The sequence below is a fragment of the Pongo abelii genome, chromosome 4 (genome assembly GCF_028885655.2).
Source record: "Pongo abelii isolate AG06213 chromosome 4, NHGRI_mPonAbe1-v2.0_pri, whole genome shotgun sequence".
Taxonomy (NCBI): Eukaryota; Metazoa; Chordata; class Mammalia; order Primates; family Hominidae; genus Pongo; species Pongo abelii.
The window spans coordinates 158944155-159085709 of NC_071989.2; the positions used below are offsets into that span (position 1 = coordinate 158944155).

Consider the following 141555-nt stretch of genomic DNA (forward strand, 5'->3'; position numbering starts at 1 on the left):
CTGGCTTTCTATGTTCTCAGACCCAGGTGTCACCTGTCAGCTCTGCCTCCCTGTGAAATGAGAGTCAGTCTCTTGGGGCAGCAATCTTGCTGGGTTTTTCTAAGGGATAGCGCAACCCAGCCCCCACTGCCTCCTGGCCTTGGCTAGACTGCTCAAAGCCAGAGATGCTCACTAATGACAGGGATGAGGCTTGCCTCTGTTCCCATGGCAACTACTGTGCTCTGCTAAGTCAATCACTTTTGAAGTTCCTGCTGGTGCGAAAGTTATTTTGCATAGAAGTGCTGAACCCTTATCCAGGAACTCTGCTCTGAGTCTTTAGATCCTTCCAGGTCTCTTAAAAGTTGATTTTCCCTTTCCCTTCCTTTGTTGAAGTCCTTTCATCTTTAAAGCCCAGCTCAAATCCCACCGCTTCCAAGAGACTTTTCCAGACCTCCTCCTCCCTTCCGTCCCTATTCAGAGTCAATCTCTTGCTCTCCATGGTCCCCTGGGGCATGTTTATAGTTCTATTAGATCACAGTCTGCCTGTTTCACAGTTATTTATGTGTCTTCTTTCTGAGCCCCTGGTGAGTGATCAGCCCATAGTAGGTGCTAAACATACATTTGTTTGAATTTATTTGAATTTCCTTTCAGGGTTTTAAATATTTTCTATTATTAATAGTACAGGCCGTTACTAATAATCCCTTACACTTGTAAAATTATTTACAGTTTATATATAGCTTCATGCTTGAGGGTACTGCTTTAAACCCCAGCTCCACCCTTCCTAGCTGTGTGACCAGTATATAAGCCTTGTAGCCTCTCTCAACCTGCTTCTCATCAGTAACGTGGATTGTGGTAAAGATAAAACTAAATGTGTAAAGGGTTTACTTAGCACAGGGCCAGATGTCCAGTGATCCTTCAATAAATGATAATTATTATCATAACTCATGATCTTGTTTGGACCTCACGAAAGCTCTAGGATGTTAAAAGCGGCAGGAATTTTGTTAGTGTTGTCATTGTTATCAATGACATATGAAGAGACTGAGGCTTAGAGAAGGTAAGAGTTGCCTAAATGTTCAGACTTCAGTCAAATACTGTGATGGGCACCTATTGTTTGCCTTGCAGCTGCTCCCCTTTCTTGGAAACAGAACTTAGATTTTCTTTGATGGGTTTCCACTGACGGGTTGACTCCAGGAGCAGGCTTGAACAATTAGAGCACCAAATGTCCCTGGTCAAAGTGATTAGTTCAGGAATGCACAAGTGACCTAAGACTGTTTAGTGAGACTCAGTTCTGAGAATTTTGTTTGATTTTTGAGAACAAGATTGTTCATTGTCTCTTTGCTGCTAGACTTGGAGCAAGAAGATTAGAAGCCTGGACCTGCCTGGAGCTAACTGTTATGAAGAGAAAAAAGCAAAGTGAGAGGTAAAGACAGATTCCCAATAACACCATTTGAATACGTGGATCCTTTCCAGTCCTACCTGAAGCTAGAACTACTCACCTGGACTTCAGTTATGGGAACAATACATTCCTTCTTTCTTACACCAATTTGTGTTGATGTCTGTCACTTGCTACTGGATAAGTACCAACTACTGCGAGAATGCTGTCTTATCCACACAGAAATCAAGGATCTCTTTATCCAATTCATTCACTCAACAAGCACTTACTGAGCAACTGTTATGTACCTTTCACTCACCAGGACTAAGACTACAGATATGGACAAGACAAACCACCTGGCCCTCTTGGAGTTGATGGTCCATTGTCATTCCCTTAGACTTGTGAAGACACTGAGGCTCAGAGAGGAGAACACCCCAAAATATGTGTCCTTCACATGATTAAGAGTGCCTCGGTCCTGAATGAAGCTGGGCTGGAGCTGAGGCTGGCAGTGGGGATTGGCTGGTCACTGGCAGGAAGAGCTGGTTTAGGGATTAGTGAGTTTCTGCTCAGCAGGAAGCTTCCAGACCAAGGCTGGCAGTTGGACCTGGAGGCTGAGCCCTAGTCCCCTGGATCCAGGACTCCAGGCAGGGGATAGTTTCCTGCAAGCAGCATGGCTCCAAGGTCTCATTTGAGGGTGTCAATTCCCATGCTCCTGGCTTTATGGGTGGACTCGCTTTGGTCTGGAATTCTGATTATGAAGGGGCCTTTCAGCATCAAGATTACCCTGGAGGGAGGTTTCTTCTCACAGGAGTTTTCAATATGCTTATCAAAGGGAAAAGCCCCATCTTATAGCCTAACCTGAGCCTAGTTTTTTCCTTTATCCTATGACCCACACTTGGGAGAACCTAGTGTCTTGGGCAAACCCAGTCTCTCAGGGCTAGGTCTCCCACAGAGGTTGTGATACCTAGAAATTGGATTTGCACTGAGCTGGCTTAGTTTGTCTGTGCCTCCTCAGTTCCTAGCACAGACCCTGGCTTATAGTAGATGAGTAAGTCTATATCTCATGAATGTTCGTAGGATTTTTTTTTTTTTTTTTTTTTTTTTTTGAGTCGGAGTCTTGCTCTGTCACCCAGATTGGAGTGTAATTGCGCAATCTCAGCTCACCGCAACCTCCGCCTCCCGGGTTCAAGCAATTCTCCTGCCTCAGCCTCCCAAGTAGCTGGGATTACAGGCACCTGCCAACATGCCTGGCTAATTTTTTTTTTTTTTTTTTTTTTTTTTTTTAGTAGAGACAGGGTTTCACCATGTTGGTCAGAATGGTCTCGAACTCCTGACAATCAGGTAATCCACCTGCCTCAGCCTCCCAAAGTGCTGGAATTACAGGTGTGAGCCACCACGCCCAGCCTGTTCATAGGATTTTTTTAAGATGGGGAGGGGCACCCATTCTGAGACAGATTGACCATGAAATTAGTACAGCTTAAGCTTCCAGACCCCTCCCTAGCACAGGGTCCTCTCTAATCCCTGAGGGGGGCTCCAACACGGTGTTCACATGATCATGTATCTGTGAAAGTTGAGCCTGCTATCTTAACTTTAATCAGTTGTGATCAATGACTCTTCCCTCTGACCTCCTCACTGTCATTTTTCCTCAGGACAGATGGCTTTAGAAGGACTGTGGCATTTTGGGGGTCCGGCTCACAGGAAGTTGAACTGGGGATACATGCACAGCTAAGTCAGCTGTCTCGGTATAGAAATGTCTTCCAGGGCTCTTGCTGTCTGCTGAGCTGACTCACTTGACATATTATGACACAAAGGTGCAGGCCCCAAGCTTGGATGGCAGTGTGAAGGTGTCTTCCAGTCCCTGGCAATAGAAGTATATGTGTCAGAGAAGAGGGACAATTTTGAAATCTAAGGAGCCAATAGCTAAGCTGTGGAAAATTCTTCCAATTATCAGACCTGTAAAATTCTAAGCAAAAGACTCAGTGCTCAAAGATGCTTAAACAAAATGGAAATTATTTCCTGTCAGGAATATTCTACAATACAGTACATATCATTATAAATACTTACACCAAAACCTTTTTTTTTTTTCTTTCTTTCTTTCTTTCTTTTTTTTTCCCTAGCCCTGGCTAGGACTTTTCTTTTTTTTTTTTTTTTTTTTTTTTGAGACAAAGTCTCGCTGTGTCTCCCAGGCTGGAGTGCAATGGCATGATCTCTGCTCACTGCAACCTCTGCCTCCCGGGTTCAAGCGATTCTCCTGCCTCAGCCTCCCGAGTAGCTGGGACTAGAGGTGCACACCACCATGCCTGGCTAATTTTTGTATTTTTCATAGAGACAGGGTTTAACCATGTTGGCCAGGCTGGTCTCAAACTTCTGGCCTCAAGGGATCTGCCTGCCTCTCAGCCTCCCAAAGTGCTGGGATTACAGGCATGAGCCACCATGCCTGGACTTCTTTTGTTTTCTTTTTCTTTTTTGGATGGATATCATGCTATGGGTTGAATTATGTCCCCACCCCTCAAAAAAAAAAAATAAGAAATGTTGAAGCTGTAACCCCACCTACCTCAGAATGTGTCAGAATGTAGACCTGATCTGGAAATAGGATTTTTACAGAGATAATCAAGTTAAAATGAGGTCATTAGGGTAGGCCCTTAATCCAATATGACTGGTATTCTTATAAAAAGGGGAAATATGGACACAGGAAGACGTGCAAAAGGAGAACACCAAGCTTTGATGAAGGCGAGATTAGCGTGACACATCTCCAAGCCAGGGAGCATCAGAGATTGCCAGCAAACCACCAGAGGCTGGGGGAGAGGCCCGGAACAGATTCCCTCATGGCCTTAGAAGGAATCAACCCTGCCAACACCTTGATCTCCAACTTTTAGCCTCCAGGACTGAGAAATTAAATCTCCTGCTAAGTTTGTGGTATTTTGTTATGGCAGCCCCTAGCAAGCCAATAGCATGTGAAGGAGAATTTATCAGAAAACCCGTGTCTGTGGCCCACCAACCAGCAGCAGCATTACACACAGTGACTACATCTCATGTTTTATGCATTCCAACCATCAAAAATTAAAAAGAAAAATTCCATTAACCATGCAAGAGGGAAGAGTGGATTATTTTTCCATTCTATGTTTAGAAAATGATTACAAAACCATTTTCCTGTCAAGACTATGGTGACACCTGTGGCCAGTGCTCATCCTCCCAACACTACACTGCTCCTGAGTCTGGGCCTTTTTTCTGTTGTCTGCATCTAGGACTTCCCTGGTGCCTGAGTGTGCTCTTCGGGTCCTATTTAGAGAAACAACTGGCTGGGCTCTGCTCCCATGGGCCCAGATCTCAGGTTTGAGGTTCTAGAGAATTAAGGGGTCAGAGTGGACTGGACTGTGTCTCCAAAACTGCCCTTCTTCATCATTTTTCATTCCTTTCCTCCAGCCAGAAAATGAAATTGGAGTTATTTCCTCTCAGAACCTGAAAAAACGTTGCCTTCATGTTTGGCCATGGACAGACGAGCTGTCTCAATTACCCTGGGAAAGGCCATCTAAACATTGGCAATTCCGCTGGGTTTTTCTTTCCACCTTTTCCTCCTCCTCCTCCTCCTCCTCCTCCTCCCCCCAGCCAGACCTCCAGGCTCCCTTCCCTGCTCCACAGTGTCCTCAGGGGAACCCCAGCCCTCTTCTCCTCCTCCAACCCACCTCCTGCCTGCCTTTGCCACCAGCCTCTCTGGCTTGCTATCGTATTCAGGTGACCTGCCAGGGGTCAAGTTTTCCTTAGGGTTCTGTCTGAAGCTCTTGGCTCAGGACCTGGGGAAGAACAGAGGGAACCAAAAAGTGATTCAGTTGCAGGGTCCAGGCTGGCATTTGGTGGCTGACATTGTAGATGGTTCTACCTAGAGCACCCTCGAATACAAGACTCTGAACCCAGCACCGAGCGGGCATCAGTCCGAACTCTTTGGGTGACAGAAACCCAACTTGCCAGCTTAGGCAAGAAGGAGGAATTTCCTGACTCATGTTAACCACAAGGAAGGAGACAGGATGGAATCAAGCTTCGGAGGTGACTTGAACTCTTTCCACCTTTCACCTTTACATTTCTTTGGGCGTCATTGTCATCCTTTCAGACAAGTAGCCCTCACTGTGACCAGGAAGGAACTAAGAGCCACTCTCTAGGTCCAAGTTAAAATGTATCAGAGAATTTAGACACGGCTGGTGGGAAAGTAAAATGCCCCTGTGGAAAATAGTTTGACGGTTCTTCACAAAGTTAGACACAGAATTGCCATATGACCCAGCAATTCCCCTCCTAGGTATATACCCGAAAAAGTTGAAAACAGGGATTCAAATATATGTTCCTCATAGCATTATTTACAATAGCCAAAAGGTGGAAACAGCCCAAATGTCCTTTCAATGGATGAATGAATAAACTGTAGTAAATACACACAATGGAATATTATTCAGCCATAAAAAAGAAATGAAGTCCTGATATATACTACAACCCAGATGAACTTCAGAAACATTACGCTAAGCAAAAGAAGCCACATGCAAAAGTTCGCGTATTGTGCAATTCCATTTGTGTGAAATATCTGGAATAGGTAAATTCATAGAGACAGAACGTGGATTGGTGGTTGCCAGGGTCTACGGGAAAGGGAAAATGGAGAGGGTTTCCTTTTGAAATGATGATCAGTCAACAGGGTGTAGGGTGGCACTTACGAAAGAAAGGGCAGCTCCCACTGGAGTCAGGTGGCTACAGTTGAGTGTAGTCACATTCTTGCAGGGTAGAAGACAGAGTACTCTTTTGGAAAAGAGTATTTATTTATTAAACTATAGTTTAATAAACAAGATGTGACACAATCAAACACTGGAGATAGGAGAAAATTTAGAACTACTCCATCAATATGGTGGCCACTAGCTGCCTGTGGCTAGTTAGATTTAAATTAATTCAATTCCTTTTTTTTTTTTTTTTTTTGTATTTATTGATCATTCTTGGGTGTTTCTCGGAGAGGGGGATATGGGAGGGTCACAGGATAATAGTGGAGAGAAGGTCAGGAGATAAACACATGAAAAAAGGTCTCTGGTTTTCCTAGGCAGAGGTCCCTGCGGCCTTCTGCAGTGTTTGTGCCCCTGGGTACTTGAGATTAGGGAGTGGTGATGACTCTTAAAGAGCATGCTGCCTTCAAGCATCTGTTTAACAAAGCACATCTTGCACCGCCCTTAATCCATTTAACCCTGAGTTGACACAGCACATGTTTCAGAGAGCACGGGGCTGGGGGAAAGGCCATAGATCAACAGCATCCCAAGGCAGAAGAACTTCTCCTAGTCAGAACAAAATGGAGTCTCCTATGCCCACCTCTTTCTACACAGACACAGCAACAATCTGATCTCTCCTTCCTTTCCCCACACTTCCCCCTCTTCTTTTCAACAAAACCGCCATCGTCCTCGTGGCCCGCTCCCGATGGTCGCTGTCCCGATGGTCGCTGTTGGGTACACCTCCCAGACAGGGCGGCCGGGCAGAGGCGCTCCTCACTTCCCACACTGGGCGGCCGGGCAGAGGCGCTCCTCACTTCTCAGACTGGGCGGCCGGGCAGAGGCGCTCCTCACCTCCCAGACGGGGTGGCCAGGCAGAGGCGCTCCTCACTTCCCAGATGGGGCAGCCAGGCAGAGGCGCTCCTCACTTCCTCCCAGACGGGGTGGCAGCCGGGCAGAGGCACTCCTCACCTCCCAGACGGGGTGGCCGGGCAGAGGCGCTCCTCACTTCCCAGACGGGGCGGCCGGGCAGAGGCGCTCCTCACTTCCCAGATGGGGCGGCTGGGCAGAGGCGCTCCTCACTTCCTCCCAGATGAGGTGGCGGCCGGGCAGAGGCGCTCCTCACTTCCTCCCAGATGAGGTGGCAGCCGGGCAGAGGCGCTCCTCACCTCCCAGACGGGGCGGCTGGGCAGAGGTGCTCCTCATCTCCCAGACGGGGCAGCCGGGCAGAGGTGCTCCTCACTTCCTCCCAGACGAGGTGGCGGCCGGGCAGAGGCACTCCTCACCTCCCAGACGGGGCGGCTGGGCAGAGGTGCTCCTCACCTCCCAGAGAGGGTGGCCAGGCAGAGGCGCTCCTCACTTCCCATATGGGGTGGCGGCCGGGCAGAGGCGCTCCTCCCTTCCCAGATGGGGCAGCCGGGCAGAGGCGCTCCTCACTTCCTCCCAGACGGGGTGGCGGCCAGGCAGAGGCACTCCTCATCTCCCAGACGGGGCAGCCAGGCAGAGGCGCTCCTCACCTCCCAGACGGGGCGGCCGGGCAGAGGTGCTCCTCACTTCCCAGACGGGGTGGCAGCCGGGCAGAGGCACTCCTCACCTCCCAGACGGGGCGGCCGGGCAGAGGCGCTCCTCACTTCCCAGATGGGGCGGCCGGGCAGAGGGGCTCCTCACTTCCTCCCAGATGGGGTGGCGGCCAGGCAGAGGCACTCCTCACCTCCCAGACGGGGCGGCTGGGCAGAGGTGCTCCTCACCTCCCAGACAGGGTGGCCAGGCAGAGGCGCTCCTCACTTCCCATATGGGGTGGCGGCCGGGCAGAGGCGCTCCTCCCTTCCCAGATGGGGCAGCCGGGCAGAGGCGCTCCTCACTTCCTCCCAGACGGGGTGGCGGCCAGGCAGAGGCACTCCTCATCTCCCAGACGGGGCAGCCAGGCAGAGGCGCTCCTCACCTCCCAGACGGGGCGGCCGGGCAGAGGTGCTCCTCACTTCCCAGACGGGGTGGCAGCCGGGCAGAGGCACTCCTCACCTCCCAGACGGGGCGGCCGGGCAGAGGCGCTCCTCACATCCCAGACGATGGGCGGCCGGGCAGAGGGGCTCCTCACTTCCTCCCAGACGGGGTGGCAGCCAGGCAGAGGCACTCCTCACCTCCCAGACGGGGTGGCCGGGCAGAGGCGTTCCTCGCTTCCCAGACGGGGCAGCCGGGCAGAGGCGCTCCTCACATCCCAGACGATGGGAGGCCGGGCAGAGGCGCTCCTCACTTCCTCCCAGACGGGGTGGCAGCCAGGCAGAGGCACTCCTCACCTCCCAGACAGGGCGGCCGGGCAGAGGCGCTCCTCACTTCCCAGACGGGGCGGCCGGGCAGAGGTGCTCCTCACTTCCTCCCAGACGGGGTGGCCAGGCAGAGGTGCTCCTCACCTCCCAGACGGGGCGGCCGGGCAGAGGTGCTCCTCATCTCCCAGACGGGGCGGCCGGGCAGAGGTGCTCCTCACTTCCCAGACGGGGTGGCAGCCGGGCAGAGGCACTCCTCACCTCCCAGACGGGGCGGCCGGGCAGAGGCGCTCCTCACATCCCAGACGATGGGCGGCCGGGCAGAGGGGCTCCTCACTTCCTCCCAGACGGGGTGGCAGCCAGGCAGAGGCACTCCTCACCTCCCAGACGGGGTGGCCGGGCAGAGGCGTTCCTCGCTTCCCAGACGGGGCAGCCGGGCAGAGGCGCTCCTCACATCCCAGACGATGGGAGGCCGGGCAGAGGCGCTCCTCACTTCCTCCCAGACGGGGTGGCAGCCAGGCAGAGGCACTCCTCACCTCCCAGACAGGGCGGCCGGGCAGAGGCGCTCCTCACTTCCCAGACGGGGCGGCCGGGCAGAGGTGCTCCTCACTTCCTCCCAGACGGGGTGGCCAGGCAGAGGTGCTCCTCACCTCCCAGACGGGGCGGCCGGGCAGAGGTGCTCCTCATCTCCCAGACGGGGCGGCCGGGCAGAGGTGCTCCTCACTTCCTCCCAGACGGGGTGGCCAGGCAGAGGTGCTCCTCACCTCCCAGACGGGGTGGCCGGGCAGAGGCGCTCCTCACCTCCCAGACGGGGTGGCCGGGCAGAGGCGCTCCTCACTTCCTCCCAGACGGGGTGGCAGCCAGGCAGAGGCACTCCTCACCTCCCAGACAGGGCGGCCGGGCAGAGGCGCTCCTCACTTCCCAGACGGGGCGGCCGGGCAGAGGTGCTCCTCACTTCCTCCCAGACGGGGTGGCCAGGCAGAGGTGCTCCTCACCTCCCAGACGGGGCGGCCGGGCAGAGGTGCTCCTCATCTCCCAGACGGGGCGGCCGGGCAGAGGTGCTCCTCACTTCCTCCCAGACGGGGTGGCCAGGCAGAGGTGCTCCTCACCTCCCAGACGGGGTGGCCGGGCAGAGGCGCTCCTCACCTCCCAGACGGGGTGGCCGGGCAGAGGCGCTCCTCACTTCCCAGACGGGGCGGCCGGGCAGAGACGTTCCTCACTTCCTATACGGGATGGCGGCCGGGCAGAGGCGCTCCTCACTTCCCAGATGGGGTGGCCGGGCAGAGGGGCTCCTCACATCCCAGACGATGGGCGGCCAGGCAGAGACGCTCCTCACTTCCTAGACGGGGTGGCGGCGGGGCAGAGGCTGTAATCTTAGCAGTTTAAGAGGCCAAGGCAGGAGGCTGGTAGGTGGAGGTTGTAGCGAGCCGAGATCACGCCACTGCCCTCCAGCCTGAGCACCATTGAGCATTGAGTGAGCGAGACTCCGTCTGCAATCCCAGCACCTCAGGAGGCCGAGGCAGGCAGATCACTCGAGGCCAGGAGCTGGAGACCAGCCTGGTCAACAGGGCGAAACCCTGTCTCCACCAAAAACACAAAAACCATTCAGGCGTGGCGGCGCGCGCCTGCAATCCCAGGCACCCGGCAGGCCAAGGCAGGAGAGTCACAGGAGCCCGAGGCAGGGAGGTTGCAGCGAGCCGAGATCACGGCAGCACAGTCCAGCTTCGGCAACAGAGGGAGACCGAAAAAAGAAGGAGAGGGAGACCGAAAAAAGAAGGAGAGGGAGACCGAAGAAAGGGGAGAGGGAGAGGGAGAGGGAGAGGAGGGAGAGGAGGGAGAGGAGGGAGAGGGAGAGGAGGGAGAGGGAGAGGAGGGAGAGGGAGAGGAGGGAGAGGGAGAGGAGGGAGAGGGAGAGGAGGGAGAGGGAGAGGGAGAGGAGAGGGAGAGGGAGAGGAGGGAGAGGAGGGAGAGCTAATTCAATTCCTAAATAACAATAGCCACCTTTCAAAAGCTAGTGGTACCAAACTGGGTAGCAAAGATGTAGACATTTTCTATCATTACAGACAGTTATACTGAAGAACATTAATTTAGAGACTGCAGAGTATGACTTTTTTTTTTTTTTTTTTAGACTGGAGTGCAGTGGCACCATCTCGGCTCACTGAAACCTCCATCTCTCAGGTTCAAGTGATTTGCCTGCCTCAGCCTCCCAAGTAGCTGGGATTACAGGGGCCCGCCACCACGCCTGGCTAATTTTTGTATTTTTAGTAGAGACAAGGTTTTGCCATGTTGGCCAGGCCGCTCTTGAACTCCTGACCTCAGATGATCCACCAGCCTCAGCCTCCCAAAGTGCCAAGATTACAGGCGTGAGCCACACCGTGCCCAGCCGACTTCTTCATTTTATAGGTGAGAAAAATGAGGCCTAGAGAGATGAAGCATCTTATATAAGCACACACAACAATTTAGGGCCACAGCCATAACCAACACACAGGGCTTAGTTTAGGAAAAGTGGAGATGATGTTTTTATTTGGGAAGAAGCTCTATTGTCTCTTGTTTATAAAAGGAACATGCTTGTTGCATGCATTTTAGAAACACTCAAAAAATATTAAGAAAAATAAAGACCAACATAATTTCCATGACTCAGAGAATGTCATAGTTAACATTTATATATATTCTTCTAGGCCTTTTTTTCCTATGCATTTCCATTCATAGACCTATATATAGATTAAAATGCATTTTATTCTGTCTCCTGCTTTTTTCTCATTTAATATATTTCAGACATTTTTTATGTCATTAAGTGTAGATTTATGCCATCATTTTAATATCTGTGAGAGATTAATTTTGAACAGGAGATTCTGCAAGACTTTTTTGAGGAAATGGCATTTGAAAACAGACCCTTGAAGAATCAGGAGGCTGAGATGGTGGCCAGAGCGTTCTCAGCAGAGGGCAGAGTGTAGACAAAGACAAGTTGGTGACAGGACACTCTGTCCATTAGAAGCTTGCTTTTGACAGATGCAAGAATCAGGGCTCAGAGAGGCAAGGTAATGTTTACCAAGGTCATACAGTGAGTCTTTGTAAAGGGCAGGGCTTGAACCCAGGACTCCCAACTGTCAGGTCTGGGCTTTGGCCTCCAGAAAGTCCAGTCTCGATTCTTCACATTGGTATTCGCAGTTTTGCATCACCTGGTTCTCACCCACTTTGATTACCTTAATCACAGATGACATCCCATCATAGGACATCCTCTGCATCTGCTCCATGCACAGGCAGGGAGGTCAAGGCCCACTGAGGGGAAGGCAGTCTGAGTCATTAAGCAAGATGATAATCGCTGGCATGGAGAGAGCCCTCACTGCAAGTCAGGCCATGAGCTGGGGCCTGGTCCGCATCCTACCACAAGACCCTCTCCTCTCCTCCTTAGAGGCTGTGCCTCTGTGACCCCTGAGTCACTGTCTGCCTGCCTCACTGCTGTGAGTCAGCGGCATTCTTTGTGGCTGAGAGCAGCGCAGCTCAACCTCAGGGCCCTTCCCATGTACCTTGGTGAGCCTGGCACATCCTCCAGCCAGGCTAGGAGTAAAAGAGTCAGCGGATGAGTGGCCTTGGGTCATGGCCTGAGAGCTGACCTGTGGGGGCCACTGGGATTCGGATGACTCAGAGCTGCCTCCATGCTGTTCAGAAGCTGGACACTGACTCTGTGAAGTAGTACTGGGCAGAAAGTACCTGCAACTGTCTGGGCTGGGAAGGGATGGTGGGAGGCAGTGAGAAGTTTCCCTGATAATCTCCCTTACCCCTTTGAGTACAAGTCACCCCCCATCTCTGGGTGGCTGGGGGGGTGTGGGTTAAGAGCATGGGTTTTGCCACAAGGCAAACCTAGTTTGGGGTTGGAGTCCCAAGTCTGCCTCTTTACAGTGTGACCTTGGCAAGTCACTTAACCTCTCTGGGCCTCTGAAAAAGGGAAACTGGGAAAACCAGTGCCTGCTACTGCAAAACTAAATGAGATCATGTATGTAATGCACTTAGCACAGTGTAGGACACTGATAAAGCTCTTGGAAATTGGTAGTTATTATTTAGATAATATTATAGTAGACATTATCTAGGGTCTCTTCTCACATTCTCCTTTCATTCATTCACTCATTCGTTCATGTGATGAGGATTTATGTATTGAGCACCTATAGGAGTTGGGGGACAGAGCTCAGAACGGGCTTTCCGAGGACTGACGGTTACCCAATTGCTAATTGTATTATTCTGTTTTCATACTGCTGTAAAGAACTGCCTGAGACTGGGTAATTTATAGAGGAAAGAGGTTTAATTGACTCATCAGTTCAGCATGGCTGGGGAAGGCCTCAAGAAACTTACAATAATGGCGGAAGATGAAGGGGAAACAAAGCACTTTGTTTACAAGGCAGCAGGTAGAAGTGCCAAGCAAAAAAGGAAGAGCCCCTTATAAAACCATCAGATCCCATGAGAACTCTATCACGACCCACCCACCGTAACCCAGTTACCTCCATCTGGTCTCTCCCCTGACATGTAGGAATTATGGGGATTACAATTCAAGAGGAGACTTGGGTGGGGACATAAAGCCTAACCATATCACTGATGTTCATGGTTAACCCCTTCGTTGAGCAAAGAAAATACAGATATCAATAGACGTGGTTCCTGCCATCATGGAACTTATATTCTAGTGGGGAAAAATGAGACAATAAACAGACAAATGGACAATAAACAAGAAAATGACAGATACGGTGGAGAGTGATGGGAAGAGGCCACTTTAGATGGAGTGGCCAGGGGCAACCTCTCTGAAAAGGTGGCATTTCCTGAGCCAGGAGGGCTGAGCCATGAGGGGAGCCTGGGCTTGTGAAGAGGCAGGAGGAGTGTCTCAGGCAGGGTGAGGTCAAGGCAGGCGTCAGTGTCAGGAGAAGGCTTTGCTGTGGAAGACACAGCAAGGAGGCAGTGGGACTGCAGGGAGAAGAGAGCAGTGCAGGGTGAGATGAGGGCAGGGAGTGGCCAGACCTTGTGGGCCATGTTAAAACGTGTTCATTTCTTGCTAAATGCAAGTCCATGCCTCTGTAGGCTGGAGTTCAGAGTAAGACTCTCGAATACCTGAATGAGAACTAAGCTGAGAAGAGCTTAACCATCTTTCTGAGGGGCATCCATGTCCCATCCAGACAGCTGTGAACATCAGCCCTCTCAGCACCAGCAGGGACCTTGAAAGTGAGCCCCTCCCCAAAGCAGGCAGGGAAACCACAGCAAAGACACCCCGCACTGTATTATTTCTGGCGGGGGGCGGGGCCCTCCAGCTGCATTCCAGGAGGAAATCTGACCAAATGGTTGAATCTGAGGAATACAGAGCCCACCCCTACCTCAGACAGAAGGAACCCTTTCTCACCCAGGCCCCTGAGGTGAGGCTTTCCAGGGACTAGGGGTCACCCGATTTCTCCTGTTTATGGTTAAGGCCTTTGCTGAGCAGAGAAAACACAGCTGTCAGCCAGAGGCTCAGCACAACACCTGCAGGGAGGGACCGGGCCTGGCAGGGGAGGGGGCTGCCCAGGCTTGCTGGGGTCCTCTCCCTGCCTGCAAAGTTCAGTCACACTGGCATTCAAGGACCTGTATCTACCTTGACTATCCTAAGCAGGGAAGACAGCCTGCCACAGATCATCCTCTGAAGCCAGAGAGGGACGGGGCCACCCAGCTAGATAATAACAATTGCTAACATCAAGAACTTACTATGGGTCAGGCAGTATGGTCAGAGCTTGAGTAACATCTAACAAACCTTTGGTGTGGGTACTCGTGTTACTGCCATTTTACAGATGGAGAAATTGAGGCTTCAGAGGTTTAATGACAAGCCCAAGATCAAGCAACTACTAAGTAGAGGACTCAAGATTTGAATCCCGGCCTTCTGACTCTAGAGCTCACTCTGGTTTTCATTGTGCTTGATTTCCTTAAATTAATTTTTTCTCAAAGGGAACTTATTATAATACTACTATTAATGGAAACACATATTAGGCAAAAGTAAAAATAGAAGCAAAAAAAAAAAAAAAGCAAATAATGTTAGTAAATTCCAGCTGGATACTGTTGCTGTTCAAAGAGCTAAATCTGAAACCTTTATTCAACTGATGAACAAGAAAGATTAACAAATGTTAGAAAGGTATTGATGATACACAAGCACTGAACTGAGTCAGGATTTCTCTTGAAATAATCTGCAAGCTAAAATGAGATTGAAAAGGGAATCAGTTTTTCACTGCGTGCTTCACTGTTATTTAATATGGTTTAGCTATGTAGTCATCATTAGTGCTGTTCAGCAAACATTTCTGGCTTTCGGCCTCCCAGGCACATGGAGGGTTGACACCTCCTGATTCCTTTGTGATTGGGTGGGGCCATGTGACCAGTTCTGGCCCTTTCTAAATGGCACATTACTTCTGGGCTAGAACATTTTAATTCCTGGTGTGAGGCCAGCCAGCCCTCTCTTGTCCAGAGCCTGGTTCCCAGAGTGAGGTCAGTGAAGAGGAGAGAGAGCCCCCAGCTAAGCCACAGTGATTATGTAACACAAGCAAGAAATAAGCTTGGTGTTCTAAGTCATTAAGAATTTCAGGTTGTTTATTTACTGCAGCGTAACCTAAGCTATTCTGACTCATACAGCATATCATCTAAAATCACATTAAAGTTGCAGCCCCCGTCTTTAAAGCCCACAGTCTTAATTGCTGTGTTGTGCCAGACATTGACCAAGCCAAGACTGGAGCAAAGCCTTCATGTTCCTTGTGGAATGCTCTTACCTTTACTGTTGTCTCCTTCCCCAAGTCCACTACCTCGGAAAACTACCCATTTCCCCAAAGTGCCCTTGACTCTCCCCACGTCAGAGCGTTGCTTACGTTTTTCTCTCTGCCAGGAATGATATATACCTCCATCTCTGCCCCAGTTGGAGACATGGTAAAGAGATAGGCTGCCTGTGTTTGGATGTGGACTCTGCTACTTGCCAGCTGTGTGATCTGGGCTCCTCAGTTAACCTCTCTGGGCCTTGGTTTTCTAATCTGTAAAATGGGATAGTCGTGACTCTGTTATTCACAGAGCTGTTGTGAGGATTTAGTGTGTTAACATATGGAAACCACGTAGAACAATGTCTCACACACAGTAAGATATTTATCAGCATTAAGCTATCGTTAGCAACCCTGCTTGTTGAAATCCTGCCTACCTTTTGAGGACTAACTCACATTTCACCATTTCCTTGAAGCCTTCTGAGGTCCCCCAAATGGAAGCACTCTCTGCCCACTCTTAGGGTAAATTGCCTGGTGCTTTCAAACTCCCTAGGTTGTAAGCTCCTTGGGCAGAGTCACATCTTCTTCATCATCTGGATATCCCCACCTCCCTCCACAGCGGCCTGGTACACAGGAGGACCAAGGAATGGGGGTTACATTGAACAGAATAGTCCAGGGTAGGGAGAGCTACCTTGGGCATCATTAAGGTTCATGCAGGGACAAGAAGGCTCTGGGTCTTGGCCTTGCCTCTTGGGAGGAGCTGGTCTTATCAAGTCAGTGCATCAAAAGCCTGGGGCCCTCTCCCTCACTTTCGGTGGAAAGACCGAATACAGGTAGATTTGCTTCCTGTGGCTGCCATAACAAAGAACCACAAAGTGGGTGGCTTAAACAACAGAAATGTATTCTCTCAGTTCTGGAAGCTAGAAGTCCAAAATCAAGATGTCAGTAGGGCCATGCTCCTCTGAAACTGTAGGCAGAATTTGTCCTTGCCTCTTCCATGGCAGGAACCATGTCTGTTGATATCTGTAATTTCTTCCTTCCTGGTAGTGGCCATCAATCCTTGGCTTGTAGACACATCGCTCCAATCTCTGCCTCTGTTGTCACATGGCATTGTCCCTGTGTGTCTGTGTTTTCACAAGGAATTCCATGTGTGTGTCTCCTCACTTCTTATAAGGACACCAATCACATTGGATTAGCCTTCCCAAAAATCCAGTACGACTCATCTTAATTTGAGTTAATCTGTAAGCCTCTATTTCCAAATATTGTTATGTGTGAGTTAACTGCTGGGGTATGTTCTGAGAAACATGTCGTTAGGCAATTTCATCATGTGTGAACATCATAGAGTGCACTTACACAAACCTAGATGGGATAGCCCATTACACACATGGGCTATATGAGAGGGCCCATTGCTCCTAGGCTACAAATCTGTCCAGCATGTTCCTGTACTGAATACTGTAAGCAATTGGAACACAACGGTAAGTAATTGAGTAACTAAACATATCCAAACAGAAAAGGCACAGTAAAATACTAGTAAATATAATTAAAAGAGAAAAAAAAAGCTGGGTACAGTGGCACGCACCTGTAAGTCCAGCTACAGGAGGTTGAGGCTGGGACTCAGCCTTTACTCTAAGAGTTCAAGATCAGCCTGGGCAACATAGCAACACGGCAACACCCTATCTCTAAAAAAAGACAAAAATAGATGAAAAAGATAAAAAACATTACACTTATATAGGGCATTTCCTGTGAATGGAACCTGCAGGACTGGAAATTACTCTGGTGAGTCAGTGAGTCAATGGTGAGTGAATGTGAAGGCCTAGGGCATTGCTGTACGCTACTGTAGACTTTATAAACACTGGACACTTAGGCTACACTAACTTTTTTTTGAGACTGGGTCTCACTCTGTTGCCCAGGCTGGAATGCAGTGGCTCAATCATAGCTCACTGCAGCTTTGAACACCTGAGTGGAAGGACTCAATTAATCCTTCCACCTCAGCCTCCAGGATAGCTAGGACTACAGATGTGTGCCGTCACACCTGGCTACTTTTAATTTTTTTATTTATTATTATTATTATTTTTAGAGATAGGATCTCACTGTGTTGCCCAGGCTGGTCTTGAACTCCTGGGCTCCAGCAATCCTCCCACCTCAGCCTCCTGAGTAGCTGGGACTACAGGCATGTGCCACCATGTTCAGCTAACTTTTGTATTTTTTGTAGAGATGGCATTTGGCCATGTTTCCCAGGTTGGTCTCAAACTCCTAGGCTCAAGTGATCCACCTGCCTCAGCCTCCCAAAGTGCTGGGATTACAGGCATGAGCCACCACACCAGCCTAACATTTTTTTTATGTACAAGTAGAAGGAGTACACTCTAAAATAATGATGTTGATAACACTAGTAAAAAAAAAATAAATAACTAAAAATAAAATAATAATAATGTATAGTAAATACATAAACCAGAAATATACCAGCTGTTTATTGTCATTATCAAGAGTATTATGAACCACCCATGATTGTATGTGTTATACTCTTGCACAACTGGCAGCATAATAGGTTTGTTTATACCAGCATCACCACAAACACGTAAATAATGCATTGTGCTATGACATCACCAGACAACAGGAATCTTTCAGCTTCATTGTAATCTTATAGGACCACTGTTGCATAGGCAATCTGTTGTTGACCAAAGCGTCATTACGCAATTCACGACTGTAATCTCACATTCACAAGAACTGGAGTTAGGCATTCAACATACCTTTTGGGGAAACACAATTCAATCCATAACACCAGGAGTCAGGAGACTGGGACCTTTGGGCTTCCCCCATTTCATAGAAACTAGGAGAGAAGGGGTGAGTTGGGGAGCTCTGACCCGGGAACCAGGACACCTGGACTCTGCCTTCAGCTCATTCTTCTTCATGGTAAGATGAGGAAAAGTGTCCCCCACGCTCACCAGATAGGTTCTTGTGAAACCCAAATAAGGTAGGGAGTGTAAAGGTAGGAAAATTGCTTTGCAGCCCAAACACCATGCACAGATGAGAAGAACTTCTCCTAGGCCCTAATTGTACTCGTACGCTTCGCCCGTGAGTTTGGCAGAGAGTTCCTGCAAAGGTAGTTTTTCTACACAACCTTATTAATTAGGCACTTCTAATGCTGTTCCCTCAGCCCTCATTAGTTTGATTTTATATTGAAGCAAGCATCATCGCCATAGAGAAATACCACAATTGACATACGGAAAAGCGGGACATTGAGGCCACTGCCTCTCTACTTAGCCCCCAGGCCTTCACTCAGGCAGCCCTCTACCAGCCTTTGCTTCAGCCACGCTCAGCTCCTTGCCAGGCTTCAGAGAGGATGGGCCCTGCTCATTTGGAAACCCCAGTGGTTTGTTGTGTGGCTTGGGGACTGGCCCCTCTCTCTGGTCCTTAGTCTTCTTGTCTGCAGTCTGTGCACTGAGGGCTTTAGGTGATCTAAGAGGCCCTGCCACCTTTCTTTTTGTGTGATTTTAGCTTGGGGTAGTCCTTTAGGACACTTTTGGGTCCTGACCTGAGGATAGGCACGGTGGCAGCAGTTCAGACAAAGGCCAGGATGCCTGGTCCTGTCTCCTGCTTTACCACTGACATGCTTGGGCAATTTCTTCCCTTTTTTTTTTTTTTTTTTTGAGATGAAATTTTGCTCTTGTTGCCCAGGCTGGAGTGCAATGGTGCGATCTTGGCTCACCACAACCTCTGCCTCCCAGGTTCAAGCAATTCTCCTGCCTCAGCCTCCTAAGTAGTTGGGATTACAGGCATGTGCCACCACGCCTGGCTAATTTTGTATTTTTAGTAGAGATGGGATTTCTCCATGTTGGTCAGGCTGGTCTTGAACTCCCAACCTCAGGTTATCCCCCCGCCTTGGCCTCTCAAAGTGCTGGGATTACAGACATGAGCCACAGAGCCCAGCCAATTCCTTCCCTTCTTTAGGGCTTTTTCCCCTGCCACCACAAAAGAGGGTGGCCTGGATGAAAGCCCTTCCAGTTTGGCTTTTTTGGAGTCCAACAGCCAACACCTTTGGAACATGCCATGGTCATCCTCGCCACCTGGCCTTAACATCTGCTATGCCCTCCACCAGGACCACCGTTCCCCTCTGTGTTCACATGGTGCATTTCTTCATTCAGGTCTTCACTACTCAGCAGAGCCTCTCCTTTCCACCCAACCTAAAGTCACGTGCATATACACAGCCCTGATACTCTTTTTCCCTAAACACTGATCATTACCTGATCTCATACTGCACATTTATTAGTACCTTGTCTTTTTGCCAGCCCCCCCACCAATAGCATATAAGCCCCATAACGACAGGGATCTTCTCTAACTTATTCAACATGGCACCCCAGTGCCTAACATAGAGCTGGGCACCTAGTAGCTACATGATGTATTTTGGAAGGAAGAGAGGGAAGGAGGGAAGAAGGAAAGAGGGAGTGGGGAAGGAGGGAGAAACAGAGGAGGGTTTTACCTATCTGTATGAAGTTAGCCTAAGATCATGTAAAATGCCTTTTCTTTCTCACCCTTGCTGTTGCTAGGCTTTTTAGCTTGTATTTATCTGTTCAACCAATATGCATGGTTGGCCAGCTCTGCCCAGGTGTGGTGCTAAGCCCAGGTGATCGGAAGGTGAACCTGATACCCCAGCCTTCTTTTGGATCTTATTAACCTGCATAGTAACCAGGACTATGGTCAGTGAGGGGAGGAGGAGAACAGGGCTCTATGTGACCAGGAGACAGAGAACAGGGGGCAGGGAGGCGTCAGAAGAGGGCTTCTAGGTGGACATGATGTGGGCCCTGAGTGGTCACTTAGGGTTTGGAGAGGAGACTGGTGGGGCTGGTGGGACTGGCTCCTGGTGTGGACCATGGCAGTGCAGGGACAGGGCTCAGCCTCCCAGCTGTGGCCTTTGCTATCATTTCCTGTGGGAATACTTTCTCCTTAGCTACCCACCCTAGGGCCTCCCTGCCCCAGCTAAGGCAGGGCCCTCCCTCCACCCTCTGCACACCAAGGTGGCCAGATCCTTTCCCTCTGAGCTGCCTCTCCCTTGCCGTGGACTTCCGGCTGCCTGGACCCTCCTGGGAGCAGCCCTCTCCCCTCCCTCTTGACGCATGTTGGGGTCGGTCTCTGGAGACCCTCCCTGGTCTCTGCTGGGCACCAGCTTCCAGACTGGGTTCCTTTCTCTGCAGCCTTGCCTGTAGGACATCGTCTCACTGAATCCTTCCACTTTTTTCCTGCCTTACTCACCTTTTCCCTTTCCCTGGAGCTCAGGTGCAGCCTCGCATTTCTTCCCCACGTGAGCCCCAGGTGACATTGCAGGACATCCAAGGTAGCCAATTTCGGGTGGGTTCCACTTAATAATAAAGTGCTTCCCTGTGCCACATGTGTCATCTCATGCATCCTCATGAGGACTCTCATTAGTCCCATTTTACAGATGAAAGCCTGTGACATTCACCATAGTAAGTAGTTGAGCAGGGGCTCCAACCCAGGGGGTTCTGTGCTTCTGTGCATCCCCTCCATTCCATGCCTCTCCAGAAGAGCAGTGGCCTCAGAGCCCATCTACTCCACGACACTGTGCGGGGCTTGCCCAGGGCCTGCTCCTTTTCCAGAGACTCCAGTTGTTTCCTCTAATGAGGGGGTGGGATAGGTTGAGAGGGGACTCAAATCACAGAACTTTCCAAGCTTGAGCAAGACCTAGGAGAAGGGAATTAGATAGGGATCCTGTCCTCTGGATATTCTCATACATATTAATAATCGCAGGAGCTGACATTCACCTGGGGCTTACTCTGGGCCAGGCACTGTTCTAAGCAATTGCCTGTGCGCTCACTGGCTCAGTCCTCACAAAAACTATCCTCCCCGCTTTACAGATGAGGAAATTGAAGCATGAAAAATCGTCCACACAGCTACTAAGTGCTGGAGCTGCAAGTGAACCCAGCAGGCTCTGCAGTCAAGCTCTTCCCTTTGAAGCATTTCTCAGGCAGTCCCTAATATAGCACTTTGTCCAGGCTACCTTCAACCCAAGCATTGGAACACACAGGGACAAAGGGATGGGTTGTCACATCCCACAGATGCCCCAAGCCCCTGTCCTCAACCTTCTGAACATTTGTCCTCCAGTCTAGCGGCCATTTACACAGTGATGGGTCTGGATCCCTTGCAGAAGAAAAATACAGTTTTCTTTTCTACTCAACAAGCCTATGTTTCTCTCCCCTCCCTCCAGCCCCAGTGTTTATTTCAGCAAGGAAATGGCCTTTGAAGTCCTTGCTTCTTGAAAGCTGAGAGGGAGAGGGAGGCACTGCAAACATTGAAAAGCATATCCATGTTTCGGCTGGAATCTGGAAGTTTTTAAGGATTAATAACAGTTTTTGGAATCCATGGACCCTGTTGCTCTTTCAAGGTGAAAAAAATAACCCCTTGCATATCACAGCTGCTGGGGTCTGGAGGAAAAAAATCATCCAGAGCCATGCCAAGGGTCTGCTTAGGCTGAATGTGATGAAGAACAGCCCCAAATTCTGGTCCAGGGGTCGTGTTCATAACTCTGTGGCAAAGGGGCAGTAAGAAAAGGGAGATTTTCCCAAAGCTCCATTCTCTCTGTTGAAAGGATCATCTTTACAGGGTTTATGCCCTTCCTGCTTTGTTTGATGTCAAAAGTCCTTTCTTTAAGGAATTTGGGACTACAGTAGACAAAAGTTATTTAAAAGTGTCTTCAGCAAAAGAAAATAGTTGGCAATCCTACCTCAGTCTCCCAGTTCTTAATCTTTTGGAATGGGCCTGGTTAGGGAAATCTCAGTTCTTCAGCTGAGGAGGAAGAAAAAGATGGACACATGTTATCTCACCCTGAAGTAGAAACTGGGGCCCCATAAGACTCTGCCAAAGTGCAGAGTGTGGTTCAGGGGCAGTCGCTGCAGATGCAAACCCTGGGGAAGGCTTCTCAGAGGGGGAGTGCATCCCTGGGCCGTGGAAGGCAGGTACCACCTCATCTCCACAGCCAAGGGGAACTCCAGGGAGAGGAAAGGAAGAGGCAGCAGAACCTGTTCTAAGGACACCTGAGTGTCTAAGGGCTCCCTCAGACGCTGATCGCATCTACTTCTCCTCACAATCCTGCAATAAGTGTACTCCAGTTATTCCCATTGGACATCTAAGGAAACTGAGGCATGGTAAGGTTAAAGTCATGCTCAAGGTCATGCAGCAATCGGGGGCAGAGCTGGGGTTCTCACCCAGGCCACTCTATGAGACTGGCTACCTAATTTGCAAGGTCAGTACAAAATGAAAATGTGGAGCTCCTTACTCATAAATTATTGAGAATTTTAAAACGGGGACAGCAGACTGTTCAACCAATCATGGGGCCCTTCTAAGTGCAGGCCTGTGCAGCAGCTCAGGTCACACACCCATGACAGCAACCCTGCTTCTGGGCTTGAGAGTCCAGCTCTTGCCGTTGTTCACCGCTGCTTTCCATTAGATGGTGGAGTTAAGTTAAACAAAGGAAGCAAAACCTAAAATTATCTATTCAGTAAAAATCTACAATGTCCCTATTGAGACAGGTATAATATACAACATACCAAATTATTCATCAATGGCTGTTTGGAGAGTGAGACCACGGGTGAATTTTTCTACTTTTCTGTATAGCTACTTTTTAATATAAGTATGAATTTCTTTACAGTAGAAACGAAGTAGGTGTTCTGCTGTGTTTTAGTAGTTTTACCTGTAGGACAGGAAAGAATTATGGGGTTTCCTGGCCGTTCCCCCAGCTTCCCTCGCAGGACCACTTGGCTCCTCTCTGCCTATCATGTCTCTGGCTCTGGACCCCTGCCCACTCCACTTCGGGGCCCCAGCCTGGCTCTAATCAATGGCTGATGACCAGGACGAGAGTGTGTTGTGATCAACCAGAACATGTGGGCCAGCGGAAAGACCATGGCCCTGGGAGAGAAACTGAGCCTAGTCCCTGCTCTGCCAGACATGTGCTGTGTGGCCTTGAGCAAGTCCCTTTCCCTCTCTGAGCCTGATGTTACAGTGGGGCCCTTTAACACAGTGTGGTCTACAGCTCAATGACTGCAACAGTCAATGAAGCAATTCCAGCCACCAAGACCTTTTCTTGAGTTTCCTCCTTTTCCACAAACAGCAGAGAGGGAGTGAAGCAGGATGATCTGGAGCAGGGCAGTGTGGTATAGTGGGAAGAGGAAGTCTAATTTGGAAATACTCAGTGAGCAATATCTGCCCCTCTTGAGACCCCTGTCCTCTCTGCTTCAAACTCTCTATGGTTCCAATTGCCTCCGGAATAAACCCCAAACTCCTTACCATGGTCCTCCACAATCCATTCTGCCAGCCTTGTCTGCTCCCATTCCTGATTCTTGCTCATGCCCCACCTGCCACACTGACCTCCCTGCTTTTGTGTCAAGCTCATTCCCCTAACAGGGCCTTTGCACTGGCTGTTCCCTCTGCCTGGAACTCTCTTCCCCAGACCTTCCCCTGACTACCTCTTTGGATTTTGAGCCAAAATGTCACTCTCAGAGAGGTTTCCCTAGCTACACAGCTCTTTATCCCATGAGCCCATGTCAGCATCTTCACAGCACACATTGTCACCTAACATTTCCTGTTTCTATGTTCTCATGTTCATTATCTTTGCATGTCCCCCACCTTTCCAGTCCCATGACACTGAACACCATGCCAGTGACCTACTGTCTGGTTCCCCATTTTGTCCTCAGTGCTTAGACAGTCAATAAATATTTGATGAATGAATGATTGAATGGGCCTCAATGTGCCTAGCAATACAATTAGAGGGTAAGGAGAATTCAATCATTCTGGTCACAGATGCCTTTTAAAATATAATGAAATTTAGGGATCTTCTGCTCAGGAAAGCACAGACATAACATTGTGCACCCAGTGAGGTCCCCACCCCCTTTGAAGCCTACCCCAGAATCCCTGATCATGCTCTGAGGTTTTCAGATCTGGGAACAGAAGACAACAAAGATCAAATGGGTGTTCCATTGATTGTAAAAGGTGCTCAGGACTTGGTGCTCCGTCTTTGTGGAGTTTATATTTTCTCATTTGGAGCTGAAAGTATGTCTTGGTGCCCCCTCCTACACTCCTGTCTCTAACTCAGCAGACCCCCTCAGCTGGAGGGACCTGGCTCTGTTATTCTTGCTCCTTGGTTGGCCCCCCCGGTTTTCCTTCTGGCCCTCTCCTCTCCTCTTCCTGCTGCTGAGATCTTAAGACAGCAGATTCAGGTCTCTGGAGAAATGGTCTCCCTTAACACCAACATGGTCCCCCATCTATAAAACCTTTCAACTTCATAAACTCGTAACTGCAGAAATCTGTCCAAACATTCCGGGGCGGTTGTAACTATTGGTGTTGGCTTGCAGACCTGAACTGAGCTGCCAGAGCTTTAATGAGGAAATACTTAACAGGCCCAGCCCAGGGTGACGGCCAGAGAGGGCAGGGAGCCCACAGATGGGTGCCAAGCAGCCATGAGCTGGCCTCCGCTGGGCACAGTGGACAAGACAGGCTATCAATCGGCTTCTCAGAAAAATGAAATTGACTTAATCTTGTTACCCTTTGAAGGTGTGGGTGGAAGATGGTGAGATGGGTCAGAGACGGTGGGACAGCTGTCAGGAGTGAGAACCTAGCCAGGACTGAACTTTGTGTTGAGACACATGTAGCCAGACAGATGAAAAAGGCACTTTCTCCCCCCCAGGCTGGGGCACGCTGTCTTTTCCATGATTAATGTGGAGAGAATGGCTTAGACGCTGTTGAGGGCCGGTGAAGAGAAGTGGTCCTTTTTTTCCCTCCTCCCCAGGCGCCTGTCTGGAGAATGGTGGCAGGGAAGGGTCAGTTGTGTTGGTAGGGACGGCTGCGGGGCCACATGGAACTTGCACAGGAATCCACATCACTGAACACCCAGGGCCCCTGGCACCCGGAAGGTGGGCTGCGGGTGACCTCAGGAAGAGGGGGCTGCTGCAGTCCCAGCCAGGCAGCTCTAGAGAAGCAACTACCCCTGGTATTTCCCCTCCCAGCAGCCACATGAAACAGTTCTTGGGGGACAGGGAGAGAGAACACACTTCAGAGGTGACTGTGAAAATTTGGGCCTGGCAGACAAGAAGTGCTATCCACAAGAAAGGGGCAATTCTGTGGTCTCGTACATCCTGGAGACTTCACTGAAGGAATTCCCTTCAATCTGATTGTCAGGAGGAAGGGCCCCTTGGCTGTGAGGTTGGAGGAAATTGTTGCCCCCCTGCAGCCCCACGACCCCACCCCCTCCTCATGGTGCGATGAAGGCCTGGACCCCGATGGGACCACACTTGGTGCCTGTGGCTAGCTGGGCATTTCTAAAAGCTGGATACCCAGAAATACCAAGTCAGAACAGCATCTCTGACCTAACCACAACACATGGCCCAACTTAGAACCATACCCTAAAGCCCCAGTTTCCAGGGCAGCTGCCCCCAGGCCAAGGAAGGCCCATAAATTCCAGGTACATGAAGAAATGAAGTCCATGCTTGTAGAAGCAGGGAGATAGGGTTCTTTCCCAGCTGGGTGATGGATTTCTTTTCCCTTCATCACATCAACAGTTCTCAAGACCTTGCCTTACTTACTGTCATGGTCCCCATTGAGACTCTCCAAGACTCCCATGGAATGAGGCCCTACTCTCTTTACAGATAAGACTCCAGAAATCCACTTGCGGCCCTATGGGACAGGAAAAGAGTGCTTAGGTGCCTGACTATTGGAAAAAAGGAGAAACTGAGGCCTCAGAAAAAAAGCTGAGTTGAAGTCATAGAATGGATTTTCCCTTGGAGGCCATCTGGCAACACACTGGTTTCGCAGGTGAGAACTGTACAGCTCTGAGAATAGAGGAGACTAAGTATGTCCCCAACCCCCTCCACACAGCATTGCACCATTCCCTCTGCCCAGGACCCCTGAACATGGCCTCCCCTTCCTCTGCTCCCATCTCTGGAGGGGGCCCAGCAGGCCATCCCCCCACAGATTTGCTCCCAGCTCCAGCAGAGGCCAGGCCTGAGCCTCGCCATAGCTGAGGGGGCCCAAGAAAGTACTATCTGCAGGGAAAGGCATCGAGAGTGCTGATTTCAGTCCCAGATCTCTGCTGGAAAGCCCTGTGACTTTGGGGGACCCTTTACAAATATCCTAATATTTGAAGAACACATTAGGTTTCACAAGGCTCTTTCACATATGTTATTTCATTCTGTTCTGAATCTCTTGGGGCCTCAGTTTCTTCACATCAAAATGAGGGAATTGAACTGACAGATGGCTTCAAGGCTTTCTCTCCCACATGCTAATATTTTGTGAGAGACTATGTTTTACAGCATCTCATAGATTACATTGTTCGTTTCAGGGTTTATGGTGCTAAGATGCTGTGTTCTGGGATCCCAGAAGCATCAGCTTCTGAATTCAATGGTCTTTGATTCTCAGAGTATATGACTTTTTCATTCCATGATTGTATATATCAGAATTTCCCAGATTTCACTTGTTCCCATACCACCTTTAGCACATAGACTGCGTCTGCATACCACCTGTATTATTATTCATTTAGTATTTTTTTCTTTAAATAGACGCTTTTTTTAACTTAAATAAGTGTCTTTAAAATGGAAACTTTATATCACTATTGCAAGTGGAAAACCAGTCTCACCTGCCATAAATAGGAGCTAAAAGTAAAAATAAATACAATAAAAACAATGCTATTAAATTCTAACTAGATATTGTTGCTTGCCAAAGGCTCCAAGCCCAAGGCTTGCTCTTTAAAAAAATGTTTTAATACACATACGTGTATATATATATATATATATATTAGCAAGGTTTAGAGAGGTATTAAAGACACGTTAGCATCGAATCGAAATGGTATAATGAGAAGGATTGAAACTATAACTGAACTTTTCATCTCTTTCTCAGTAAGTGGTTCCATGTTGTTCAGTGCTGTACCTGGGCATCACCTAGTTTCACTGTGGGGCATGTCCCTTCACTAGGTTTACCTAGTGTAAAACTCCTTGTTCTGCTACATGGTAAAGGAACCTAAACTCTCGCCTCTCAGGCCACACGAACATTGTCCAGAGAGTCCATTTGGTTTCTTCTCTTCTGAGCTAGGAAGAGCTTTGCATTATTGCAAAAGCAGTCCCTCAGATTCAGGCCTGGGGCTTCCCTCTCATGGTCTTCCCTGGATAAGAAGAGGCAGAATAAACCCCACAAGCCTATCACCTGGAGATTGTTAGAGACGTCAGTGGTTCTGGAGCTGCTGACAGGACTCAGCTGGACAGAAATACACTTTCTTTAGTGCAGGTCTGGTGACAGCTGGGCCTGCAAGTGATGCTTTTGCTTATGGGGCAGAGAGAGCAGACACAGCTCTGGGGGTGCTGGCCTCCAGAGCCGGGAGTGGGGGTCTACAGGAAGAGCCTGTTGGAAGAGCTCAGCATACCCCGGGAGGTTCAAGGCTGGACTCATCCTCTCTGGGGCTGGCTGCAGAGCCAGGGTGGTATCAGGCCAGGCTTGACATATGGGCAGGAGGACCCAGGTTCTAATCCCACCTGCTGCTGGCCCATTGTGTGACCTTGGGTGAGGCCCTTTTCCTCTGCAGGGCAACATCCTCTCTGTACAATCGGTGCACGTACTGGCTCTGACTATCTCTGCAAGGAATAGGGGTATAAGAATGCTCGCTGGCTCACAACTCTATCTTCAGCACATGTTTTCACTCAAATAAATGGCTGCTGCTATTATCATTATAGCAATAATTATTATTTGGTCGTCTTCATGATTCTTTGAGAAAGGGTGAGATGAGCAACAATTTTCTCGTTGACAGCGGCAACATATAGAAACGTTTTGATACACAGAAGTACTCCGTATATTTGATAACAATATTTCTTTTTCCTTCCTGCCAGGCGCCTTAGTGCCTGAGGGCAGCATCAGTCCTTGACCTGGGCTCAGTTTCTGAAGCTGGCCTGATGACTTCTCTGTGATAGTGACATCAGCCTCACATTGAAGACAGCCTTTCTTTGTCTGACTCCAGAACAATATATGAAAAACCAGGGCTGCCTTTCCCCTGCTCCCTTCACCCCATGCAGAGTCCCACCTCCAGGCCTTTGCTATTGCTCTTGCTCTTGCCTTGACCTACGACGTCCTCCTCTCTCCCCATGGCCTGATCCAGCCCTCAGAACCAACCTCCAAAACCCAGGTAATAGTAATAGTCCTGGCTCGGCCCCAGATTCTCTGATTGGCTGCTCTGGGCCTCAGTTTCCCCATACAAAATAAAGGGATTGAACTGCATGACCTCCAAGCTCCTTCCAGTCGTAGCATTGGGAATGACAGATGCAGTAGTGCCCACCACGAAAAGGAAATGACCCTGGATGCTTACAGTCAACTGCTCAATGAAGACCCTGTCAAACTTGGAATCAGGAGAATGGGGACAATCAGCTCCATGGCCTGTGTGTATAGCCTTTATCCCATAAACTGTAGGCAACCAGAGGACAGAGGCCATGTGTGATTTACTAACCCTCGCATCTGCAGAGTGTTCAATGCATAAAAGTTGCTCAACAAATAATGATCAAATAAATATACATATGCTTGAACTGTATGATAAGCATTCTTATTAGAAAACTGAAGTTGAAGTCAAATGCAATCAAGTTAACGCTCCTTGATTTTAAGCTCCAAGGAGAGAAGCCCCCTCTTTCTTTTCCTCTAGGCTCAAACTGCAGCATTAGCCTGAGCTTGGGGTGGGGGGCAGAGAGGAGAACAAGGCTCTATTAACTTATTTTAGTTATCTAAAGAAAACTCACTTTTTTTTTTTTTTTTTGAGACAGAGTCTTACTCTGTTGCCCAGGCTGGTGGGCAGTGGTACAATCTCAGCTCACTGCAATCTTCACCTCCCGAGTTCAAGCAATTCTCGTGCCTTAGCCTCCCAAGTAGCTGGGATTACAAGCACACACCACCAAACCTGGCTAATTTTTATATTTTTAGTAGAGATGGGGTTTTGCCATTTTGCCCAGGCTGTTCTCGAACTCCTGACCTCAAGTGATCTGCCTGCCTTGGCTTCCCAAAGTGCTGGGATTACAGGCATGAGCCATCGCACCCAGCCAAAAACTTCAAATCTATGGGCATATTCAGGCTTTTTAATAGCTTTTCACCCTGCCTAGTATTCAATCATTGATTCCACAAACACTTTTTTTTTTTAACTTTTATTTTAGTTTCGGGGATACATGTAACTGTTTGTTACATGGGTAAACTTGTGTCACGGGAGTTTGTTGTAGAGATTATTTCATCACCCAGGTATTAAGCTCAGTACCCAATAGTTAACTTTTCTACTTGAGAGTATCTGTGTAGCTGGGGCTACAAAGAGTGTGAAGGACAGGCATGGAATTTGAGGAATCCAAATACTTGGTTTCCAGCCCCAGCTCTGATACGAACTCTCTGTGTGATCTTGGGCAAATCACTTCTATCCTCTAGGCTTTAGCATCCTCATCTGCAAAATGGAGTGTTGGACTTGTTAATATCTAAGGATGTTTCCTTTCTCATTATCTATGATCAACATCTTAACCTGTGAGCTACAGATTCCCAGAGCAGAGGGACTAGAATTTTTTTAAGAGGTCTGGGAAGTAGTCTATGCATCTAGCATTATCTGTAAACAATATACAAAATTACAATTCCTTTTGTGTGTGTTGGAGAGAGGAGGTTAATGAACTTTGCATAAGGGCCTCACACTTGAAAGGGCAGAAGCTCTGGTGTGAATGGCACTGGCTATCATCCTGACTTGGACAGAGCTTACAGCCTAGCAAAGATATAACCCAAGCAACTTGAATACGATGAGAGAAACAGATGTGGGTCCTGAAAGTTCAGAGGCATGAGAGACCAGTAAAAGGCAAGAAAGTTCTCTTAGAAGCCATAGACCCCACTGAGAAATTGAGACAATTATTGGCCTCCCCCCACCCCTACCATACAAAATGCACCAAATCTTACATACAATTGCCAGGTGATCACAGGCCTTCAAGTTCATCTCACAGAACTCATCACAGTTCTTAATCAAGGTTAAGAACTATTGATTTAGATAAACCTGTAAGCAGAAGTCAGGCAAGTCTGGAGCAAATCCCTAACTTGAATTCTTGAACAAGGGCACCATACAAGCTTGTAGGAGAGTCTAGAGACACTTTGGGATCGATGGCCCCCAGGACCTGAGAGGTCTTGATCAGAGAGAAGGGGGCACGGGGAAGCTTGGGTGAAATAAGCCATGAGCCACCTTCTCTGTCTCTTCTGCTAGACGAAGCAATTTTTTATGCTGTTTCGGAAGGCTAAACTCATAAGCTTCAAAACATAAACAAGCAGAGCCTCTTAAATCACTGGGGAATTGTTTATGAATTAAATCATCTCTTCATAACAAACAGAGACCAGGCTGAGAATCCACAACCTCCATGATTAGATGTAGACAGGCAAGGAATCAACAAGGGCCCCTGTGGGGATGAGACCTCATCAGAGATGGTCCCATTCAGAGGTAAGGCCACTGGCTAGAAAACCCTGCGTATGTTCTCATGAGTGAGTTCCTTGGGGTGGTAGAAACCTGATGGACATATAACAAGATTTAAAAGGTGAAAATATGCTTTTGATCCCGAAGTGGTAATCATTTTAAAGGCCGTGGCCAACACCACCAGCATTACAATTACACTCAGCAGTCTCGTGTCAAAGGACAAAGGACGCAATGGCAAAATGTAGTTTGATTGAGCCAAGGACACAGACCCCCTGAGTGACTGTGGGCGTGGAATGACTCCTGAGTGAGAGCTTCTCCCACTTTAATGTATATCTGAGTCACCCAGCATCCTGTTACTATTTGGATTCTGATTCAATAGGACTGGGATGCAGCTGAGATTCTGCATGAACAAGTGCCCAGGTGATGCCATGATGCTGGTTCCCAGGTCAAGATAATGACAGTGACAGCAGAGCACAGCTAAATCCATGGACTCTGGGGTCAGATAGGCCTGAGTTCAAATCTTGGCTTCCTTATCCCACTGGCTGAATAATATTAGTTACTTAGCCTGTTTGAGATTCAGCTCTTTATCTGTAAAATAGGAATAACAGGCAGGATTATTTGTTTATTCAATAAATATCTATTAACATCTTCTATGTGTCAGGCTTGTGCTAGGCCCTGGGGATGCAATGGTGAGACAAAGCAGACTCGGTTCCTGCTCTCAGGGATCTGATGGTCTTTGAGATGATGAATGTAAAGTATTTAGCACAGTGCCTGGTACCTGGTAAGAGCTCAACAAATGATACCTATGTTTATTAGCAGTAGCATAGTATCATCAATTTCAAGCACCCCGGGGAGAGAACTCTTCCGTTAAGTACCAACTTCCTGAAAGGATTTCTGATTCATTCTGTAATAAAGGGGACACTGAGATGAAGAGTATATGGTCCCACCCCTTGAGGAGCTCCTGGTTTCGTGGAGAGATGTGTATTTAGCCCAGGTGTAGCACAAGTTAGATGCCGGGTTCACTCTGTTCACGTTTTTACCCTCCCATTTTTACCCTTTCCCTACACTTTGACTTGAAAAATGCTGTACCCCCTCATTAATGACTATAACCAAACTCCTGCTGGCTAGACAGCCTGTAGACCTCCCACCAAAGCTATGTATCACCCCCTAGGCCTCCCTACCTTCCTGCCCACCAGTGTTATACAAATGGATCAATCTAGGCACCTGCTATGGAGCTCTGGAAGAAAATCACAAAGACTTGGAATGCTCTGCATTCCATTGGAATTCTCAATACGCTGAGTATCAGGAGGTTGGAGATCATGGATGGTGTTGATAAGGAAAAGATAGTGTGCTTTCAGGTGGGCTGGGCGTAGACGTCTAGGTCTGGGCCCTCTTGTGCCCCATTCCTGGTACAGACTTGGCTACAGTGAGGCTGTAAGTCAAGGCCAGTGAGAAGGTGGGAAGGAGCAGGGAGCAACTTCAAGGAACAGCTAATGGAAGAAGACTCAGAGCCTTAATCTTCAAATCAACTGAAGCAAACCACAGAGACTTATTGAAGTTTTCACAAGCAGCACTGGGGCCTAGGGATGAAGTGAGGAGTGGCGCATAGTCCCTGCCCTCATGGAGTTTACCATCAAGCACAGAAAACCAACAATGGCAGGGCATGACAGCATAGCGTGGTGGGCACCGTCATGGCAGACACACCAAAACCAGTGCAGCCCATCAACAGAGGCTTCCCAGGAAAAGCACTTCAGCTGAGACCTGAAGGAGAAGAAGGGTGAGGCCAAGGACGGTGAAGGGAAGGAGCATTCCAAGATGAATGAACAGCTTTCAAAAGGCTGGACCGAGAGGACTGCTCCATGTGGTCACAGAGAGAGGTGTGAGACATGGACCTGTTGAGGGGGCCAAGGGCAAGCCGCAGAAGTCTAACCATTCCAAGTGTCCAACTTGGACACCTCCCCGAGGGCAATGGGGAGCCACTGAAGGTTCTGCAGTACAATTCAACACCAGTTATTAGTCTGCTTTTACAGATGGGAAACTGAGGCACCAAGGAGGAGTTAGGTAACTGGTCAGAGGTCACACTATCAGAAAGTGCTAGGGCCAGGATTCCCTGCCGTCTGAGGCCAGAGCCTACACTTTCCAGCACGTGGTTAAGTGCACACACAGGAACAAATACACATATATTAAAAAAAAAAAAAAAATGCAGCCATGGCACAGGGCTCAGCCAGAGGCCTTACAGGCAAACTCTATTTAAACCCATTTAACAAGGAGCCTCTTAATGATCTCATTAGCCTGGACAGGGCCCTTAGGAAACTTGAGGCAAGGCCCTGCTTTAAATGGGGCTTCTTTGAAGTGGCCACCACCTGAAGCAGCCACCTGAGTGGCGGATAACAACGAGGGCCTGTGAGCCCTGCGCCCGCTTGGGCTGCAGCCATGGGGCCTCTAGCACAGCAAGACTTGGCCTCGGTGGGGCCCAGGATGCCTGTCGGGTTGCTGTTAGCTCACTCCCAGCCACCCTCTCTGCAGGCCCATTCAGATGGGCGATCTGGCTGGCCAGGCCACAATGAGGTCATGCGTCATGATGGCGGTGGCCGGAAGGAGACTGCGGCCTTCCCTAAGCCTCACCCTCTCATGTCTGGACTCCAGGCTCCCCTCGGCCTGGTCTGGCTCCTGATCAGGGATGCCTCATGGTTCTCCCTGATCCCAGGCTCTACCTCCACCCTCTCTATCCCCAGCTCCTCTCATCAGTCCTCTTGTTTCTAGACTGACACCCTTCCCTTCCAGCCACCCAACCCTGGTCTCTTCATGATCCCCTTAAGGGTGGGTGCCTGATCTTCCACAGGAGCAGCTGTGAGACCCCATCCAAACATCACCCCCAACCCCAGTCACCCTAGATGCCTACTGCTCTGGTCAGCTTGGGGCCTCTGGGCCCCCTCTCCCTCTGCCTGGGGGAGAGTCAGCATCCCAGCCGGGCCAGCCCACACAGCTCCCAAGCTGCCCCAGGAAACGACTGGGGGTAACTGACCTTCTGAGGAATATGCACCTGGCCAATTGTCCCACCACGGGGGTGCAAAACCCAGACAGGCAGAAGGAACCGATTCACCTTTCCAGAACTGCATGCGAAGGGCCTCCCAGCAGGCTGTGGCTGCCGCCCTGCCTATTAATAGTCAAGCAGCTGTTTGCCTCTCTGAATGAGAGTCTTTATTGCAAGCTGCGTTGACAAAACAGATCCTGCTCCTTCCTGCCCAGAATATGTGGGGGTGGAGGGGCCACAGTGAGATGTGCCTTCCTTCCAGGGACATTGAGAAGATCAGCACTAGGACAGACCTTAGCAGAAACCCCTTGAAAATCAGGGCCAAAGCCAAGCTCATTCTCACCACCTCCTCAGCCCCTCACTCACTCCTCTGCTCATGTTCCCAGTTTTAGCCAGAAGCTCCACTGTTCCTTGGTACTTTCACAACATTCTCATCTCTCCTTTGTACCACCCCAATCTAGAAGCCTCGAAGTTGAGGCCTTGGGCCAGCGTAGTGGCTCACGCCCGTAATCTCAGCACTTTGGAAGGCCAAGGCAGGTGGATCACTTGAACCCAGGAATTTGAGACCAGCCTGGGCCACATAACAAGACCCCATCTCTACAAAAATACAAAAGTTAGCTGGGTGTGGTGGGTGTGCCTGTAGTTCCAGCTACTTGGGAGGCTGAGGTAGGAGAATCACCTGAGCCTGGGAGTTTGAGGCTGCAGCGAGCCATGATCCTGCCACTGCATTCCTGCCTGGGCAACAGAGTGAGACCGTGTCTCAAAAAAAAAAAAGTTAAGGCCTTTTCTGACACCTGGCCTCACCTCCCATGCCCCACCCCCTCAATCAGCTGAGTATGTGACTTGACATTCTCTCCCTTAGCTCCTGGCCTTTGCACATGCCATTTTCTCTGCCCGATGCTCCATTTCCCCAGATCTTCATGTGATTGATGGTCCCTTAAGTCATGGCTTGGAAGAGACCACACTAGGAAGGCTTGTCTCCCAAAATCGACCTCGGTGTGCCTCCATCCTCTGCTGAACTTACTTCCTTACCAGAAGTTCTTTCTGGGAGCGTAGAGGTGTGGCCTTTTTCTTCCCTTACTTTCCTCTACCAGCTCCCAGGACACTGACACTGAGCTGAATCAAAGAAAGATACATGAATGCTTCCATCTCCTTCCCGAAGTCCCACACTCTGACCAGTCAGCAAGTCCTGTTCATTCAACCTGGTGAAGAACGAGAGATCTGGAAATAGGTTGCCTGGGTTTGAATCATGGCTCTGCCACTTATGAGTTGAGGGATGCTTGAGTAAGTCATTAACCTTGCAAAGCCTGTTTCCTTACCTGTAAAATGGAGCCAATCATAGTTCCTGCTTCCTAAGGTTATTGTAAGAAGTCAAGGGATGGCTGGGCGCTCTGCTTCATGCCTGTAATCCCAGCACTTTGGGAGGCCGAGGAGGGTGGATCACTTGACGTCAGGAGCTCAAGATCAGTCTGGCCAATATGGTGAAACCTCATCTTTACTAAAAATAAAAAAATTGGCCGGGTGTGGTGGTATGCTCCTGTAATCCCGGCTACTCAGGAGGCTGAAGCAGGAGAATTGCTTGAACCCAGGAGGCAGAAGTTGCAATGAGCTGAGATTGCGTCACTGAACTCCAGCCTGGGCAACAGAGCAAAACTCCATCTCAAAAAAAAAAAAAAAAAAACCGTCAAGAGGCAATGCTTATAAAATGCCTAGCCCAGCATCTGTCACAATCAGTAAATGTTAGCTGCATAAATAATTTTACTCAATGTTTCAACCTGACCACAGAAACTTCCCCTATCCATGCCTCCTCCACCCCCATTTAACCATCATCCACAGTGGTGAATGTCACACAGCACACGCTTTCAGAAATGCCTGTGTAGCTAACAGTCGTGCCATTGAACAAGTGAGGCATGTGGGGCCAGAAGGAACACAGGACAGAGCCATGAGCCTACATATTAGACCTGATGGCTTGGCCACATCACTGCATCTCGGCCTAAGGAGCTAAGCTTGTGGCTGCCTGTGGGTCCAACAGCCTGCAGTGTCAGGTCTCCCAGGAAAGGATCAGGTACCAGGGAGCCACTGGCTTCACATTAGAGCAGGCTGGCACAAGTTTTGGTTCCCATGGACCCTTAGGGTAGCCTAAGGCATGGTTAGGTCAGGAGTTAATGGAGTTTTGCTCCTTCTCTGCTTGATGGGTGCCTGGAGGTGAGGGCTGTGTAAAGGAAGAAGATGTGCATTTAAGCCTTGGTGTGGATGCTCTCTGCCTGCTGGAGGTTGGCTAGCTGCTGCTGCTCCCTTGGGCTCCAGAGCCTTCTTAAATTGTCTTCAGAGAGGGAACACTAATCCCTGACTGGTGCAGGACTTTTCAGTCCCCAAAACACATCGATTTTCATAATCTCACTTGATTCCTTAACTGTCCTCCCTGTGAGCAGACTAAGCCTCTCCTCAACTTGGCCAATTCTAAATGTGAAGGTCAGAAAACACAATGCGCCTTGCCTAAGGCCACAGAGTTACGGTGTGGTCATCCTGAGGCTGGAACCCAGGTATCTTCGCTCCCTGTCCTGTGCTCTTACCGCTCTACCTGGCTGCTGTCCAAGGCATTTAGTGGAATGTTCACTGTGGTGTGAGGGAACCAGGCTCTCCTTTTTTTAAATTCAATATTATTGAGCACCTATTAACTGTTAGCCATTGTATTAGGGATAAAATTACAGGCCTTTGTGGTGTGTGTGTGTGTGTGTGTGTTTTAATGGCTTTATTTATTAAGGTGTAGTTGATAAACAAAAACTGCACATATTTAATATATATAGGACCCAGGACTTTCAAGCAAACAGCTCTAGGCCCATAAACATATGAAAAGATATTCAACCTTATTAGAATTCAGAAAGATGCAAATTGAGACCATTATGACATCCTTTTACACCCACTGGATTGGCAAGGAATTAAGGAGCCTGACAATACCAAGTGTTGGCAAGGATGTGGATCAACCAGATGCTTATACACTGCTGGGAGGAATGTCTATGGGAATAAGTGACTTGGAAAATCATTCCAGTATGATCTTGTAAAGCTGATCGATCACTTTCCCTGCAGTCTCACAGTTCCCCTCCTAGGCAACATATACTCCCAAGCACATACACACCCGTGCTTACCATTGTGAACACACTGGTTGATAGAATCTTGAAATTCTTCCATGCCAGTTGGTAAACAGCTACTATTCCAAGTCTCTCCCACCCATTTACCTGTGACCGCCTGTGATCCAGCTGCCCCCAGCCTTTCCTTTAGGTATCCATCCAAACTCCCCATGATCCAACAACTAAAATGTTAATACCCCATAGACTACCCCCAGGACCACATTCCAGCTCCACAGCATCCATTCTGATTGCTCAGTGCCCTTACCTCTCCAGTTGTTTATTGTTATTGTGTCCACCCTAGAGAAACCCTTGCTCACATGCACCAAGAGAAATGCACAAGGTTATTCGTAGAATCAATCTTCTTAATAGAAACAACGATAACCACAACAACCACAATAACCAAACAACTATAAATAACCTCAGGTCCATGCAAGGGAGATGCCCATCTAAGCCATTTCCTTCTGTCAGCTCAAAGAAGCTCCTGCAGGGTTCAGGGCAGACAGAAGAGATGGGCTCATTTTTTTTTTTTTTTTTGAGAAGGAGTCTTGCTCTGCTGCCCAGGCCAGAGTGCAATGGCGAGGTCTCCGCTCACTGCAGCCTCCACCTCCCGGGTTCAGCGATTCTCCTGCCTCAGCCTCCCGAGGAGCTGGGACTACAGATGTGTGCCACCACATCTGGCTAATTTTTGTATTTTTAGTAGAGACGGGGTTTCACTATGTTGGCCAGGCTGATCTCGAACTCCTGACCTCATGACCTGAGATAGGCTTATTTTCTAGTGGGATCCAGGCCCAGGCAGATGGTCATGCTCACTCTGTGCCTTAGGGTTGTATCTTATTTACCATCCAAGATAGCTGTTAGCATTCTTAATCCCATTTTACAGGTAAGGAAACTGAAACGTAGAGAAGTAATATAACTTGCCCAACGTCATACATCGTAGAGCTAGGGTTTGAGCCCATGTCTTTGTGATTTCAAAGTCCAAACTCTTCTTCACTACTAGGGGCACATTACCATAGGTGGGAGTTCTTGGCATGTGGGCCTTTTTCACTCGGGATCCCCAGCAACTGGCACAGAGCCTGACACAGAGGAAGATGCTCAGTGAACAGACTGTGATACAGCAAAGCAGTCAAGCGATCCACTGTGACTGACTTCAGCCTCTGCACTGGACCTCACTTCCTACTTATCTCCCTGATTCCTGAAATCCAGGCCAGAAGACCATTTTGTCCTGAGATCCCTTGTTTCCTGATCTCCTGATTTTGAACCTGGACTTGCAAGATACATCTTCTCTGAGACCACTCCAAATATTTAAACACAAAGACTGTGACTCTAGTCATTCATTCCTTCCTTCCATTATTCCTATGTTTTTTGGTTTTTTTGTTTTTTTTTTTTTTTTTTGAGACGGAGTCTCTCTCTGTCCCCCCAGATTGGAGTGCAACAGCACGATCTTGGCTCATTGCAACCTTCACCTCCCGGGTTCAAGTGATTCTCCTATCTCAGCCTCCCGAGTAGCTGGGATTATGGGCGTGTGCCACCACACCCGGCTAATTTTTTGTATTTTTAGTAGAGATTGGGTTTCGCCATGTTGCCCAGGCTTGTCTCGAACTCCTGAGCTCAGGCAATCCACTCGCCTCGGCTTCCCAAAGTGTTAAGATTACAGGCATGAGCCACCGCATCCGGCCTTATTCTTTAAATATTGATTGCACACCCATATGTGCAAGGCACTGAGCTGAGCTTGGGAGAAACAGCAGTAGCCAGACAAAGTCCCTGCTTTCTGGAACTCTCAGCCTGCCCTGGGTGCCCCCAACCTTGAAACACATTCCTCAGAGCAGCTGGGTGCTGACATGAAGCCCACACGCCTGGCTCAGTGGCCCTTCAACCCAGCAAAACAGCAAATCCAGGAGGCTGACACTGAAGTACCTAGGTGTTTTGTCCCCACATGCCTCCTGTCTGACCTTCTGCCTGAGGAAAGAGTTTGTTTTTGCTCCAGGAAGAGAGGTATAGCTGTGGGAAATTCAATGTGCTTATTTATTTGTTTGGCTTCCCTAATTTAATCTCCTCAACAAATAAAAATAAAGATAGCATGTTTGCCCAAATAGCAAAAGGCCCCACCTGAGATGTTATTACGCTTTCCAGAATTAGTCACACCATTACTGCTAGTGGCCAACGTGCCCAGGGCAACTGAGGGTTAGAAGCCCAAGCTCCCAGCCCAGCTCTGCCGATGATGGTTTGATAACGGAAAAGTTGTTTCACCTCTTCAAGTCGTTTCCCTCCTTTATAAGATGAAATGCTTGATGCTTACAAAGTCAGAACTTTCACATTCACTACCTCATTTTGTGTTCTTAATATGCTGTGAAGAAGGCATTTTGATCCTATTTTACTGGTGGAGAAATTAAAGCAGAAGAGACAGAAGAGTCCAAGTGACCCAACTGATAAGAAGAGGCAGAGACAGGAGCCGAATCCAAGCTTCCAACTCTTGCCTGGGGTCCTTTTGTCCTCACCAGGGTTTCTCATACTTGAGTAATATACAGATGCCTCCAAAACAATTCTCACTGGCCCAAGAATATGCCCAGAAATCTTAGGAGTCTGCAGACACAAATTTAAGAACCTTCTAAGTTTGATTTACAGCAAAATCTTGGTTTATTCAGGTGGCTGTAAAGTCATTGATTATCCCAGTGCCAATGTGATCACAAAGGCAAACATCAACACAGCATTGAAATCACTTGTCCCTACAATGTTATAAGGCAGATGTTCAAATTATCTGAAAATATATTTTTTTTTTTTTTGAGACGGAGTTTCGTTCTTGTTGCTCAGGCTGGAGTGCAGTGGCGCGATCTCAGCTCACTGCAACCTCCACCTCCTGGGTTTGAGCGATTCTCCTGCCTCAGCCTCCCAAGTAGCTGGGATTACAGGTGCTGCCGCCACACCCAGCTAATTTTGTATTTTTAGTAGAGGCAGGTTTCACCATGTTGGTCAGGCTGGTCTTGGACTCCTGACCTCAGGTGATCCACCTGCCTCAGCCTCCCAAAGTGCTGGAATTATAGGCGTGAGCCACTGTGCCTGGCCTAAACTTTGTCTTTCTTTTTTTTTTTTTTTTTAGAGATCGAGTCTTGCTCTGTCTCCCAGGCTGGAGTGCAGTGGTGCAATCTTGGCTCACTGCAACCTCCGCCTCCTGGGTTCAAGCAATTCTCCTGCCTCAGCCTCCCGAGCAGCTGGGATTACAGACGCGTGCTGCCACACCAGCTAATATTTTGTATTTTAGTAGAGACAGGGTTTCACCAGGTTGCCAGGCTGGTCTCAAACTCCTGAGCTCAGGCAATCCACCCACCTCGGCCTCCCAAAGTGCTAGGATTACAGGCATGAGCCACCATACCCGGTTAAAATTTTTAATTATTTTAGATTAAAACTGAAATGAAAATTAAAAATTAAACTCTTGAAGAACTTGTCGGAACCGTCCCCCTTCCCATTCTGAGATTCTGTCAGGCTGCCTCCACATTGCCTGAAAACCCCCCACTCCCCGTTCTAACATTCTTTGAGTTTCCCTGGTAACCATCTGCTGGTGGAAATGACAATTAAGCTGTTCAGCTGCCTGGTTCACTTAGTTCCCCCATTATGGCTCTGTGCCAGGGTCAAGAAGGCCTGAATTTACCCACCTGCAGCGATGTGCCAAAGGAGAGGGATCCTCCCAGGGACAGGATGAGTCTCAAAACACAGAGTAGAAAAAGCCTGCACCTGGATGGACATTGTTCATCCTTCCACCACCTCATCCACTAATGCATCCGTTCTGCATTCACTCTCGCCTGTTACATTCCAGGTCCTAAATTTGTGGGAGAGAAGATGGGGTGAAAAAATAAGCAAGGTTTACCTTCGTGTATGTAATGTACTACTATCAATATTGTGTGCCTGTGTGTGTGTGTGTGTGTGTGTGTGTATGTGTGTGTGTGTGTGTGCGCATTCATATCTAAGCCCTGGTAATATTGTGTCCTCCTGGGAAGAGAACCAAGAAGCTGGGGAACAGAGGGTGGGAGCCCAGGAGATTTACTTCTCTTGGTACCCTTTGCATACCTTTACATGTTTGCATCATGTGTGTACATCATCTTCTCCAAAAATAGCCTTCAGTTTTTGAACTACATTCTCCACTGGAATCCAGTGCTCTGGTCATGTGAGCAGGCTGACCTTTCAGAGGTGGTGATGGTGGGGTGACTCACGGTCAGTAAGTGGGACGAAGAAGGAGGCATCATCCAGACCTATTTGCCATGGGTTCTGTGGCCTTGTCCAAGAGGCTGCTGGCCCCAGAGGCCTCTGCCCACCTCCCCTCCAAACCTGTTCCTGTGTATGCTGTGCCCAGGATTGAACTGCTCAGAGGTGATGGGGTAGCCCCCTGCCATGGCCTCAAGAGACCTGCTTGTGTGGGCTGGCATGTGGTCACATATGAGTGAAAGTGACCAGGCACGTGTGTCCTTTTCTTTCCCCAGACAAATATTTTCTTGGAGTCCTCAGATGCCCTCCCTATCCTGCTGCCAGGGTGACTGGGCAGCTTTGATTTGCCGTGGTGTATGGAGGCCATGGGATACATCCTCTGTCCTCTTCCGGTTTTCTTGAGACATCACGTATACCACTTCCATAAGTTCCTGCCTCCGGAGTCACCAAGCATGGCCCCAGGAACAGCTCAGAACCCAGGGCCATGGGTGGGAGGGAAAAGGAGGGAGACTGGTGTCTCATGTCTCGCATGTCCCATCTCTTCCAGAGACTCAGCAACACTTGCAGATGCAAAGTTAGATTTGAAGAGACTGTGTTGAGCCCTTGGGGCCAGGCAAGATTAGGACATTCACACTGGATGGCTCTCAGGAAGCAGCGTCTTCTGAGGCTTTTCTCAGTGAGTCCTCCCTCTCCCTGGGGGATTTCAAGACTTCCCACTGTGCCTTGGCCTGCTTCCTCCAGCCTCATAGCACCCCTGAGAGCTCAAGACAGTTCTCTTCCCTATTTTACAAGTAAAGAAGCTGAAACCCAGAGGTAAAATGACTTATCCCCAAGTTCACCAGCCTATAAATCACTCAGCCTGAATTTCAACCCAAGTGGGCCCTGCTCTAAAGCCCGTGCTCCTAACATTCCACCTGAGGTTAAAGCCTCCTGAGGAGGGTGCCACGCCAAGAAATGGCCTCAGCTTGCTGCGGATTGTAGAACCCCAAACAATAGAGGAAGACATTGACACAGTTCATTACATTCAAACCTAAAGCCTTTGTGCATCGCAAGACTGCATAAATAAAGTGAAAAAATAATTCACAGACTAACAAAAGATAGTCACGCAGACCACAAGATTAGAGCTCCTGCAAATCAATAAGAAAGACACAAACAGCACCATGGAAACACGGACAGGAGGTACAAGAGGTGATCCACAGAAGAGGAAATCCAAACCACCAGCACAATTATGAAAACGGTTTAACTCCACTCTTCAGAGAAATAGAACTTAAAAACAAGAACGAGAGACATTTGGCCCCCATCAGAGTGATAAACATTCCAAAGTCTGACTATTGCCAGGTCAAGTCTGGATGTGGAGCCACAGAAACTCACCCTTTCAGATACAGTCAGGCAATGGCAGGGAGTCCCAAGATGCTCACACACCCGGCCATTCTTCCCCAGGCACATGCAAGACACACATGAGGATGGTCACGGCAGTGCGGTTTTTATTATGGAAAACTGGACATCATTCAAATGCCCATCAACAGGAGAATGGATTGATAAACTGCAGTACATGCCCCTACAATGAAATTGATTGAATAGTGGATATATGTATACTGGTGCTCTGCACATCAAATGTGGATAAATTTCAAACACAATGTTGAATGAAAACAAGCAAGTTGCAGAAGGCTATGCACAATATTATGTCACTTACAAAAAGTTTAAAGCTACAAAGCAACACTTTCTATGTTTTATGAATGAATACATGTATAGCATGTATACATAAACATGTGCAGGAACAACTCATGCCAACTTCTGGGAATGGGCTGGTGACTATCTCTGGGCAAAGGGAAGGGAAATGAACTGAGATGCTCTTATGTATTTGAAATGTCTTTTTTCACAATCTAGGCCAGCTGCTGCGGCTCACACCTCTTATCCCAGCACTTTAGGAGGCCAAAGCAGAAGGAGGATCACTGGAAGCCAGAAGATCGAGACCAGCCTGGGCAACAAAGCAAGATCCTGTCTCTACAAAAAGTTTCTAAAAATTATCTGGGCATGGTGGTGTGTGCCTGTAGTCCCAGTTACTCTGGAGGAAGAAACAGGAGGATCGCTTGAGCCCAGGAATTTCAAGCTGCAGTGAGCTATGATCACCATCTCACTCCAATCTGGATGACAGAGCAAGACACTTGTTTCTAAAAAAAAAAAAAAAAAGGAAAGAAAAGAAATCTACGCTGGGCATGGTGGCTTACACCTTTAATCGCAGCACTTTAGGAGCCTGAGGCATTTGGATTACCTGAGGTCAGGAGTTCGAGACTGGCCTGGCTGACATGGTGAAACCCCATCTCTACTAAAAATACAAAATTAGCTGGACATGGTGGCGCATGCTTGTAACCCCAGCTACTTGGGAGGCTGAGGCAGGAGAATCTCTTGAACCTGGGAGGCAGAGTTTGCAGTAAGCCAAGATCGTGCCACTATACTCCAGCCTGGGCAACAGAGCAAGACTCTGTCTCAAAAAAGAAAGAAAGAAATCTAGATCATGGGAACATGGAACTGTATGTATGTGTCCCTGCATTTTTCACATGCCAAATATCTTAGATATTAAAAATCAGGGAGCTGGACAGTTGCCCTAAGGTCAATTGTCTTCCAGGTCACTGATTACTGTTTGAGAGTTTCATCTGGAATTAACTTCCCATTCATTGGCCCTAATTCTCTTCCTTAAGGATCCCATGTGAAAATCCAATGGCTAGTGCCGTGCATGCGGACTAGCTCCTGCCCTCAGCAGGCTGACTGTGCAGGCTGGCAACTGTGAGAGGAGGCCGCGTCTCCCAGCCACCCCCTCCATTGGCATCTCCCTCCACCCTCTCCCACCACCATCCCTCACCACCCCTCTGGCCTTCTCAGCAGATGGTAGCTCATACAGCCTGTTTTCTTCTGTAGAAAGTCCTTGACAAGCCCAGAGGGAGGCTCAAAGAAACCCCACCACTTTTTCAGTGGAGTTGTCTTTGCTAACCATGGACTAGGCTCAACAATGGACACTCAGTGGGAAGAACTGAGCTGGGAGTCAGGACAACTGCTCTTGATTTGCTGGGTGACTTTGAGTAAGTGACACAACCTCTCTGAATCTCGACAGGTACACTGAGGGAGGTGTGCACTTTGAAACCTTGAAGCCTCAGAATCTACTAGAGAGATTTTAAAAGCCTAGATGTGGGGGTCCCAAAATGGGAGTTGCTTGATGTGAGGCCTTGGAATTGTATTTCCATTGACTAGCCGGGTGATTCCACTGCACAGCTAAGCTTAGGAATCATTAGACAATCGTGGCAGGTTGGACATTCAGGTATATGAGCAAACTCTGTCCACATCGCCTATTTTCTCTCCCCACCCCCAGTGCCTTCCTGCATCCTTGTTAATCATCATCACCCTGAATAGTTTATGCCAAGCAGGGTGCTGGGTGAGAATGAGGGAGCAGATGAGCTTCCAGAATGAGGCCCCTTTCAGCCTCCCACTCCTTAGTAACCGCAGAGAAGCTGAGAAAGAAGGCGGGAGGGGGAGCCAGCCCTCGTACCCTCCACAGGTGGAGGAGGGTCTGGGGGACAGGGGCACATGGCCCATCTGCTGAGTTCCTGACCCTCTGCCCAAGGCCCAGCCTCCCAGCCCTGGGGCAGCTCATCTCCCTGTCTCCACCCCTACCAAAGGCAGGAGTCTGCAAATCACAGCATTCTAGAACATCAAAAGCAGACTAATGTTTTCCCGATTGCAGCCATTCACTGCTGTCTTACCACCTGTATATTATTTAATTGGTACTTTCTTTTACATTGACTCACTGTTTTTTACTTGAATGCCTACTTTAGCCCCATTCTAAGCAATAATATCTGCGAAATAACAGGTTTGATGTGCTAGTTATTTTTTGTCTAATACACATTAAAATAAATACATAATGATTTCCATTTTAAAATGTCCATCTTTTTATCTCTTGAAGTCACTTTGTGCATCACCACACTTTCAGAAACACTAAGCTAGTCCAACCCTGCCGTTGCACACAGATGCAAACTGAGGCCCACGGAGGGGTGGAGCTCGCCAAAGGTCCCGCCACTGGGGTGGAACCTGATATCCACAGGTGGCCACACTGGGCAGGCCCCAGGCACTCTGGTGACCTTGACCTTTTGAGAGACCTTTCTTTGGTTGTGCACTGCCCCCTCCTGGCTGGTTCTTCTGCAACACATGACCTCCGGGAGGAAGCAGCCAGGGGTGGAGGCGGGGCCACCTTGTTGCAGAACACAGATGACTGACTGCCCAGGGATGGAAGGCTGGGCAGTCAGGGAAGGCACCATTGCAGAGGGGGCCTTTGCACTTGGCTTTGAAAGATAAATAGGAAACAGTCAAACTTCAAAGAGCAAAAAGGCAGTTCTGTCCAAATGGTGTGAAGGGAGTGAGATGTTCTGAGGACAGAGAGTACTCAAGATTTAGCTGCTGGTTTGGATGATAGGAGACACAGCAGGGAACAGACTAGGATGGGCTTTGAATGCCTAAGAAGAAGCCGTGACTTGAGCCTGTGGTCAGTGGTTAAGCTATTAGGGGAGGTTTAATGAGCAGGGAAGTGATGTGATGCCAAGTGCAGTGTGGAGAGTGGACAGGAGAGGACAAGGCAGGGTCAGCGCGGAGGGAAGAGGATATGGCAATGGCCCAGGGAAAGGTAGACAGGTACTTCCCTCTGCCTCTAACCTGCTGGGGTCCTTGTCGAGTCACTTCCTGTCACTGGGCCTGTTTCCTTATCAGCAAGAGGAGCGAGCTGGGCTAGATGCTCTCCAAGGACCCTTCTAGCTCTGAGAAATAAAACCACAAAAATAAGAAATTATGCTGATGAGGCTATGAATTGCTACAACCCTTTTGGCAGTTAATTGGGCTTTAGCTATTAAAATAAAACACATGCATCCCCTCTGGTCCACCTGCAATTACATCATACAGAATTAAAGCTCCAGTCTGCAAGGATGTATTTACTAGGATGTTTAGAGCAACACTACTTTATTAGCCAAAAAACTAGAGGCGAATAACCTGTGTCACATCATCTCCCATCTCTGTCTGTTAATGGCCCTACCGGGGGACTGGTTATGAGCCCTCTGGCAGCTGGAGCCTGTCTTGAGCCTCAGTTTCCTCATCTACAACCATTTGACATGCTTTATAGGATGTTGTGAGGTTTTGATCGGTTAGTGTTGGAGCCTGGAAGCACAGCTCCAGCTCACTGCACACACTCAACAAATGATCGCTGTTACTATTACTCAAAAGAGTGTGGCAGATCCCAGCACCTGGAGAAATAACTCTGCTGTATTGTTATTAGGTGAAAAAAGAGAGTTGCAGAGTTGAGTGTTTAGTATGATTCCCTTTTGTAAGAAAAGAAGCAAAGAAGCTAGGCGCAGTGGCTCACGCCTGTAATCCCAGCACTTTGGGGGGCTGAGGCGGGCGGATCATCTGAGACCGGGAGTTCAAGACCAGCTTGGCCAACATGGTGAAACCCGTCTCTACTAAAAATACAAAAATTAGCTGGGCAAGGTGGTGCATGCCTGTAGTCCCAGCTGCTGGGGAGGCCGAGGCAGGAGAATCGTTCGAACCCAGAAGGCAGAGGTTGCAGTGAACCGAGATCATGTCACTGCACTCCAGCCTGGGCAACAGAGCGAGACTCTGTTTCAAAAAAAAAAAAAAAAGAAAGAAAAGAAAAAGAAAAAAGAAAAGAAGTAAAGAGAAATGAAAAAGGAAAAGGAGAAGTGGGACTAAACCCTATGAAGGATGTCTGTGTTTGTCTGGGCAGAGAAAGGATGTGAAGGGATTGAATACCAGGCTCCTTTCTGATTGGGAAAGGAAGAGGCTCTAGTGTGGAGAAGTGGGCTGGGAACGGCTAAGAGGGAGGGGAAAATGATGGACTTTGTCTTAATATATCTCTGAATTGTTTAACTTGTTACTTCAGTAACAACTTGTAAACCTTTAAAAGCTCCTGTGAGATTAAAGAGACAAATTGTCATTTCACGAAAGGGAAGGAAGCCTTGGGAAATCTACTGGCCAAAATGACTTGGCCCAGGGAAAACCTGTTGTTACAATGGATGAAGGGAGCTACTGGGAAGGGCACCCTTCCCAGATGGGCCGTTCTCTTAAGAGTTCCACTACTGGCAGGGTCTTTGTTCAACAGCTTCATTTAACAGAAGGTAATGCTGAGGGCCAGAGAGGGCAAGAGACTGGCCCAAGGTCACACAGCTGAGCCAGGCGAAAAGGGCCTGATTCCGGACAGTAACACAGGGGAGAGGCCCAGTAGCCTTTCCCCTGTATCACTGCTACTTCCCACCTCTGCGTCAGAGCCATTCCTGCTGGGAGAGACAGGTAGAGTGCCCCATCTGTTGAGCTTCCTTCTCTTCTGTTGTTCATTCTTCCTTCATTCATTTCCTAAGTGACCTCGCCCGTGCCCTGCGTGGGAATCCAAGGTGACTAAAGCATGCTGCTTCCCCGAGAGGCACTCGCAGTTCAGTGGTCTGGGAGCATCTGGCTTCTACCACTAACAAAGGCATTTTCTCTTACTGGTAGAGAAATGCTCTGAGGCTAATTTTTTTTTTTTTAATGCACTGTTTTGTTTGTTGCTGTCTTAATTGTTGCCATGTTATATTTTATCAGTTTAATGTTCTAATTTTGTGCTTGGGCCCTGAGGCAATTCAGTGAAGGGTATGATTTGGAAAACGAGGGAAATAAAGAAATTGTCCACAGAAGAGGCAGCCTCCCAGGAGCCGAGGACAAAGCATAAGTGCCGACAATGAATTTTATTAGGAGCAAAACAAAAACAAATAACCTGTTGCCAGACAGAAGGTATTAGACCATCCTGGTATGCTTTTGTTTTCGTTCTTTAATTTAATTCCAGTTCTGCATTTCTTCCAGGGTCAGCCAAGGATGCATAATCCAGTTCCGTCCTCACTGCCTTCTAAAGCCTTCCACATTCCTGCCTCCAGGCCTAGACTCAGTGAGCACCTTGCCTGCCCTGCCCTCCCTTCTTCTTCAGGAGAGGTCTGTAACCATTCCTGCACTTGCTAATACTTATTAAGTGCCTGCTGTGTGCAGGCACTGTGCAAAATGTTGGAAATAATGCAACCAACAAGGCAAAGGTAAGTCTGCCTTCAGGGAGTTTACATTCTACTAAGGCATGCATTCTCAAATGGGGCCTTGATGCCCTCGAGGAAATGAAAACTGCTTCCTGGAGGTGTTAGTGGAAAAAAATCTTAGATCTTACAATGGTTTGTATGCTTGTCACGTATATTCATCACCCATCCAGCCACCCAAGGGGAAACCTGGGTGTCACCACCAGTTCCAGCTCCCAGCCCTCTCTGATCTCAGGGCTCCCAACCTTATAAGGCCTGGCCTGTGAAGGATTCCACTCTCTCCCTGCAAACACCCCATCTGCCTTGCTTCCCTTGCTACCCAGTGTAGCTCCCAGGACCCAGAATTTTAGCATCTCTTTGCCAACACTTTAGACTCCTGTGCCCTTTTTTCCCCACCCATCTGGCAAAGCCCTAGGCCTGGATAAATCCCGCTATGTACATACATCTCCCCAGCGTGCAGCTGGGTAGGTGAGCCCTGATGGAGGAATTCACTCAGCAGGACAGGACAAGACACACATACACTAAGGACCACCAACCTCAACTGGTGAGCCAAGACTGTCAGGCAATTGGGGATTTTGTGGGCAAGTTGCTTCTCAACACTCTGAATGATCATTCTCCTTCTTTCAAACTCCTCACCACCTCTTCTTCACTCTCGGCAGAAGACCTTGCCTCCCACTTTGCAGAAAAAATAGAAGCTCAAAATGAAATCTCCCTTAACATCCCACTATAAACCTACATCTACATCTGCACCCATCCTCTCTTTGTTCCTGCTTTTGGGTTCTAGAGAACTCATCCCTCCTCCTCCCCAAGACCAACCCCCCCCAACCCACATGCCTGATCCCAGCCCCTCGCACATGCTTGAGAGAACTTTACTCGCTGATTATCTCCCCTATTTCCTACACTCTTGGTTAACCTCTCTCTCCTGGATCTGCCATTCACTTTTAAACAAATCTCAGGTTTCTTCTACCTTGAAACACACCTCCCCTAACATACATATTGGCCCTAGCACTTTATCTTTCTCATCCTTTTTACACAAAAACTTCTCGAAAGACCCACTGCCTCTCTCATCCCTCCTGTACTCATCAGACCACTGCCATCTGACCCCCTCCATCATGCCACACATAAATAGCCCTCCCTAAGGCCCCAACAATCTCCACACCTGTCCATAAACCAAAGCCCAGGGCTGCACCCTCCTCCTATCTGACCTCTCAGAGCATTCCCTCCATCAAGTCTTCCCAGCTTCCTAAAATGTCTCCCTTGGCCTCCTTCCATAAGCCCACTCTCCTGGGCTTTCTCCAACCTGTCCAGCCACTCCTGATCAGCCTTTGCAGGCAGATCCTTTTGTACACAGCCCTAATCTGTAGATGTACCTCAAAACTTCATCCTGGGCCATCTCTCTTCTCTCTCCACATTCTTCTCCCTGGGTAAGCTTCTCCTCATCCACAGCTGCAGTTATCATCTCTCTATCGACAACTTCTCCTCTTCATCTCTAGGCCAGACCTCCACGCCACGTCCAAACCCAGGTTTCCAAGAACCTTCTCAACATCTGATGTGGTGACTGTTCAGGCATTTCAAGCTCAAGATGTCTAATGTAGAATATATACTTTCACCTCTCTGTCCACATCCTCCTCTCCTCAATCAAACCACCCCCCTGTCTCAGTCCTCTTCCAGTTTTTTCTATCTCAGTGAAAGATACTGCCTACTTGTTTGCACAGAAACCTCAAGGTTCATTCTGACATTGCCTCTTCCTTCCCCTCCCATTCCAACACACCTCTGTGACAACTTTAGTTTCTGATTAACTCTGGGAAGCTTCCACTCTCTTCAACTCCACTGCCACCAGCACCCTCCCCCCTGCCCCGCCACCTACCACCCGCCCCACCCCCCCACACACACACACACTGTCTTCTCCCTGGATGCCTGCCTGCACTCCTAACCCTGACTTGTCTTCCCACATCTACTCATACCCACCAGACACACTCCACTCTCCACTGGGCAGGTACACAGGTCACAGTAAAATTCAGATTTCATCCTGTACCTCCTGGGCTTACACCATCAGTGGCTTCCAATGGCTCTTAGGATGGAGAAAAAAAAACCCTGATGTGGCCAATCCTTCACATGGAGTCTGCCCTCTGCCCACCTTCTACACTCCCCAGTCCCCCTGCTCTCCCTCCAGACCATGCTACAAAGGCCTTTTTGTGCCTATTCTCTCAGCTGTACCTTCTGCCCTAGGCCCTTTGTACAGGTTCTTCCCTCTGCTCAGGTGTCTTCTCCCCGACTCTCCCTTACACATAGTTCTGGTTTCCTCATAATCATCAATTTCTCAGGGAATCCTTCCCTAACTCCCAAGAAAAAAATAGATCCCTCCTTCCCGTTATATGCTTTCACAATAATAGCACACACGCACACACAGAGCGCTATTGTTCAGAGCTCCTCTAAGCATTTCTGCTGAGAATTCATTTACTCCTTATGACAACCCAGTGAGGTAGAAATTATAATTATCTCCATTGTACAGATAAAGAAATTGAGTCACAGTGACTCGCCCAAAGTCACCTAGTTAATGAGGCAAAGCCAGAATTTGAACCTAGGCAGTGTGACTCCAGTGCAGCTTTTAAACACTATATTATTACATAAGAAAACAATATCCTTTTCCTTCCTGCACTTACCCGCTGTTTGTAACACTGTATTGTATGACTATTAGTTTAGTATGTGTCTCCTCCATTAGACTGTAAGCTCTATTGGAGTAGAGACAATTCCATCACTAGACTGTAAGCTCTATAGGAGTAGAGACTATTCCATCCCCAATGGTAGGTACTCAATAAATATTTGCTCAAGAAAATGGGAAATGTTGAATGTGTACAGACACATAACATTTTCCATTCAAGTTCAAGACAAAGATAACCACATACCTGGACCTCCTAGGGTTAGGGACTCCTGCCCCCGTAAGAAACATGCTGCCCTCAGATTCTCAATGGCTCCATAAAGTTAAGAACAGCTGACTCTAACATTCTCCAGCCTACCTCACCTTTTTCCTGCCATCCTTCCCTCAACAACTACAACAGCCTCACATTTAGTATTAATGGTATGTGCTTTGGTTTTAGCAATCTTTTAAAAACACAAAACAGGGTCAACCTCCTCTGAAAAGCCAGTCAGAGACTACTAATGCCCTAAGAGCAAAGTCCAAACTCTGTTGGGGGTGGGGCTGTTGTAGGCCTTGTCTACTTCTTCATCCTCATAGGCCCTCATTTGTTCCCTCTTCCCCACCTCACCCCACCCCACCTCGACAGCCCAGCAGCACAGACTAGGGGTTCTGGGTTTAGGGTTCCCAGACAATAGCAGGGTGTTTTCTCATGCCTAGACTCATGCAGTGCCCTCTGCCAGTCCTCTCCTTCGCACCCAGCAATTTCAGGTGTCTTTATGCCTCAGCTTAGATATCTCTTTGGGGTTCGGTGCCCCTCCTTGGGGCGCCCATAGGCTGCATCTGTTCCTGACAAGGCACACCAGATATTGAACTACAGTTGCTTGGTTACGGACAGTCGTCTCTGTGAGCTTTGAGGGCAACCACCATGTATTATACATCTTTTGAATCCCCCTAGCCTAGCCGGGTGCTAGCCCAAGTTAGGTGCTTACTACAGATTTGTTCAGTTAGCGAATGAATGAATGAATAAACTGGCAACTCGTGTCCGGTTCATGGGCACCAAAAATCGTGTGAAATGGATAAATGAGCAGGTAAGGCAGAACAAAGTTCGGATCTAGGGAAAGATCCAGATTAGGGAGTTCAGAGATGAGTAAAACGCAGACCCAGCCATCAGAGAATTAACAAGGAAGATAAATCTCTTCAAGGAGCCAGCCAGAAGGATTAAGAGAGTCGTCCAAGTCCCGGCCGGCCCCGGGGGCGCGTCCGTGTCTAGCCCCGCCTGCTCCGCGCCAATGGGCGGTCTTGTTGACCACGAGTCTCCGCCCCCTTCGCCTTGAGGGGCGGGGCCGGCCCCTCCCGGAGAGGGGACTACGTTTCCCGGCGAGCCGCGCGGCCGGAGCGAAAGAGGAGCCGGAAGTGGGGCGCGCGAGGTCTAAGGGCGCGAGGGAAGTGGCGGGCGGGGACTAAGGCGGGGCGTGCAGGTAGCCGGCCGGCCGGGGGTCGCGGGCATGGCCGAGGCCAGGAAGCGGCGGGAGCTACTTCCCCTGATCTACCACCATCTGCTGCGGGCTGGCTATGTGCGTGCGGCGCGGGAAGTGAAGGAGCAGAGCGGCCAGGTAAGCGTTCGTGGGCCGTGTGCGAGGGCCGCGTGCAAGATGTGGAGATCAGCGGCCCGCGGCCCGCGCCCCGTCCCCAGGCGACCCGGCGGGCGCCCGGAGCCGGGTCCCGCAGTGCTCGACGGCGCGGGCCAGGGGTACCGGAGGAGCCGCAATCTCTGCCTCCCCACTGCGACTTCAGTTCCCCTGGGCCTCACTTTCCTCATCCGGGCAGTGGGTTGGGCCAGAAAGTGTGCTCGCAGGGGCCGAACTTTGTAATTCCCGCGTCCCTTACCTCCACCCCCTTCCTGGTAGCGGGTGTTTTAAGTTTCCTAAGTCTCCCGCCACGTGGCTAGGCTCAGCGCGGCCCCCCCTGGGGCAAGGAGGTTGCTGCGAGTCTCGGGGGTGGATTGTGACCAGCCCCTCGGGGGTGCGCCTGGAGAAGGGACCCTACAGCCCCTTAGTTGAGCTGGAACTCAGGCCTTTAGCGATTGTCTGTACTGAGACGTACAGCTTTGGTACTCGAACTCGTGGTACAGCCATTTCTTACTTGATTAATTCAACTGTTAATCCGGTACTCAGGGTGCTTCCTGGTGTTCGAATGGTGAGCAGCGTCTCCCAGCCCTCCTGGAGCTTACGCTCTAGTAAGGTAGACAAATCAAAGAATCACAAAAGTGACTATATGCTTAGCACTGCAATAAGTTAAGAATGAGAGGGATGGGCCAGGCACGGTAGCTCACGCCTGTAATCCCAGCACTTAGGGAGGCCGAGACTAGCGGATCATCTGAGGTCAGAAGTTCTAGACCAGCCTGGCCAACATGGTGAAACACCGTCTCTACTAAAAATGCAAAAATTAGCTGGGCATGTTGGCGCACGCCTGTAATCCTGGCTACTCATGTGGCTGAGGCACAAGAATTGCTTGAACCCAGGAGGCAGAGGTTGCAATGAGCCAAGATCGTGCCACTGCACTCCAGCCTGGGCGATAAAGGGAGACACTGCCTCAAAAAAAGAGAGAGATGGATGGCAGATTGCCCTGGTCAGGAATAGCTGAGGTGTAAATGCCTTGTGGTGGGAGGGAACTTGTGTACACACTGGCCTGGAGAAAGTCCACTCTCTTGAGTTTGAGGATACAATATGAGCCATGATCATGCCACTGCACTCCAGCCTGGGCAACAGAGCAAGACACTGTCTCAAAAAAAAAATTTTTTTAAGTCCGTAGCAGGCCAGGTACGGTAGCTCACGCCTGTAATCCCAGCACTTTGGGAGGCCGAGGCAGGCGGATCACTTGAGGCCAGGAGTTCAAAACCAGCCTGACCAACATGGTGAAACTCTGTCTCTACTAAAAATGCAAAAATTAGCCATGCATGGTGGCGTGCACCTGTAGTCCCAGTTACTCGGGAGGCTGAGTCAGGAGAATCACTTGAACCCAGGAGGCAGAGGTTGCATTGACCTGAGACTGAGCCACTGCACTCCATCCTGGGTAACAAAGCGAGACTCCATCTCAAAAAAAAAAAAAAAAAAATGTCCATAGTGGCTGAAGTGTGAAGTACAAGGGCCAGATGCCCCTGGAGAGATAGAGGCAGGGCCTGGCTGGAGTGGTCTGGTGGGCAGTTTGATCTTCCTTGGAAGAGCAGTGGTAAACCAATGGAGAGTTTTGAACTGGTGAGACAGTATCCTAAGTAGTCAGATCCCTTTGCCCTGTGGTGTAGGCTGTGCTCCTAATGCTTGCTCTCAGAACCTCCTGGAGGGACTAAAGGGTGATGGGCCCTAAGACGTTATCTATGCTTTTCCCACTCTCTCTGAACCTCACTTGCTCTTCCTACTGTAGTTATGGTACTTCACAGATAAGGGGAGCAAGAGATAGTACCCATCTTCATTGGAGCAAAAATATCCTGCCCTCATGGAGCACACATTCTAGTAGGAGCAGACAGGTGACAAATAGAAAAAGTTTAATAAGTTAATGATATAGTATATCCAATGGTGCTTGCTATAAAAGTAAGGCAGGCAAGGGGGATAAGCGATGTCAGACTTCGATTATAAGTAGGGTAGTTAAGGAAGTCTCATTGAGAAGGTGTCATTTGGGCAGAGACCTGAAGGAAATGAGGGAGTGAGCTGTGTAGTTAACAAGGGAGAGAACATTCCAGACAACAAGAATAGCAAGGCCGCGTTAGAGGCAGGGTGGCCTGACACAATTTGAGGACAGCAAGGAAGACACGTTGCCTGAGGTGGAGCAGAGGGAAACTGACTCTTGAAATCTTAGTGTTACCAGCTCACTGCTGGGCACTGACAGATGGTCTTGTTCAAACCAGATAGCAGCCTGCAAGGTGGGTATCGCTGTTGTCACCATGTTAAGAAATCTGAACTTTGAAGAGGTGACGAGATTAGTTCAGTCCACCCGTGCCCCACATTGCTTAGCCTCATTAGAGTACTTGATATCCTGGCTTATTGACATTTACAGAGACAGTGGGCCCTCTGGCCTCTGCTCCAAAGGCCTGGATTCCACCTGGTTCCCTCTGCTTCCACCAAGGGACTGGTACCACTTGGGCCCAGTCTTTTCCCAGCAGACTAGTAGACTGTGGTCATGCCACCTGGGTGCCTCAGGTGTCTGGGCTGTGATTCGTGCTTTGGGAAGATTGGCTGGCCACGTCTTTGAAAGCTTTTTTAAAGGTCAAAGGTGGGGAAAACCCTGTCTCATGGCCTCTAGGCATGGATAGTGCCAGAGAGGCTGGGAGCTGGATGAATGCTAGCTTGGAACATTCCACCTCTGGCCTTTCAAAGGGGTTGTCTAAAAAGGTTTTAGTTGGCATTGGTTGTCCTTCTTGTCTCTGGAAGGTTTTGGACAGAATTGGCAGGGCCAAGCAGACATACTTCCCAGAGCAAAAAGACCCTCTTTTTTTTTTTTTTTTTTTTTTTTTTTTTTTTTAAAGAAAGGGTCTTGCTCTGTTGCCCAGGCTGGAGTGCAGTGGCACGAGCATGGCTCACTGCAGCCTCAATATCCTGGGCTCAAGTGATCCTCCCACCTCAGCCTCCTGAGTAGCTGGGACCACCAGTACATGCCACCATTCTCAGCTAATTTTTAAATTTTTTTATAGAGACAGTCTCACTATGTTGCCCAGACTGGTCTTGAACTCCTGGGCTCAAGTGATCTTCCTGACTCAGCCTCCCAAAGTGCTGAGATTACAGGTATGAGCCACCATGCCCAGCCAAAAAGACCCTCTTCTGAACCACCTGTCTATACAAGTCATGAGTTTGGGGAGAGTTGGGCCCAAGGAGGATCCTTACTGTGCTGGGGATTAATTGTGGCTTTCTCTTTACCTCTCTGCAGAAGTGTTTCCTGGCTCAGCCCGTAACCCTTCTGGACATCTATACACACTGGCAACAGTAAGTGGTGGGGCCGACAGGGTGGAGTAGGGACACCCCAAGCAACTCAGCTTGGAATAAGCTGGGATACCTATCTGGTCTAAGATCTGTCCCCATAGCCCACTGTGGACACCATTGTTGCCTCCAGAAAGCCAGCTCACATCACATGGTTGGGTATTTGTGTGTGGATATCTGGTAGTGGGAGGGGACATTGAGAGCTGTGATCTCTTAAGAACAAGAGCTTCTCACCAGCTTGTCAGTTGCTCAGCAAACGTATATTGAGCACCTCCTGAAAGCCAAGTCCTATTACTTATTATGCAAATATTGTCACAAGTGAGACAGACATGGTTCCTTCTTTCCTGCAGCTGACATTGTAGCCAAGGAGGTAGGCATGAGTCAAAGAATGAAACAAATGAATGTTAAATTACAGTGGTAGTAAGGATTACAAAAGAGAGGAACTTGTTGCCACAGCCACATAAATGGGTAAGCCTGGCTTCATTTGGGGGTCCAGGGGAAGCTTCCCTGAGGTGATCTTTGACTTGAGAGCTGTAGGAATTGGAGGAGTGAACTATGCAGTGGGTAGAGAGCGGCAGGTGGAGTGTACCTGCCAGTGGAAATTGCTAATGCTAAGTCCTGTGGCTGGTGGACAGTACAGATGGGGCTGGGTCATCGCATGGATAGCCATGCATGGGCTGGTTATCCATGGTGAGGAATTTTGTCTTTATCCAAGAGCAGTGGGGCCATGGTAGGGTGAAAAAGTGAGGAGACCGCTCTGCACCATAGTGAGACTGGTCGGGCCATGGACACCATCATCCAAGCAAGAGCTGATGGGGCTTGACACAGGGAGAACGGGGTAGAGAGTGGATTCCCAAGAATCACAGGGATGAAACCAGGGCCTGTGGATGGGTGGGAGAGGAAGTATCTGATTGACTCCACATCTGACTTGTGTACCCATGCATAGAGCTTGAAGGGAACCCAGTTTGGAGGGGAAAGATTTCAATGACATGTTGAGTGTGAGATGCCTTTTAAACATGTAAAATTTATGTACTCTTCAAGGAAGGGGGAATCATCCAAGGACGTATCAACAGAGGAATGGTTGGAAAATGGAGAGAGTAATTGTGTTCTCTTCATGCACTGGCCTGACCACAGCTGACTAAGGGAGTGAAGGATGTGCAGACATATCCCATGAGGAATGGTAGAGAGTACTGAATTGCCTTGGATGGAAAGGAGGCAGGAGAGGGGTGTGAGGGACCACTGCACATCTTTGAGGACCAAGAATAGTGCGTTCTCTAAGGCCCTGGAGACAGAAGTGGGCCCCAAATATACCTGCTTCAGGAAGACAGGTTTCAGCTTCTGAATATAACGACATCAGAGCTATCTAAAAATGAGGTGGGCTAGGTGGAAGTGGTGAGCTCCCTGTCATTAGAGGTGTGTAAACAAAGGCAAAAATGGTGTGGAAGGGATTACAGCCTCTAGTGGAGAGCTAAGGTGATTGAAAATCCTGCCAACCCTCAGTTCTTGGCTGTCCTCTGCTGCTAAGGAGAGCTTAGAGCACAGGGCACAGCCCACACTTCCTAACCCTGACTTGCCCAGATGAGTGGGTGTTATTCGTAGTACTTCCTTCCCCCAAAAACTGCTTCAGTGAGCTGCTCTGCACACTCCTCCCTGCCACTGGCCCCTTCTATGGGTGAGGGGGACAAGGACCTCAAACCCACGAAAGGCAGCCTAGCCTAGCAATTCCCTGCAGAGTTCAAACCCAGCAACTAGCTGTATGTATGACCTTGAATGGATTTCTTGGCCTCCCTGAGTCTGTGTCTTCACCTATAAAATGAAAATAATGATGGCAATTATCTCATTGCATTGTGAGGGTTAGATACAGTGCTCCATATAAAGTGCTAAAACTACTGGTTGGAGGCTCCCCCACTTCCTGCACCCGCCTCAGTATTTATTGAGCATCTACTACAACCCAGGCAATATTCTTGATATAGCTGGGAACAAACCAGAGAAAAATCCCTGCTCAACATTTTTGTTGGGGGAAAAGAGGCAGAATAAATTGACACATGTAAAAATGAAACCTGTTTTTAACAGGAGAATCCTGACAAGTGGCTTTCCTGGGAACAAGGGACCTGAGTATCACATCCCAAACCATGACAGAGCAGAGTTCATCGCAGCTGGAAAACCTGGGGCCTAGACAGTGACTCCCTGGGATGGGGGTCAATGGAAGTGAGACTTGAAAGTCCAGGGGCTCAGCCATCTGGGTGCTTATCCTACCCATACCCTAGACTCACTTTGCCATGAGCAAGTCACTTAGTTGTTCAGTTTTTGAGACGTGTGAGGCACTGAGGATACTGTAGTGAGCTGCCAACTGCCCCCCTCCCTGGGCCTTTCTGTGTAGGTGAGGAGTCTAGGAAGTAAGTAAAATAACAGGAGATAGAGAAAAGCTATGAAGAAAATGAAACAGGATCACAGGGCAGAGCATGCCTTGGAGGAGGGGGGTAATCATCGAGGGCCTCTCTTGGGGGGCTTCATTAAAGTTGAGACGTGAAGGACAAGGACCTGGGCAGAGTCTTCCAAGAAGGCACAGTACACACAGCATGTTCGCATGTTCTGCAGGGGGAAGCGCCTGGGCGGTTCTGTGAAGTGCCTGCATGGGTCAGCTCCTATCACTTAAAGACTGGTAGCTGCTGCAGCTGTTATATAACATTATCCAGCATTCCTGATTATTTTAAAGACTAATCAAGAATTGTAAAAGCACTTTATGAAGTGAGTGAAAATGCAGAATACAAAATTGTGTCTATACTGTGTTTTCACCACTGTTTAGATTCTATGCACATTGCCTTTAAGAGCTGGAAGGATGCGGGAAGGTCTGTCTAGTCAATTCTTGTGGAGTTGTTCTGTCACCCAGTTGGTAGAGACAGTCACCCTTGTCCTGCAGAACCTCAGAGCTTGGTCGGAAGCGGAAGGCAGAGGAAGATGCGGCACTGCAAGCTAAGAAGACCCGTGTGTCAGACCCCATCAGCACCTCGGAGAGCTCGGAAGAGGAGGAGGAAGCCGAAGCCGAAACCGCCAAAGCCAGTAAGAGCCTTGCAGCTTTGGGAACAGGCTATGGAATATTGATTGTTCTAGGGTAGAGTCTACCTCCAGCTTCTTCTCTTATCACTAGAAGACCTAAGAGACCCTGGGGAGGAGATTGGGAGGGCACCACATATCTTTGGCAGTATTTGAGCCCTTCCTCTGTGCCAGGCATTGTATCTCCAGGCACTGGGGATGCAAGGCCGAACCAAAACAACCAGATGGGCCCTTCCAGTCTCATTTGGTGTTTGGGGCCCAGGAGCTGCCCTGTTACAGGCTCCCAGGTGATTCTTATTAGCTGGAAGGAAGACACATGTTCAGAAGTACTGCTGGAGGAATTTCAGAAAGCAGCTAGCGGACACATTTTCTGTCTGACCTGTGGGATGCTTTAGGAATTGCTGATCTTTGTGTTCTTTTAGAATTGTACCCATTAGCACTGGAAGGCTGTACTGGGCACTGGTTTTACACCGTTTGCAGGAGTAACTCAGTCAAAGCTTTTATAGCCCCTTCTTCCCCTAAGGTCCCAGGGCTCCTTGTACTTTCCCCAACAGCAGCCATAACTCTACAGAGGAGCTGTGTCTCCTGTGCATCGTATTTTCTTCTTTTGCTTACATAGAAGACACATTTCTTAATACTTATTTTTTATTTTTCAAGACAAAGTCATGCCATGTTGCCCAGGCTGGTCTTGAACTCCTGAGCTCAAGTGATCCTCCTGCCTTAGCCTCTTGAGTAGGTGGAATTCCATGCACATACCACCATGCCCAGCTTCCTGAGTCTGCTTTTAAAGTGTTTGAGATCATACTGGATATATATTTTATTATTTTTTTGAGACGGAGTTTCACTCTTGTAACCCAGGCTGGAGTACAATGGCGTGATGTCAGCTCAGGGCAACCCCCGCCTCCTGGGTTCAAGTGATTCTCCTGCCTCAGCCTCCCGAGTAGCTGGGACTACAGGCATGCACCACTACTCCCAGCTAATTTTGTGGGTTTTCTTTTTCTTTTTCTTTTTTTTTTTTTTTTAGTAGAGACGTGGTTTCATGATGTTAGCCAGACTAGTCGCAGGTGATCCGCCCACCTTGGCCTCCAAAAGGGCTGGGATTACAGGCATGAGCCACTGCGCCCTGGATATATATTATATATCGCTTAATTTTACATTATAAATGCAAAACGAGTTCACTTTGAACTGTAGAAGAGCATATACAAGAAAACTTAAAGGTTTCTTGTTCTCCTACCCTGTTCCCCATCATTCCTAAGTGCATCTCCTCGTAGGTAACCTTTAAAACTTCCTCCTTTGCCTCTATATTCATTCAAACATGTATTCTTACATGCATATATACAGACCTGCATGCTGTTTGAAACACAAATGGTAAGATTTCATACTGATTGGCTATTTGGTATTAATCAATTTTATAAGCTGTGATAATGGAAGTGTAATTACATTTATTTTTGTTGGGGGCTTTTTTTTTTTGAGATGAGGTCTTGCCGTGTTGCCTAGACTGGCCTTGAACTCCTGGCCTTGAACTCCTGGCCTCAAGTGATCCTCCTGCCTCAGCCTCCGAGTATGTAATTTTATTTTTTAAAAAGTCTTCACTGGGTTGGGCGTGGTGGCTCACACCCACCGGTAATCCCAGCACTTTGGGAGGTCAAGGTAGGAGGATCACTTGAGCCCAGGAGTTGGAGACCCACCTGGGCAACATGGCAAAACCCTGTCTCTACAAAAAATTTAAAATTTAGCCAGGCATGGTGGCGTGTGCTTGTAGTTTCAGCTGCCTAGGAGGCCTGAGGTGGGAGGATTACTTGAGCCAAGGAGGTCAAGGCTGCAGTGAGCTATGACTGTGCCACTGCACTCCAGCCTGGGCAACAAAGCAAGGCTGTCTCAAAAAAAAAAAAAAAGGAAGAAGAGTCCTTGTTGGCATCCTGGGCAACATAGTGAGACTCCGTCTCTGTGAAAAATAAGAAAATTAGCTGGGCATGGTGGCATGCACTGGTGGTCCCAGCTACTCAGGAGGCTGAGATAGGAGGATCATGTGAGCCCAGGCATTGGAGGTTGCAGTGAGCTATGAATGTGCCACTGTACTCCAGCCTGGGCAGCAGAGCAAGACCCTGTCTCAAAAAAATTTTTAAAAAGGGTCCTCATTGAGAGAGAAACATGCGGAAGTATTTGTGGGCAACATGATAGGATATCTGGCATTTTCTTCAAAGTAATGCTTGATGGGGAAGGGTGAGTGAGATAATAGATGAGATGAAAAGATTGGTCACAAGTTGCTAATGGTTGGAGCCGCCTGGTTCTTCCTTTCTACGTACTACTAAAAATTTTCCATAATTATAGAAAGAGAGAGATGGAATGAAGTGCCAGGAAAAGAATTAGATCATGCCATTCATCTCAGCAACATTCTCCTTAACAAAAAGAAATCTAAGATTTAAGGAGACAATACCCTGGTATAAAAGCACTGAGAAGCTGGGTGTGGTGGCTCATGCCTGTAATCCCAGCACTTTGGGAGGCCGAGGTGGGCAGATCACAAGGTCAGGAGATTGAGACCATCCTGGCTAACACGGTGAAACCCCGTCTCTATTAAAAATACAAAAAATTAGCCAGGCGTGGTGGTGGGCGTCTGTAGTCCCAGCTACTCGGGAGGCTGAGGCAGGAGAATAGTGTGAACCCAGGAGGCGGAGCTTGCAGTGAGCCGAGATTGTGCCACTGCACTCCAGCCTGGGCGACAGAGCGAGACTCTGTCCCAGTAAATAAATAAATAAATAAATAAGCACTGAGAATCAGTGAATATCAATATCTAACAGGGCCCAGGTGGCATGGTTCAGCCATCTCTCCACTAAGAAGCCATTTGAATTCCAGGCAACTTTCTCTGTGGACCTGGGGCTGGCTGCCTGCCTGATCACTGCCCCTTCTTGCCAAACAGCTTTCAGGGCTACAGTGTGATGGCCTGTGTGAATGGTGCCCATTGCAGTGTGCAGTGCCCAGTAGGCAGCAAGAATGTGGGCCAGTCCTTTTCCCTCCGGGGGCCTCCACGTCTCATGCTGCAGGGAAGTTGGGAATCCATCAAGGATGCAGACACGTAGCTTCATGTTACCATCCTCTTCTCTCTTGCTCCTGGTGGACCTGGCTGATGCATCACAGAGCTCATTCCTGCAAGTCTGGGCTCAGCCTCAGATCCTCATGCCAGCACCAGGCAGCCAATACCAATAGAATTGTTAGGTGAGATGAAACCTGTTTGCCACTCATAGATGAGAAAAGCTCATCTGGCTCCTTTAGCAGATGTTTGTTTCTTGCAGCCCCAAGACTAGCACCTACCAACTCCTCAGTCCTGGGGGCGGACTTGCCATCAAGCATGAAAGAAAAAGCCAAGGTGAGTGGGACTGCCTTCCAAGCTATTGCCTGTGGGATTTAAGGTGCCTGGTAGGGGACAGTCTTCCATGTCAGAGAAGGATAGGGTTGTGAGTAATTGCCCCACCTGGATTCAGAGCTCAACCTGTGTCGCCAGTTGTGGGATCTTAGTCCCTTCACCTCTCTGGGCCTCAGTTTACTTTTCTATAAGATGAGGATGATGCCTGCTGCAGTGGGCCACTGGGCACATTCTACACCTGGGGTAGGTGATTTCTTTCCTCTTTCATGCCTGCATTCACCTGTTCACTCAACAGATCTTGACTAATACCCGTTATGTTTCAGGCACTGTGCTAGGTGTGGAGGCACCGTAGTGATCAAGACATCTGTGGTTCTGAAACTCTAAAAGCATTTTCCAAGCTGGAAACTGCTCAAAAAACAAGGTGTCATTTTCTAATAATCCAGAAAGCAGAGTTAGATACATACATGTATAAAGAATTGTGCCTCTGCAATTGCCTGGAGCATTAGCAACAATGTCTCAAAGTAATTATGAAGTAATGATAAGATCAACAACAAACTGCTACTTACCACTTAGTAAATAACTACCATGTCCCAAGAACTGGGATTCTGTTTTCTCAACACCTCTGGTGAGAGGAGGTGCTGTTTTTAACCTCACTTTAAAGATTGGGAAACAGATTGAAGGGGTAGTTTACCCAAACTCACACAGCTAAGAAGTGGTAAGATTGGGTTCAGATGCAAGTGGCCTGTGCTCTTAGTTCACCATGCTATACCAGATGTGTCTGTCACTCTTGTTCTCTGTAGGCAGAGACAGAGAAAGCTGGCAAGACTGGGAACTCCGTGCCACATCCTGCCACTGGGAAGACGGTGGCCAACCTTCTTTCTGGGAAGTCTCCCAGGAAGTCAGCAGAGCCCTCAGCAAATACTACGTTGGTCTCAGAAACTGAGGAGGAAGGCAGCGTCCCCGCCTTTGGAGCTGCTGCCAAGCCTGGTAAGAAGCCCCCACCTCTAGGAACCTAGTCCCCAGAACGTGGGCTGGTGAGGCAGGCCTAGGCATTGCTTTAAGTTCTGGGACATTTCTGGAATCAAAAGTTTATCTCCATGACAGCCAGGTTCCTGCACCTTAGGCCTTTTCCCGTCCCCTAGATGAGGGAGGGTCAGCTTACAGGGACCTGGCCTCAGGCTGAACAGCCCACCTAGTGGTTGGAGCATTTTCTGCTTTATGACTCCCTGGTGAGTTATACAGGGACCACTGGCAGTTCAGAGACTAAACTGAAAGGCCTGGATTTGCCTCTGTTTCCTATGTAGAGTAGACATCTGTCTGGCCCACATCAGTGGATATGATGGTGGATGGAGGTTCTGTAGACTGTCAGGTGCTGGTGCATGTTTGTTGGGTCCCCTCACAGCCCTTCCCAGGGCCTCAGAGATGTGTGGGACCATAGGGATGGTGATGGTACCCACCTCAGAAGGGGGCTTCACAGCTCAGTGCATGTGAGGTACACGAGGGGTGAGCACTCAGCACCTGGCTTTGATGAGCAGCTGGTTTGTGGGGAGGTGCTGGGGAGGGGCAGGTGAGGCTGGAAAGGGAGTCCCTCAGTCCCCTCCGTGTCCGATCCTAGGGATGGTGTCAGCGGGCCAGGCCGACAGCTCCAGCGAGGACACCTCCAGCTCCAGTGATGAGACAGACGTGGAGGTAACTGCCACCCATCCCTAGGAGTTGCCCTCTCCCAGCTTCTAACCCTTCCAGGAACCTGTCTGGGGCTTCAGAAACCAGTGGACCCAGATCAGTTCAGCGACTGTAGCAGGGTGACCAGGAGCTGGAAAGGCTGCAGCCAGGGAGGGGCAGGGAGAGAAGCCTGGTGCTGCTTGCTGCACTCTGAGTGTGAGATCAGCCCTGGGGGCGGGAGAGGGACACCCTCCTGCCTGTGAGACTAGACAAGCCTTCCTGGGAGAGGTGCACTGGAGTAGGGCCTCAAAGCACAGTGGGCTTCACTGGGAAGGGGTGTGGAGGAGGCAGGGCACTCCAGACAGGAAATGGGGCAAGAACAGGGCCCAGGGGCAACAGTGTGGCTGTCCTGGTCTGGCTAGGGCTGCGGCTGCTGAGAGGATTCTGGGCCCACTGGTGAATGCCAGGCCTAGACACTTGGCTAGAGTTGGGCGGGACTCTCTTGGGTTTGTGAACTTTGACCTGGAAAAGGTCTCCACAGGTTACTTTTTATTGTGTACCTACTAAGTGGCAGACCTGGGGGATATAGTGATGAGCAGGACAGGCAGAGTTCCTGCTGCCATGGGGCAAGGGAGCGTCCCTCAGATATTTAACTGGTGATGGCTGCTATGAAGTGGAAATGTAGAGGGCCACGCAGGGCAGGAACCTGACATTGATGAGTAGGCGTAAGCAGAAGGAATGGCATGTGCAGAGAAGGCGGCAAAGAGAGTTTGGTGCTTTTAAAGAACAATTATCTTTTTTTAAGACAGTCTCACTGTGTCACGCAGGCTGGAGTGCAGTAGCATGATCTTGGCTAGCTGCAACTTCCACCTCCCGGGTTCAAGCGATTGTCATGCCTCAGCCTCCCAAGTAGCTGGGATTACAGGTACACGCCACCACGCCTGGCTAATTTTTGTATTTTTTGTGGAGACAGGGTTTCACCATGTTGGCCAGGCTAGTCTCGAACTCCTGACCTCAAGTGGTCTGCTTGCCTTGGCCTCCCAAAGTACTGGGATTACAGGCATGAGCCGCCGCGCCTGGCCAAAACCTTGATCTTTAAATGAGAGGGAGGAAGCCAGGTACGGTGGTTCACACCTGTAAGTGCAGCACTCTGTAAGTGCCAAGGCAGGAGGATCATTTGAGGCCAGAAGTTTGAACCCAGCCTGAGCAACATAGTGAGACCCTGTCTCTACAAGATGTTATTTTTTAAAAAACAAATAAATTATGGGGAAAGTGACACAAGATGAAGTCCTAGGTAGACAGGGGCCAGATCTTGTTTGACCTTGAGGACCACCATAAGGAATTTGGGTTTTATTCTAGGGGCTGTGAGAAGCCATGCCAGCAAGGAGAGATGGCCTGATTTGCATTTAATAAGATTGCTGGCTGCAGCCTGGGTTGGAGGGCAGTGCAGAATAAAAGCAGTGAGACCATGTAGGAGACTATTGGAGTAATACTGGCATAAGAGGCTGGGGACTGGGAGACCAAGGTGTCCACAGTTGAAAAGATGTTTTTGAGGGAAAACCAGCGCAAGTCAGGGATGAACTGATCTGGTGCCCTGGGAACTTCTCACTTTACTGTGCTGCCTGGCCCAGTAACCCTGTGAAGGTTGAAAGCTCACCCCCATCTACCCCAGGCCTTACCAAGGGCTGCCCACCACCTTCCGTCCTCACCCTTGGGCCCTAGATACCACCAGCTGTAAGGACATCCCTGGCTTCTGTCACCCCAGGCCTTGCCAAAAGGAAGGGGACCACTCCCAGCCCTCTGTAAACACACAACCTCAATGGGCTGAGGCTGTGCAGAGCTCCATTAACAGATGCCCCAGAAACCCAGGGCCGCAAGGGGTCTGATGGATCTCAGAGGTAGAAGTAGGGCACTGACTGCCTGGGAAATGTCTGAATTGTGGAAGTGTAGGAAAGAGCTCACAGAAGGAAGGAATTTGCCCACGGTGTCCAGCAAGCCAGTGGCAGAGGTGGTGTTCACATCGTGAACTCCTGGCCCTCAGGATGGCTGCTATGATCAGATACTTGAGTTTAAGGGGCAGACAGGATGAGCTCTCCTGATTGAGACATGCAAGCCCTTCTCTCAGGCCGAGCCCTGTGTGTGCCAGGTGGGAGATGAGCATAATGGTTTTGAGATCTGTCCCAAAGTCAGACAGTCCAGGGTTCCAGTGGGGCTCTGCCCCTTCATGTTGATCATTTTACCTCTTTAAGCCTCTTGTACTTTTCTGGAAAATGGGTCTAAAGCTAATAGCTGTCTCAGGGAGTTGCTTAAAAATCCAGTGACATTTGGAAAGAGCTTTATCAACTGCTGAAGCACCTGATACAGAATCTTAGGGGGAAACAGTAATTATTACTCATCTTTTAATTCCATCCTCTTGTTCCAGGGGAAACCCTCAGTAAAACCAGCCCAGGTCAAAGCCTCATCAGTTTCTACTAAGGAGTCTCCAGCAAGAAAGGCGGCCCCAGCCCCTGGGAAGGTGGGGAATGTGACACTCCAGGTCAAAGGAGGGGCCCTGCCCCCAGCCAAGAGGGCCAAGAAGCCAGAAGAGGAGTCAGAGAGTAGTGAGGAGGGATCTGAAAGTGAGGAGGAGGCCCCTGCAGGGACACCAAGCCAGGTGAGGCCTGGAGGAGGGCTGCCCCTTGGAGGATCTGCGGGTCCCCCAGCAGCCTGAGTACTCTCCCACGAACACCTCTGCCACTGGAGTTGGGGAGAGGGAGGAGTATGGTGTGAAGTTGAAGAGCAAGAACAGCCTGCTTCCCACAGGGGAGTCTTGCACTCCACTTTGTCTGTGACCAACTTTACCTCAGTTTCTCTGCCTAGTAAATGGGCCGCTGTCCTCGTCCCAGCCAGTCCTGCTGTGAGGGACTTGAGAAGTTTTGATTGCCTAATCCTCTGACTTCTCAGGACAAACCAGACCCTGAACAGGCAAACACTATGTTAGCTAAAGGGAATCCAGTTCCCTTCCCCATCTGCTGGGAGCGGGCAGGGCTGCAGCCCCAAGGCCCTGGGTGCATCCCAAGGGCAAGACAAGGGGGCTGGAAAGCAATGGAAGTCAGAGCAGGAAGGAGGAAGAGTGAGGGTCACCCACCCAGCCCCAGGCCTGGGGCAGGACAAGGCGGGGGCATGCAGTAGATAAGCAGATCCCCTGTGTTAGCTGCTGGTAAATGGTAAAGAGGAAAGTCGGGTGGGGGACATAGGAATGGCAACTTGAAGCAGAGTGCTCTGGGCTGGCCTCGGGAGAAGGAGTCTCAGTAAAGACCAGAAGGAGGAAGCACTCTTAGGAAGGTCATCCAGGCAGGGGCTCAGCAAGTGTCAGGGCCCTGAGGTGGAAGTAGGACTACGAATTGTGACAAATTGGTGTTCCCACCGCATCTACAGGGAGCTTCTACTCCTCGGCTGTCTATTTTGCAGTGTCTGGGGGCTACACAGTGTTGGATGGGCATCCACTTTGAGAAGGAACACAAATGTGAATTTTTTTTTTTTTTTTTTTTTGAGACAGAGTCTTGCTCTGTTGCCCAAGCTGGAGTGCAGTGACGGCAATCATAGCTCACTGCAGCCTCACTCCTGAGTAGCTAGGAATACAGGCACACACCACCACACCCAGCTTATGTGTGTGTGTGTGTATAGACAGGGTTTCACTGTGTTTCACAGGCTGTGGACTCAAGCAGTCTCCTCCCACCTGGGCCTCCCAAAGTGCCGTGATTACAGATATGAGCCACCGCACCTGGCCATAAATGTGAACTGTTATGTAAAATCTGCTTTCTCCATGTTGGCTCAAAAATTTAAAAAGGAGCTAGCCAAGCAAGACCTGTGTGGAGCAGCCTGCACTTTCTGCATGGGAAGCTTCTTAGAAGATCAGAGCTGTTTTCTAGGGTTGTTGGCCCAGGGCTGAACACCCAGGGCCTTCCAGGGAAGACAGGGCCTGCAGCCACCCTGCCAAAGCCCCAAGACAGTGCAGAGCCCCACCGAGGAGTTAGTGAAGAGGGGGCCAGGTGTGCAAACCTTGCCCCATGAGGCTGAGGATGGGCTTCCCAGGGGTCCTGCTGCTGTCCATGTGCAGAAAGTCCAGTGAGGGCCTCCCTTAGTCCCTTCCCCGCTTTCAGACTGCCTCTTCATTCCTTCCGTTCCCTGGGCCTTTGCACACCCCCTCCCCACAGCCCAGTCTGATGATGCTCCTGATAAGCCAGTGCCTGTGCCTGTGCCTCCAGAGCTCTCTGGCCAGTGGGAGCCCAGCAGAGGACAGGCTCTAACTACCCAGTGTGCTGGGGCACCAGGGAGAACCATGTTAAGGAAGTGGTGTCTCTTAGGGAGCCAGAGGCTGAGGAGGCAGTGGCTAAGTGAAATGGAACAGGGGACATGGAGGCTCCAGGAGTGAGAGTATGTGAAGCTGATCAATTTTTGAGAAACCAGGAGGCTGGTGTGGCCAAAGTATCAGTCAAGGTGGGGAGTGGGGAGGGAAGCAGGGGAGGTCTTAGGAGCCTCATTAAGGCCTCTGGACTTTTATCCTAAAGGCATCACCAGAGAGTTTTCACAAGGAGAGCAAGCTGCCCTTTCTTTTTCACCAGGTAAAGGCCTCTGAAAAAATTCTCCAGGTCAGAGCTGCCTCGGCCCCTGCCAAGGGGACCCCTGGGAAAGGGGCTACCCCAGCACCCCCTGGGAAGGCAGGGGCTGTAGCCTCCCAGACCAAGGCAGGGAAGCCAGAGGAGGACTCAGAGAGCAGCAGCGAGGAGTCGTCTGACAGTGAGGAGGAGACACCAGCTGCCAAGGCCCTGCTTCAGGTGAGGCCTGAGGAGGGAGACTCCATGCAGCCAGGCCCCTCCCCAGAAGGCCTTCTCAGGACTTGTTCTCCCACTCTGTGCCAGAGCCCCGGGCGTGCCTCAGACCCCAGCCCCTTACTCCCCTCTCACTGTGTGGCATCATTTGCCCTATCTGGTCTTCTGTACCTGGTGTCCTGTGTCTCCTCACATGTCCATCCTTTGGGCTGTCTCCCCTTGTTTTGTTTCTCCAGGCGAAGGCCTCAGGAAAAACCTCTCAGGTCGGAGCTGCCTCAGCGCCTGCCAAGGAGTCCCCCAGGAAAGGAGCTGCCCCAGCGCCCCCTGGGAAGACAGGGCCTGCAGTTGCCAAGGCCCAGGCAGGGAAGCGGGAGGAGGACTTGCAGAGCAGCAGCGAGGATTCAGACAGTGAGGAGGAGGCGGCGCCTGCTCAGGTGAGGCAGAGAGGTGGGGTGGAGAGTAGCCCCATGCCTAAACGCCAGCACCTGCATGGGTGTGGCCACCTTTGCCACATCCAGCTCCTGTCTCCACACGTCCACCCTCCGGGCTGTCCCCTCATCCTGTTTCTCACTCCAGGCGAAGCCTTCAGGGAAGGCCTCCCAGGTCAGAGCCACCTCGGCCCTTGCCAAGGAGTCCCCCAGGAAAGGGGCTGCCCCAGCACCTCCTAGGAAAACAGGGCCTGCAGCCGCCCAGGTCCAGGCGGGGAAGCAGGAGGAGGACTCAGGAAGCAGCAGCGAGGAGTCAGACAGTGACAGAGAGGCACCGGCAGCCATGAACGCAGCTCAGGTAAGGCTGGAAGCCGCCCTGCATGGCCTGTGCCCTGCCTCAAAAGACCTCCTGTGGATTTGATTTTTCCTCTCTGAACCTAGAGCCCTGTGCAGCTGGCTTCGTTTGCTCTCCTCCCCTCACTCACGTTCTTCTTCTGGACTCCCTCCCTAATCTTGTCCTTTGTGTCTCCCAGGTGAAGCCCTCGGGGAAAAGCCCCCAGGTGAAATCTGCCTCCACCATGGGCATGGGGCCCTTGGGGAAAGGCACCGCCCCAGTGCCACCTGGGAAGGTGGGGCCTACAACCCCCTCAGCCCAGGTGGGGAAGTGGGAGGAGGAATCAGAGAGCAGCAGTGAGGAGTCATCAGACAGCAGTGATGGAGAGGTGCCCACAGCTGTGGCCCCGGCTCAGGTGAGGCCCCTTCCTGTAAGGCTCTTTTTTTCCCCTCAGAGTGGAGCTGCCTGTGGCCTCCCAGCCTCACACTGAGACTGTCTACAACCTTAGTTTCTTAATATGTGCACACACCTACCCTGGGCTCCCTCTCCCGATCCTGTGTATCTCACTCCAGGAAAAGTCCTTGGGGAAAATCCTCCAGGCCAAACCCGCCTCCAGTCCTGCCAAGGGGCCCCCTCAGAAGGCAGGGCCTGTAGCCATCCAGGTCAAGGCTGAAAAGCCCATGGAAGACTCGGAGAGCAGCGAGGAGTCGTCGGACAGTGCGGACAGTGAGGAGGCACCAGCAGCCATGACTGCAGCTCAGGTGAGGCCTGGAGAAGGAGGCTGCCACATGGCCTGATCTGCCACACAGTCAGCCCCCTGGGGAGCTGTGCTCCCTCAGGCAGAGCATGGGTTCTGGCTGGTGGGGCAGAACAGTAGTGGGGATCCACTTCAGAACAGATGGGGGACTCTGAGTTCAGGAACCTTCTCCAGCCTTTCTTTGGTGTCCCCTCAGGCAAAACCAGCTCTGAAAATTCCTCAGACCAAGGCCTGCCCAAAGAAAACCAATACCACTGCATCTGCCAAGGTTGCCCCTGTGCGAGTGGGCACGCAAGCCCCCCGGAAAGCAGGAACTGTGACTTCTCCAGCAGGCTCATCCCCAGCTGTGGCTGGGGGCACCCAGAGACCAGCAGAGGATTCTTCAAGCAGTGAGGAATCAGATAGTGAGGAAGAGAAGACAGGTCTTGCAGTAACCGTGGGACAGGTGAGGCCTGTGTTTTCTGGGCGGGCCTCAGGGCCGCCCCTACATGGTCCTTTGGACTCCTGGAGACACCTCTCTTCCACTTTTCATCCCAGGCGAAGTCTGTGGGGAAAGGCCTCCAGGTGAAAGCGGCCTCAGTGCCTGTCAAGGGGTCCCTGGGGCAAGGGACTGCTCCAGTACTCCCTGGGAAGACGGGGCCTACAGTCACCCAGGTGAAAGCTGAGATGCAGGAAGACTCTGAGAGCAGTGAGGAGGAATCAGACAGTGAGGAGGCAGCTGCATCTCCAGCACAGGTGAGGCCTAGAAGGAGCAGGCCCATCTCACCCACACCTGTTCCTGAGCCAGGGCTGAGGATGGGCTTGATTGGGGGCTAGTCTTGCCTGCAGGTGTGCAGAAGCCTCAGCGGTAGCCTCAACACAGCTTCCTTCCCTATCTTTCACTCCATGTCTCCTCTGCCCATCAGAGCTCCAGGGTCTCTGTCTTGTTTGCCTTTTGAGCTCCCGCTGATTGATTCCCTGTGGTTTTCACAAGCTCTGGAGTTCCCACCCTGCCAGGTGCTGCCCTTGTCTGGGGCTGCTGAAGCCCTGTTCCTCGGGGAAGTCCTGTCTCTGTGGAGCATGCACATGCTCCTCCAGTGTGGAGTGATGGGGTTGAGATAGAGGGTGTGAGTCTGGGCTGCACAGCATGACAGGTGAGACCATCTAGGCCTTTTACAGGAGGTGGCGGCATCTGAGCCATGGACTGGAAGAGTTGGCCAGGTGAAATGGGCAGGGAGAGTGTTCCAGACAAAGGAAGCAGTCTGCGAGGCCAGGGAATGAGAGAGTGCCTGGCTTGGGTGCCTTGCCACAGGCGGCACATTGTAGTGGGATGGCTGGCAGGGGTTTAGAGCCAGACCGCCTGGGTTCAACTTTCAGCCCCACAGCCTGGCAAGTGCTGTAAGCCCTCAGAGCCCTTACTCTCCTATAAACAGGAAATCAGCCCTCACAGGTTTGGGTGAGAATTTAGGTGAGATCTCACCTGCTACATCCAGCAAGGGACCTGCACACAGCAAGTTATCTCCTCTGTCACCCTGACGATGGGCCAGGCTAATGTGGAACAGATCAGGAGTGAGGTCTCCCAGCCTGGAAGAGCTGAGAGAAGATGGCTCACTCCCTGCACTCACCCACCCACTGTTTATTATTTTTAATTGTCGCTCTGTTTTTTTCTGTAACCACTCAGAAATTAGTCATTTCTTTTTTCTCTGTACCAGAGCACACATTTCTACCGATTTTTTTTTTGTCCTCCTCTCATTGTTGACTTGTGGGACCTCAGGGTCCTAAGATTCCTCCATTGAGGTTTTTAAGCTCTGCAGGGGCCCCTTCCATAGCAGCCTCTCCTCTTTCCCAAGCTGCAGGCACATTCCAGACCCAATGCCTTACAGAGTTTCATTATGCAGATCACTTAAATATTTGTCTTCCCTTCTGAGCCTCCCACCTGTACCATGAGGTGGGTGTTTTATTTTTATTTTTTGAACCATGGGCTATTTTGAAGTAAGCTGTTTAATTTCCAAATATCTGGGATTACCCAGGTTTCTTTTTGTTGATTTCTAATTTAGTCACATTGTGGTTGGAGAACATATTTTGAACATGATTTCAATCCTTTTTTGTGTATTGAGACTTGTTAGGTCAAGTCAGTCTTGTGTCTTGTTTCTTGTGGAAAACGTGGCTCCCCTCTGGAGGACTTACGTGCTCTGCTGATGAGCACCTCGGCCTGAGTCATACTTGGTCCACACTGTAGGGAATCTTTCTTCTGAAGTCCTGATTCTTCACCTCACTTGACCTCATGTGTTTGAGGAATGCTGGGGGATGGGGATGTTTTCTGACACTGACCAGATGCCATCCCTAAGTGAGGCAGGGGCCTTGAGATGCTGCCAGAGTCCTCGTTCTGTTTCACATTAGGCTTGCTGTCACTCCTGTCAGGGATCTCACTCTGGGAATTTCCTTCTTTTTTGCTCTCCTTCTATTTGTTGGAGTCCCTGACAGGCCTTTTGGGGGTTCTCTGGATATCAGTTAAGACTAGGTTAAGCTGAAGAAAACCTTGAACAAGTATCTTGTTCTGCCGTGGCTGCTTGAGCTCCAGCTCTGACCTCAGCATTCCGTCTAGCCTGGAGGAGGAAGAGACGTGTTTCTGACCTTTTATGGCACTCAACTTACATTCTATGAGCCAGAATTTAATGACATGGCCACCTAGCTGAAAGGGAGCCCGGAAAACATCTTTGTTTTAGGTAGTCTTGTGCTTAGCTAATGCTAAGGAAGGCACGCACAATGAGTTTGAGTGTTTATTATGTTCCAGACATCATGTTAAACTCTGAATCTCCTATTTAGTCTTCATCATAACCCGTAGGTGGGCCTTATTATTATCTCCATTTGATAGAGGACTGAACTGAGGCCCAGTGAGATCAAGTGATGTGCTCAGGTTCACACACCTGTTGCATGGAGGAGCCAGAATCCAGACTTGGGCTCCGGCTCCAGAGTCTGTATTCTTGGCTAGCTGCTTTACTCTATCTCACCTTCTCCCTCCTTAATTCCCTTTTTTCCACTCAGGTGAAAACCTCAGTAAAGAAAACCCAGGCCAAAGCCAACCCAGCTGCCGCCAGAGCATCTTCAGCAAAAGGGACAATTTCAGCCCCTGGAAAAGTTGTCACTGCAGCTGCTCAAGCCAAACAGAGGTCTCCATCCAAGGCAAGTGGGGCCAGAAGCCACAGGAGTTGTGGAGGGTTGGGGTAGAGAGGAGGACTACTCACTGAGCCCAGCCAGGAGAAGGCCCGTGCATGGGCAGGCCACCCACTCGGAGTTGTGCCATGGTGGGGAGTGGGACCTGAAAGGAATCACTTCTGCCTCCAATACTGTTATCCCCCTGCAATTCAGGTGAAGCCACCAGTGAGAAACCCCCAGAACAGTACCGTCTTGGCGAGGGGCCCAACATGTGTGCCACCTGTGGGGAAGGCCGTGGCTACAGCAGTTCAGGCCCAGACAGGGCCAGAGGAGGACTCAGGGAGCAGTGAGGAGGAGTCAGACAGTGAGGAGGAGGCGGAGACGCCAGCTCAGGTGAGGGGGAGGGAATGGAGATCATCCCCTATGTGGGATGTAACACCTTTGCCACATCCAGCTCCTGTCTCCTCACACGTCCACCCTCCAGGCTCTCTCCTCTCATCCTGTTTCTCACTCCAGGCGAAGCCTTCAGGGAAGACCCCCCAGATCAGAGCTGCCTTGCCTCCTGCCAAGGAGTCCCCCAGGAAAGGGGCTGCCCCAACACCTCCTGGGAAGACAGGGCCTTCAGCTGCCCAGGCGGGGAAGCAGGATGACTCAGGGAGCAGCAGCGAGGAGTCAGACAGTGATGGGGAGGCACCAGCAGCTGTGACCTCTGCCCAGGTGAGACTTGCCAGGCTTCTGAGCCACCAACACTCACTCCTCAGAACGGGGGTATAGGGCTGGGTGCGGTGGCTCACACCTGTAATCCTAGCACTTTGGGAGGCCGAGGCAGATGTATCACTTGAGGTCAGGGGTTCAAGACCAGCCTGGCCAACATGGTGAAACCCCGTCTCTACTAAAAATATAAAAATTAGCTGGGCATGGTGGCGGGTGCCTGTAATCCCAGCTACTCGGGAGGCTGAGGCAGGAGAATCCCTAGAACCTGGGAGGCGGAGGCTGCAGCAAGCCGAGATCACGCCACTGCACTCCAGCCTGGGCGATGAGAGTGAGACTGTCTCCAAAAAAAAAAAAAAAGGAAGAAAAGTGAAAAAGCAGGGTTTAGGGCCAGGTAAGGAAAAGGAAGGAAGGCCAGGTTAAGGTTAAGACTCCAGCTCCACCATACCCTCCTCCCTCTGCTGTCATCCACATCTCCTTAGGTAAAACCTGCTACTAAAACCCCCCAAACGAAGACTTCCCTAGCTAAAAGTGTCCTGGGTCTATATCTAGGTCGAGGTCTCCACCAGCTCTATAAGCTAGGCCAGTATCTCCCACCAAGGCATATGAGACCAAGAATCTACATGTTAGTTATTGTGCATACGTTAACGTAATACAAAATGACTCTCCCTGTCAGAGTCCCAGGGAAGCTTGGAGTGTGGCACAGGTCCCCCTGAGGTCCTGGAGAGATGGAGGAAGTCTCTTCCTGCACCTTGGCCCGGAGCCTCACATAGGCAGGCGCATCTTCTCAGGCAGGGCTTGTCTAGCTTAGTGCAAAGTCTGGACCCTGGAGAGTGGGGAGAAAAAAAATCTGAACAATTCCCTCTGTCTGCTTGCAGAAGATAGCAGGGCTTGCTACATCCTACAGAAGTGTAGGATGACAAACTCCAGCACTGCCAGGGCACAGGTGTGTGATGGACATGACTGATGCAGGCCTGGCAGAAATGACAGATGTCAGCCGGGTGCGGTGGCTCAAGCCTGTAATCCCAGCACTTTGGGAGGCCAAGGCGGGCGAATCATGAGGTCAGGAGTTCGAGACCAGCCTGGCCAACATGGTGAAACCCTGTCTCTACTAAAAAAATACAAAAATTAGCCAGGCATGATGGCGGGCGCCTGTAGTCCTAGCTACTCAGGAGGCCGAGGCAGGAGAATCGCTTGAACCCGGGAAGCGGAGGTTGCAGTGAGCTGAGATCGTGCCATTGCACCCCAGTCTGGGCAACAGAGTGAGACTGTCACAGAAATAATAAAACGAGATGATAGATGTCAGGAGAGATGGTAGATAGTGGTAACAAGTAGGGCAGACCGGGGAGCTCTTGCCTCATCCAGAGGGGCAGTTCCTATCAGCTTCAACCAGTCATGACTGTGGAAATGGACCTTCTGTGTGGCCAGATCTTCCATTTCTTAAGGGAAGCTGGAAGTCCCTGTGCCAGGCCAAGCTCCATAACCTCTTAGATTTGTTTTCTTCATGAGTAAAACAAGCACTGAGATGAATGCTCCCTAGCCCTAACCTCTGCCTTTGATACACCAAACCAACAATTACTGGGGGTGAAAGACATTGGTCCTGCCCTCAAGGAGCTCACAGTCTGTGGGGCAAGACAGGTGACCGGATTGTCGCAGAGTATGCTAGTGGTGCTGACAGCTGAAAGAGCAGGTCTCTGAGAGGCCAGAAGATGAGGAGATGATTGAGCTGAACCTGAAGGATGACCAGGCACAAAAGTGGAGAGGGCCCCTCAGTGTGTGCAGAGGGGCTGGGCATGAAGGCGCATGGTCACTGAAGGCAGCTGTCCAGCAGGCCGTAGGCCCTCCCAGGTGCTTGTTACTGGTAGATTTATGGAGGACCTAAATGCCAGACTAAGACATAGGCCCCAGCCATGTTTTGGCCTGTGTAGTTTTTTTGTTTTAAAGTTTTCAACAAGTTCTTCCATCAGTCAGAATGGCCTAAGCTGCAGGAGAAAGCCCCATTCAAAAGAGCTTAAATAAGGAGATTGACTGTCTTAAAGTGCACAAAGTCCCAGGTTCCAGCTGCTGAAAAGCTGGTTCCTTCAGCTGAGCGTCAGTGGTGACCAGATTTCTTCCATCTCTGCATTCTACCAGCTTTATGGTCATAGCAGGGCTGCAGCATCTCCTAAAGTGCTGGGGGCAGGCCGGGCACGGTGGCTCACACCTGTAATCCCAGCACTTTGGGAGGCTGAGACAGGAGGATCACTTGAGGTCAGGAGTTGAAGACTAGCCTGGCCAACATGGCGAAACCCCATCTCTACTAAAAATACAAAAATTAGCTGGGCCTGGTGGCACCGGCCTATAATCCCAGTTGAGGCAAGAGAATCACTTGAACCTGGGGAGGAGGAGGTTGCAGCCTGGGCAACAGAGTGAGCAGAGCAAGACTCCATCTCAAAAAAGATTAGGGGGTAGACTTAAGGCTACTCAGACCTCAGGCTGGACGTACTACCGCCTTAGCCATAGACAAGAGGCCAATAGTTCCCATGACTGGCTGGGAGGAGGGCCCACCCTCCCTGAAGCATGTGGTAGGGGGCACTGAACAGAGTGAGGGTTCTAATAGCAAGGAACAGATGGGGGCATGGCTGTTAGGAGGCAACCTGCAGTATGCATTGTAGTTGCCCCATTTAAAAATTGGAAATGACATGTACAAATCTTCCAGCCTCTCTTGAGAAATTGGAAGCTCAGGCAGCCTGGGTCCTACTTTTTTGGCTAGGCTGAGTAGGGAAAAGGGGGGCCCTCATTCCAGTAGGGACCACTGAGCTGCCATCACCACCAGCATTTCCACCCGGATCTCTGAGTCCTCCTCTGACTGCAGTGCTCATTGGTCCAGCCCCCATCATCACGCCTGCCCCAGCAGGAGGGGATGGTAGCCAGTGGAACACTTCCAGGCGGCTCCTGCTTTTGGCTGGGGGTGTTACAACCAGAGGTGAACTGTGCTGGGACCACTGGCTTGTGCCTGCAACCTTGTCCCAGGCTGCTGTCACCTCTTGTCGAGACACTGGGCCAACTCCCTGTATCGGAGTCATAAATCCCTTTCATGTTTGGAGTCAGCTCTGGAAGGAGCTAGCAGGGTGGAAGCATGTTTCCAGTGGCTGTGGGTCAGGTCAGGCCAGCAGGCATCCCTGTGCATGTGCAGGAAGGGGCCACGCTGCCTCCCCTGGAAACCAGAGTGCCTGAGGGTCATTGCCTACTGGCTGTTTCCCCCTCAGCAAATGCCCCTCTCCCCGACCACGTGCTTATCTAGGTCTTGTCCCCTTAGAAGGACAGTAACTCCAAACCTGCCAGAAGCAAGACCCTGGCCCCAGCACCTCCAGAGAGGAACACAGAGAGGTCCTCGGAGAGCAGTGAGGAAGAGCTGCCACTCACCCAGGTACGCCATGCCTTCTCTCTGCAGATGCTGCAGGATCAGAGCTGGGCTGGCAGGCCTTGCAGGAGAGGGCAGATCTTTCCCATAGGGAAAATCTCGCCATATTTAAACAGCACCTCACAGCTTCCAGAGCTCTTTCCTCTATTGTGACATTCATCTGAGCCCTGTGAGGCAGGCAGCAGTGCACAGTTAAACATACAGGCTTCAGAGCCAGGTGGTGTTGGGGCGAAGCCCAGCTCTACCACCCAACAGCCCCGTGGTCCTGGGCAGATGCCTTTTCCCCTGTGTGAGGCTCAATGTTTCAGCCATAAAATGGGGACAGTACTGGCACCTCCCTCCTGCCTCTGTGCACTGGTGCCAGCACACAAGGTACTTGCCACAGTCCCCTGCCTAAGAAAAGGTGCCTGTTAACTGTGAGAAGGGCAGGGAGTGTTGCCCCATTTGACAGATTGGGAATCAAGCCTTAGAGATGAAGCAGTTTCCCCAAATTCTCATGATTCATAAGAGGCTGAGGAAAGGTGCCAACGCTGGTCCCCTGGCTCCCTATATCTCTCTGTTTTCTGTTTAGGACCGGGAGTCTTCTCAAATCCCATGAGCTTTGCCCAGGACCCTCTGTCAAGCGCCTGTGGCATACCTTCATGTGCTCCACTGCACCCAGAGCTTAAGCCACAGTCCTGCCCAGGCTACACCCCCAAGGGTGGGACCAGGCCCACTTTATCTCCCCATACTCCAGAGGCCCAGCTCAGCCATGCTGGTGTGGTCCAAGCTTCTGTGTGAACCCTGGCCCTTCCATCAGACAGCATTACCCTTTGTCCTTCTCTAGCCCCAAGCTTCCAGAAGCTTCTGCCAGGCACCTCAGAGCACCAGCTCCCCTGTCCCAGGGCCTAACCACAGATCCTGGAGTTCTGCAACCTCCAGACCAGAGTGGTCTCATGAAACACCTCCCTTTGAATATTACATACCACATTGTTATCAATTCATCAGTAAGGTCAGATGCTGTTTGCACACCTCCAGCAATAGGGTGCTCACTGCCTCTCACTTTCCAATAGCACAGATAACAAAAGTAAAGAACAACCACCAACATCAGTAACTCCCTGTATTTGCATTTTTCTGTTTAATCTCCACAACAGCCCTATGAGGGTAGCTGCCTTTGTTGTTTGCATTTTAAGGAACTGGGAATGAGGCTCAGAGAAGTTGAGGGACCTGTCCCATTATCACATGGCTGATGACAAGTGGACAGACCTGGTGTTTGAGCCCAGGCCATTCACATTCTGACCCGTTGCCTGGCGCTGCCCCGACACTCTCCTCTCCCGGGCTTGGGCATTGCCCTCTGGCTCTGTGTGGAGCCTTTACGAGGCCACCTGCCTCTCTGAGGGATCTAAACAACTGGGAGGGAGGGGACCGTTCCCCCTTTCTCTGTGGGGGCGGACTAACACAATTAAAATGAACATCCTGCTTAAACTGAACCATTTAATTGGTATGTTAGTCCTGAAGATTCTGGAGTCTCTATTTAAAAAGCAGAAAGAAGTCAGCGGTTTGTACATTCCCCCAGGAGGATTCGGGGAAGACGGGCATAGCCCAGGGAAGCTGGGCATAGCCTGGGGAAGCTGCAGCCTCTTCCTGATTGAGAGATTTTTAGTTCCTAATCCCCAGCTCACTAATTATGATTATTTTCATTATTGTACATTTATTGAGCACCTCTCTATTGACAAGTTTCAGTCTGATTTTATTAGCCCACCAGTGGGGAAAGGGATTGAGGCAGGCTAGGAGGCAGAGATAGATACTTTGGCTCCATTCCTAGACCCCTCACTGTGCCTCTGCCCTGTTGTGCAGAGTAGACCTCAGGCCAGAGTCTGTGCTGGGGTCAGGATAGCTTCCAGATTTAAAAACAAGTATGTGAGGTGATGCATATGTTAAATAACTTAATTTAGCTATTCTACAATGTATATGTGTATCAAAACATCATGTAATATACCACAAATATATGCAGTTTCACTTGTCGGTAATATAATTTTTTAAGGCCAACTTCTTCTATTTGTCAAAGACGTAGGCCCTGCTCTCGAAGTTTTAGATTGAATCAAAGAAAATGGAAACCTGTAAGAAACTAAATTCGGGTGTTAAATTGAGGCCTAGCATAATTGGTTCTAGAAGGAGCTCCAGTCTGGTGCCTGGAGAACTAACTTCTAATCCTGGCTCTGGCACCAGTTTGCTGGTTACCCTGGGTGAGGCCACTTGCCTTCTCTGAGCCTCATTCATCTCAATCTCTGGGATGAGACTTCCTGGGTGGGTGGGGTGGACCTTGAGGCTCCAGGCCACATCCCCAGAGAGTAGAATTTCTCAGTCCCCTGGAGTGGGGCTGGCCTAGATCTGTTAACCAACCCCAGGCAATTCTGAGAGAGGTTCTTGGAGTGTTTATTGCCTTGTGGTCATGTCCCTTGCCAGGGTCCACAGCCTAGGCCATCAGCCCCCTCTCCCCACTCTGTGACTTGCTGGAATGAAGGCACAGTTAGAATGAGCTCAGCTTTGACAGTAGGGGGTGAGCACTGTCCAGAAAGCCCCTAGGTTTGGTTCTGCAGGCATTAGACCTACAGATAGGGGTATCCCTGGGTTCCTTCTGGGTCCTTACTGCCCAGCACCTATAGGGAGGTACAACCAAATGTTCAGGCAGTGCTGGTTTTGCTGCTTTACTCCCATCAGTTTTTTTCTAACTGACCCCAGAACTACATTCCTGTGTATACTGTGCTTTGCAGTTTCCACAGTGCATTGGAACCCCTCCAGTGAATGAGCCCAGGCTGGGATAACTACTAGCCATTTCATTAAACAGGAAACTGAGGATCAGAAAGTTGAGGGGCTTGACCACACAGTGAAGTCATGAGAGAGGCGTAATGAGAAGCAGGTCTCCCCACATACCCTGGGCAAGCTTCACTGCCCACCTTTATGAACTCTACAGACTAATGCCCCGCCCTGACCCCCACAACCAAGCCCCCTGCACCACCTCCCTCCTACGGCCCAGAGGCCCAGTGGGGTGGCGTGGGCAGGTGGAACTAACAGGAGGCTTTTGCTGCTGAGCTGCTTTTAACATCCCAAGACGCTATTGTTTGCCTCAGTGGGTTCGTTGCTTCTCTTCGTCCCCGACAATCTGTTCCTGTCTTCACATATATATAGATCCCCCCTCCCTCAACTGTAAGCCTTCTCCCACTTTCCATCCTTCTCTTTTTTATACCGTGGGAAGGAAGGCTCTGGAAGTGGCAGATCAGAGCAGCCGCGGAGGAGGCTATTTGGCAGGGGTAGGAAAGGCCTAAGCCCAGAGAAGCTTCCACCCTCAGGCAGGCACCTTTCTGTTTTACTTTTTACTTTATGCCTCTCCACAGCACCTTAGCACCCTGAGGAGCCACGTGTGCTAAGTCAGGCTTAAGGGGTAAACAGGATGGTGCAGCAGAGACCAGTCTGGACCTGACTCCACAGCCTCAGGCAGCTCCCTCTTCCTGCCCTCCAGCTCTTCACTGGCCAGAGAGGGAGCGGAGCTCAAACCAGATCTGACATTTGGGGAATGGAAAGTAGACCTAACCAGCTCCCTGGCTCACAGCCATGTGTGTTCTCATTAGCTGGAGGTTCGGGAAGGAAATGGGCCTGGAGATGCCCTCGTGTGCAGTGAACATGTTCAGGGATGGTGCAGTTCAAAACCAGACTGGCCTGCAGAATACCAGGGAGCTGCTGTTGCTTGTTTGCTTTTTCTTTTACTGTTTCCTTGGAAAATTTAAAGCATACCCAAAGATAGAATAATGTAAAGAACCCCCACGTACCATCCCCAGCCTCAACAGTTAGGAACTCCTGAGCAGGCTCGTTTCACGCAAACCCTCCACTCAGTTCCCCAACGCCCCTGGATTACTTTGCAGCCAGTCTCAGACATGTCAGCTCATCCACCAGGATTTCAGTATGCAGCTCTCAGTTATAAGGACTTTCTTAAGCACAACTACGATACAGTGTCACACCTGATAAGTTGATCTACCCAGTCATTGTCCCTATTTCCCTGATTGTCTCATGGAGTTCAGTTAAAGGCCACATACGGCATTGCGTTATTAATCCTGTAAGTCTTAATCTGTTGGTTCTTACCCACTCACCCAACCCTTGTTTCTCTTCTGCATTTTTTTGTTGAAGAAACTGAATTGGTATAGCTGGGGAGTTTCATCCTGGGCCACGTATCAGGCGGGCTGCATCAGAACCTCTGGGGTGGGGGCAACTAGACTATAAATACCTCCCCAGGTGAATTGCATATTCCAACCAGGCAGCCTTGGAAAACTGCTTAGACCACCCCCTGCATTCAGCAAATAACTGTCTCTGAAGCCAGCCGGGGAAAGAAGGCAGAATTGGACATTCTGGCCTTGGCTTTGCTTCCAGTAGGGACAGCCGCCTTGGGTCGCTCCCTTTCCCTCTGGGCTTGTGGTTTTCCCACTTGTATAAGGGAGCTGATCCTGCTGAATGTAGGGCTTCACTGTGAGGGTCAGGTGGGCTCTGTGAGTTGTGAAGTGCTGTGCTGGGTCTTAGCAGATGGGTGGGAGGGGGCACCCTGGGCAGCTGGAATGGCTTCTATGCCCAGCTGCCCCTGAGCTCAGTGGACCCCTTGCCTTGTAAAACACCCCCTAACCCCATCACCTCCTTTCCCTGGCCAAGCCTTTAATCACTCGGGGGGTGTTTTGTTTTTGTTTTTCAAGGTGATTAAACCCCCTCTGATTTTTGTCGACCCTAATCGTAGTCCAGCTGGCCCAGCTGCTACACCCGCACAAGCCCAGGCTGCGAGCAACCCGAGGAAGGCCCGAGCCTCGGAGAGCACAGCCAGGAGCTCCTCCTCCGAGAGCGAGGATGAGGACGTGATCCCCGCTACACAGTGCTTGACTCCTGGTGAGCACAGCCCTCATGCAGTGGTGGGAGGGGCTGCCAGCACTGCCCCACATTGAGGCCCAGAAGGGACAGGACACTGGCTGAGTCACATAGCAAGGTGTTGGTTGGGAGAGGCTTGGGCTCAGGTCTCTGGGCCCTGCATTAGCCATTCTGATTAGGGCCTGGCTCGGACCTGCAGTTCTGGGGGAATAGTTGCCAGGGCTTTTTTGTGCCAGCCCCAGGCATGGAGCCTAGACCAGTGGCTAGAAGCTGCAGGGACCAGGTTCCTACATAGTCTAAGGAAGAATTCTGTGTCAGTTGACTGCCTGTGGAACAAGTGGTCAGAGTGATAGTGAGCTTCCCGTCCTTGGTGACATGTAAAGTGGGTTAGGCAATCCCTAAGCCAGAGACATTACAGGGAGAGATTTCATCTATCAACGAGATACAGGACCAATCTGAGGTTTCTTTGACTTTTGAGAATCTGTGATTCTACCAATGACAACAGGAAAAGGGTTAATGTTACTATTACAGTTATTATAACAGTTTTACAAGCAATAATACCTGATCCTGATAGGATAATTTAAAAATACAGGCCGGGTGCAGTGGCTCACGCCTATAATCCTAGCACTTTGGGAGACTGAGGCAGGCAGATCACCTGAGATCAGGAGTTCAAGACCAGCCTGGGTAACATGGCGAAACCCCGTTTCTACTAAAAATACAAAAAATTAGCCTGGCAGGCACCTGTAATCCCAGGTACTTGAGAGGGTAAGCCATGAGAATCGCTTGAATCCAGGAGGTGGAAGTTGCAGTGATCCGAGATGTGCCACTGCACTCCAGCCTGGGTGACAGCAAGACTATCTCAAAAAAAAACAGAAAGCAGGCAAAATACAGATTACTGCTGGGCATGGTGGTTCGCACCTGTAATCGCAGCACTTTAGAAGGCCAAGGTAGGAAGATCACTTGAGCCCAGGAGTTCAAGACCAGCCTGGGCAACATAGTGAGAGCCCTATCTCTACCTATCTACCTACCTACATAGATATATACATATACATATATATGTGTGGGTGTGTGTGTGTGCGTGTGTGTATTTTTTTAAATAAAAATACAGATTAGCACATAAGAAACTATATCACCTGTAATTCTGCCCCCAAATAATTACTGTTAACATTTGACAAATGCTAACTTTATAAAAACCTAAGATATACGTGTGTTTTTAAAGCAAGACCATACTGTATCTAACGTTCAGTAACCTTTACTGGATATCTTATGACATCAGGTTTTTTCATCTTTACATATTTGCAGCACAATTCCTCATGGCTACAAAGAAGTCCCTTGGGTGGACATGCCGCAGTGTGTGTAGCCGGCACCATGTTGGAGGAAGCAGAGGGTTTTGTTTCAGGGTGGAGGGTGAGGGAGTTTGCTGTTACAAACAGTGCTTTGAAGAACATGCATGTAACCAGGCCTCTGCAGATAACCACGGGGACTCTTAGGAGAGACGATTTTCACTGCAAGCAGAGTCGTTTGGCGCCGGTGGTCTGGCCCATTGCTCAGGAGTGGCAGCCCGACCAGCTGGGAGGGGAGGGGAGGGGATGAGGAAGCCTGGGGTCACCCCGAGAGCAGCCATTTGAGCTCCCTGAGCCTTGTCAAATGACGTAATGACATCTCCTGCCTGGGAGGCTTGGAGAGGGAAGTAAACAAGCTTCTACCTCTGTAAGCCCTGAGCACAGCTCTAGATCACCAGCACAGGCTGGTAAATTGGGTTATTGCCGCTGCTGAGGAGGTGATGGGGCTTTTGTGCCCTGATGTGCCCCCGTCTCACTCCATTTCAGATAGCAGAACCAATGTGGTGACCATGCCCACGGCCCACCCAAGAATAGCCCCCAAAGCCAGCATGGCTGGGGCCAGCAGCAGCAAGGAGTCTAGTCGGATATCAGATGGCAAGAAACAGGAAGGACCAGCCACTCAGGTACCTGGTGGTCAAGGGAGGATAATGCAGGCCAGTGGGGTGGGGCCCTACTTCCATACTTACCCACATGTGCTGATGGGATGGCCTGCAATTGCTGTCACCCCCACACTCCAGAGGTCGTGGCCTCACAGCCAGAGGCTTTCTGGCCTCCTAGCTACAACCCCCCAAATCACCTTCGAGTTATGAGGAAGAGTAATCTGGGGACACAGCCTCCTGGCCAAGCAAGCCCTGCAGTGCTGGAGTCCCTCATGAGATTTCCCACCGTAGCGGGGCTTTTGATTTTTTTTCTTCCAGTTTTGGAATGCCATGAACAAAAGTTGCCCTTTTTTGGTGTTTGTAATAGTGACTTCAGCATTCTTCCCAGGCTTCACCATCTTCAGTGCATTTTTATTTGGTCCTTGCCTGAATCTAAAAGCTGGGCATTTTAGGGTTAATGGCTGGTGCATTGTTTAGATCATAAAACTTAGCACACATCCCCACCCCAAGGGCTGTGATGTGACCAGCATTCAGCAAGGCCAGAACCCGGGTCTTCTGAGACCCGGTTCATTGCTCTTTGGGCCATATCAGTCTGGTTTCCCATCCCATTGAGAGGATGAAGTCCATGACACACTCTGACATCTCTTCCTGAGGAGTGGGCTGGGGGGGTGTTGGTGGGGGCAGGGCTAGTGTGCTACCCACTCCCTGGGCTCATCACAAGCTCCAGGCCAAGAACTTCTGGGAACATGGGTGCTGGATGGGAAGTCAGGCTGTGGTCACTGCATCCATGAGCATCTGTTCCTGCCAGGCCCTAGGGATACTGCAGGAACCAAGACAGGAACAAGGAATTCCCAGGCCAGTCAGGGAGTGGTGAGGGGCAGCGATTAAACAAGGAAACCCACATATAAATAAAAAGTATTCACCAGCTGGTAGGAGAGGAAACAATAAAAACTAGAGAATAGTGGGGTGACCTGCTATATGAAGGCCTCCCGAGACAGCGATGCTTAAGCAGAAAAAGCAGCCAGTCACAGGATGAGCTGGGCCACCCTCCAGGCAGGGAAACTGCAGGTACCAGGTCTTCGGGGGAAGCGCTTGGGGATGAGGGAAACTGAGAGGTGGGGACAGCTGGATGAGGAGCTGGGGGAGAGGAGAGGAGCCAGGCCGTGGCAAGGGCCACGCCACATCTGAAGGCTCTCAGCAAGGGGTCATGCCCAATTTCCATGCCCACCACTCTCCCTGACTGCTAGTGGGTATAAGAAGTAGAGATGGGGGTCCACCAGGTTGGAGATTGTCCCCAGTGAAGGTGCAGATTGAGTGGTGGGGCCTAAGCTGCTTCCCTGCCCTGGGCTGGGGACTGTCCCTTACTCCTTGAGAACAATGTGATTAGCTCATAACCTGAAGCCTGCCACCAATTTTGCCCTTTTGACTGCCCCTCAGTCCCCACTCCAGCCCTCACCCCAGCCAGACAGCATCTACCAGGGTGTGGCACAGCTGGCATCCCGAGGACTCATGAGTCTAAGGGCTACCTCTTGCCACCCACAGGTGTCAAAGAAGAACCCAGCTTCCCTCCCACTGACCCAGGCTGCCCTGAAGGTCCTCGCCCAGAAAGCCAGTGAAGCTCAGCCTCCTGTTGCCAAGACCCAGCCTTCAAGCGGGGTGAGCTTGGGGAGCCAGGGGAAGCAAGCCCGCGGAGCATAGAAGGTGCAGGCGTGGCCCTGCATCCCGGCACCAGCACTCACCTGCCCCATGACCTCTGCACTTGGTTTGCCTCGCTGGGCCTCAGTGGCCTAATCTGTAAGAAGGAATTACAGTACCTTTCGTAGTTGGAAGGATCAAATGAGGCTGCATATGTGCCCCATCTAACACAGTTCCTGGCCCTACTGAAGTGTTCACGAAGGACCAGATCTTACTTGCCCTAATTTTTCCTTCCATTCCTTCTCCTTTCACCAAATTAGGTTGACAGTGCTGTGGGAACACTCCCTGCAACAAGTCCCCAGAGCACCTCCGTCCAGGCCAAAGGGACCAACAAGCTCAGAAAACCTAAGCTTCCTGAGGTCCAGCAGGCCACCAAAGCCCCTGGGAGCTCAGATGACAGTGAGGACAGCAGCGACAGCTCTTCAGGGAGTGAGGAAGATGCTGAAGGGCCCCAGGGGGCCAAGTCGGCCCACACGCTGGGTGAGGGTGCCAGGGGAAAGGCAAGGGTGGGCCAGGAGGAGGGTGTTGTGTGGCCTGGTGGAGCCATAGCTCTGGCCTCAGCTCCGTATCTCAGACTCGTTCTGCACCTGTGGCTGAGCCTGGGCCTCAGTTTCCCCACCTGTACAACTTCATGAGGAAGTCAATCCAAATGATTTCAGAGACCTGACTTCGCTTTTTGACCACTCTCAGCTTTTTGGTATCAGACTCCCTTCACTGGCTCCCGAAAACTCCAGGGCCATGTTTCTGGAACAGTGGAAAGCAGGGAAATAGAAATGGGGCCTCAGGAATTAGAAATAAGGCTTTGGCATTCAGATGTCGCACCTAGCATGCCGTGACTAGCAATGAGTGTGCAAGGAGTGTTGAAGCAGTAGGAAGACTTGGGGTGAGGCGGGGCAGGGGATGGGGGTGAGGGACCTGCAGAGAGACCAGGGCCTTCCTGAACGGCTCTGCCCTTCCCGGCTGGCAGGGGCCACCTGGGGCTACCAACAGGATACTGTGCTTCTCCAGTAGGTCCCACCCCCTCCAGGACAGAGACCCTGGTGGAGGAGACTGCAGCAGAGTCCAGCGAGGATGATGTGGTGGCGCCATCCCAGGTAACTGCAAGGGAGAGGACTGGCAGCCCACAGGCCTTAGGGTGGAGCCCCAGGCCAGGCTCCTGTCTACACAATCCCTCAGGTCAGGGGTCTGGGTCCCCTCTCTTCACAGAGGCCTTGGGCAAGGTCCTGTCTGCGAGGCACCACATGTGGCCCAGCCAGCAGACCACAGCTAGGCTGCCTCCCTCCCCTCATAAAGCCCTGAGTAGCTGACCCTTGGGGTCTATAGAAGGGATTGACCTTGATTCTGGGTGATGTCCGGACAAAAACGTTCTTTAGCAGATTTATTTTAAGGTTACTATCTGTATGTGGCAAAAGCTAGTAATTTTCCATTTGTATTAATAAGAAATTTCCTTTTCAAATATGCCTGTCTAGAAAGTGTATTAATTAAAATAGTTCAGGAGGCACACGCCAAGGGCTGAAGTGCTGCTCTGTGCCTTGCTGTCCACGTACTCTGCACCGATAGAGCAGGGTGATCCTAGAGGCCCCAGGCTGCTTTCCTCACAGCAGGCCATGACTCGGGCTGGGTTATGGCAGTGGGGCGGGGTGGTGGCAGCCTCTTTCACAATGGGCTTCTTCAGTCTCTCCTCTCAGGTTATATGACCCCTGGACTAACCCCAGCCAATTCCCAGGCCTCAAAAGCCACTCCCAAGCTAGACTCCAGCCCCTCAGTTTCCTCTACTCTGGCCGCCAAAGATGACCCAGATGGCAAGCAGGAGGCAAAGCCCCAACAGGCAGCAGGCATGTTGTCCCCTAAAACAGGTAAGTTAAGGTCTGCAGGAGGGACATAGCACGACACAGAGGGACAGGGCAGTGGGCCCCTTCTTGCCCTCCTGTAGCAACAGTCCTCCCAACATGGTCCTGTCTGCCCCCAGAGCCTCTCCAAGTGAGACCTTGTGGCCTTGCATTGGACCTGGAGATGCTCATCAAAATGCAGGTGGGGCCAGGTACAGTGGCTCACGCCTATAATCCCAGCACTTCGGGAGGCCGAGGTGGGCAGATTGCTCGAGCCCAGGAGTTCAAGACCAGCCTGGGCAACACAGAGAGACCCCATCTCTAAAATTTATTTTAATTAGCTGGTGTGATGGTGCATGTTTGTAGTCCCAATTACCTGAGAGGCCAAGGCAGAAGAATGACTTGAAGCCAGGAGGTTGAGGCTATAGTGAGCCATGATCAGCCATTACACTCCAGTCTGGGTGGTACAGTGAGACCCTGTCTCAAAAAAAAAAGTACAGGTGGGCCCCATGCCCAGGTGTCTGGCTCCCATGGCCCTGGACAGCCTGGAAGTGGGGGTGTATCCAGGCCTGGGTGGTGCTGATGCACCTGGTAGGATAGCCCTTGCCTCAGAGGAAGCTGCGTCTTTTGGCTTGTGGAGCAAGTGTTGGCTCTCTCCAACCATCCCCATCAACTTTTCTTCCCCGTAAACAGGCTTACGGTGTGGGGTGTGGGCCATGGGCCTCAGAGGATAGCTTAGACAATAGGCTGACAGTCACGTCTGGAGGACACTCAGCACATGCAGGAGACCCCAGGCAGTAGACTGGCCCCAGGCTGTTCTGACTTATTGTAAAGCCTTGGAAATCCCCTGGCCACTCTGGACCTCTGTGTCTTAACCATACAAAACAGGAGTTGATGTATCCAGTCTGTGTCAAGGCATGGCACATGTAGAAAATAGTCACATTGTATTTGGACGGCAGACTGGATTATTCAAGTCACCCAACCTGGGGCATCCACTATCCCTGACCCTACTGGAGCTAAGGGTCAAATATGTACCAGCTGGGCACACTTGGGACAGCTCCAGGGCTTCCCCAGCCTTGGTGTTCTGGGTGTTTGCAGATAAGCAGCAGAAAACTGGGCCGGGCGCAGTGGCTCATGCCTATAATCCCAGCACTTTGGGAGGCCAGGGCAAGCGGCTCACTTGAGGTCAGGAGTTCGAGACCAGCCTGGCCAACATGGTGAAACCTTGTCTCTACTAAAAATACAAAAAACTAGCCAGCATGATGGCAGGCGCCTGTACTCCCAGCAACTCAGGAGGCTGAGGCAGGAGAATCGCTTGAACCTGGGAGGTAGAGGTTGCAGTGAGCCGAGATTGCACCACCACACTCCAGTCTGGGCAATGGAGCAAAACTCTGTCTCAAAAAAAAAAAAAAAAAAAAAAAAAGCAGCAGCAGAAACGTAGGCTCTGGGGAGAGAGGTTTCCGGGGCTAACTGCCCTCTCCAGCTTCCCTCTCCATTGGCTCCTGCCATCTTGAAGAATCCCCAGAGGATGGAATTGGGCCTCCAGCCATTCTGGGGGCCCCTCTGCCTAACCTGGCCTGCCCTGCCCTGCCCAGTCCACCTCCCCCAGCCCACCGCAGCTCTAGAGCCAAAAGTTGCCAGAGATCCTGGGTGGGGCTGAGGGGCCAGGCTCACTGCATGCTGCAGGGGGCAGCCCTAGCGTCAGTGTGACATGAGTACCACATGGAGTGTGACATGGAGTATCCACCTGGGCCTTCCTCCAGGCAAACACCTCCAGGGCCAGACCACCAAGCCACCTTTCAGAGCCCAGCGTGCAGGAGTGTTGTGCCCATGAGACCCAGAATGGGGCAGAGACCTCCAAGTCACTTGGGAAGTTAGAGCTGGTGAGGAGACCCAGTCATGGGGCTTTCAGCTGCAGCTTGCCCCAGGCTGGGTCGGAAGAGGAATTGCTGCTCACTTTCTTCCCCAACATTCTCTGTGAGAGGCGGTGCGACAAGGAGACATTTTAGAGGGGGCTGTGGAAGGTTTTTTTTTTTTTTTTACACGTGTAGTGAGCACACAATTATCAAAGGCAAGCAGAGGCGTGGAAAATTCTAAACAAAGGCTCCACCAGAAGTCTCTGGCAGGCAGTAAACCTGCTTAGTCAGCCACCACGTGTATATACACTGCACCCAGCGCTCCCCACCTTGCCTGGACCCCCTGACCAGGAAGGGCCGAGTGTGAGTAATCATCAGTTGAATGTCTGCATGGCCCCCACTTTTATTATAAATCTACAATGTATCATAGGAAGCCTTACTGTTCATCCACCCCTCAGGTTATAGACAAGGAAACCAAGGCCCTGGGAGGAGATGGGTCCTGGCCAGAATCACACTGAAAGTTGGTGGGAAAGTCAGACCTAGAACCCAGGTCTCCTTCCTCCCAGCTCCAGACTCCATCTCCCTCCTGTCTAAATTTTCATTTCATTGATAGATTTCAGGCCCTTTCATTAACATTCTGGAGTCATTTTCTGTCCCCCACCCTAACTGGAGTTTTTAGTATAAAGAGACAGGGAAAAGCTGTAAGTTAGAAACGAAGTCAGAGTGTGAAATTGGTGGAAAGGTGTGAGCTTAGGAGACCAGCTGGGGCAGAGTGACCGCCAAGCCTTGCTCTCCCCATCTGTGCCATTGTAAGAAAAGATAGTCACTCCCTGCACCCTCTTCGCTCTTAGGTACCATAAGAGCTAACTCTTCCCAGATCTGTGACCCCACATTCTCTCTCCATAGGTGGAAAAGAGGCTGCTGCAGGCACCACACCTCAGAAGTCCCGGAAGCCCAAGAAGGGGGCTGGGAACCCCCAAGCCTCAACCCTGGCGCTGCAAAGCAACATCGCCCAGTGCCTCCTGGGCCAACCCTGGCCCCTGAATGAGGCCCAGGTGCAGGCCTCAGTGGTGAAGGTCCTGACTGAGCTGCTGGAACAGGAAAGAAAGAAGGTGGTGGACGCCACCAAGGAGAGCAGCAGGAAGGGCTGGGAGAGCCGCAAGCGGAAGCTATCGGGAGACCAGCCGGCTGCCAGGACCCCCAGGAGCAAGAAGAAGAAGAAGTTGGGGGCCGGGGAAGGTGGGGAGGCCTCTGTTTCCCCAGAAAAGACCTCGACGACTTCCAAGGGGAAAGCAAAGAGAGAGAAAGCGACTGGTGATGTCAAGGAGAAGAAAGGGAAGGGGTCTCTTGGCTCCCAAGGAGCCAAGGACGAGCCAGAAGAGGAGCTTCAGAAGGGGATGGGGAAGGTTGAAGGTGGAGATCAAAGCAACCCAAAGAGCAAGAAGGAGAAGAAGAAATCCGACAAGAGTGAGTGCCCACTTCTCCCAGCCCACCCCGAGGGCTGCCGGGCACCCCACGGGGCGGGAGGGCCCCTCAGCCAGCACCTGGTCTCATTCCTCCCATGTAGAAAAGAGAGGCTGAGACCAGCCTGGTCAACATGGCAAAACCCGGTCTCTACTAAAAATATAAAAAATTATCTGATGTGGTGGCGGGCACCTGTAATCTCAGCTACATGGGAGGCTGAGGCAGGAGAATTGCTTGAACCCGGGAGGCAGAGGTTGTAGTGAGCCGAGATCACGCATTGCACTCCAGCCTGGGCGACAGAGCGAGACTGTCAAAAAAAAAAAAAAAAAAAAAGGCTGAGAAGTGGTTTGTCCAGAGTCACGGGGGGCAGCTTGTGGCAAAGCCAGAACTCGATTCCAGAGCACTTGAGCCAGCACTGCCAGGAATGCTCCAGAAGGACGAGGAATCATGGCCTCTTTCCCCAAGCCCAGTGCAGCAGATCTTGGAGGAACCTGCGTCTCCAGCTAGCTCCTGGGTGCAGAATGGACCAGGAACCAGACTGTCAGAATCCTCATCCCAAACCCCATCTTCTCTCTAGACCTCAATTTTCCCTCCGTAGTAACACTGGCCCTTTACTGAGTGCTGTTCTAGACTCCACATGCAGCAGGACCTCATTTAGGTAGAAATGAGGCTCAGCAGGTAGAAAACTGAGGCTCAGAGAAGTAGAGATGCTGTTCAGGGCCGCAGAGTTTTACTAGGTGGAGCCAGAGTCAAACCTAGGCAGCACTCTCGAGCATCACCCTGGACGGTGGGTTGCCAGTGATGCCTGAATAGCCAGCTCGTTCTAGAACAAAAGTCGGGCACCCTCAGAGCAGGACTTGCAGCCCCTTGGTGCTCAGAACTGTGCTAGATTTCCATTTACAGTAGGGATAGATAGTGTCCATTTAAAATAAATTTGCGGGAGCTTTAAAAAGTGAGTTGAGCTGAAGAAAAGTGGTAGTCATCCAGGTGGTCCATGGATGGGACAGAAATCAAGAGCTGGCCTCCAGGGGGCAGGTGAACTGGCCCTGCTGGGTGATCACCACAGCTGCCAGCCTGTTTTATTTTTATTTTTTGAGACAGGGTCTTGCTCTGTCACCCAGGCTGGAGTTCAGTGTCAGGAACGCAGCTCACTGCAGCCTCAACCTCCCAAGCTCAAGCGATCCTCTTGCTTCAGCCCCCCAAATAGCTGGGACCACAGGTGTGCACCACCATGCCCAGCTAATTTTTGTATTTTTTGTAGAGACAGGTCTCACTATGTTGCCCAAGCTGGTCTTGAACTCCTGGATTTGAGCAATCCACCTGCCTCAGCCTCCCAAAGTGCTGGGATTGCAGGAATGAACCTCCATGCCCGGCCCTGCTGGCCTGTTGTGATGGCTCCTGGTGGTGTGGGGAGAGCTGGGAGCCCTGCCCTGTGCGCCTCCCAACATTGACCCCAGCACTTAGGATTACCATCTGTTGTTCAGGAACTTTACTTTCTTCCCTCAGGAAAAAAAGACAAAGAAAAAAAAGAAAAGAAGAAGAAAGCAAAAAAGGCCTCAACCAAAGATTCTGAGTCACCGTCCCAGAAGAAAAAGAAGAAAAAGGTAGAGAGTTCCTGGGGGGTCTCAGGCCAGAAAACAGACCCAAACCCAAGCCCCCTCCTACACACCCAGACCTGGTTCCTGCCCCCTTCCCATTTTCGGGGCCCAGTGAGGGGCGTCAGGAGTTGTGAGACACCAGGGAAGAGGCTGGCAAGGCATGTTCCCTGAGCACATGGAAGCCGTAGAAGTGGCCTGCCTGAGGTAGAAGCATGTTGGGGAAGGAAGGAGAGACTTCCCTCAGCACAGGGAAACCAGGTAGACTGTGGCAGGTTTCCAGGTGAAAGGAAACGTTGCCTGGGCTGCGTGTGCCCCGGCTGGCAGGCTAGCCCTGAATAACAGCTGTCCTCACGGCCTGGGGCCTTAGCACCTCAGACACAGATGAAGTTCTCACCTTGGCCAGCAGGGCCTCAGCTGTATTTAGGAGAGCTGAACATCTGTTTGCCTCTGCCCTTGGAGGTCCCTGCAGACCCAGTATCTGTTCTAGAGGAATTCACTAGTCCTCAGGAGGTGGGGGCAGCAGTGGGTGGGGAAAAGCTGCAGGTCTGAGAGCCTCTCGTACTTCCCTCCTCACAGAAGAAGACAGCAGAGCAGACTGTATGACGAGCACCAGCACCAGGCACAGGTACGCTTCCCAATCATTCCTGAGCATTCAGGGCGGGAGGACAGCTCTGGTGTCGCCTGTGGTCCCAGAGAGCCAGGCAGACCTGATAGGTGGGCTCTAAGGGGAAAGGAGGCTGGGGAAAGAGGTTCTATTGCCAAGGGTCCATGGGGCCAGTGGGGTGACATCAGGAGCTGGCGCTGCAGCATCAGAAGGATCCAGAACAATAATGGCAGTGGTGACACCGAGTGCACTCTGGGTGCAGGGGTTGTGCGTGCTTTAGGGGGTGTGCCCTGGGATGGAGCCTGTTTGTAAGTGAGGTCGGATATAGCTTGGTTCCTCCTTCACTTGTGAGCAGTTCATTTTCCTCCTGGTCCTGTAACTTGGGGGCATTTCCTTTTGGGAAGGAAGATGGTTTACTCAAGATGAGCTATCACCGTGGATCTATGCTTCCCTATGGAGGACAGGCCCTGCCAAGTGGTGGTGACAGTTAGCTGTTCCACCTGGCTCTGCTGGCCCTGTGGTCACCCAGCCTCCTGTAAATGGGGGTGATGCAGAGCCTGCCTCCTGGGCCAGTGGTGACACTTATGTGAAGCTAAACTAAACACTGAAGGACTCAGCCCAGTTTCCAGAACATTCCAAGTGCTAAAAAATGTCCACTGTGGTTAATGCCTCTCCCCTGCATTGGAGACGCCAGATTTCATTTTCCTTGCAGGGGAAAAGGGTCAGGAAATTTGACGTCTGCATGTGTTTCCTTCCCCCAGGGATTTCCTAGCCGAGCAGTGGCCATCCCCATGCCTCTGACCTCCGCCGACCTCTGCCCACCATGGGTTGGAACTAAACTGTTACCTTCCCTTGCTCCACAGAAGAAGACAGCCAGCTGCAGGGGTCCCTGTGCTGGCCAAGCCAGTGAGCCTGCGGGGAGGCTGGTCCAAGGAGAAAGTGGACCAGCTCCCGTGACCTCACCCCACTCCCCCAACACGGGACGCTTCATATAGATGTGTACAGTATATGTATTTTTTTAAGTGACCTCCTCTCCTTCCACAGACCCCACATGCCCAAAGGCCTCGGGACTTCCCACCACCTTGCTCCACAGATCCAGCTAGGCCTGACCTGTGCCTCATCCCGTGCCGCTCGGTCTCTGGCTGATCCCGAGGCTTTGTCTTCCTCTCGTCAGTTCTTTTGGTTGTGTTTTTTGGTTTTTTTTTAATAACTCAAAAAAAAATAAAAGACTTGGAGGAAGGGTGCAAGCTCCCAGTGCATCTGGGGCACACATTTCTTGGAAGGGACTGTCTCGCCAACACTCGGGATTCCTTCTTGCCTGCGTGTTGAGGCTGTGGGTGACTGGTTAGTGGGACAGGTGGTGAGCAGTGAAGTGCCTGGGTGCCGAATTGGTGGGGAAGGCTTCCTGGATGAGGTGGCATCTGAACTAAAGGATGGTCATGGTTGATTTCCTGTTGCTAGAGTAAGTCATGCAAATACCCAAAGACAAGAAATGGAAGGGGCTGAGAATCCTCGAGCTAGGGGCAGGCTCCCTGGAGGTGCCTGGTGAACAGCTGTGGCAGGCACAGCAGGTCTAGGAAAATCGGAAGTGAGTTGCCCCTCACATCGAGCTCACCATGGTTCTGTGGTGGTGAGGGCAAGAAGTGGATGAACATGAAAGACAGGATGACGTCTTGGGTGTGGACTGAGGGAGGGGAGGGGTAGCAAAGGAGGTGGTCTGCTCCTCCAGCCTGGAAATGCAGAAGCCCACTTCCCTGGGCCCAGAGTCATGTGGAACACCAGGGGTCCTGGAGATGTCTCCAGAGCTTTTAGCCTCATGCTGGAAACAGCCAGAGGCAGTGCAGAAAAGGAATGCATGGCTGGAGGTGTTGGAGACCCAGGTTGGCAACCAGCTGCACCCTTGACTTGGGGCCCGGGGCCAGACCCTCCACCATCTGGCCTCTCTCCTCTCAAGCATGTTGCTCTAGAACAGAACTACAGAGTAGTGTCCTCATTGGGCCTTGCTGACCCACAGCAAGACTTTAAACTTAAAAATGGGGTGATTTCACTGCAATTCTTGATTTCTGGCTCCTCTTAAGATAACATCTGGCAACGGGGGCTGTGCTTCCTCCTGGCAGCAACCAGATAGAGCTGAGTAGCAACCACTTAGGTAAGGCATGGGCACCCAGTTCTCCACAGTCCCCTACTTCCTGTCCATCCTGACACGGAGGCCCTGTGTCGGTTGCCATCTGTCATCACATTCACACTGTTCTTAGTATAGAAATGAAATTGGGGACATAGGAAAATGAAAACTGTACCAAGAAGAGCTTGTGCTTAAACTAGACAAGAGCCTATTTCTTTTTGGAAGTAGAGTGTTCGTGTGTGTTAAACATGTAATCAAGTATGTCTGTGTCCAGAGACTACAGGCGCCCCCCCAGCCCTGCCTGGCCCCGCAGGCATCTCTGTGGGTTCCTTGGGCTTCGTTCTCCCACCTAAGTGACTGGATTTAGCGTCTTTAGTTACCTCTTTAGGATAAATGAACTAGATCTCAACAGAAGAGCCAGAAGCCAGAGTGTTCTAATTACTACCTTTTATTCTAACGTGAACCATGGCTCTGAGAGCTGATAACAAGCTTGGCTGAGCAGAGGGAACTAGGGGTCGGCAGAAAGGATTATGGGTGGAAAATCTTGGCTCTTCCTTGGGGAGTGATGCTGGGGAAAGGGAAGAGAGTGGCTCAGCCTGCAGGTAAATAGGCTAGAAAAGCCAAGGCCAAAGGCCAGAGGGGAGAGGACAGTCAGCCTGTCCAGCCTGGGGTCTGGGTGTAGGGTTATCCCTTCTCCCTGTGCCTTCCCATCTCGTCCATGAGCCTAGATCTCGGAGCCTCATGTTGGAGGCTGCTGTGATGTCAGGAACGGGGATCCGTCTAGCTTTTGGCCACCTCCTGGGACCTCACGCCCCTGTTGACAGATGGAGATTGGGCAGCAGGGCCTTGCTGCATTGTTATCTGCTGTTCCGACTTGGTTTGTCGTGTCCGAGGGTGACAAAAGAGCCAGGCACCAGGGTCTCACGGGATGAGGTACAGGGTGGGAGATGGGGGAGGGGCTGGGGGCTGAAGGGAGCAAGAAAGCTGTAGCTGTGTAGGGCCGGCAGGATGTTGAAGACCACCTCTGCTGCTCTCACATGGGGACTGGAGAGAGAAGCAGCAGGTTGAGGTTAGGGTCACCCATTTGTTGTCCCTGCCTCTTTCTAACATCCTGGACCTGCAGAGCAGTTAAGGACTGTCCACCCTCCCTTGCCCCCTGCTCAGGTCCAATAATGACCATCATGGATTTGTGTAACTCCCCAGAGCCCCCCAACCCTGTTCCTTCGTCTGTGAAATGGACATCCCAGGAATGTTGGAGAGTGGCCCAGCGTCACACTCCTTCACCTGCCCACAAAGGAGCTGGCCCTGCTGGGGATGAGCTGCTGGTGACCAAATGCCCCTCTGCAAGGCCCTTACCTGGGCCCAGATCCTGCTTGGTCACACCCAGCCCAGAAGATGGGTCCTCCAGTTCCAGTGACTCTGCAAAGGAGCAGCAAGTCCATTTGTCACTTGAAGTGCAGCCTACCTGACCCAAGATGCCTGAGGGCAGTGCTTCCCACCTAGCCACAGGCTTAGTGCCTGGGAAAGCAGGTACCCAGGGAAGGACAGGTGCAAGCAGCAACGAAGAGGTGTAATGGGGGCTTGAGTGAGAAGGGGGTGATGAAATGAGATGGGTGGGTCTGTAGGACTCCTGGATGCTAGAGGATGGCGCGTGGATGGATGAAATTCACAGATGATAGGACTGACGGATAAGTGAACAAATAGATGAGTGGATGTAAGAGGAGAGATGATAAATGGACAAATAGGAATGCACAGGTGGGTGGATGGATAAAGGGCTGGACGCATGACTACGTCGCTGCCCCCAGGAGCTGCCATCCCGGGTGTCCTGGTCCCATGTGCTTCAGAGGGGACCTCTTGCCCCTCAACCTTCCTAGTCCTTCCTGGTCCTCTAACACTGGCACAGTGCCACTGCTTACCACTGCAGTTATGGTGCCCGCGGCTTCTGGTGTTGGGGACCTCCGTGCCGTTGGGGAAGACGCACCAGCAGTAGCCGATGCTCCCATAGCACTGGAGTGGCAGATAGTTGCCGTTCTCGTCGCACTTGGGCCTGAATGAACCCGGGTGGACAGCAGGGATGTGGCTGACCTCTTCCTGGCACTTGGTCAGTACTGAAGCGACAGGCATGATGAGGACACAGTGAGTGAGTGAGCTCTGAACCAGGGTCTGAGCAGAGCTAGAGACCCACACACCACTGCTGTGGGCCTAATGCCTTCTTCCCAAGTGGCTTTACTCACTCCAGCCATCACACGGATGGGAAAACTGAGGCCTAGACCAACAAGGTCTGAGATCAAAAAGGAAATGAATGGCCATGTGTCCAATTCACCTCAGAAGCTGATGGTTTCTTCTGACACTCAAAGCCCATTACAGTTTTGGGCCAGGCACAGTGGCTCATGCCTGTAATCTCAGCACTTTGGGAGGCCGAGGTGGGTGGATCACTTGAGGTCAGGAGTTCGAGACCAGCCTGGCCAACATGGTAAAACCCCATCTCTACTAAAAATACAAAAATTAGCTGGGCATGGTGGCACATGCCTGTAATCCCAGCTACTCAGGAGGCCGAGGCAGGAGAATTGCTTGAACCCGGGAGGCTGAGGTTGCAGTGAGCTGAGATTGCACCACTGCACTCCAGCCTGGGCGACAGAGCCAGACTCCATCTCAAAAACAAACAAACAAACAAAAAAACACCATTACAGTTTGGAATTGCACTTGTGATTCTGATTCTAGAGAAAAGCGATGGGCACCTTGGTAAGTCTAAGCTTCCTGTTACTGGGAGTTCTCAAGTAGAAATGGGGGTTACCGTTTGTTAGAGATATCTTAGAGGGGTTTAAGCATCAGCTAGGAGTTGGAGATAGCATGTAAGGTGCCTTCTATGAATCTGATGCAGAAACTGAGGCCCCAGGCAGGGTGGCCCTTTGAACTTCTACTTCAGGACCCTGAATCCCAGAGGGAAGGAGACTTGTCCAAAGTTACATAGCAAATTAGAGAGCACCGGGATAGAAACAGCACTCTGTCTTTGGGTCTAAAAACATCCTAGTCTGCATTGTCCATGAGGTGGGAAACACCCAAGGCTCTCTTGGCAGCAGCTGTGACCTTGGCGCCCTCACTGGATTGCGGGCAGCGCTGGGGCAAGGTCATTACAAGGATTCCTTTCTGCAGTGTTTTAGGCAGGTTTTGCCCCAGGCACCCTGTGCTGTACCATCCTCTATGAGAGAGGTCACCTGTACCCTGTGATAACAGGCCTCTGTGGGCCCTTAGGAACCCTTAGACAAGATGGGGGTGGGTCAGGGGAGGGGGACAGCCAAACCAAGAAGGAACAGACAGGAGAGAGAGAGAAGTGAGAAAGAAGTGAGAGCTGAGAGGATGGGAGATTCCGCGGTGCTGGGACCAGGGAGTGCTGGAGGCCCCGGCCTCTGCAGCTCCAGGAGAGCCCCGAGGGTCCAGAAGCCCTGGCACGCTAAAGCTCCCACTCCCTGTACCTTTCGGTGGAGCCTCAGTGGGCTTTTGCTCCAAGGAGTGCCTGCTCATTTCAAACAGGAGCCAATGGTGCATCCAGCTCTCAAAGACCTAATACGGATATAGGTGGAGGTCAGGTTCGATGGCCACCACCAAGCCCCTACACTGCCTGGCTTTGCCCCTGGGGACAGAAACATGCAGGGCCAAATAGGGCCCCAACACCCGGGTCCAGCTGCAGCCTGGTTCCCTCTTAAAGACCCATGGGGCTGAACCCCACACACTCTGCAGCATGCAGGCTTTGGAAGTGCTGGTAAACCCCTTCAGCTTCCTGAGAATGGTTTCCCCAGCCCACCCTCACCCCACCTCTCCCAGCCCTGCCCTAGACATTGGAGGAAAGAGAGAGTTCCCATGCAGGGAAACCTGCTGACCTTCCAGTCTATGGTCTCCATGGTGTTCTTAAGGTGTCTCAGGTTCTCCGGGAAGCTCCCCTTCAGCGGCGGGTACACCTTCAGGGGGTCAGCATTCTACAGGGTGGCAGGGCAGGAAGGATGGTTCAAAAAGAGCTCCCTGGCAGGCAGTGTGAAATGTGTAGCCCACGTTCCCTTGGTCTTCCATTCTGAGGAATGGACCAGAGCCGCACCAAACCTAAACCCTGGACTTCAAGCTATGATGCGAGGGGAGGGGAGGGGTAAGGGTAGTCCAGCTGTTCAGCTACAAGACTGCAGGGTTGCGAGTTGAGTTCCAGATTCCAGGCCAGCTCTACCAACAAGCCCCAGTGTCCTCCCTGTGGATGGCTGCAGCTTTCAGGTATCACCTGCTCCAGAAGGTGAGGACCCAACCTTGACAGCCCCCAGCTAGGTTGAGTCCTCTGCCTCTTTCTTCACAAAGCCCCCTGCACTGCTGTCATCACCTGGTCACTAATCTGTCTCCCACACTAGCCTGGGATCCCCATGGCTTCAGGAGCTGGGTCCAATTGCTCCCTGTCGTGGGCCCAGAACCTTGCACAGTGCTGGCACAGGATAGACACGCAATACAAATTTGGGGAGAAAAAAAGGGTGTCTTGAGCAAGTCACTTCCAAGCTTTGAGCCTCAGTTTCTTTTTTTATTTTTATTTTTTTTTTGAAATGGAGTCTCACTCTGTCACCCAGACTGGAGTGCAGTGGCGTGATGATCTCGGCTCACTGCAACCTCCACTTCCCGGGTTAAAGCGATTCTCCTGCCTCAACCTCCCGAGTAGCTGGGATTACAGGTGCCTGCCACCACGCCCGGCTAATTTTTGTATTTTTAGTAGAGACTTTCACTATGTTGGCCAGGCTGGTCTCGAACTCCCGGCCTCAGGTGATCCACCTGCCTAGGCCTCCCAAAGTGCTGAGATTACAGGCATGAGCCACTGCACCCAGCCATGCCTGTTTATCTCGAAAATGCAGAGAGGCCAGACTACATATAACATTTAAGGGTCACCCTTGTATTCAGTAATCCAGAGAGCACATGTTGAAAGTCTGCCATGAGCTAGGTATACAGGCCTTGGAACTCGGCCTGGCCAGGGTCCTGGGTGGGCAGGCAGGGCCACCCGGCTAGCTCCCTGCACTCACCTGGAGCAGGTGCATCACATGGTCCTCCGTCATGTTGCCATACTTGGTGGCATTCTGCATGGGCTGTGGGAGGAAGTAACAGAAGGTTACCAGCGCTGGTCCCTGGAGCAGGGGGTGTGGAGCAGGAGCCAGTTGCTGGGATCTAGGTAAGAGACTGGAATCCCAGGCACTTGGTCAATGGTTCCATCTCTGCCACCTCCAAACATGAGAGCTCAAGCAAGTCACTTTAGCTTCCTGCCTCAATGTCCTCATTGGTCAAACTGGCATAAGCTTTCCTGCCCAGGGTTTTGTCCACAGCACAGTATTGTGAATATAAATATTGTCAATGCATTATAGCAAGGTCTTTGAGAATGGGAGAGGACAGTGAGATGCTATAGGAAATGAGAAGCACTTTGTAAATTGTAGAGGGCTGAGCCTTCCTCCCAGGGATGGCACCAAGAGACTCTTCACCTGTGCCCTCCACACCTGCGGAGCCCTGTTCTTCCTGAGGCAGGCACTGTCCCTCCCGCAGCAGTAAGGACCCCTCTCCAGCTGGGCTCTCCTCCCTGCCCCTCCCCTTGGCACTGTCCTCCATCCAGGCGGGATAACCTTGCCCCTCCCACCACCCTGGGGCTGTCCTTACCCCCCGGGGCAGGGCTCCCATGGGCAGCGCCTGCATCAGCAGCGGGGTGGCCATGCGCATCTTGCTCACAGGCTTGGGAGCTGTGGGGACAGGAACGAGGGTAAGTGTGGCCCCGGTGCCCAGGGAGGAGGGTATCAGACCCAGATGAGGAAGGGCTGGAATTCCAAACCGGAGGGAGAGGACAGTGGGCCCAGGGATGGGGAACAGTGGGTGCAGGGATGGGGGTCTCTGAGGTGAGGGATGGTGGGAGGCGGGGGGTATCAGGATGTAGGGGTGCACTCACGCTTGGGAAGCTTCATGCGCAGGTTCTCCAGCTGCAGGTTCTGGGAGGTGACTGTCAGTTTGTCCAGCCGGCCCTGCTGCTGGTACAGGAAGTAGGCGGTGGTGGCCTGGCCAGCCAGGAGCAGAGTCACCAGGATGGAAAAGCCTGTGTACAGGGCTCCGCGGCCGCACTTGCTGTGGGAGGTGGGGAGGATAGGTCAGAGGAGGATCCACAGTGGTGGCTGCCCCCAAGGGCTGGCTAGGAATGGGGAAATGTATACCCCCATCTCCATTAGCCCCCTAAGCCACCCCTAACAAACAATGCACTTGAAGCACAAACAATAAGCTGGCTATGGAAATGCAGCTTGAAGACCTCGCCCCACTCCTCCTTCCAACCATCAATGTGCCTGAAGTCCTCCCTGGCAGAGACCCTGCAGCTGCCACGGGCCTGAGTTGAACAGAGAAGAGCAAAGAGGCATGCTCCTTGTCCTCTCTGGACCTTAGGGTCCTGCCTGTGCGATGAGGGGTTGAGGTGGGGGGGTCTTCCCAGGATCCCTTTGCTGTGCGGATCTCCTGAGGACCAGGGCTGCCCTCAAGGGGAACAGGTTTGTTTTTTGTTGTTTGTTGTTGTTGTTTTTTTTTTTGAGACGGAGTCTTGCTCTGTCGCCCAGGCTGGAGTGCAGTGGCGTGATCTCGGCTCACTGCAACCTCCGCCTCCCGGGTTCACGCCATTCTCCTGCCTCAGCCTCTCCGAGTAGCTGGGACTACAGGCACCTGCCACCATGCCTGGCTAATTTTTTTGTATTTTTAGTAGAGACGGGGTTTCACCGTGGTCTTGATCTCCTGATCTTGTGATCCGCCCGCCTCAGCCTCCCAAAGTGCTGGGATTACAAGCGTGAGTCACCGCGCCTAGGCTTTTGTTTTGTTTTTTTTTTCTGCTGGCAGGATCAACCAGGTATGTTATTTTTTTTAACTGACAAAAAAAAAAATTGTATGTGCTTACCAAGTAAGGGGAAGAGGGTTTTCACCCCTCTGCCCAACCTCCCACCCTCACAGTGAAATCAGATTTAAGGAGAAAAGGTAAGAAAGTGGGACCGGGACAGCAGAAAATGTAGCCCACCTGGGAAGAAGTGGGGCCTGGCCATTTTAGGAATGGGCTGGGGGAGCCTTGGACAATGTCAGGCTGAAGCAGGGCCAGGCACCACCCACTCTGGGAACATCCTCTGCCCAGGCTCTCCATGTCTTTGAGCATGTCCCTGCCAATCTCTGTGCCTCTGTTCCCTCATTTGTCACATAGGTGCCCCCACCTCTGTGATTCTAGAATTTGGTGGGTTTCTTCTTTTAAGCAAGATCTCACTGCAAGCGCCAAAGTATTTCAAATGGTAATATCCACCCTGCAGGGGGTGGGCAGGAGTATAGGTGCCTGAGCCTGTGTGGCCTGGATGAATTTCTCATGCTCCCTGGGCTCACCATCCAGACCTTCAGACCTCAGCGAGCCCTTGTATCTGTGGGACTTGGATGCGATTTGGGGGTGCATGCATATGTTACAGTACAGGGGATGTAAGGATCCTGCCCCTACACCCTGGGAGTTTCTGATCTGTTCTTTGACAACCCCAGGGGTGGGACTACTAAGACCCTAGTCCAGGTGTTGCCAATGTGAAGGTGTTGGGAGGTGATTGGGCTACGAGGCCTTCTCCCTCATGAATGGGATTAGGTGCCCTGTAAGAGGGCTTGATGGAAGGAGTTGGTTCTCTCTTGCCCTTCTGCCTTCCACCATGTGAGGACACATCAAGGAAGCCCCTCACCAGGCTGTGCGTGGTGACTCACGCCTGTAATTCCAGCACTTTGGGAGGCCGAGGCAGGTGGATCACTTGAGGCCAGGAGTTCGAGACCAGTCTGGCCAACATGGCGAAACCCCGTCTCTACAAAAAATACAAAAAATTTAGCCGGGCATGGTGGCGTGCACCTCTAGTCCCAGCTACTTGGGAGGCTGAGATGGGAAAATCACTTGAACCCGGGAAGCGGAGGTTGCAGTGAGCCGAGATCACGTCACTGCACTCCAGCCTGGGTGACAGAAGGAGACTCTGTCTCAAAAAAAAAAAAAAAAAAAGAAAGCAAGCTAGGCCGGGCATGGTGGCTCACACCTGTAATCCCAGCACTTTAGGAGGCCGAGACAGGTACATCACCTGAGGTCAGGAGTTCGAGACCAGCCTGGCCAACGTGGTGAAACCCTGTCTCTACTAAAAATGCAAAAATTAGCCGGACGTGGTGGCGAGCACCTGTAATCCCAGCTACTCGGGAGGCTGAGGCAGGAGAATCACTTGAACCTGGAAGGTGGAGGTTGCAATGAGCTGAGATCATGCCATTGCACTCCAGCCTGGGCTACAGAGTGAGGCTCCATCTCAAAAAAAAAAGAAAAGAAAAGAAAAAATTAGCCGGGCGTAGTGGTGGGCACCTGTAGTCCCAGCTACTCAGGAGGCTGAGGCAGGAGAATCGCTTGAACCTGGGAGGCAGAGGTTGCGGTGAGCCAAGATCACACCACTGCATTCCATCCTGGGGGATAGAGTGAGATTCTGTCTCAAAAAACATAACAAAACAAAAACAAAAAAAAGAAAGCCCCTCCAGAACTATGAGAAATAAATTTCTGGGTGTTTTTTTTTTGTTTGTTTGTTTGTATATTACGCAGTCTGTGGTATTCTGTTAAAGCGGCACAAAATGGACTAAGACAGACCCATTGGGAACTGCCAGGATGAGGCTGCACCCTGCCTACTCCAGCAACCAGCAGAGATGGTTTAGGACGCTCCAGGAGTCCCTTCTGCCTGGTAACTCGTGACATCACAGACTGGCTCATTCTCATTGGCTTGCTGCGTGCCAGTCTGTGCTTTCTGGGATAAGGCCCAGCCCAAGGGAGAGTTATTGGGGAAGGAAACAGCAAAAACCCAACGGGGGGCGCGGGGGGTGGGGGAGTGCGGAGACCAGACAGGAAGGGAAAACAAATTCTACTTCTTGGCCTTCTCAAGGAACAGGGGTGGCCTGGCCTGTGTTCAGGCTCTCCAGCCTCATCCTCCACCTGTTCAGTGCTTCTGCAACCCCACACCCAATTCTAGCCCCAGCTCTACCTCCCACACGCGACATGGGACAGTACCTTCCCCTCTGTGCACCACAGTTCCTCAGGAGGCCTAAGAACCTAGAGATTCACCCTGAAGACGAGACCACATAACCTGGATTGGAATCCTGGCTCTGGAGTCGGTTAGTTCTGGGACCATCTAAGTTGATTAACCCTCTGTTTGAGTAAAATCGGGTAAAACATCTGCTCCAAGGGCTGTTACATTAAATAAGATGATGAGGGTAAAGCTCTTGGCTCCACACCTAGCACATTGTTAGCACTCTATAAATAAATTACACTCAGTGCAATTCTCAGGGGAGTTTGTAGTTAAGTTTAGCATCTGCTTTTCTTCCTCTTTATGCATCTTGAACGCCTGTCCCCTGGTTCTGGTAGAGTGCCAACTCTTGTCACCCCCCCTCTTTATTTCCTCATTTACACTACCTTCTTCTGCAATTAAAAAAAAAAAAAAAAAGCCAAAGTCAGGATCCAACCAGAGCTAGCAGGAATCATGACACAGATGTTGCCAGGCAGAAGCATTCACAAAAGCCTCCAAAACAGGCTCCAGTCTGGAATGGCCTAAGCACACATGGCCAGCTTTAGAAGCAGTAACTGAATAAAGGGAAAACTAGACAAGGATTAGACAAGGGGGCATGCACTCTGAACACTGAGCCCACCTGAGTCTGTAAATCACTGAGTGGTCTGAGCTCAGAGGGGTCTCACCTCCCCTTCCCACAAAATGCACCTCTGAAAGGGGGCCAAATGGTGGAGTGAGCTAACACTTTGATGTCAGACTAGTCCTGGTTCAAATTCTGCCTCCAATCACTCACTAGCTATGATTACTTGGGTAAGTCACTTACCAATGTGAGCCTCAATTTCCTCTTCTGTAAAAAGGGACAACAAAAGTACCTGATTCATAGGGTGACTGTAAGAATTAAAATTGAGTTTAGCCTTTACGTCTGTAAATAATCACAGTACTAACTAACAGTGGCTGAGGCCTGGTGACAGGTACACAGTGGATGAGAACTATTATGGCTATTATATTATTACTGAGACTCAGGGAGAGGCAGTGATTTATCCAAGGTCACACGTGGCCTAGACCAGAATCCATTCCTCACAAAAGAGTCTCCCTCCTTGCCATGAGATTCCCTGGGGTTTTCACAGGCCACAGCTCTAATGGTCTGCAGCGGGTTACCTTGTTCCCCAGAACATAGCTTGTCATAACATCTCTGCAGGGCTCTCCCAAACCCCTTTCTGCCTGGTAACAGCTGACATCACACCTAGCTGTAAGTCCCTGTAGATCGCAAATTACTTTTTGGAGACTGGGGGTAGCAGGGGCATTGGGGTAACAGCCTTCTAGCCCTTTTTGAGGGAAACACATGGGTGAGGCTATTTTGGGGCTGGGAAGTGGGACCTGGGGTCCTCTGGATGGCTGTGCTGGCCTCTGGCTGCAAGGGAGAGGGGCACAGGCAAGGACATGACCCCCATCAACCCTGAGCCCCCTCCAGAAATTTAACCAGAGCCTGTCCCTCCTTTCTTGCCTGCCCCCAACATCTCACAATCCCTCCTGTGAAGGCAGACGTCTCCATCTACTCTACAGACACCTGCAACTATCATTCCCCTGATCCGTGGTAATTAGGAGGGAACTCCTCTGTGAAGAACTGTTTCTACCATCCTCTTTTAGAAACTCTTTCTCCACTGGGATCTTGAACATTTTCAAAATCTGGTGCAAGGTCTTTATTTTTTATTTTTTATTTTTTTTTGAGACAGAGTGTCACTGTGTCACCCAGGGTGGGGTACAGTTGCACGATCTTGGCTCACTGCAACCTCTGCCTCCCGGGTTCAAGTGATTCTCATGTCTCAGCCTCCCAGGTAGGTGGGATTACAGGTGTACACCACCACACCTGGCTAATTTTTGTATTTTTAGTAGAGATGGGGTTTCAACATGTTGGCCAGGCTGGTCTCGAACTCCTGGCCTCAGCTGATCTGCCCGCCTCAACCTCCCAAAGTGCTGGGATTACTGGCGAGAGCCACCAAGCACAGCCTGTTCCAAGGCCTTTAACCTAGCATTCACAGCCCAGCTTTAGTGGGGTCTCAAAGCCCCTGGATAGCATGTGAAACTCTAAGGAGACAACCCATGCTCTCTTCTGCTTTTCAGAAGGAGGGGGTCTGATGCAAGGAAAGTTACAAACTCCTGCTCTTAAAGGAACCCCCTCATTTGACAAGAGAGGGAGCCAGAGCCCAGAGCAGGCCAAAGACTTGCTCAAAATCACCCAAAAAGTCAATGTTAGAGTCAGAGCCTGAATCCCTCTTTCCTGTGACTCCCGGCCAGTGCTTCTTCCCAGCACATGCGCACGGCTCTGCAGTCCAGGATCGGTGTGCCCTTTCCTGGTGCTCACACATACCTCTCCGGGGCTCCAGGGCGCCGGCCCAGCATGGGCAGTTGCTCATTGTTGGAGATAAGGTCGCGCTGGTCATCCATGACTGGCTTCTGATCTTCACGACAGCTCCTGCTTCTCCTCCTGTGCATCTGGGACCCTGAACCCCTGGCTCACCTCTTAAAGTCGGTGCTGGAGAGGAATCTGATTCGTCCACAGGAGGCCACTCCGCCCACTTGGTAGATGTGGAAGTGAAAGCTACAAAGGCTGGAAATACCCCACTTTGGTGAAGCTGCCTTTTGCGGGGCAGGATGTGGGGCGAGGGGGGCTCCCCAGGCAGGTAGAAAGGCCAGCACGATCCCATTGGCTGCCCAGGGCCCTCATCACTTGTTTCTGGGCAGGCCTTTGGATTCATAAGGCTCTTTCAATGTTTCAGGAAACAGGCAAATGTCCACTCCCTAGACAGGAAAGCACTTTGAAACAGAAGACACCTTTGTCTCCCCTTCTCATCCACAGATGAGTGGGTGCAGAAATGGGCTGTGCACCCTCGGTGAGCTCAGACAAGTCCTCTTCTCTGGCCTCCGTTATGTCGTCTCAAACATGCGGGAGGAAGTTTGGACGACGTGCAGGGGTGAAAACATTTCTTTTCTTTCCCTGTTTAGGTTCTTAGTTGACACCCTCCCCTGGAAACAAAAGTCAAGTTAACAAAAGAAAAATCAGCCAAAGTTGATTAACACATGCTGTACCTATTATGCAGTAGAGGCTTCAGTTGAGAAGTATTTCTCTCTCAAGGCAGTGGCTTAGGGGCCTTGCTTAAATAGTATTTTAACAAAGAGCCCTAAGTCCCACAGAGTGACAGGACAGAGAAGAGGATATCTTCAGGGTTCCAAAGGGCTGGAAATGTAGGAAGGTAAATGTATGGGAAGAGTCAAGTCTGATCCAGGATCCTCTGAGCTCTGCTTCTGAGCTGATCAAGACAGAGAGAAGGGGCAGAGGTTACCCCTGGGTTTTAACCTTTTAACTTTTAACTAAAATCTGCAGGTTTTTAGAGAGGAATATTTTGATTTCTTTCAAACCTAAGAGTCCATGGTTTTAAGGCTCCAGCACTCAGACTTGCCTCCACTTACCAAGCCCTCCTTCGTGCCGGGCACATTGTCCATGCTTTGTTTCCTATGATCTTTACGGAGGCCCTTTGAGGAGTGTTTTATCATCTCCATTTACAGATAGGGACACAGGGGCTCTTGTCCAGGATCACACCTCCAGAAAGTGGTAGAACCTGCATTTTTAACCACTCTACCCCTCTGCCTCCTCGTGTGGTTCAGAGCCAGGAGAATGGGGGCCTGTGCTGGGAGGGAAGAAGAGGGCCTGGGAAAGGGTGCCTGGGGGGATGGGACTGTGTTGGCAAGGCTCCTGCCTTGAAAAACGTCTCTGGTCTCTGTCCCTGGTTCCTGACACAAGGACCACTAAGAACCAAAGAATCTCCAGAGTAAGGCTGGGTGTGGTGGCTCACACCTGTAATTCCAGCACTTTGGGAGGCTGAGGTGGGAGGATCAGTTGAGGTCAGGAGTTCAAGACTTGCCTGGCCAACATGGTGAAACCCTGTCTCTACAAAAAAATTTAAAAATTAGCCGGGCATGGTGGCACACACCTGTAATCCCAGCTACTTGGGAGGCTGAGGCAGGCGAATTGCTTGAACCCAGGAGGCGGAGGCTGCAGTGAGTCAAGAACGCACCACTGCACTCCAGCCTGGGTGAAAGAGCAAGACTCTGTCTTAAAAAAAAAAAAAAAAAAAAAAAAGATCGGGCACGGTGGCTCACGCCTGTAATCCCAGCACTTTGGGAGGTCAAGGTGGGTGTATCATGAGGTCAGGAGTTTGAGAGAAGCCTGACCAACATAGTAAAACCTCGCTACTAAAAACACAAAAATTAGCCGGACATGTTGGCATGTGCCTGTAATCGCAGCTACTCGAGAGGCTGAGGCAGGAAAATCGCTTGAACCCTGGAGGCGGAGGTGCGAGATCGCGCCACTGCTCTTCAGCCTGGGCAACAGAGCGAGACTCCGTCTCAAAAAAAAAAGTATCTCCAGAGTGAGAAGAATGTCTTTTTTTATATATTCAGGAAATGCTGGTGGCTGAAAGCCCCTAGAGAGCTTCAGATGGAGGCTGGGTGACATGTGAGGAGAGGGTCGGAACTTTCAGACCTCACCCCCACCCACCCCACGCCGACTTCCAGAAAGGAGAGAGGGGTTGGAGGTTGAGTTCAATCAGTGATTTAACCAACCATGTCTACATAATGGAACTTGCATAAAAATCCCAAACAACTAGGGTTGGAGAGCTTTCGAGTAGACGAACACATCCATGTGCCAGGAGGGTGGTGCACCCCAACTCCACAAGGACGGGGACAGAGGCTCCTGTGTTCAGGACCCCTCCCACATGCCGTATGCTATGGACCTCTTCATCAGCTGCTCATCTGTATCCTTTATAATAAACTGATAATAGTAAGTAAAGTGCTTCTCAGTTCTGTGGGCCATTGTAGCCATTTGTCAAGTATGAAGAGGGAGTCGTGGGAACTCCCAATTTGTAGCCAAGTCATCAGAAGTACTGGAGTCCCGGGACTTAGGAATGGCATCTGAAGTGAATGAGTCTTGTCTGACTGAGCCCTCAACCTATGGGTTCAGATACTAACCCCAGGTAGATAGTGTCTGAATGGAATTGAATTGTAGGATGCCCAGCTGGTGTCCAGAGAGTTAGAACATTTGTTGTTGGTATAGAAAAAATCCACACATTTGGTGTCAGAAGTGCTGTGAGTGTAAAAAAACAAGTTTCCTTTCATATACCATATTTGTTTTATTAATCTTTATGTATTGTGTGTGCTTTACAATTTGCATTAATAAATTTTTTTTTATAAATTTAGACTTGTGGTTCGAAGGTTCAATGAGTTTTGGATTTCAAGAGTCAAATGAGATAGTACATGTATTTTGGGAGGAGAGAGAAGAGCAGACATGGCCTTTGACGTGGTCAGACCTGAGTTCAAATCCCAAGTCAGAAACATCCTAGGCGTGTGAGTCCCTGAGCCAGTCCCTCAACCTTTCTTTTTTTTTTTTTTTTTTTTGAGACAGAGTCTTGCTCTGTTGCCCAGGCTGGAGTGCAGTGGCGCGATCTCGGCTCACTGCAAGCTCCGCCTCCCAGGTTCACGCCATCCTCCTGCCTCAGCCTCCCGAGTAGCTGAGACTACAGGTGCCCGCCACCACGCCCAGCTAATTTTTTGTATTTTTAGTAGAGATGGGGTTTCACTGTGTTAGCCAGGATGGTCTCGATCTCCTGACCTCATGATCCGCCCGCCTCGGCCTCCCAAAGTGCTGGGATTACAGGCGTGAGCCACTGCGCCTGGCCCCTCAACCTTTCTGATTTTGCTTTCTGCTTTGTAATGCAGGGATGGTAATACTAGCCTTGCAGAGCTGTTAGACTAAATAAGCATTTAGCCAGAGCCTCGCACCATAGAAGATGCTGAAGATATGAAACTGGATGGAACTGGAGACATTTTGTAAGTGAAATAAGCCAGGAACAGAAAGTTAAACACAGAATGTTCTAACTCATATGTGGAAGCTAAAAAAAGTTCAACTCATAGAAGTGAAAAGTAGAACAGAGGATACAAGAGGCTGGGAAGGGTAGGGGGAAGGGAGGGACGGGTATGCAAAAGGATACAAAATTGCACCTAGATAGGACTAAGTTCTCATTTTCTATACCCCTGTGGGATGACTATAGTTAACAATAATATACAGTTTCAAATAGCTGTGAGACAGAGCAGGGACCCTTCTTAGGAGCCACCAAGCACCCCACCAACATAAAAATAGAGAAAAATCTAGGCCAGAAATGGTGGCTCACACCTGTAATTCCAACACTTTAGCAGGTCCAAGGTGGAAGGATCGCTTGAGGCCAGGAGTTCGAGATCAGCCTGGTCAACACAGTGAAACCCCATCTCCACAAAAATTTTTATAAAATTAGCCAGGCGTGGTGGCACGTGCCTATAGTCCCAGCTACTCAGGAGGCTGAGGCAGGAGGATACCCTGGAGGCTTGGGTGTCCAGGCTGCAGTGAGCTGTGATGATGCCACTGTACTGTAGCTTTGGTGACAGAGTAAGACCATCTCTAAAGAGAAAAAAGAAAAGAAAAGAAAAAGAAACTTAAGTTTCTCCAAAAGTATTTCAGGCACCTAGCTAGCCTTGAGAAGTAAATGAGCAAGCTGATAAACAAAAATATAGTGATAACTTAAGACAATAGCCAAAAAAGTTAGAATCATGGGGTATTTGGCTCCCTATAAAAACTAAAGATAACATCTTTTTTTTTTTTTTTTTAAGAGAAAATTATTACAAAACATATATTTAACAGAGGCCTTGTATCCAGAACAAAGAACTTGTGCAATTCAATAATATTATTACCAATTTAATTAAAAAGGTGAGCAAAAGATTAGAGAGGATTTTTCATAAAACAAGGTGTACAAATGAGTAATAAGCACAGGAAAGGGTGGTCTGCTTCGGATTCACTTTTCTTTTTTTTTTTTTTATTTATTTTTTTTTTTTGTCACTCTTTTTTTTATTTTTATTTTTTTTTATTTATTTATTTTTTTTTTTTTTTAATTTATGAAGTATTTATTGATGATTCTTGGGTGTTTCTCGGAGAGGGGGATATGGGAGGGTCATAGGATAATAGTGGAGAGAAGGTCAGGAGATAAACACATGAACAAAGGTCTCTGGTTTTCCTAGGCAGAGGACCCTGCGGCCTTCTGCAGTGTTTGTGCCCCTGGGTACTGGAGATTAGGGAGTGGTGATGACTCTTAAAGAGCATGCTGCCTTCAAGCATCTGTTTAACAAAGTACATCTTGCACCGCCCTTAATCCATTTAACCCTGAGTTGACACAGCATATGTTTCAGAGAGCATGGGGCTGGGGGAAAGGCCATAGATCAACAGCATCCCAAGGCAGAAGAATTTCTCCTAGTCAGAACAAAATGGAGTCTCCTATGCCCACCTCTTTCTACACAGACACAGCAACAATCTGATCTCTCCTTCCTTTCCCCACACTTCCCCCCCTCTTCCTTTCAACAAAACCGCCATCGTCCTCATGGCCGGCTCCCGATGGTCGCTGTCTCTTCGGAGCTGTTGGGTACACCTCCCAGACAGGGCGGCCGGGCAGAGGCGCTCCTCGCTTCCCAGACGGGGCCGCCCGGGCAGAGGCGCTCCTCACTTCCCAGACGGGGCCGCCCGGGCAGAGGCGCTCCTCTCCTCCCAGACGGGGCGGCCGGGCAGAGGCGCTCCTCGCTTCCCAGACGGGGCCGCCCAGGCAGAGGCGCTCCTCGCTTCCCAGACCGGGCCGCCCGGGCAGAGGCGCTCCTCACTTCCTCCCAGACCGGGTGGCAGCCGGGCAGAGGCGCTCCTCACCTCCCAGACGGGGCGGCCGGGCAGAGGCGCTCCTCACTTCCCAGAGGGGGCAGCCGGGCAGAGGCGCTCCTCACTTCCCAGACCGGGCGGCCGGGCAGAGGCGCTCCTCACTTCCCAGATGGGGCGGCCGGGCAGAGACGCTCCTCACTTCCTCCCAGACGGGGTGGCGGCCGGGCAGAGGCGCTCCTCACCTCCCAGACAGGGCGGCCGGGCAGAGGCGCTCCTCACTTCCCAGACTGGGCGGCCGGGCAGAGGCGCTCCTCACTTCCCAGACTGGGCGGCCGGGCAGAGGCGCTCCTCACTTCCCAGACTGGGCGGCCGGGCAGAGGCGCTCCTCACCTCCTAGACGGGGTGGCCAGGCAGAGGCGCTCCTCACTTCCCAGACGGTGTGGCGGCTGGGCAGAGGCGCTCCTCCCTTCCCAGATGGGGCAGCCAGGCAGAGGCGCTCCTCACTTCCTCCCAGACGGGGTGGCGGCCAGGCAGAGGCGCTCCTCACTTCCCAGAGGGGGCGGCCAGGCAGAGGTGCTCCTCACTTCCTCCCAGACGGGGTGGTGGCTGGGCAGAGGCACTCCTCACCTCCCAGACGGGGCGGCCGGGCAGAGGTGCTCCTCATCTCCCAGACGGGGCGGCCGGGCAGAGGTGCTCCTCACTTCCCCCCAGACGGGGTGACGGCCGGGCAGAGGCACTCCTCACCTCCCAGATGGGGCGGCCGGACAGAGGCGCTCCTCACTTCCCATACAGGGTGGCAGCCGGGCAGAGGCGCTCCTCACTTCCCAGATGGGGCAGCTGGGCAGAGGTGCTCCTCACTTCCTCCCAGACGGGGTGGCGGCCAGGCAGAGGCGCTCCTCACTTCCCAGACTGGGCGGCCGGGCAGAGGCGCTCCTCACTTCCCAGACTGGGCGGCCGGGCAGAGGCGCTCCTCACTTCCCAGATGGGGCGGCCGGGCAGAGACACTCCTCACTTCCTCCCAGACGGGGTGGCGGCCGGGCAGAGGCGCTCCTCACCTCCCAGACAGGGCGGCCGGGCAGAGGCGCTCCTCACTCCCCAGACTGGGCGGCCGGGCAGAGGCGCTCCTCACTCCCCAGACCGGGTGGCCGGGCAGAGGCGCTCCTCACTTCCCAGATGGGGCGGCCGGGCAGAGACGCTCCTCACTTCCTCCCAGACGGGGTGGCGGCCGGGCAGAGGCGCTCCTCACCTCCCAGACAGGGCGGCCGGGCAGAGGCGCTCCTCACCTCCTAGACGGGGTGGCCAGGCAGAGGCGCTCCTCACTTCCCAGACGGTGTGGCGGCTGGGCAGAGGCGCTCCTCCCTTCCCAGATGGGGCAGCCGGGCAGAGGCGCTCCTCACTTCCCCCCAGACAGGGTGGCGGCCAGGCAGAGGCGCTCCTCACTTCCCAGAGGGGGCGGCCGGGCAGAGGTGCTCCTCACTTCCTCCCAGACGGGGTGGCGGCTGGGCAGAGGCACTCCTCACCTCCCAGACGGGGCGGCCGGGCAGAGGTGCTCCTCATCTCCCAGACGGGGCGGCCGGGCAGAGGTGCTCCTCACTTCCCCCCAGACGGGGTGACGGCCGGGCAGAGGCACTCCTCACCTCCCAGACGGGGCGGCCGGACAGAGGCGCTCCTCACTTCCCATACGGGGTGGCAGCCGGGCAGAGGCGCTCCTCACTTCCCAGATGGGGCAGCCGGGCAGAGGCGCTCCTCACTTCCTCCCAGATGGGGTGGCAGCCGGGCAGAGGCGCTCCTCACTTCCCAGACGGGGCGGCCGGGCAGAGGTGCTCCTCACTTCCTCCCAGACGGGGTGGCGGCTGGGCAGAGGCGCTCCTCACCTCCCAGACGGGGTGGCCGGGCAGAGGCGCTCCTCCCTTCCCAGACGGAGTGGCCAGGCAGAGGCGCTCCTCACCTCCCAGAGTGGGCGGCCAGGCAGAGGCGCTCCTCACTTCCCAGAGTGGGCGGCCGGGCAGAGGCGCTCCTCACTTCCCATAGGGAGTGGCAGCCAGGCAGAGGCGCTCCTCACTTCCCAGATGGGGCAGCTGGGCAGAGGTGCTCCTCACTTCCTCCCAGACGGGGTGGCGGCCAGGCAGAGGCGCTCCTCACCTCCCAGACGGGGCGGCCGGGCAGAGGCGCTCCTCACCTCCCAGACGGGGCGGCTGGGCAGAGGCGCTCCTCACCTCCCAGAAGGGGCGGCTGGGCAGAGGCGCTCCTCACTTCCCATATGGGGTGGCAGCCGGGCAGAGGCGCTCCTCACTTCCCAGACAGGGTGGCGGCCAGGCAGAGGCGCTCCTCACCTCCCAGATGGGGCAACCGGGCAGAGGCGCTCCTCACTTCCTCCCAGACGGGGTGGCGGCCAGGCATAGGCGCTCCTCACCTCCCAGACGGGGCAGCCGGGCAGAGGTGCTCCTCATCTCCCAGACGGGGCAGCCGGGCAGAGGCGCTCCTCACTTCCTCCCAGACGGGGTGGCGGCCGGGCAGAGGCACTCCTCACCTCCCAGACGGGGCGGCCGGGCAGAAGCGCTCCTCACTTCCTCCCAGACGGGGTGGCGGCCGGGCAGAGGCGCTCCTCACCTCCCAGAAGGGGTGGCCAGGCAGAGGCGCTCCTCACCTCCCAGACGGGGCGGCCGGGCAGAGGTGTTCCTCATCTCCCAGACGGGGCAGCCGGGCAGAGGCGCTCCTCACTTCCTCCCAGACGGGGTGGCGGCCGGGCAGAGGCACTCCTCACCTCCCAGACGGGGCGGCCGGGCAGAAGCGCTCCTCACTTCCTCCCAGACGGGGTGGCGGCCGGGCAGAGGCGCTCCTCACCTCCCAGAAGGGGTGGCCAGGCAGAGGCGCTCCTCACCTCCCAGACGGGGCGGCCGGGCAGAGGTGCTCCTCATCTCCCAGACGGGGCAGCCGGGCAGAGGCGCTCCTCCCTTCCTCCCAGACGGGGTGGCAGCCGGGCAGAGGCGCTCCTCACATCCCAGACGATGGGCGGCCGGGCAGAGGCGCTCCTCACTTCCCAGATAGGGCGGCCGGGCAGAGGGGTTCCTCACATCCCAGACGATGGGCGGCCAGGCAGAGATGCTCCTCACTTTCTAGACGGGGTGGCGGCGGGGCAGAGGCTGTAATCTTAGCACTTTAAGAGGCCAAGGCAGGAGGCTGGTAGGTGGAGGTTGCAGCGAGCCGAGATCACACCACTGCACTCCAGCCTGAGCACCATTGAGCATTGAGTTAGCGAGACTCCGTCTGCAATCCCAGCACCTCGGGAGGCCGAGGCAGGCAGATCACTCGAGGCCAGGAGCTGGAGACCAGCCCGGTCAACACGGCGAAACCCCGTCTCCACCAAAAATACAAAAACCATTCAGGCGTGGCGGCGCGCGCCTGCAATCCCAGGCACTCGGCAGGCCGAGGCAGGAGAGTCACCGGAGCCCGAGGCAGGGAGGTTGCAGCGAGCCGGATCATGGCAGTACAGTCCAGCTTCGGTAACAGCGGGAGACCGAAAAAAGAAGGAGAGGGAGACCGAAGAAAGGGGAGAGGGAGACGGAGGGGGAGGGGGAGGGGGAGGGGGAGGGGGAGGGGGAGGGAGAGGGGAGATAACATCTTAACGTATGTCCCTGCATTGCTTTTCATAAACCCAGACCCCTACCAAACAGATCCACTGGCACATAGATCTCAGACAAGGGGGAGCAGAGGACTAAACGCTAACCACCAGTCTTTGCTCTAAATTTCTTCCTCCCACATCTGTAATCTCAGCACTTTGGGAGGCCAAGGTGGAAGGACTGCTTGAGGCCAGAAGTTCAAGACCAGCCTGGGCAACAAAGCAAGACCCCCATTTCTACAAAAACAAAACAAAACAAAACAAAATTTATTAGCCAGGTGTGGCAGCACATATCTGTAGTCCCAGCTAGATGGGAGGCTGAGGCAGAAGGATCACTTGAGCCCAGGAGTTTGAGGCTACAGTGAGCACTGATTGTCCCACTAAACTCCAGTCTGGGTGACAGAGCGAGCCCCTGTCTCAACAAATAATACATTTTAAAAATTAAAAATAAATAAATTTCTTTCTGAGGGGCCTGGAAGAGGTCATGCCCACAGGCCAGAGCTAACATTCCTTTTTTCTGACCCCAGATTTTTAGACAAAGGTTCATGTCCTTAACCAATGACAAATGAGAAAATCTTTAAATCCACCCATGACCTGCGGACCCCCACTTCAAGATGTCCCACCTTTTTAGGTCAAACCAATATATAACCTTCATGTATTGATTTAGAATTTTGCCTATAACTTCTGCTTTCCTCAGATTTACCCCTGCCTTTAAAATCCTTGCTTATGGCCGGGCGCGGTGGCTCACGCCTGTAATCCCAGCACTTTGGGAGGCCGAAGCGGGCAGATCACCTGAGGTCAGGAGTTTGAGACCAGCCTGGCCAACATGGTGAAACCCCATCTGTACTAAAAATACAAAAATTAGCCAGGCGTGGTGGCAGGCACCTGTAATTTCAGCTACTCGGAAGGCTGAGGCAGGAGAATGGCGTGAACCTGGGAGGCAGAGCTTGCAGTGAGCCAAAATTGCACCACTGCACTCCAGCCTGGGCGACAGAGTGAGACTCTGTCTCAAAAAAAAAAAAAAAAAAAATCCTTGCTTATAAGCCATTCATTGGAGATATTGGGTTTCTTTGTTTCGTTTTGTTTTTTGAGACAGGGTCTCACTCTGTCCCCCTTGAAGAAGTGCAGTGATGCAATCATGGCTCACTGCAGCCTCAACTTCCCAGGCTCAAGGGATCCTCCCACCTCAGCCTCCCGAGTAGCTGGGGATACAGGTACATGCCACCACACTCAGCTAATTCTTTTGTAGAGACCATGTGTCTCACTATATTGCCCAGGCTGGTCTCAAACTCCTGGACTCAAGCGATCCTCCTGCCTTGGCCCCACAGTATGCTGGGATTACAGGCATGAGCTGTTGCACCCAACTAAGGTCAGATCTTAAGCATGAGCTGCCCAATCCTTTTACTTGGTCGTCTACAAATAAATACCCTCTTTTTATTCCACTACAAACCTCGATATAAATATTTGGCCTTATGATGCCATGTGAGCAGAACCTCGCTTGGTTCAGTAACAGCTGGAAAAAGGATATTGAATGTTCCCAATACAAAGAAATGATAAAAGTTTGAGATGATGGATATTACCCCCACCAAAAAAAAAAAGTGAAACTGTACTGTTCAAATATTTATTTATTTATTTATTTATTTAAGACAGAGTCTCGCTCTGTCACCCAGGCTGGAGTGCAGTGATGTGATCTCAGCTCACTGCAGCCTCCACCTCCCAGGTTCGAGGGATTCTCATGCATAAGCCTCCTGAGTAGCTGGGACTACAGCTGTGCGCCACCATGCCTGGCTAGTTTTTTTGTATTTTTAGTAGAGATGGGGTTTCACCACATTGGCCAGGCTGGTCTCGAACTCCTGACCTCAAGTGATCCGCCCGCCTCGGCCTCCCAAAGTGCTGGGATTACAGACGTGAGCCACCACGCCCGGCTCAAGTATTTATTAAGCTATTTTCTGTGTAGTCAAGACAAATGGTATCCTATATCCACACGAAAATTTGCCCACAAATGAATGTTCATAGGGCCATTATTCATAATATCAAAAACGTAGAAACAACCCAAATATTCAACTGATGAATAGGTAAACAAAATGTGGTGTATCCATACAATGAAATAGTACTCTGTCATAAAGAGGAATGAATACTCAATAAAACTGTTACTTTAAAAAATAATGAAGTACTGATTCATACCACGACGTAGATGAACCTTGAAAACATTATGCTAAGTGAAAAAAGCCAGACACAAAAGGCCATACATTGTATGATTCCATTTATGAGAAGTGCCCAAAATAAGCAAATCCACAGAGACAAAATATGGATTAGGGGTTGCTGGGGGCTGTGAGGAAGAAAGGAGGAGGAGTGGTTGCTAACAGGTATGGGGCTTCCTTTTGGGTAATGAAAATATTCTAGAATAGATAGTGATGATGGTTGCACAACTTTGTGGATGTACAAAAACCATTTAATTTTATACAATTTTTAAAGGGTGAATGTTATGGTATATGAATTAGGTCTCATTTTTTGAAGATTGTAATGATGGATAGAGCACACATTTACTTTTGCTTCCTCTCTCACTTTGCTTTTGTCACTAAAATGACCATAGGTTGTTTTAAGTGTAAATCTACAAGAACAAAGAGAACAGGAGATGAGAAAACAATAGAATTTTAGAAGCAGGAAAGCAGGTGAGCAAGTGTTAAGTCCCTTAGTAAACCCCAAAAAAACTGCATCCTAAACCTGCGGCTAGAAAAGCTGAGAAGCCAAGTAGTAACGTGGCAGAACAGACTCAGGAACTGGTGTGTCGGGTACCTGGGTGGCAAGTAGAGCTGGGGCTAAAAAGAGGAAGGTAGTTTGGAAGTCTGTTTCTGAGGCAGTGAGATACCCACGCCCGCTTCCTCCCCGAGGGCCACCCATCCCCCTCCTTGAGGGAAAACTGCAAGTGTCTTTCCCAGACAAAGTAAAGAATGTGAGCCTGGTACTGAAGCTGAGAGGCCCAGTGTTCTCCCCTACCCACAGTGTGAAAGCCAGGCCTTCACCCAAGCCACAGCCTGGAGGAAGCTTCTCTGTGGAGCATGACCGTCCCAGGAAAAAAAGGCCTCAGGACTCTGACACTGGGAGTTTCCTGATGAAACAACTCAGCCAGAATACCCTATAGGAAGCCTTCGGTGGATAAGCCCTACTCATGGGTCACAGCTGTCTTAGACAATCAGGTTTTTTAGATAATCCAGAATCCTGGGACATCTAAAGAAAGCCTTTAACATAAAAGAGAGTGAACAAAACAACCACACAGAAAAAAAAAAGCGCTATGGAGGAAATGAACTGTCATTAATAGCCCTAGGGAGAAAAAGGAGGATACTGCACCCATGAAACAAGAATAGGATGCTATAAAAGTATAAGTAGTATAGAAGAACAAAACACAGCTCTTGAAGATTTAAAATATGAGGGCAGATATTAAACAGTCAATAGATGGAAGATAAAGTGTTTTTTTAAAATCTCCCAAAGTGTAGACCACGAAGATAAATTTAAAAATCAGACAGAAAAGATAAGAGCATTAAACGCCAGTCCAGGAGGCCCAACAGCCAAATACCAAGTTCCAGAAATAGAGAACAGAAAATATAGAGGGGAAGAAATCATCAGTGAAATAAGTCAATACATTTTCCAGAACTCAAGGACATAAATTTCCAAACTGAAAAGACCCAGTGAGCACTGAGGACAAGGTGTGAAAGCAGTTTCACAGCAAGGGATGCTGTTGTGAAGTTTCAGCAAAATAAGAACAAAGAGAAGATTCTGCAAATTTCCAGAAAGGAAAAATCAAGACAGATACAAAGGATTAGGAATCAGAAGATTAGGAATCAGAATGACTTTAGATTTCTTTTTTTCTTTCTTTTTTTTTTTTTGAGATGGAGTCTTGCTCTGTAGCTGAGGCTGGAATACAGTGGCGCAATCTCAGCTCACTGCAACCTCTGCCTCCCATGTTCAGGTGATTCTCCTGCCTCAGCCTCCCAAGTAGCTGGGATTACAGGCACACACCACTACCACTGGCGAAGTTTTGTATTTTTTTTTAGTAGAGATGGGGTTTCACGATGTTAGCCAGGCTGGTCTCAAACTCCTGACTTCAGGTGATCCACTTGCCTTGGCCTCCCAAAGTGCTGGGATTATAGGCGTGAGCTACCGTGCCCAGCTGAAAAAGTTTTAAATTGGGTAAGGCGGGTTGGGGACGGAGATGGAAAAAAAAAATTTTTTTAAGTTTGAAACTGGTGTAAAGAGGATGGTAAAGATCTGCTATTCATTTTACAGCAAATCTTGTAGAACTATTTGATTCTTTTTTGTTTGTTTGAGGCGGAGTCTCTGTAGCCCGGGCTGGAGTGCAGTGGAGCGATCTTGGCTCACTGCAGCCTCTGCCTCCTGGGTTGAAGTGATTCTCCTGCCTCAGCCTCCTGAGTAGCTGAGACTACAGGCTCGTGCTACCATGCCAGGCTAATTTTTTTGTGTTTATCATAGAGACGGGGTTTCACCATGTTGACCAGGCTGCTCTTGAACTCCTGACCTCAGGTGATCTGCCCGCCTCAGCCTCCCAAAGTGCTGGGATTACAGGCGTGAGCTACCGCGCCCAGCCTGATTCTTTAGACTATGTGAATTTACAACTTCAATACAAGGTAAAACTAAATTTATAATTTTTTTGTTTTGGGGGGGTGTGTGTGTGTGTGTGTGTGTGTGTGTGTGTGTGTGATGGAGTCTCACTGTGTCGCCAGGCTGGAGTGCAGTGGCACAATCTCAGCTCACTGCAACCTCTGCCTCCTGAGTTCAAGCAATTCTCTTGCCTCAGCCTCCTGAGTATGTGGGATTAGAGGTGCCCACCACCATTCCCGGCTAATTTTTGTATTTTCATAGAGACGAGGTTTCACGATGTTGGTCAGGCTGGTCTCCAACTCCTGACTTCAAATGACCCGCCCGCCTCAGCCTCCCAAAGTGCTGCGATTATAGTCTTGAGCCACCGCGCCCAGCCTAAATTTAAAATAAAGGGAATAATGCATCACAGTCACTAGATTCTAAACCAATGGTGATAGAATGGCAGTCCAAACCCTTTTCTCTGTGCAGCAGTTTCAGGACACAGCTGAGGGAAATCCCACGGTCATCCTGCCCGTGCCCTTGGAAGTTAGAGACTGATGCCAGCCAGGAGGGAGGGTCCCAAGACTGAGTTTCCCAGAGGGCCTGGACAATGGCTCCCTGCATCTTTCCTTACAGGGTAAGAAGTCCCAGTTTCCCACTTGTCACACAGGCTCCACCGCCCAGGGGAAGAGCCCTGTCCTACCTACCCCTGACCACAGGAGGAGGGAGACAGAGTAACAGGAAGCAGTGGGGCTAGGATGCCACACCCTGATGGGGAGATGGAGTAAGGTGGAATCCAGCTCCCCAGAGTTTCATATAGAGAAAGTATGACTTAGAGAGGGGAAAGGAACTGGCCCAAGGTCACACAGCAAGGTCCCCAGAACTGGAACTGGCCCCTGCAGTTTGCCGTGAGTGTGAAAAACAAAAGAACTTGAGGCAGACTCCCTGGGGTCACATCCCAACTTCCAAATGGCTGGTTTCGGGGCTGAAGAGGGGGGAATGCAGGTGATGCTGAGACATCTTTGTTTTTTTCTTTCCAGAAAGCCAAGAAGTTCTCAAAGACTCCTGGGGCTTGAAAGAAGGACCCAGGAGCCAACTTGAAGGGGCACCACCAGCCAAATATGGAACAATGCCAGCCTCAATAAGAATAATTTGGCCAGGCCTGGTGGTTCATACCTGTAATTCCAGCACTTTGGGAGGCTGAGGCGGGAGGATCACTTGAGCCCAGGAGTTCAAGACCAGCCTGGGCAACGTAAGAACCCTGTCTCTACAAAAAATTTAAAAATTAGCAAAAGCGTGGTGGTGTACACATGTAGTGCCAGATGCTTGGGAAGTTAAGGTGGGAGGATGACTTGAGCCCAGGAGGTTGAGGCTGCAGTGAGCTGTGATTGCGCCATCACACTCCAGACTGGGCAACCGAGCAAGAGACCCTATCTCAAAATAATAATAATAATAGTAATAATAATTTGTCCTGCCTGTTTAGAAGGAGCCGTAGTTCAATCCCAGTTGATGAGAAAAAAACTCTTCTTTACAGAAGAGTGCAAGCTTCTTGCATTTCTGCAGAAGAAAAGACAGAAATAGAAAATCATCTTGTTGTAACCCCTCGTATAATAATTGATCAATAATTGATCGTATAATAATTGACAGGATTATCCAGGGAGTCAGAACGCTGGGATGAAAGGCTGGGGGAGGACAGAACAGTCACATGCCAAAGAGTCCACCTGAAGCCTCTTGCTGGTTGCCAAAGGGGAGAGGTGTTTTACAGTAGTAAAAAATGGTGCAGTCTTGCTGTCACCACCTCAGACAAGTGATCAAATTTAGCATCATCAATAGTGGAACACTCTGACATGTATCTCTGGATGGGATATAATAATAATAATACTCAGCATGAGCTGGGCAGTATCTTTACTACAGATTGTTAACCTGAATCTGCCTTTTTTTTTTTTTTTTTTTCTGAGACAGAGTCTCACTCTGTCACCCAGGCTGAAGTGCAGTGGGGCAATCTTGGCTTACTGCAACCTCCTTGCCTCCCTGGCTCAGGCAATCCTCCCACCTCAGCCTCCCAAGTAGCTGGAAGAACAGGCATTCAGCGCCACACCTGGCTTTTTGTTTTTTTGTGTTTTTTTTTGGTATTTTTAATAGAGACAGGGTCTCGCCATGTTGCCCAGGCTGGTCTCAAACTGTTGACCTCATGATCCACCCACCTTGACCTCCCAAAGTTCTGGGATTACAGACATGAGCCACAACGCCCAGTCTGAATCTGGCTTTGGACCTAAACTCCAGTTTAGAGTCAATACAGGGGGTAGAAGAACAAGTTAAATAACACCATGAAGAAACAATCAGATAAATCCAGGGACAGCCTATAAGATAACACCTGCTGCCAGGCATGGCGGCTCATGCCTGTAATCCTAGCACTTTGGGAGGCCGAGGTGGGTGGATTGCCTGAGCTCAGGAGTTGGAGACCAGCCTGGGCAACACAGTGAAACCCCATCCCTACTAAAATACAAAAAATTAGCCGGGCATGCCGGTGTGCACCTGTAGTCCCAGCTACTCAGGAGACTGACGCAGGAGAATTGCTTGAGCCCGAGTGGCGAGGTTGCAGTGAGCCGAGATCGCGCCACTGCACTCCACCCTGGGTGGCAGAGCGAGACTCTGTCTCAAAAAAAAAAAAGGTAACACCTGCATTCTCCAAAGAATCAATGTCACAAAAAAAGGTGTATGTGTGTAGATACATGGGGATCTGTATTTTAAAAGATTTAAAAAACAATAAACCAAATGCAATTTGTAAATCTTCGTAAGATGTACGATTTGGAAAAAACAAGTATAAAAGATTTTTTTTTTTTTTTGAGACGGAGTCTGGCTCTGTCACCCAGGCTGGAGTGCAGTGGCACAATCTCAGCTCACTGCAAGCTCCGCCTCCCAGGTTCACGCCATTCTCCTGCCTCAGCCTCCCGAGCAGCTGGGACTACAGGCGCCCGCCACTACGCCCGGCTAATTTTTGTATTTTTAGTAGAGATGGGGTTTCACTGTGTTAGCCAGGATGGTCTCAATCTCCTGACCTCGTGATCCGCCCGCCTCGGCCTCCCAAAGTGCTGGGATTACAGGCTTGAGCCACCGCGCCCGGCTGTAAAGATTTTTTTAGAATCTGGGGAAATTTGAATATCAAATGGACATTTGGAAATTGTTATTGCCCTTCTTAGGTATGATAATGAAGTTTTAGTCTGGTAGGAGAATTTTTTTAGGAGATGAAGGCTGAAGTACTTGGAGGTAACATGACATGATGTTTGAACTTATTTTCACATTGTTTAGAAAAGAGAGAGAGAGTGGCCGGGTGTGGTGGCTCACACCTGTAATTTCAACACTTTAGAAGTTGAGGTGGGAGGATTGCTTGGGAAGCCAGCTTGAGGCCAGGAGTTTAAAACTAGTCTAGGCAATATAGAGAGACCTTGCCTCTTAAATTTTTTTTTTAATTAGCCAGGCATAGTAGTACATGCCTGTAGTCCTAGCTACTCAGGAGGCTGAGGCAGGAGGATCGCTGGAGCCCAGGAGTTCGAGGTTGCGGTGAGCTGTGTTCATGCCGTGGAGCTGTGTTCATGCCGTGGCACTCCAGCCTGGGTGACAGAGCAAAACTCTCTCTCAAAAATAAAAATAAAGGCCAGATGCAGTGGCTCACATTTGTAATCCCAGCACATGGGGAGGCCAAGGCAGAAGGATTGCTTTTGCCTAGGAGTTCAAGACCAGCCTGGGCAACATAGTGAGACTCCATCTCTACAAAAATTTTTTTTATTATCTAGGCCTGGTGGCAAACAACTGTAGTCCCAGCTACTCGAGAGGCTGAGATGGGAGGATGGCTTGAGCCCAGGAGATGGAGGCTGCAGTGAGCCGTGATCATACTACTGCACTCCAGCCTGGGTAACAGAGACCCTGTTTCAAAAAACTAAAAATAAAGACCCAGGCATGGTGGTTCATGCCTGTCATTCTAGCACTTTGGGAGATCAAGACAGGCAGATCACTTGAGCTCAGGAGTTCGAGACCAGCCTGTGCCACATGGCGAAACATCATCTCTACAAAAAATAAGCCAGATGTGGTAGCACGTGCCTGTAGTCCCAGCTACTTGGGGGAATGAGGCAGGAGGATTGCTTGATCCCAGGAAGTCGAGGCTGCAGTGAGCCAAGATTATGCCACTGCACTCTAGCCTGGGTGACAAAGTGAGACCATGTCTCAAAAAATAATAATAAATAAAAATAAAAGTAAAAGGTCAGACATGGTGGCTCACATCTGTAGTTTCAACACTTTGGAAGGCAGAGATGGGAGGATCCCTTGAGCCTAAGAGTACAAGACCAGCCTGGGCAACATGGAAAGACCCCATCTCTACAAAAAATGTTAAAAAAAAAAAAAAAGAAAGAGAGAAAAAAGATAAAATGAAAAAAAATTCACCGGGCATGGTGGCATGTGCCTGTGGTCCCAGCTACTTGGGGGGCTGAGATGGGAGAATCACTTAGCCCAGGAGATTAAGGCTGCAGTGAGCTGTGTTGTGCCACTGCATTTCATTCAGCCTTGGTGACAAGAGAAGACCCTGTCTCCAAAAATAATAATAATAATAATAATAATAATAAAACACACAGAGAGAAGTGAAATTAATAGTAGTTGAATCTAAGTGGTGGGTATCTGATCAACTTTTCTGTATGTTAAACTTTTTCATAATAAATGGTTAGAAAAAATTTTAAGTCAATTATGTACAAACTCAGTTTCTTTTGTACAGGAATTGTCCTCACTGCCAAGAAGACATTGTTCATTCCCACTGTGGTTATATTGACAACTGGGGGACAATGGGCTCTTTCACAGCATAGGCACATAATGTGTGTGTGGTTTTTTTTTTTTTTTTTTTGAGACAGAGTTTCACTCTTGTTGCCCAGGCTGGAGTGCAATGGTGCGATCTCAGCTCACCGCAACCTCTGCCTCCCGGGTTCAAGCGATTCTCCTGCCTCAGCCTCCCGAGTAGCTGGGATTACAGGCATGTGCCACCACGCCCAGCTAATTTTGTATTTTTAGTAAAGATGGGTTTCTCCATGTTGGTCAGGCTGGTCTTGAACTCCTGACCTCAGGTGATCCGCCCATCTCAGCCTCCCAACATGCTGGGATTACATTATGGTCCCCCATGCTTGGCCCATAATGTGTGTTTTAATCCTCATCAAAATGTCTCAGTACTTTATGGAAAGTTTTCTATTTTGTTTTTCAGTTTTGTGTTTTTGTTTTGTTTTGTTTTGTTTTGTTTTATGGAGTCTTGCTCTGTCACCCAGGCTGGAGTGCAGTGGCGCGATCTTGGCTCACTGCAACCTCCGCCTCCCGGGTTCAAGTGATTCTATTGCCTCAGCCTCCCAAGTAGCTGGGATTATAGGTGCCCACCACCACGCCTGGATAATTTTTTTTTTTTTCCATAGAGATGGAGTTTCACCATGTTGGCCAGGCTGGTCTTGAACTCTTGACCTCAAGTCATCCGCCCACCTCAGCCTCGCAAAGTGCTGGGATTACAGACGTGAGACACTGCCAGTTTTCTATTTTCATAGGAAAAAAATTCCAAGTCAACCACTTACCAGATGTATGATTTTGAGCAAATTACTTAAATCCTTTGTGCCTCAGTTTCCTCACCTGTAAAATGGGCATGCTAATAGAACCCATCTCATTGGGTTGCAAAAGGATTGAGTGAAGTAATACACACATGGCTGACATAGAGACAGCATGCAATACATGTCAGAGAGCTCAGCAATATGTTCTTTTCCATAAATGTGTTCATTCGAATCTGGGACCCTGGGCATGTTCAGAGATTTTGAGCTGCTCAACAGAGCCAGAGGGAGCCTCATCCTCCCTCTCTGGACTTTCCTGGTGTCTCATCTCGGGGGTCTCATCCCTGGTGTCACCCCTGAGCTAGTCTGAGTGACTCCCTAAGACGTCTGCCCTCTCTTGGTCTGGAGACTGCAGGCCTTAGAGGTGTGAGTTCCTACCAGTTCACCCTGGGTGAGCCAGGCAGGTGGAGTCTCCTGAGACCTCCCCTTCCCCATTCTCCTTCTTGGTCTCTGAGTCCCTGATGAACTGCCTCAAGAAGCAGGCAGGCAGTGTGCACCCAGCCCTGCCCACCAGCCCACATGGCCCAGCCCACCCATCTTGTGTGGGGCCTCCTGGACCCCAGTACACCTTGGCCACAAATAAGGGGCTGGAAAGGGGGCTGTTTTGTGGGGAGGGAGCAGGCCTGGGCTCTAGTCCTATACCTTCCATATGTGCGCTAGGCAAGTATACATCATCCCTTCTCTCACTTGTTCAGCAGTTATTTATTGAATATTTTATGCCAGGCACTGTTCTAGGAGCTTGGGATACATAGATGAACAAGGCAGACAAGTATCCCCATCTGTATGGAGTTTACATTCCAGGGGCAGGAGATAGGTCAGTAAATTATACTTTTGTTAGAGAGTGGTAAGTGCTATGGAGGAAAGGAAAGTTGTTTCTGGAGATGCAGGGTTGGCGGCAGGTTGTAGTCTTTGATAGGGTGTTGGGATGGGCCTCATTGACAAGGTGAGATTTGAGCATAGTCCTGAAGGAAGTTCACCAAGCCCACAACCGGGCAGAACTCACAGCTAGAGCAGACGTCCCATGGTGGGAATGTGCCTGGCCTGGTTGACGAACCGCAAGGAGGCCAGCATTGCTGGGGTGGAGCGACTGAGAGGAAAAGGGAGAGGGAGGGACAGACGGGAGGTCACGAGGTGGGCAGCCAGATCCTGCAGCCACCCACTGGACTTTGGCTTTATGCTGAGTGAAGCCAGGAGCCGTGGGAAGGCTCTGAGCAGAGGAGTGTCGCCTCCTGACTCGTGCTGTGAAAGGGTGGCTCGGGCTGCTGTGTGGGGGATCTGTACAAGACGGGCAGATCACCCCCGTGCCTCGTGGGCTCCTGTGAAGGTCACGGGGGGACACTGGCCGAGGAAATGCTTAGAAACAAAAGGCCCTGAGTGTGGTTACAGGGCCTCCAGGAGAGAGAGCTGAGTGGCTCTGCTCACACCCGTCTATTGAAGGGTCAGTGCAGCTCAGGAGAGGGTTATGATTTGCCCGGGGTCATGTGTTCTACAACCAGTTCAGGATCAGGGACTTCCCACTCTTCCCCCAGGGCAAATACCATCTGGCAGGTGGCTAAGTAGTGCAGCCTTTGGACCTGTGATGGCTGTAGTGCGGCTGACGGGGACTGAGTCCTCCCCTGAAAATCCATTCACTCCACAAATATTTGTTAAGTGCCAGTTATGGGCCAGGCACTGATCTGGACTAGGAGCTGGGACCTAGAGACATTGGGAGACACCTGGCAAGGGCTAAGTCCTGGTCTCTGGTGGGGTTGGTCTCTGGTGGGGTTTGGTCTCTGGTGGGGTTTGGTCTCTGGTGGGATTTGTCTCTGGTGGGGCTGGTCTCTGGTGGGGTTGGTCTCTGGTGGGGTTTGGTCTCTGGTGGGGTTGGTCTCTGGTGGGGTTTGGTCTCCGGTGGGATTGGTCTCTGGTGAGGTTGGTCTGTCTCTGGTGGGGTTGGTCTCTGGTTGGATTCTTCTCTGGTGGGGCTGGTCTCTAGTGGGGTTGGTCTCTAGTGGGGCTGGTCTCTGGTGCAGTTGGTCTATCTCTGGTGGGGTTTGGTCTCTGGTGCGGTTGGTCTGTCTCTGGTGCGGTTGGTCTGTCTCTGGTGGGGTTGGTCTATCTCTGGTGGGGTTGGTCTCTGGTGGGGTTGGGCTCTGGTGGGGTTGGTCTCTGGTGGGGCTGGTCTATCTCTGGTGGGGTTGGTCTGTCTCTGGTGGGGTTGGTCTCTGGTGGGGTTTGGTCTCTGGTGCGGTTGGTCTGTCTCTGGTGCGGTTGGTCTCTGGTGGGGTTTGGTGTCTGGTGGGGTTGGTCTCTGGTGGGACTCAGTTGGTCTGTGCAGGAGTCAAGTGTTAGAGGCCACGCTACTGAAGGCTGGTGTTGGACTTAGGATCAAGAGTCCATCTGGGGCTGGGGTCAAGTCACAGCTGGAGTCAGGCAGCCCAGTCAACAGGCTGTGGAAAGTCAAGCTGGAGAGGCAAGGCCTGCTGGGGGCTGTGGAGGTCGGGAGAAGGCCACACACCGCGGGCCAGACTGTGTATGGTAGGGGTGGGACCAAGGTGCCACTGAGCTTTTACGTTTAGGTGGCAAAGAAGATGATGTCATTCATAAAAGCAGGAAGGCATTAGCTCATTTGAGGAATGGAAAGAGTGCAGTGCGTCAGATGAGCAGGGAGAGGTGTTTCAGATGAAGAGACAGGCTGGGACCAGGTCATGTAGCCTGGTAGTCTCTTGCGGATTATTCCAAGAACAATGGGAAGCCCTCAGAGGGCCAGGCGGGAGGTTCTGGGTCTGGTTTATATTTGAAAATTATGCGTAGCACACAGATTTAAGGGGGCCGGAGGCCAGGCACGGTGGCTCACGCCTGTAATCCTAGCACTTTGGGAGGTGGAGGAGGGCAGATCATGAGGTCGGAAGTTCGAGACCACCCTGCCCAACATGGTGAAACCCCATCTCTACTAAAAATACAAAAATTAGCCCGGCATGGTGGTGCACATCTGTAATCCCAGCTACTTGGGAGGCTGACGCAGGAGAATTGCTTGAACCCAGGAGGCAGAGGTTGCCGTGAGCAGAGACCATGCCATTGCACTCCAGGCTGGGTGACAAGAGCAAGACTCCCTCTCAAAAAAAAGCCGGGAGGGCGGTGGGGGGCAGGAATGGGACCGGGAGACTAGTGAGGCGCCGAAGTGGTTTAGAGATGGTGGTGACTTTGAGTGGTGGTGGAGAAGAAGAAGGGGGCAGATTCCATAGCTGTCTTGAAGGTAGAAGTGTCAGGATTTGCTGTGGGAGGAAGGGAGAAGGAGGTGAAGGTAGTGCCCAGGCTTGGGGCTGCACAAGGCATGGTGCTGGCCTCCACTGAGATGGGGAGATGGAGAACACCTTCTGGAGTAGGTAGAAACCAGTTTTGTCCTGGCTGTCTTCTGCTGTGGCACTCATCTGTAGACACCAAGTAGGTGGCTGAGGATGCACACTGAAACTTCCTAAAGAGAGAAATGAACATGTACCTTTGTGGGTTATCACCATGCCCCGATACTTAAGAGTGTGGGGCCGGGCGTGGTGGCTCACGCCTGTAATCCCAGCACTTTGGGAGGCCGTGGCGGGTGGATCATGAGGTCAGGAGATGGAGACCATCCTGGCTAACATGGTGAAACCCCGTCTTTACTAAAAAATACAAAAAATTAGACGGGCATGGCGGCATGAGCCTGTAGTCCCAGCTAGTCGGGAGGCTGAGGCAGGAGAATGGCGTGAACCCGGGAGGCGGAGCTTGCAGTGAGCCGAGATCTCGCCACTGCACTCCAGCCTGGGCAACAGAGGGAGACTCCGTCTCAAAAAAAAAAAAAAAAAAAAAAAAAAAGAGTGTGGATGGAGGAGCAGGTCTGATCAGTGAGGAAGAAGGGCAGGGAGATGGAAGGAAACCTGGGAGAGGGGCCACCATAGTCCCAGGAAAGACTTGAAGAATGGTGTGGTCAGCTGTGTCGAATACCGCTAAGAGGACGAGTCAGACAAGCGCAGAGGAAAGCCCGGTGGACTTGGGCGTGTGAGGTCGCCGGCGACGCTGACAAGAGCAGGCTTGTCCACTGCTTGAAGATGGGTGGAGCAGCACTGGGAGCAGGGGCAGGAGGTGAGGCAGTGGCTGGACAAGATGCAGCCCCGGATGCGAGCATGCTTGTCCGCAGAGGGAGTGACTCCGTGGGGAGGGAGAGCCAATGATGCTGACGAGGGGAGGCAGCAAAGGAGGGGTCCAGGCCGGGTGCGGTGGCTCATGCCTGTAATCCCAGCACTATGCGAGGCCGAGGCAGGAGAATCACTGGAGCCCAGGAGTTCGAGACCAGCCTAGGTAACATAGGGAAACCCTGTGTCAATCAGTCAGTCAATGAGTGGTCCTGCACAGCCCAGGCTCTCTGATTAATGCTGCCACCACAGTTCCCATCCGCTGGGTTTGAAGGGAAAGTGAAACTTCCAAATTCCACAAAGGCCCTGGCTCCTGAGCCTCACCTCTTTGACTGAGTGTAAATTATTCCCACGTGGCTTCTCATTTTATTGTCACAACAAGCCCTGTGAGTTTCAGGGGATTAAATGAGCCGCATAAGCACCAGCTGAGTGCTAGTAAGTGGCAAAGCCAGGATTTGAAGCCAGGTCTGAGCTGTCTCCAGAGCACTCCCTCTCAATCCCCACATCATACTGCTTCCTGCAGGCTTCTTACTTCGAGCAGTCTTAGGATCAGGTCACCTGCAATCTCTATTCCCAAGGGGATGGATTAGGCAGGCAGATGGGATTCCTTCCCAATCATTGTTTCTTATGGGCAATTCCTACCTCTAGTACTTTCGAGACAAACTTAATATCAGTCCTCCAGGCTTCCTTCCTACCCAGGAATGATGCTTTTTGAGCGTTTCCTCACATGCCTGACGGTCTACTTACATGCCTCCAGAGACAGAAAGCTCACTATCTCCATGAGCAACCCATTCTAGGCAGTAGGCTTTGCATGACAGCTTAGAGTCTATGCTCTAAGTTGCTTGGCTGAATCTCAATTCTGCTGCCTACTAGCATCCTGCGCTTCAGTTTCCTCACCTGTAAAATGGTAATAACAGCCTGGCACAGTGGTCCATCCCTCTAATCCCAATAATTTGGGAGGCCAAGGAAGGAGGATTGCCTTGAGCCCAGGAGTTCAAGACTAGCCTGGGCAACATAGGGTGACGCCCATCTCTTAAAAACAAAAAAATTAGGCCAGGTGCGGTGGCTCACGCCTGTAATCCCAGCACTTTGGGAGGCCGAGGTGGGCAGATCATGAGGTCAGGAGATCGAGACCACGGTGAAACCCCGTCTCTACTAAAAATACAAAAAAATTAGCTGGGCGTGGTGGCAGGCGCCTGTAGTCCCAGCAGGCTGAGGCAGGAGAATGGCGTGAACCCAGGAGGCGGAGCTTGCAGTGAGCCAAGATTGCGCCACTGCACTCCAGACTCCGTCTCAAAAAAAAAAAAAAAAAAAAAAAAAATTTGATTAGCCGGGCATGGTGGTGTGTGCCTATGGTTCTAGCTACTCTGAAAGCTAAGGCAGGAGGATCACTTGAACCTGGGAGTTTGAGGCTGCAGTGAGCCATGATGGCACCACTGCATTCCAGCCTGGGCAATAGAACAAGACCCTATCTCTGAAAAAACAAAACCAAAAGAGGCAGGCCAGGTGTGGTGGCTCACGCCTGTAATCCTACCACTTTGGGAGGCTGAGGTGGGCGGATCGCTTGAGGTCGGGAGTTCAAGACCAGCCTGGCCAACATGGTGAAACCCTGTCTCTATTAAAAATATAAAAATTAGCTGAGCAAGGTGGCAGATGCCTGTAAATACCAGCTACTTGGGAGGCTGAGGCAGGAGAATTGCTTGAACCTGGGAGGTGGAGGTTGCCGTGAGCTGAGATGGTGCCAATGCACTCCAGCTTGGGCAACAAGAGCAAAACTCCATCTCAAAAAAAAAGAAAAAGGTAATAATAGCAATACCTAATTCCTCACATCTCTGATAGTCTCAGGAGTTTGAGGCTGCAGTGAGCTATGATCACACCATTGCACTCCAGCCTGGGCAACAGAGTAAGACCCTGTCTCTAAAAAAACAAAAACAAAAAGGGTAATAATAGCAGTATCTGCTTCCTTACACCTCTGATGGTCTACTTGCATGCTACTTCCTACTGTATGAGAATTAAATAAGCTGCTTTTTTTTTTTTTTTTTTTTTTTTTTGAGACAGTCTCACTCTGTCACCCAGGCTGGAGTGCAGTGGCATAATCTTGGCTCACTGCAACCTCCACCTCCTGGGTTCTAGTGATTCTCCTGCCTCAGTCTCCCGAGTAGCTAGGACTACAGGTGTGCACCACCATGCCTGGCTAACTTTTGTATTTTTAGTAGAGACTGGGATTCACTGTGTTGGCCCGGCTGGTCTCGAACTCCTGATCTCAGGTGATCCACCCGCCTCGGCCTCCCAAAGTGCTGGGATTATGGGCATGAGTCACCACACCCAGTGAATAAGCTGCTACATTTAAGTCGCTTGATAAGTGCTTAATAAATTTCAGCTGTATAACATCGTCAGTATAGTTAGTGCTATTTTCCCTAAAGTTGCACCACAACTTGCCTCCCTGTAACTTCCATGCTTTAGGTCTAGCCCTGTCGCTTGGAATTCCACCCTCTTTCGCACTCACCTGCAGGTTATTCCTATTGTTCTGCATTTCTCAATTTTTCTTTTTCTTTTTTGAGACAGAGTCTTGCTCCATCACCCAGGCTGGAGTGTAGTGATTCCATCTCAGTTCACTGCCACCTCTGCCTCCTGGACTCAAGCCATCCTCCCACCTCAGCCTCTTGAGTAGTTGGGACAACAGGTTCACACCACCACGCTGGTAATTTTTATATTTTTGTAGAGACAGAGTCTCCCCATGGCTGGCCTCGAACTCCTGGGCTCAAGTGATCTGCCCACCTTGCTTGGCCTTCCAAAGTGTTGGGACTACAGGCGTGAGCCACCCTGTAGTCTCATTTTAATTTTCTCAATTTTAATTTATTTTCTCTTGATGCCAGAGTTTCTTTTTTTTTTGAGACGGAGTCTCGCTCTGTCGCCCAGGCTGGAGTGCAGTGGCGCCATCTCGGCTCACTGAAAGCTCCGCCTCCCAGGTTCACGCCATTCTCCTGCCTCAGTCTCCCGAGTAGCTGGGATTACAGGCACCCGCCACCACGCCCGGCTAATTTTTTGTATTTTTAGTAGAGACGGGGTTTCACCGTGTTAGCCAGGATGGTCTCGATCTCCTGACCTTGTGCTCTGCCCGCCTCAGCCTCCCAAAGTGCTGGGATTACAGGTGTGAGCCACCGCGCCCGGCCCCTTTTTTTTTTTTTTTTTTTTGAGATGGAGTCTCCCTCTGTCGCCCAGGCTGGAGTGCAGTGGCACGATCTCGGCTCACAGCAATCTCCACCTCCTGGGTTTAAGCAATTCTCCTGCCTCAGCCTCCCAAGTAGCTGGGATTACAGATAACTGCCACCACACCTGACTAATTTTTTTTTTTTTTTTTTTTTTGTATTTTTAGTAGAGACAGGGCTTCACCATGTTGGCCAGGCTGGTCTTGAACTCATGACCTCAAGTGATCCGCCTGCCTTGGCCACCCAAAGTGCTGGGATTACAGGCTTGAGCCACTGTGCCCAGCCAGTTGATGCCAGATTTTCTTTTTGCAAGTTCCATTTTTCATCATGCAAACATAATTTCCCCAAGATCATAGTTTCTTCTTGTCAGAGTCACTGGTTGTTTGCCAGGCAAGCTCAACTTTGCCAGACACACAACTGTGGCGGGTGGGAGAATGTAGCTTCAAGGCCTCACCTCCTGCCCTAACACGCCTGATTGTTTACTCCCAGGAATTTGCATTACTTGGATTTGGAATCCCTGTCGGTGGGCCTCTCTGACAGCATACCCTAAGCATCTGCCATCAGGGCAGGATGATGTCATGATGAAGGGCCCGGACTCTGGAACTAGACAGAGCTAAGTTCAAATCCAGACTCCTCCACTTAATTGCTGTGTGATCTTGGCTGAGGCACTTAGTCTCCCTAAGTAAGCCTCAGTTTTCTCATCTGCAAAACAAGACTAATAATAATAATAATCTTGCCTGCTTCATAGCATGTTGTGAAGATTGATTAAGAGAATGCAGCCGGGCACAGTGGCTCACACCTGTAATCCCAGCACTTTGGGAGGCCGAGGGAGGTGGATCACGAGGTCAGGAGTTGAGACCAGCCTGGCCAATATGGTGAAACCCCGTCTCTACTAAAAACACAAAAAACTAGCCAGCATGATAGCAGTTCTGGCTACTTGGGAGGCTAAAGGGGAGAATCTTGCTTGAACCCGGGAGGCGAAGGTTGCAGTGAACCCAGATTGTGCCATTGCACTCCAGCCTAGGTGACAGAGCAAAACTCTGTCTCGGAAAAAAAAAAAAGAGAGAATGCATGTAAAACACTCGGCATAGTACCTACCTCAATAAATGTTTGGCATTAAATCTAAGGCTGTGCTGTCTAACATGGCAGCCACTAGCTACACATGGTGGTTGAGCCCTTGAAATGTGGCTAGTCCAAATGGAAGTGTGCTAATAGTGTAAATATATAAGGGACCAGCTGGGCTCAGTGGCTCACACCTGTAATCCCAGCACTTTGAGAGGCTGAGGCGGGTGGATCACCCGAGTTCAGGAGTTCGAGACCAGCCTGACCAACATGGTGAAACCCTGTCTGTACTAAAAATACAAAAATTAGCCAGGTGTGGTGGTGGGTGCCTGTAATCCCAGCTACTTGGGAGGCTGAGACAGGAGAATTGCTTGAACCTGGGAGGTAGAGGTTGCAGTGAGACAAGATTGTGCCACTGCACTCCAGCCTGAGTGACAGAGAGACTCCGTCTCAAAAAAAAAAAAGTACAATGATCTCAAACTTAACACAAAAAAAGTAAAACATCTTAATAATTTTTATATTGATTATATGTTGAAATGAAAATATTTTGAACATATTGGGTTACATGAAATATATTATTAAAATTAATGTCATTTTGGGATACTTTATTAGTATGGCTACTAGAAAATTTGAAATTACATCTGTGGCTCACTTCTGTGGTTTGCATCATATTTCTTTGGTGCTAATTCTAGTGGGTTTTGTTGTTGTTTTCAGTGGGGGAGAAGAGATATGGTTTGGTTTGGGAGCATTTGAATTTCACTGGCTGCACCTTTCTCTTTTACACGGTATCTGAGCTGCAAGGGCTCTTTAGAGATCACAGAGATGCAACCTCCTTTTTGTAAAAATGAGGAAACGGAGGCACATAACAAATAGATATGCTGAGGGCCACTGAACCAGGGGTGGCAGAACCCAGATCAGAACTAAGACAGCAAGGCAGCAGGCAGCTTCCTGTTAGAACAATGCTGCCACCTGGTGGCCACCTATATATGACTGATGCAAGCTCCCACGGCAACGGGGCTCCCTTCAGGGGCAGGACTCTCCTACCGTGTACTTCCCAGCCCTCTGAAGAGTGCTAAGACAGGGTGGGTCCTCCTCCTCGACTTCCTTGGTAGCCTGATTGCACTGAGCCCCAGCCTGCTAGAAGTGTAAGAGTGTGGCGATTGAGGGCACAGTCTGTGGCTATAGACAAGCGTATGTATGTTTGAATCCTTGCTCCTGCCCCTTTCCAGCTGTGTGCCCCTGGACAAGTCACTTAACCTCTCTGACCCTCAGTTTCCTCACATGTTAAATTTAGATAATAACAGTACTTACCTCAAAGCGACTGAATGAGGTAATACTTGTAATATGAGTCATAAATATTTATATGATACCAGGTATGCATTGTCTCAGGTGCTGGGACAGCAGTGACCTGAACAGAAAAGTCCAGTAGTCACCGAGCCCAGTGGTTCTCAAAATGTGGTCTCTGAACCATCAACATCAGCACTACTTGGGAACTTAGAAATACAAATCTTCAGACCGGGTGCGGTGGCTCATGTCTATAATCCTGGCATTTTGGAGGCTGGGTTGGGTGGATCAATTGAGCCCTGGAGTTCAAGACCAGTGAGGGCAACATAGGAAGACCCCATCTCTAAATAAAGAAAAAGAAAGAAAGATAGAAGGAAGGAAGGAAGGAAAAGAAAGAAAGAAGGAAGGAAGGAAGGAAAGAAAGAAAAAGAAAGAAAGAAAGAAAGAAAGAAAAGGAGGGAAGGAAAGAGGCAGGGAGGGAGGGAAGGAAGGAAGGAGAAAGAAAGAAGGAAGGAGAGAGAGAAAGAGAAAGAAAGAGAAAAAGAAAAGAAAGAAGGAGGCAGGGAGGAAGGGAAGGAAGGAAGGAAGGAAGGAAGGCAGGCAGGCCAGCAGGCAAATCTTCAGGCCTCCATCCCAGATCTACTGAATCAGAAACTCGGGGTGGGAGCCCAGCAATCTGAATCTGATGCATACTTCTGTTTGAGAACCACTGACTTGGTGATATAGATGTTAATACCAAGTGGGGCTAAGATCTACACATTTGGCAGCATACATGGATAAATAGCTTGAGAATGATGGGCAGAGGTGAGGGATGCTAATGGATCTGTGATGTCAGGGAAGTTTGTCTGATAAGGCGACAGGTTCCAGCAGAGATCTAAAAGTGAATATCTAGAGGAAAGAGAAGAAGGTCATGCCGTCTTCTCTTCAAGACTCTCCCTGTAGACTGTAGACTGCATTCATGACTCTGCTTACATCTCATTGGCCACAACTTAGTTGGGTGAGTGACACTTAGCTGCCTGGGAGGGGGCTGGAAACTGTAGTCTTTATCCTCTTAATTTTTTATTTCTCTTAATTATTCTCTTAATTTATTTCTCTTAATTCTATGTTTCTTCTTTTTTTCTATTTTAATATTGCTCAGACCATCCTCCATAAAAATGTAGTCTTCATTCTGATCAGCCATCCACGCAGCTAAAAATTGAGATTCCTATTTCCAATAGAAGATGAAGAGAAAGCATACTGGGACACAATTACCTCTGCCGCATGGTGGTTGAGTCCTTGAAATGTGGCAAGTCCAAATGGAAGTGTGCTATAAGTGTAAATGTACAATGAATCTCAAACTTACACAAAAAAACAGTAAAACATCTTATTAATAATTTTTATTTTGATTATATGTTGAAGTGAAAATATTTTGGACATATTGGGTTAAATGAAAGATATTATTAAAATTAATGTCACTTTTTGGTACTTTATTAATATGGCTACTAGAAAATTTGAAATTACATATGTGGCTCACTTTTGTGGCTTACGTTGTATTTCTTTGGTGCTAATTCTAGTGGGTTTTATTGTTGTTTTCAGTAGGGGAGAAGAGAGATGGTATGTTTGGTTTCGGAGCATTTGAATTTCACTGCTTGCACCTTTCTCTTTTATGTATTTCTGATATAACTAGCCTTTGGAAGTCTTTTACACTTGTATGCCTCCAGGGATGGAGAGATCACTATCTCATGAAGCAGTTTAAATCTCTCTTTGAGCAGCTCTTTTAGAAAACTCCTTTTTAGGCCGGGCGCAGTGGCTCATGCCTGTAATCCCAGCACTTTGGGAGGCCGATGCAGGCAGATCACCTGAGGTCAGGAGTTTGAGACCAGCCTGGCCAATGTGATGAAACCTCATCTCTACTAAAAATACAAAAATTAGTCGGGTGTGGTGGCAGGCACCTGTTAATCCCAGCTACTCAGGAGGCTGAGGCAGGAGAATTGCTTGAACCTGGGAGGCGGAGAGTGCAGTGAGCAGAGATGGTGCCATTGCCCTCCAACCTGGGCAACAAGAGCAAGACTCTGTCTCAAAAAAATAAAAATAAAAATAGAAAACTCCTCTTTAGGCCGGGGATGGTGGCTTACGCCTGTAATCCCAGTATTTTGGGAAGCCAAGGTGGGATGATTGCTTGACCCCAGGAGTTCGAGACCAGCCTGGGCAACACTGTGAGACCCTATCTCTACAAAAAGTGGGGAAAAAATTAGTTGGGAATGGTGGTGCACACCTGTAGTCCCAGCTACTCAGGAGGCTGAGGTGGGAGGACTGCTTGACCCTGGGAGGTCGAGGCTGCAGTGAGCTACAATCACACTACTGTACTCCAGTCTGGGCAGAGGTCTTGTCTTCAAAAAAAATAAACAAATAAATAAAGAAGGAAAGAAAGAAAAAGAAAAGAAAGAAGGAAGGAAGAAAGGAAAGAAGGAAGGAAACCCCTGTTTATTTGATGTCAAGTCTACCTCTCTACAACTCCTTCCCTAGCCAACTTCTACCATCGTAGGACCACACATAACGATACTGCTGCCTCTTCCCTGAGACAGAACTTTACCTATTTGAAATCCCTTATACGTTTTCCTTTTTGACCCATTTAAAGTAAATAACCCCCCTTTGCAGCCACACCTTGGGAAAGGTTTTCCTGATCCTGCACCAAGAGATTGAGGATGGCCTTGTTAGTGCCCTCTCTGGACAACAGGGGGTCACTGCAAGGTCCCCCAGGTGAATGGAGGCTCACTGGGCACCAGAGTGGCTGGCAAGGCCGGTGCTCCCTCAGGCAGAATTGTCTTCAGTTCCAAATCCTCTTGGAATCTTCTGTTTTGTAATTTCTTCAGATTTATTTTGCAGTTCAGTAACTTTTTTTTTTTTTTTTTGAGGCAGAGTCTTGCTCTGTCACCCAGGCTGGAATGCAATGGCACGATCTTGGCTCACTGCAACCTCCACCTCCCGGGTTTGAGCGATTTTCCTGCCTCAGCCTCCTGAGTAGCTGGGACTACAGGCACGCGCCACCAGGCCCAGCTAATTTTTGTATTATTAGTAGAGTTGGGGTTTCACCATTTTGGTCAGGCTGGCCTCAAACTCCTGACCTCGTGATCCGCCCCCCTCGGCCTCCCAAAGTGCTGAGATTACAGGCGTGAGCCACTTCACCTGGCCAGTAACTCTTCTTGCAGCTGGCTCTAATCTGCCATTTAACCTATCCACTGAGCATTTCATTTCATTGATCATATGTATTTTTCTTTCTGAGGGTTTTCTCTGGTTCCATTTTGAATATACCTGATTTTTTAAAATAGGTTTTGGCCACTCTTTTTGTTCCATTGCATATTTCTTTCAACATTTCATATGTAGTTATATTCTAATTCTAATATCATCAGAAGTCTTTGGGTATCTAAATCTGTTTGTTGTTTCTGCTGCCTCTCATTCTGGTGGTTTATTTGCATGTGTGTTGATTTTTTTCTATGAGCTCTGAGAGGGGAGGGAGTGGGCCCATATTTGGTTTTACCTAATGTGTGGGAAACTGGAGGGCTTCCGTTGTCGAGGGCTTTACTCAGAGAGGATGTGCTTTTGCTTCTGTGAAGAGCTCAAGGACACTCCTACCTGGGCTCATGCTAGCCCAGGAATCAGAGTATTTAGGGCTTAATGTGAATGTGAAGTTCAGCTCCCTCACTTTGTTTGGGGTTGGGGATGGGGAGTGATAGAGCCTAGGTCTAACCTCCCAGCCGCTCTCAAGGATTCTCCACCATTCTTCGCCTGCAGCTTTCCATTTGTTTTTTTCTTTTTTCCTTTCTTCTTCTTTTTTTTTTTTTTAGATGGAGTTTTGCTCTTGTTTGCCCAGGCTGGAGTGCAATGGCATGATCTTGGCTCACTGCAACCTCTGCCTCCTGGGTTCCAGCGATTCTTCTGCCTCAGCAGGTTGGATGCTGATGTGGCAGACATTGAACAAGACATACTCCCTTCCCTCTCAGGGTTCACAGACTGGCGGTGGGAGGGTGAGTAGGCTATTATGATAGAGGGTGACCAGTGGTACCATAGGGGAATAGAGGTGTTACGAGAATTCAGTGGAGAGGTACCTTGAAGGCATCCAGGAAGATACCTTTTGATCTCGAACTCCTGACGTCAGGTGATCCACCCGCCTCGGCCTCCCAAAATGCTGGAATTACAGGCGTCAGCCACCACACCCAGCCTCCGGGAAGATACCTTTGAGACAGTGATGAAAAATTGATTCCAGGCCAGGCATGGTGGCTCATGCCTGTAAATCCCAGCACTTTGGGAGGCCAAGGCAGGAGGGTCACTTGAGTCCAGGAGTTTGAGACCAGCCTGGGGAGCATAGGGAGACCCAGTCTCTACAAAAAATTTAAAAATAGCTGGGCGTGGTGATGCACACTTGTAGTCCCAGCTACTCAGGAGGCTGAGGCAGAGGGGGATCACTTGAACCCAGGAGGTCAAGGCTGCAGTGAGCCGTGATTGTGCCACTGCACTCCAGCCTGGGCAAGAGTGAGACCCAGCCTCAAAAACAAAAAACAAAACAAAACAGATTCTAACAGGTAAGCAGATGATAGTGAGGCCAAGTTTCGGAGAGTAGATGCTCCATGAGCCAAGCTGGGAGGGAAGACACAGAGGGGAGGCTGAAAGCATGAGAAGGCATGGAGGAGGGGAGAACTGAGGGAACCAGGCTTGGCTTGGGCAGAGTGAGAGGAGGGCGGAGGATGGGGTGGGGCCAGCTAAAACGCAGGAGATTCACTGAGGAGATTGGAGCCTATTCTAAAGACAACAGGGAGGCCAGGCGTGGTGGCTCATGCCTGTAACCCCAGCACTTTGGGAAGCCGAGGCAGGCGGATCACCTGAGGTTAGGAGTTCGAGACTTGCCTGGCCAATATGGTGAAACCGACGTGGTTAAACTCTACTAAAAACTACAAAAATTAGCCAGGCATGGTGGCAGGCACCTGTAATCCCAGCCACTTGGGAGGCTGAGGCAGCAGAATCTCTCCAACCCAGGAGGCAGAGGTTGCAGTGAGCCTGAGATCATGCCATTGCACTCCACCCTGGGTGACAGAGCGAAACTCCATCTCAAAGAAAACAGCAGAGAGTGACAGAATCCAGTTAGTTTTAGACAGCATGTTGCAATGTGGTCTAGAGATAGGCAGGGGCCAGAGGGAAGACTGGGAAACGCTAGGAAGGAAACCACGACATGAGAAGGCAGCCAGAAGGGGAGCAGGGGAGAGGGGCAGGGACTGTCTCTAGAGGCCTGGTTGGGGCTGCAGTCACAGCTTCAGGCGCCTCTGCTGCAGGCTGCAGTCTCAGGTGGGCAGTGGCCCAGCCGCCTCTGCGGTCAATAGGCTGCTACGTTCCCACTTGAGCCACGCCACAACTTGGCTCTCCTTTCAGGTAAAACCCCCAAAAGGAACTGCTTTCAAAGACCCGGCTGATTGCATCCCTGGTTACCAGGAAAGAGCAGGACAAGTTACAGTCTCACCACAGGAAATAAAAAGAATGCTCCGGCAACTGGCAGCATTTTTCTACCACGATTCCAGCCAGCTGTCCTTTATGCTGCTTGGCACAAGAACTGCACCGGTTTAAGAATAGCAGCAGCTTCTTCAGTGCCAGGCACTGCGCTAAACACTTTGATCTTGTGTGATTCCATTTGAGGCAGCCATCATCACCGGAGTTTCCACTAAACGGCTGAGAGGTTAAGTACTTTGCCTAAGGTTGAATGGTCTGAAGCTGTGGAATAGGATTTTCCTCCAGGTGTGTCTACCTCCTGAGGGTCTGTGCGCCACATCCTGCCTTAGAAACCAGACTGACAGTACAAAAGCACCCCTCATTTTTTTCCCTAATAATTTGACTTTGGAATAATTTTAAGTTTACCAAAAAGTTGCAAAGATAGAGTTTCTGTGTGCCACTTACCCGGTTTCACCTGTTACCATCTTACATTGCCATGATACATTTGCCAAAAGTAGGAAACCACAGGTACATTACTA

The 141555-nt window shown here is 50.5% G+C and overlaps 2 protein-coding genes across 14 annotated transcripts; one reads left to right on the forward strand and one right to left on the reverse strand.

Moving 5' to 3' along the window:
- Positions 1-52030: 52030 nt before the first annotated feature.
- TCOF1 (treacle ribosome biogenesis factor 1) lies at positions 52031-94372 on the forward strand. 11 transcript variants are annotated; one of them, XM_009241185.4, is made up of 28 exons: positions 52040-52234; positions 55539-55594; positions 58509-58648; positions 61933-62006; positions 62804-62990; positions 63619-63692; positions 66088-66318; positions 68270-68482; positions 68713-68910; positions 69053-69262; positions 69438-69653; positions 69811-69999; positions 70192-70440; positions 70533-70730; positions 73020-73157; positions 73344-73523; positions 73647-73847; positions 77140-77250; positions 81960-82146; positions 83955-84091; positions 85610-85723; positions 86023-86242; positions 86771-86856; positions 87438-87618; positions 90354-90914; positions 92418-92515; positions 93086-93134; positions 93875-94372. In XM_009241185.4, exons 1-27 carry the CDS (start codon positions 52127-52129, stop codon positions 93110-93112), a joined length of 4584 nt encoding a protein of 1527 aa, XP_009239460.4. In that variant the 5' UTR covers positions 52040-52126; the 3' UTR covers positions 93113-93134; positions 93875-94372. The 11 variants fall into 11 exon arrangements, with proteins under 11 accessions (XP_009239462.4, XP_002816130.4, XP_009239460.4 ...); XM_054556062.2 differs by having other exon boundaries at positions 94158-94372; XM_009241186.4 differs by having other exon boundaries at positions 86774-86856.
- Positions 94373-95667: 1295 nt separating this feature from the next.
- Positions 95668-106970, reverse strand: CD74 (CD74 molecule). Of its 3 annotated transcripts, XM_009241180.4 has the most exons (9): positions 106669-106966; positions 101183-101355; positions 100900-100979; positions 100278-100340; positions 99114-99209; positions 98709-98796; positions 97152-97343; positions 96592-96654; positions 95668-96279 (listed from the first exon to the last, which is right to left on the reverse strand). In XM_009241180.4, the coding sequence occupies exons 1-9, from the start codon at positions 106791-106793 to the stop codon at positions 96269-96271; spliced, it is 891 nt and encodes a 296-aa protein (XP_009239455.1). In that variant the 5' UTR covers positions 106794-106966; the 3' UTR covers positions 95668-96268.
- Between the last annotated feature and the right edge of the window lie 34585 nt (positions 106971-141555).

Bases quoted from the DNA above. Each gene is read 5' to 3' on its own strand.
- CD74 (XM_054555010.2), bottom strand. From the start codon at position 106,793: ATGCACAGGAGGAGAAGCAGGAGCTGTCGTGAAGATCAGAAGCCAGTC. The intron at 100,980-101,182 runs GTGAGTGCACCC...CTGTCCCCACAG, and splicing joins GCGCATGAAGCTTCCCAAGC to CTCCCAAGCCTGTGAGCAAG. The intron at 99,210-100,277 runs GTGAGTGCAGGG...GCCACCCTGTAG, and splicing joins ATGTGATGCACCTGCTCCAG to AATGCTGACCCCCTGAAGGT.
- TCOF1 (XM_009241185.4), top strand. From the start codon at position 52,127: ATGGCCGAGGCCAGGAAGCGGCGGGAGCTACTTCCCCTGATCTACCAC. The intron at 55,595-58,508 runs GTAAGTGGTGGG...CTTGTCCTGCAG, and splicing joins ATCTATACACACTGGCAACA to AACCTCAGAGCTTGGTCGGA. The intron at 73,158-73,343 runs GCAAGTGGGGCC...CCTGCAATTCAG, and splicing joins AACAGAGGTCTCCATCCAAG to GTGAAGCCACCAGTGAGAAA.